Genomic DNA, 144,179 nt, shown 5'->3' with positions numbered 1-144,179 from the left:
AGGACATTATCAGGAACAGCAAAGCACATTCAAGTTCTACAGATAAAAAATAATTAGCATTAAAATATACAATGCCAAAATAACTTACATTTGGCAGGATTAGAAGAAGAGAGAAGAGACATAAGATGCAAATATGACTATGTGTTTAGAAGATCATTTCTTTAAGTAGTTCATCTGTCTATTTTATCAAATCATAGAGCTCCCAAGACCATCACAACATCACAACCCCCTAGGCAGATCATATTTGAGTTCATTATGCAAACAAACTAAACCTCTTAGATAACAGGGAACAGAAACCTGCAACTTTGCTTTGATATCAAATAAGGCTTTATCAGAAGTCTTCTACAGATTTAAGTGCTAAATAAAAGATCTTCTCCAATATATCATAGTTGTACTACTGCAATGCTCTGGCTACCGTTTATAAATAATCAGCTACATGGATGATCCAATGCAGGAGTTCTTGAGACATGTTTGATACTCCAGAAAAAGCAATGGCCTTTCTAGAGAAAAAAAAAATCACCACACATGAAGACTGATATGTGCAAAGCAAACCAACTTCGACATACAAACTTTTACTGCCAAGCAGCTCTAGCCTGGTGCTTTACCAGACGTTATCAGAAGTTGGAAGCATGTGCTGGGTAAACCTGCATTTAAACAACTTTTTGAAATTCTTAGCAGTAACAAGTCTAGGCTCATAGGTTCATAGGTTCATAGGTTGGTACTAGGCTATCGGCCCTAGGGCCTATACAAGACTAGCCATAACAATACCCTGGCTATTTCTTCCCACACTATTTACTTCCCTGGACCCCTGTCAAGTAGGGCAACTGAAGTGATCCCTGGGGTGAATTTCCTTTCTCCCACCCAATCGTCAAGGTTCCTTTTGAAGAGGGACAAAGAGGTGCTCTGCTTGACATGTATGGGCAGTCTATTCCAGAGTCTTGGGAGTCTCTGGGTCAGGAACCTAGCCTTCCAGCATATTTTGTTTATTGTGATGACAAGGTTTAGATCCCTGGAGCATGTGGCTCTGAGGGATTGGGATTTCTTTAAGCGTAGCATGTCCAACAGCTCTGGGTTTGACATGTCCTTGAATGTTAAGCAGAGATCGCCTCTGAGTAGATGATATGCAACAGAGTATAGCTGGAGTTTTTTAAGGCGTTCAGCGTAGGGCATCTGCTTTAAGCCTGTGATTCTTTTAGTGAGGTATTTCTGCGGCCTTTCCAGTATTTGCAGATGTCTTGAGCGGTACATACCAAACGGGGCATAGTATTCTATAATGGGTCTAATGAGGGATGAGTACAGTGGGACAATGACTCCTTTTTTCTGGATGAAAAGCCCTTAGTGATGAGGTGCGCCACATAGAAGGATTTCCTGACTGTTGTGGCGATGTGGTTATCGAAGGTGAGACCACTGTCCACCTGTGTCCCTAAGTCTCTTATCACACTTTCTGTGTTTAGTGTGCTGCCACCTATGTGGTAATTCACGGATACACATTTTTTCCCCAAAGGGGATAACTATACATTTCTTGGCATTGAGCTTGAGCCCATGGCTCTGGCACCAAGCATCTGTTTCTGTAAGGCCCTTTTGTAGAGTATCTACATCATTTGGGGATTCAATAATGGCTCCCAGTTTGCAGTCATCTGCGAACTTTGTTAGCCAGAGTCCCTTAGTGTTGGCCTGTACTTCAGAGAAGTAGATGCCAAACAAGAGCAGTCCCAGGACTAAACCCTGAGGTACTCCACTTGTCACTTGTCTGAAGCTGGATTTGGAGTCTGCTACTTTTACAGTGTGGGTTCTGTCAGTAAGCCAGTTGGCAACCCATCGAGTGACGTAGGGATTAATGCCCAGCTTAGTAAGTCTATCTATGATTCCAGAGTGGGGGATAGGGTCTAAGGCCTTGGTGAGGTCCAGATAGGCTGTGTGGACCTCTTTACCCTTGTCCATGGCTTTGGAGACTGATTCAAAGAAGTCAATCAGGTTCAGGAGATAAGAACGGCCCTTCACGAACCCAAATTGGGTGGGGTCCAGTTTTTGAAGGTTACCAATGTCTTTGTTTATGCCTGTTGCTTTTTCCCCCCGGCTGGGGTTCTCACCGCCGTGCATTGCCTCTTCTGACCTGGGGTCTGCTCAGGTTCCTGTACCACCTCTGATGTTGCTGCCTCCTGGAACAGCTCCTCCACCTTGGCCACAATTGCTTGCCACCTCTGCCTTAGTTCTGGTAATTTGGCAATCTGTAAAAGAGAAACAAAATATTAGCACTATTCTATAAGCCCAACTGCCCTACTCCCCCCCAACCCCTGGTATTGCCTTGCCCCCACACCTTAACTTATCCCTGCCTGCCCACTGTCACCTTTCACCCATCCTGTCAACCACACCTCCTACCATTAGTACCCCTTCCTACCCTAGCATATCTCATATCAATACCCTCCATGTATCTATGAGAAAAAATAAATAAATAAATAAATAATTTCTTAATTAAGTCCCTCTAACTATCTCTCTATCCATCAACCACCCAATCCCCTCACCATTCACACAAACAAGGCTAAACACATTTACCTTCCTTCCCAGCACGATCCTCTATATAGGTAACAGTTATTCCATGCAGTGCGCATGCGCGAACTGGCACTAGGACATAACGGCCAAAGGAACGACAGCAGCAACCCACTACACCACCAGGGAGGACAGAGAAGCCATATCACCACCACCACCACCGAAACCTGGGACAGAGGGACACCCGATCGGCCGCGACACCATCCTGAAGATGGAGGACAAAGAAGACTGACCGACACCCACGAACCCACCAGGGAGCACAGACCACCAACCACTACTGATGAAAAAGACGACAGACCACCGAACTCATGCCGCAACCACCAGGGAAGCGACATGGATACATCGGCCCACAAACCCACCAGAGATAAGATATTCCGACACCGAGGGACACCCGGACGACCGCGATGCCATCCAGAAGGGGAACCGGAGAGGCAAACGGACACGTACGAACCCCCCAGGGAGCACGAACCACAAACACCACCACTACCACCAATGAAATGGAGCCGGAAGCACGATGAACCCCCGAGGAGCTGATCCGCCGCTATACCCCAACGCTACCAGCAACCACGACCACCGGGAGAACATCTACTCCAGGAACAAACACAACTGACTCACAAACCCACCAGGGAGCATGAGGGGATGATCTACTACTACCCCCAACCTAACTGGGACTGGATTATACTGATGGACCCCCCTTTGCCTACCACGACCACTGGAAGAACATCTTCCTTTTTTTTTACATGTACCCCGACCGCATGGCAATGATGGCCTGCTACCCGACGGAGCTAAGGACAGGCCCAGCCTCCCCCCACGGATGTCACTCGACCGCATGGCCCCACCGAACAAGGCCCGATGAATCCTCAGGTGACCGGCTTATGACAGGGAGCAAGGAAAACTTCAACCACCTAGGTAGGCCTAGCACTATTCCCATCCACTTCATTATCTATATATCTACATTATTCTATATTTTTTTTTATCCACCCCCCCCCACACACACATACACACACACACACACACACACACACACACACACACACACACACACACACACACACACACACACACACACACACAGTACTCTATCACCGTTTCCTATCAGTAAGCTCAAACTATATTCCCAGACTCCAGCCCCCCTTAACCTAACCCCTAGAAAACACCAAAGGGGGGACTGACACAGACCTCCTAACCCCTTCTCTCCCCACCATCCAAGGCCTACCTTCACCCACAATACCTACAGGTTGTCTGGACGTAAGCTAGCTATCACTCCACCAACTCACACCAAATGTGCCTACTTCCTCTAATCCCAAACCCTTAGTACTGTTAGAAGTCCCACCTACTCCTACCTCACTTCCTTTTACACCTCCCTCTCTCCTTAACCCTTTCACCACCACAAACCCACTATCCTAACCAACTGCAATCCTTACCTTCCTTTCTACCACTATACCCTCCCCACACCCCTTTACTCCCTTACTCGGGGGACCAAGATAACTTAGTTTGTCTCAAACTGCATTTATTGGATTGTACAGGGTTCCACTCTCTGTGTTCGTGTATTCAGGCAGTTGCTTCAGGTTTTTTTTTTTTTTTTTTTTTTTTTTTTTTTATGTTGGACCTTTGAATGTGCTTAAGGGACTGTAAGGAGAGAGAGAGATACAGAGAGAGAGAGAGAGAGACACAGAGAGAGAGAGAGAGAGATGTTAATATGAAGCCAGAAAATGGGGCAGGTGAAGTAAATAAGTCGTAGGAGGATGGCGTAATGGTTAAGGTGTTTACCTTACAAACACAAGGTGCAAGGTTTGATTCTCACATGGGGTAATTGGCTAGGCTTGAAATGGCCCACAAGGGTAGTTAGCCTAGTACTAATCTATGAACCTGTGAACCTATGGAAATAAGAGACAGGCAAGGAAATACCACAATTTAAGTAGTTCAGCTAAGCAGTACTTAATCAAATTTAAAGATACACCAAATCCTTTCAATATTGTTCTTCACATAGCCAGTATTGCGTTGAAATATTAAAACCAAAGCGTTGTTAAAATCCTTATTTCACCTTCACATACAGTATTGTTAGCATTGCCATTAGTTAGATTTTTAGTTGAATTATCAAATAAACTCCTCCTCAATAAGGTAGGAAATCTAGTGTTTCTCCATAGGATAACTTCTCTTCTTATATCAGAAACCAATCTGTCCAGGTACCCTCTGATTTTAAACATATCAGACAATCTTATCACATTTTTTTTCATACTCAGAATTATCAGATACCATCCTGACCAGCCAAACAAATTGCCCTTTAACTAGTCTCCTTTCTGTACTTAAGGATTGTAGCTCTCAAAATGGAAGTAGGAACTGGAAAAAGTGGGCTTCATATATATGTTGGAAGCAAAAACTTTATTAATATCCCTTGAAATCTCTACATCCAAAAATGAATCACCTCTGTAGAATATTGAAAATTAAAGGATATATTATTAATAAAAGTAAAACATTCATCTAAAACATCTAAATTATCATTCCAAAGAATAAATATATCATTTAGAAACCAAAAATAGAGTTTATAACTAGAGTCAGACTTGGATTGAAAATTATATTTACGTTCCCAAGTCAGCATAACCAAATCAGCATAAGCCAGGGCACAAACGGTACCCATAGCTACACCCGTTACCTGCTTAAAGTGCTCCCCTTCAAAAAAAAAGATATAATTGTTGTGAAGGACTATATCAATAAAATCATTCAGTGATCAACTAGCTTTCGAATTAAAGTATAAAAGAACTGTCATCAGTTGACAAAATGTCAGTCATAGTTTGTGAGAGTGGCTGAACTGCATTCCACTGTCTATATTATTAAATCACTTTCCCCGCTACTAATGTATACAAACTCTGAGATCCCACTATCTCAGGGAAGAGAAAATACCTTACATGGTTCAATCCTTATCATCCAAACACTAATCCTAGAATTGACAACAGTGATTTATTTGGTTATTTATTTAGTAACTGGGGAAGTCCATTAGACATGAGTGTCCCTTTGCAGTAGCAGCTTGGAAGCACTACCTGGTTAAGTGACTTGCTCAAAGTTACACAGTATGCAAAGGGAGGTGGAATCAAACTCTGCACCTTCAGTACAGGAAGCAGCTTGTTACCAGTTCAGAGTTTTAATCCTCTGTGCAACTACCAGATACACTAGCTGATTGGTATTGAGAGTGTTGATCATTGATACAGTGACCTTAAGCGTGGTAACTGTACCAATCCATATTTGCCCATAGATACTTACTAGACTATTGGTTCATGAACCATACATTCCCATGAAGTTTTTAGCCCTTATATTTTAAGTATTAATAACCCAGAGGTGAGAATATTTACATGTCGCCTCCTTCCATGAGGGCTAGGGTACTAAACCAGAGGTGAATTTTTGGTTACCCACCCATTTGTCCGGGTTCCATGTGAATAGAGTAAGAGAGCTACTTTGCTTTATGTGAAGTGGAAGACAGTTCTAAAGAACTGGCGTTGTCTGTGATATATAGTCATCCCTCCAACATGTTCTTTTATTAAATTTTCACTTGACACATGGGCAAACATACAATTATATAAAAGAAAACAAACCACATTAACATATTCCCAGTTACAAACATTATACATCACATATTTTTTGTATAACTATAATCAATCCAATATTACATAAATTGCTCAATTCCTGCCTTCCCTTAAATCTCACTCCTCTTGCTGCTAGGCATCCCTGTCTGCAAGCATGTACTCACAAGCCCTTACTGTTCTCCAGCCTCTCACTCTGAGCGTTAACCCCGGGATTCCACAGACATTGCTGACCTAAAGCTGAACCAGCTGTTTATTTTTTAACTACCACCACCTACAAAACACCTCTCCAAGCAGTAGATGTATGTGATAATTGTTTGGTTAATTTAACCTAATAACTATTCTCTCTAGAATCTAAACATTGAACCTGATGATTACTAGCTCATGGTAGTGGATGCCAGCAGCCCGTCTTAGTCTGCTATTGATACTTCCCTGTGTTTTTATATTTTTTTCTCCAGACCTTCTCCTTCCACCCCTGCCCTAGGTTGACTATTTTCCCTCTTACACCTTTCTCTTAGCCATTATACAATGCCCCCCCCCATTAATATTCCAAAACATGCACGCTGATTGCTCAGTGTGCACGTTGTAAATTAGACTTATACTAATGGAAAAAGGTCCGGTCACCCAGATTTTTTTCCATTAGTATAAGTCTTTTTTTTTTGTTGTTGGACAGCAATGGAGAACGGAAGAGCTCCATTGCTGTTATCTTGCTATGTTAAACAGGTTTAACATATTGAGACAGCTTTAAAAAAAGCAACGGAGAAAGGAAAACCTCCATTGCTCTTTTTAAAGCTATCTCGCTATGTTAAACGAGTTTAGCATAGCGAGACACATTTTTAAAAGTAACGGAGATCTTCCTTTCTCCATTGCTTCCACAAACAGTTCTGATATACTGTGTAAGCATACGCATGCACTGTACACCAGAACTGCTGCAGAATACTGGACAGCTGCGGAAGGGCAGCAAGGAGGCATTATACAATACCATTATTTAAGAAAAGTAAGTATTTTTTTTTCTTAAATAATGTCATTGTATAATAGCAATAACCCAATTCTGGGTGTGGGTAATGCTGGATTTACCCATGGTTGTCTTTTTTTGGCCACTCGGGCTTCGCCCTCATCACCAAACCACACTAACCGTGGGTAAATCCAGCATTACCCACACCCAGGCATGGGTTATTGCTTAATTCTATCACAACTTTCTCATACCCTCTACCAACCTCTCCCTGCCATACTTTTTCGTGTCCTTTGCCTGCTGTCTACCTCCCTCTTCCATGTCTGTGGCTCCTCTCTCTCACTGCATGTTATGTCTTGTTCCTTTAGCCAGCCATCCCTACTCTGTCCCACAGCTGCCTAGCTCAATATTCTGGGCTTCTTTTACCTTCACTTACTTTCTCCCTCTATGCTCTACTTACCCGTTTCTAGATGTTAATACCTGTCCCCCAGACCATCAGTCTGCCTTACTAGTAACAGAGATTTTTCTTCATTATTTCTTTTCTCTCTCACTAAACTCTCTCTTTTGCACTTTCATGTTTTACCCATACTTAAAATTTATCCCTGGTTTTCTCTAAAAGTGACTGATTGTCTCTTGCTGCACTGTTTCCTGTCCTGGGTGGAGCCCCGCTCTGCTTGCCCTTGCAACACTTGAGCTCACTCAGCTCCCCTACCCTACCTCCCATTCCAACCCACCCCCACTTCAATTATATTTATTCTCACCTCAGCTTCTCCCCTCATTAAATACCACCCAATCACTGAACTTTCCATCACCTCTAATTACTGTGTACCTTCCACACTCACACTCCTCCTTATCTTGTCTCACTAATCAAACCTTATCAACACACACCCCATATTGGCAACACCTGCTAGCTTATATTACTAGTACTTCCTTTCCTAGCTATTACTACTATCCAGAGTCCTACTATCCTCGACCTAACCAAAATGCCACTTAACTATAACCTGACAGCCTACGTCCTTTTACTACCCTTAACCCTCCTACTACAGCTTACCTCTTTACAATTTGTCACAATCTAGTACATACCCTCATCTACAACCTCCATTCCTAAACTAAAAGCCAAACCCTTCTCTGACATTTCTTCTAACCTATTTCCAACAGACAACTTACTCTGCTTTAGACAAAAAAATCTGCTCACCAATGACAAAGCTATCACAAATTATACCCCCTTCCTTTGCCACAAAACTGACATGAAAAAAGAGCTCACCATTATCCTGCTCAAATACTCCAAACTAATCTTAAGTAGAGATATCCATCCTAACCCTGCCCCCTCCCCAGCTCCCAACCTACACCATCTCTATAAGTCTCTAAACCTAACTACTATTAACCTGTGGAGCATCAGAAACAAAATCCCTGACTTCCACACCTGGATAACACACAATAAACTCAAAATTATTGTTGCTACAAAAACATGGCTAAAACCATATATCAAAAGCTCAGAATTTTTCCCACCAGGCTTTTCCTGCCTACGCAAGGACAGACCACAAAAAAAGGTGGTGGGGTAGCTCTAATCTACCCTAACACCTTCAATATGAGCCCCTACAACTGACACATATCCAACTTCAGTACAGCAGAAGTCTTAATAGCCTTACTAAAAATAAATGAGAATAAAAGCCTATGTATCATTGCCCTATATATTCCTCCTGGTAATAATATCCCCATACTAGAGGACATCCTAGCCTGGAGTTCCAATAACATAACTACAGAAACAATAATCCTGGGTGATATTAATATAAAATGGCTTGATTTCTCATAACATCATCCACCCTCCACCAACATCAAATTATACAAATACAGAGCTAATTGCTGACATTACCGGACCCAACAAAGGGTGGCCATGGTGGTGCAGTGGTTAGCTTTGCCGCCTCACAGCAAAAGGTTCTCCAGTTCGATTCTTGGCTGGGGTGCCCTCTGTGCAGAGTCTGCATGTTCTCCCTGTGGTCGCTTGGGTTTCCTCCAGTTGCTCCTGTCTCCTCTCACATCCTAAAAGACATGCTATAGGTGGATTGGACACTCTAAATTGGCCCTAGGTGTGAGTGTGTGCATCCCTTCTGTGGAAGGTTGGGGACCGGGCTGGCAACTCAACACCATAAAACTTCACAGCCAATCGTTCTGCGGACCGTTGTTCCACTGTGGTGACCCCTAACCAGGATAAGCTGAAAGGAGATGATGATGAACAGACCCAACAAAAACAACAGCTGTGGTACAATCTTAGATTGGATCATGGTCTCTGACCGCAACAAAATTGCCATTGCAAGAACCCTCCCAAATAGCATCACTGACCACTTGCCTGCATTTGTAATATGCAAAACTACAACTGAAATTCACAAACATCAATGTAAATATACTAGAGACCTATCACAGTTCTCTCCTACAACCTTTAACACTACCCTACAAAACATAAATTGGGAAATCCTAAAACCACTCCCTCTAGACAATGCAGTATAACATTTCAGTTCCTCATTCCTTAATATTCTGACCAGCCTAGCACCCCTCCGGCTAAAACGCGTAAAATCCTCGCATGCTCCATGGATCACTGGGTCCCTGTCAGCATCTCAAATGCTGACAATATCGAATTTGATACTGTCGCATTGAGAATGCCGAAAGGGCCGAACATTGAATGGGTAAACGGAAATCTCCCTAAGGGGAGATTTCCTTTACCTCAATGTAGTGTGGTCTCGGAGTTGGTATGTTTAAGTAGCGGGGGGTGTGGGTGGCACAGCCCCCCACATGGAGGGTGCAGGGGGGCTTGCCCCCTACCTACAACCTTTAGTTTTTTGGGGGGGTTATTTTTTATCGGCATTCGAAAATGTAATAGGTCGATCATTTCAGTTCGACATTTAGTGATTCGACCTGTTACATTTTCAAAATACTGATATAGACCCGGCTCACTGGAGCTACCAAATTGAACATGTTCTCCAGGGGCAAAGCCTGAAAACTTTGGCAAAAGCACAAAAAAACCCTCTGACCTCATAACGTACAGACACCTCTGCAACCAAGTAAAGTGCCAAATTATTAGAGATAAAAAAGATACCATCATACTTTACAAAATCAACACAAGCTTAATCCTAAACATTTCTGAAGCTCAATCAATAGACTTCTACACCCAGGATCAGAAACCAACCCCTGTCTAGACTCAGACAAAAACCCTGTAGAAATCAACACTTTTCAACACTTATTTTATTGACATTATAGCTAATCTCACTACCACCTTCCCTCCAACTCAACCAACCTGACTTACCTGCCACTAATATCTCCCATGCCCATTCTACCAACATCTCTCTAGCTCCTATTCCCATTGCCATAGTAAAGAAAATGCTTCTGAAATTAAAACCTTGCACAAATACCCCTGACAGCCTACCCCCAGAATTCCTACAAAAGGCTGCAGATTCCATTACATACCCTATCAGCATACTTATTAATAGGTCCATACAAGAGTCCTATGTTCCTTCCATTTGGAAGAAAGCATTCATTCTCCCACTCCACAAAGGTGGACTCAACATGGATGTCTCCAGCTTTCTGCCCATTAGCATCCTTTCTCCCATCTCAAAAATCCTCGCAAAATGGATCCACAGCCAGCTCCTTAGCAACCTACTTGACAACAACATACTATCTCCAACCCAGCATGGTTTTAGACCAGGGCACAGTACCACAACGTCTCTTACCTACTTCTGCGACACCATCAATCGGGCCCGTGACACCAAAAAACTTGCCACCTCTCTATTTCTCGACCTGTCCAAAGCCTTTGATGCTATCTCTCATCCACTTCCTCTTAGAAAACTAACACAGGTATCTCTTCCTCTACTATACACTGGTTTTCCAACTACCTATCAGACAGACAACAAGCTACAAAATGGCTAAATTCCTACTCTCCTTTTCTTTACTCCTCCACAAGTGTTCCCCACGGGTCCATCATAGGCCTACTACTTTTCAGCATTTTCATCAATGACTTCCATTCTAGTCTCATTCAAGGAACAGGCATCCAATATGCAGATGACTCTACTATCATCTGTACTGCCAACTCCCCACATGAACTCCAATAACTTACCCAAGCAGCCCTGAACACCACTAAAATATGGATGACTAACAACCATTTAATATTAAATCCTAAAAAAACTAAGCTTGTGTCATTTACCCCTAAGAAATCCATCTCCATAAGCAAAGACACTTTCACTATCCTCTCCCATGACAACACCTATATAGAGGTTGTCACACATACCAAACATCTAGGTGTTACCGTAGACAAACACCTAATCTTTCAACATGCACATTCACAGCAACATTAAAAAAGCACACCAGAAATTGGGCATGCTATATCGACACAAAACTTTCCTCAGTTACTCTTCCAAACTAGCTCTTGCCTCCTCTTTCCCGCTCCCCTCTCTTCTCTATGGAGTTCCTCTTTTCACCAATATTCAGGCCAGTCTTAAATCCAAACTACACTCATGCTACAACAAAATAGCAAGATTTGTTACCAATGGTAAGCCCTTATCGCACCACTGCACCTCTCTTAGACTACTGAACTGGCTAGAATTACCTCACCACCTATATTCAGCTAACTACTGCCCATAAACTAATATACAACCCAACCAGTTGCCCAGCCCTTTCTAACCTAATTACTCCATACCACCCTAATAGGACCCTTTGCTCAGAAAACCAAATGCTCCTACAGGTAGATAAACCCAAACTCACCGCTGGACAATGGCTCCACTCCTTTTCCACTGCTAAACTATGGAACTCTCTCCCTCCCTCCCTTAGAACTACTAGCAATACATCTTTCTATAAAAAAATCCTTGAAACATCATCTCTCCTCCCACTGGCAATGACCCTGTGCAAACACTTCACAACCCATAACCTGACTTCTGTCTCTTTCCTTCCTCTTTTGCAACATGTCCCTCCTTCTCCACCTCCAGTACCTTTACATTTACCCTTTCTATTTCCTCTACAAATGTACTGTTGTGTTGATATTTTGCCACCACTACGGTGCCTATCTCAGTGCCAACCACCATACGAGACTGTCAGTCTAATCTAGTACAACTGTTGTATGGATTCTTATCAAATTGAATATACTGCACTGTTACCTGAGCATTGGCAGTTTAATCTGTCATATTTGCTCCTTGTATTTTTATCACACTGAATGCATTGTATGCTTTTGTGCTTTAGCAGTTTGAACTGTTATATCTGTTATCTTGTCTTCTATCAGATTGTAAGCATCGTATTATTACTATGTTATATCTCTGTGGAGCTTTTCTCCCCGAACCTTCACTGAAAACGGGCACTCTTTGGCCCAGTGGACCTTCCCGGTCAACAAATGCAATAAATAAATATATACATAAATAATTCTGCATGTATTGTTCACAGAACTTCCATTTTTGTTCTATTTGATTTGCCCCTACCCTTTTCCAAATATTCCACTTCCAGTTCTTTTATCTCTGTTACAATATTCAATGCTTCAAATACAATTAGTTTAAACTTTGATTTCCATTTTTTAGTGACTGCTGTTTTGACAGGCACCAGAATCAAACTTAGTAAGGCCTTACTATGTCTAGACAACCCAGATCCTGTATCCCAGTTAAAAAAATAATTTCCTTAATTACATCCATTTGCTCACCCAAAAATTTTGAGAGAGTGCTCTGAAGGGAATTTTTGAAGTCTGCTATCACATTACACTCCCAAAACATATGCTTCCAATTACCTCTTTCTTTCTCATAACATCTCCAGAATTTTCCATCTACCTGAGGAAAAATTCATTGGAGTCTGCTTGGGATATAAAATACCTATGCAAACACTTCCAAGCAAAAATCCTAAATCTTCTAAACTTTATCACAAACGTGGGAGCCATACATGTGTCCTCACATTGTTTCCTTGTGAATTGCTTATCCAATCTTGCTTCCCAATCTTTTCTAACCTGTTCTGATTGGTTCTTACAGTTAACATGCAATATTTCACATGACCTGTGGTGATGTGAGGTATTGCCAGCCATGCCAAGAGAAGTAGGGCATTGGATTTGTAACATATGCCATTACAGCTAGCTGGAATTTTGCTGGAAAATAGTAAGAAATTAAATTACTTAATTCAGGCCATAAAGATTGTATCTTACGTTTCTAACTGCAGACAGAGACAAAATGTCTGGAAAAAACAAGTACTAGGAAGCCTTCTGTGTTGTCTTTAGCAGTGAACTAATTGCTACTCTGGAAGGGTAGAAGTTTGAAATTGTTTTATGACTTCCAGAACCTGCATCAAATCTTAGCAAGCTCTATGTGTGTGTATTATCCTGGCAGTTTCTAGCAATGGGGGGGGTTGCATGGGAACCAAATGTCAGATGACCAGCTGTATGTGATGTCATTCTGTAATCCATCACTAAAATAATGTTTTAATACTAGCTGAGACTGAAGTCTCAGAGCAGTCTGTTTTTGTAACCTGACAAGGAAGGACCCCTAACCTACTTCATCTTGCCTTGCTCTAGTAAGTAACCAAGGAATAATAATTCTTTAGATGTCAGAAAAATATAGTGAGATTAGTTAAGTATTGTTTTTCCTGTAACTGTGTGAACCTGTTCACCTGTGTTATTTTTAATATTTCCTGCTATTGAAACTCTGGTGTTTATTGTAAATAGATATTTAGTATCTTCATGTTCTTTTCTTATTTATTATTAAATATATTTAAACTTTTTATTGTGGCTGGTCTTGTAGAGAATATTCTAATCTCTGAGAGATTGTATATACATTTGGTGACAGCGCTAGCCACTCCTGGACACTCAGTATACTTGGGTACCCTTGCAAGAGCCTTAGAGTAACTGGCTTGGAGGGTTTAGTGGCAGTGTAACTACCTTATAATCTGGGCAGAAGGGGGCATAGCTAATAAATATGTGCCAGCCTTTCTCAGGTGTGTGTGTGTGTGTGTGTGTGTGTGTGTGTGTGGGTGTGAGCAAATCTCAGAGAGTGTATGTGTCAGCTGCTTGAAGCAGAGGCATGAAACATTGGTTTCACAGAAAGAGTGGTGGAGAACTTGGCTTGGACACTCAGCTGAGGTCTCAACTCTATAGCTGTGTCAGTGAGGAGTCTTAATGGGGATCTGGAGGGAGAGAGAGAAACTAGCCCCAGGACTGAATGTGTTCACTGTGTACTCTTAAGAGAAATTGTGCTTGATGCAGAGAGCTGCACCTGGGAATACTGGGTGTATCCATTTTTGTTCCAAGTGAATGTCCCTCTCCAGGACAGTAGCAAGGATTCAAGCTCCTTGATTACTGGCCCAGAGTAGGGACATCACATATTAGTGAGCAGTGATGGGATATTAATTGAACTTCTGTACCCTGTAGGCAGTTGTCACTAAAGGTGTGTCCTTTCAGCAGTCACAAGGTAAATATTCAGAGTTTCATTTCACAATAGTTTTATTAATTTTTTGTTAGTTTAGTTTAGTCAGGGAAACCGGGCAAAGATATCAGCAGATAATTATGGCAAGCTAACAATGAACCAGTTGGCCAAGGTGTGTGAAGCCAAAGCATCTATATTATATAATCAAACTTTTAAAAGTTTGAACGTCATATGGTCGACACCATATGTTAACGGTTAACAAATATAAATAAAAATATGATCGAACATATGGTTAATTCCGAAAAGTTCAAAAACGTAATACAAAAAATAAACCAAAGGAAAAAACCTACCTGAATGGTTTAAGCAGCGTGGCAAGCCGCCCTGCACCACCTATGTGGGATGCTGCGCTCCCCCCACACCCCCAGTCTTTAAATATACCAACTTCGACATCGCACTACAGTGCAGAAAAGGGAAATCTTCCCATTCTGCACTGTACGGAGATCTCCATTGAAACGTTTGAACTTTTAAAACTTCAATCATATGGTGTCGACCATATGATGTTCGAACTTTTAAGAGTTCGACAAGACTCAAGCCAAAGAACTGGTGCATGCCAACCTGACTAAAAAGGAAATGATTTCAGCCTTAGTTACAGCTCAGACTAGCAACCAGGAAGATAAGTAGTATGGTGATGGGAATTTGCAGCCCTCAGAAACAGAACAATTCAACTTTTCCTGAGAGGATTTAAAAATCTGTCTGAAGTTAAAGAGACTTGAACTGGAGGGCAAACATTGGGAATTAGAATCAGCAGAAAGACTGCTGCATTTAGAGGCTGAAGAAAATGAGAAGCAGCGTCAACATGAGAGGGAGATGCTGACTCTTGGCCAGGGTCATGGAGTTAATGGGGATGGGAGGAATCGAACCCCAGAAGCAGTAAAAGTCAGTAAATTTCTTCCACAGTTTACAGAAGGTGATAATTTTGATAGTTTTGTTCATATATTTGAAACAGTATAATGCTGACCATGGGCTTTGGGTACGGTTCCTGACCCCCTTACTCCATTGTAAAGCTGTAACTGCTGCTTCTAAAATGTCTCATACTGACTGTTTAAACTATGATAAAGTCAAAAAATGTTTACTTGAATGTTTTAAGTTAATACCTGAAGCTTATAGAAAAAAGTTTTGTGAGCATAGATGCAAGGCAGATGAAAGTGTGTATGTGATTATATTGCTGAGTTAAGCACTTATTTTCATATGTGGGGGAGTGAGTGGGTGTCAGGTGGGCTGGCAGACCTTTTTCTGAGTGAACAAGCCCTTAAGCCCTTAACACTTTGGCTGAGGACATGAGAGTTTGGTTGGCAGACTGAGAATGTAACTGCAGATAAGCTGGGGAAAAAGGGGATCTCTACTTAGCAAACCGGGCATCACTGCACAAGAAAGGGGTACCCAGTGCTGCACATGGGTCTAAGGAAACTCATGGTGGGAAGACAAAAACCACCCCAACAAAGTCCACCAGTAACAGGGGAAGCCACTAGTTCAGGTACATGGCCAGGATCAATGGTTAGGTGTTTTAAATGTAACCAGTGGGGCCATGTAGCATATAGATGTCCATAGAAGCAAGGTGGGGAACAAAAAGTAGGGGAGCCAGCAAGTGAGAATAACAGTATGCCAGTGATAAGTTGTTTGGAGACAACAAGGGTACCAAACTACCGCAAGAGGTTATATCCTATCTTAGTAGATGGAAAACAGGCCACTGCTAAGGGAGACACAGCCTCTGATCTAACCGTTGTGAAGCCTGCAGTGGTTAAAGAGGAGCACTGCTTGCTTGGGCAGTCTACTCCAGTCAGAGCTTTAAAAGGGACCCCATTCCAAATACATTTGGCTCGGGTTCATCTTGACTGGGAGGGAGGAAAAGAAAGCAAGCAACTAGATGTGTTTGAGGATATCCCTGCAGACATCCTGATAGAGAATGATTTTGATAATGCAATTCCTAGTGTGCATGCAGTTACACCCAGTCAGGTTTGGAGACTGGCATGTGGGTCTGGTAGCCTGGGGGAGACTCAGACAGACCCTACACCTGAAGCCAGAGCTGGTGAGGTGGCTATTTAAGGGAGGGAGTTGCCATGTAGTAGTGAGCCTGAAGGTGAGCCACAGCTGCTGGTAGGTGCTGATGTTCCCTTGGACAGAGTGACTGCAAGAGCAGAGGTGAGTGGTAGTACCCAGGCTGACAGTGAGGCACAGCTGTCAGAGGATACCAGACTTCCTGTGGAAGTGGAGTTGGGAAAAGTCATAAAGGTAGAGTTGAGACAGGCTAAGTTCTCAGACCCTACACTAAGAGGCTTGAGAGAAGCACCTGATTCTCAAGGAAAAGAGGAGTTTTTATACTGGAACAAAGGGTTACTGTATACAGAGTGGACCCTGAGGGAGGGCTAGAGGGTGAGGTAATACAGCAATTGGTAGTGCCTAGAGCCTACCATCTGGCACTTATAGCCATAGCCTATGACATTCCTTTTGCAGGTCATATGGGCATAAAGCATATCAAGAGACTCATTATGCAGAACTTTTACTGACCTGATATTGCAAGGGATGTAACAGGGTACTGCAGGACCTGTGAGCAGTGTCAAAAAGTAGGCAAGGCAAGAGACAAGATCAAGGCTGCTTTGATGCATTTGCCTGTGTTTGAGGAGCTGTTTCATAGGGTAGCTATGGATATTATGGGGCATCTGAGTACTTAAAGTTCCACAGAGAAGAAGTATATCCTGGTGTTAGTAGATTATGCTACTAGATACCCTGAGGCAGTAGCTCTGTCCTCCATTGAGGCAGAAAAGTTGGCAAATCCTTTGTTAGAGATTTTCAGGAGCGTAGGTTTCCCAAGAGAAATACTGACTGACAGAGGTGTTAACTTCATGTCAGACTGCTGACTTGTCTGTGGAAGCACTGTGGGGTGAAGCACCTAAAGACCACCTCCTACCATCCCCAGACTACTGGTCTTGTGGAAATATTGACCTCTATAATAAAGACCATGCTACAGGCATTTGCAGACCAGTTTAAGAGAGAGTGGAACAAATATTTGCCTCATCTGCTGTTTGCATATAGAGAGGTACCCCAGGAATCCACAGAGTTTTCACCCTTTGAGTTGCTATATGGGCATAGGGTGAGGGGGGGTCTTTTGATTTGATTTGTGATGAGTGTGAGGGTGTGTGTAAATCTTACAAGTCTGTTGTGGCATATGTCCTAAACCTCGGGACAAGGCTTAGGGAGCTCATGGGCTTGGCACAAGAGAACCTGGTAGGAGTCCAACAGCAGAAAAAGGTCTGGTATGAAAGGAATCCTTGAGCCCGAGAGTATGTTGTGGGACAGCAGGTTATGGTTCTCTTTCCTGTCAGACACAATAAGCTGCAGGCAGCTTGGGAGGGATCCTTCAAAGTGATAAGCAAGGTCAGTGATGTTAACTACATGGTAGAACTGCTAGGCAGGAGGCAAGGGCACAAACTGTGCCATGTTAACATGATGAAGCCTTATCATGACAGGAAGGTCCTTGTGCCGACTATTTGTAGTGGATGGCAGGAGGAGTCTGAGGGAAATCTATGGCTACATTGAGCCAGCCAGCAAAATGTCAAGTTACTAAGGTGGAGCCTAGGGTTGCAAGCATATGACTTGACAGTGCAGCACTGTAGTGGGGTCAGCAATGCCAATGCAGATGGGTTCTCAAGACAGGTTATGGTTTAATGTATTCTCAGACAGGCTCATTCCTCTCAAGCAACGTTTCTCCAGGTCATTTGAAAAACTAGCTTGAATCTTCAAAACAGGGAGAGATGTGACAATGTGAGGTACTGCCAGCTATGCCAAGAGAAGTAGGGCAGTGGATGTGTACATATGCCAGCACAGCTAGCTGGAATTTTTTAATAATTATATGTCATTTGTATATAAAACTGATTTGTACAGATGCTAATGTTGAAAAATGTACTTCTAATGCTGCTTGTGTTAAAAATGTACCAACAATGAGCCCTGTTGGACAGAAAAAGAAATATACATGTATTATTGTAACTCTTTAAATGTATATGTTTTAACAGAGGATACTGGAAGACAAGAGGTTAATCTCAATTCACCTGACTTTGAAAAATAGTAAGAAATTAAATTACTTAATTTAGACCATAAAGATTGTATCTTACAGTTCTGATTGCATCCATAAACAAAATGTCTTAAAAAATAAAACAAGTACTACAAAGCCTTCGGTATTGTCTTTAGCAGTGAAATAATTGCTACTCTGGAAGGGTAGAAGTTTGAAATTGTTTTATGACTTCCAGAAGCTGCATCAGATCTTAGCAAGTTCTATGTGTGTGTATTATTATTGACACATATGTGCTAAATCCTGGCAATTTCTAGCAATGAGGGTTTGCATGGGAACCAGAAGTCAGATGATCAGGTGTATGTGATATCATTCTGTAATCTATCACTAAAATAATGTTTTAATAGTAGCTGAGACTAAAGTCTCAGAGCAGTCTGTTTTTGTAACCTGACAAGGAAAGGCCCCTCTCCTACTTCATCTTGCCTTGCTCTATTATGTAACCAGGGAAAAATAATTCTTTAGATCAGTCAGGGAAATATAGTGAGATTAGTTAAGCATTGTGTAACTATGTGAACCTGTCCATTTGTGTTATTTTTAATATTTCCTGTGATTGAATCTCTGGTGTTTATTGTAAAAAGATATTTAGTATTTTCATGTTCTTTTCTTATTTATTATTACATATATTTAAACTTTTCATTATGGCTGGTCTTTTAGAGAATATTTTAATCTTTGAGAATATTTATATATATTTGGAGAAAGCTCTGGCCACTCCTGAAAGCCTTACTGCATTGGCCAAACACTATTTATTTATTATTTTATTTATTTTATTTTACATTTGTAAACCAAGTAGTGTCTGGCTGGGCAAGTAGCCCGTTTTCAGCAGAGACCCGAGGAGAAAAGCTCAATAACAATAGTACAAAAAAGATTACATTTTTTACAAAGATTTATAAAGAATATACAAAAAGTTTAACAGCTGTCTATAATCACAATTTACAAAAAGAGAATGTAAAACAGAAAACATTACATTTCCTAAGCCTTACTACAGACAGTAATATGAAACTCATTAGATGCATAACTAAAATAAACCATTCTGGTATTTTCATTGGGTAGAAGTAAGATTAGGAGAAAGATAGAAGAAAAGAAATATTTGATCGATGGCATGAAAAACTAGCCAGAAGTATTACAGGAGCATAGCTATTGTTGAGTAAAGTATTCCTTTAAGAGTTGTTTGAAGCTATGACTATCTGTGTTTTTTAGGATATTCTGGGGTACTAGGTTCCATTGTTTGGCTACTTTAAAGGAGAAGAGAGAGTCACCAAAGTAATTGTGAGACTTACTTACCTTAAGTATAAGTTTATCAGATGATCTATGAATCCTGGGGTTGGTATTTAGTTGCACTAGATTGTGCAGGGCAGTTTTCAAGCTTGTGGATATTGGAGTGGGCAGACTGAGTGATAACAGATTGGGAAATTCAAGCCAGTGTAGTGTTTTAAGAGCAAGGCAGTGAATGGGTCCTGTTAGGTATATTAGCAGCAAACTTTGCTATTTTATTATAACAGGAATCAAGTAGATATAAATCAGACATGCACAGGTTAGTGAAAATTTGAGAACAGCAAAGGAGAGTAGATAGGAGGTGGGATATGGCTGTGGCTAATCTGAAATTTTGAGTGAGGTAAGGTTTGTTTCAATATTAACTTCACTCAGTATAATTGGATACCCTTGCAAGAGCCTTAGAGTAGCTGGCTTTAGAGTGTCTAGTGGTGGTGTAACTATCTTATAGTCTGGACAGAAGAGCACATGGCTAATAAATCTGTGCCAGCCTTTCCCAGGTGTGTATGTGTGCAGGGAGATCGAATCTCAGCGAGTGTATATGTCAGCTGCTTGGAACAGGGGCATGAAGCACTGGTTTCACAGAGGGAGTGGTGAAGAACTTGGCTTGGACACTCAGCTGGGATCACTGCTCTATAGCTGTGCCAGTGGGCAGCCTTACTGGGGATCTGGAGGGAGAGGGAGAAACCAGCCCCCTGACTGAGTGTGTTTCGCGTGTGTTCTTAAGGGAAATTGTGCTTGATGGAGAGAGCTGCATCTGAAAATACTGAGTGTATTCATTTTTGTTCCAAGAGAATGTCCCTCTCCAGTGCCAGTGGTGAGGATTCAGGGTCCTTGACTACTGGCCCAGAGTGGGGATGTCACATGCCCTACTGATTATCCCTTTTGTAACAGTGGCTTCTGTTCTAGATTTAACAATAAGCTGTACTAGAGCAGGTTTTTCACTTAAGATTCCTCTATCCCCTTCTCTTTGCCTATAGTCTGATATCAATTGCTGATAGGGAAGGCAGTCTCTAGCCTACAGTCCAAATGTCTCCTTGGCCTCTTCCCATTCTATTATTATTCCCTCTCTAGTTATTTGCTCCCAATACCTTGGTTCCTTTGCCATTTTTCTCCAATAAATTCCAGCCCCATCTTGCACATTCTCTGGCACCGTAATTGCAGTCATCCCTACTGTCAGAATCCCCTTTTTCCATTCCCGTATTGGCTTAGCTGTTAGAATACTTTATGATACTTTATGAATATAATATTCTGTATGACAATTGTTATTATCCTTATGGATCTGCATCCAAAATCCCAGTCTCTCCATGTTTCTTGAATCCCTCCCTCCCTGTTTCATTATCATCTCTTTCCACTTTGAATTATAGCTTTCTGCTTGTGTTATGTATATAAGCCTAAACCGTGAAGCTGTAAAATATCCCTTCAAATCAGGTAATCCTAAACCACCTTGTTCTGTTGGAAGGATCAGCTTATTCCACTTGACCCTTACCCTGTTGCCTTCCCAGATAAACACCTTCAACTCTTTATTAATTATTGTTCACAACTTCACCTATGGTTGATAAAAATATGCCTGACATATATAAAACTAAGGGGAGTAAAAGCATTTTCACTGCTAGAATCTTGCTATCCATATCCATAAATAAGAGCTGCCAGTTTCTCAGTTATTGCATTATATTTTGTATAGCCTGTTACACATTCTTAGCTGCCATAACATAATCCATCTTAATCCATACTGCTAAATGCTTCATTTTATTGTATCACCATAAATATGTGTATTGCTGTACCAATTCGTATTTGGGTACATAGTTTACAGCTATAGCCTTTGGTTTATCTTCATTAATTTTATATCCCGAAAAGACTTGAAACTGTCTCAAGATGTTCCACACCACAATACTGAGATGCCTTTCTGGTTTTATCAGGTGCAAAATAGTATCATGTGCAAATAAAGCCAACTTTTCTTGATTACCATATCAATTGTATCCTTGAATTTGGGAGACTCTTATTTTCTTTGCCAATGGCTCTAAATATAAAGCAAATAACAAAGATGAAAGAGGACACCACTGACTGGTTCCTCTCTTCAGATACAACATGTCAGAGATGACCCCTCCCACATTAATTTTTGTCTCAGATCACTCATATATCCCCCTAATTAACCTTATTATTGTATCAGGGAATGCAAATGTTTCCATTGGCCTACTCATAAAATCACAGATTACTATGTTGAATGCTCTGTCTGCATCAAGACCCACAAACAACAGAGGTATTTTCTTACACTCTGCTTCCCTTTGGATCATCATTGTTCTATAAACATTGTCAAATGTTTGCCTCCCCTCCACAAAACCACATCAATCTATACTGATCAATTTTGGCAATGTCTTTGCATTCTTTTAGCTATTGTAGACATAAACACTTTATAACAATAGTTTAACATTGAAATGGGCCTACATGAAGCAAGGTCTGATAGGTCTTTACCATCTTTAGGCATTACAGCCACCATAGCTTTCTTCCATGATGTTGGTAATCACCCTTCTTTTAAAATGCTGTGAAACAAAACCTTCCAGATCTTTATCACTTTCTTCCATCCTAGCTTCCAGACTTCATCAGGAATACCATATATTCCTGGAGACTTTCCTGCAGATTGGTTATACATCACCATTTTTATTTCATCTCCTCCTATCTTAACGGTCAATCATTGTGCCTCATCTACCTCTAACCTTGGCATACTTAAGTCTTCCATAAATATTTCCATTTGTGCTTTTTCTTGATTTCCACATTTTTCTGCTTTATACAAATTTTCGTAAAATTTCCAGAATATCCCTAATACCCCTACAGGATCACTGGTTATCTAGCTACCTAAGTTTGGTGACAGCCCTATCTACATTCTGTTGCCTAAGTCACTGTGCTAAAAGTTTTTGTGCTCTGAAGTTATTATCAAAAAACAGTTGCTTAACAGCAGTCTTTCTAAACATATTCACCAGATACTCCCTTATTTTCTCTTTAGCATTAGGCAGTGGCACATCTTCTTATTCTGTGAGATTCCCCTTATGCTGCAATACTGTTTTTAAATTCCATATTCATGTTATGCCACTGACTAGCTATAACTTCTGAAGAAATTTCTGTCTTCCCTAATAACTCTCAAATAATTTCCACTACTCATTCCTTAAATTCCTCCCGTTTTTACAGATAACTGGGGAAGCACCAGTGCTTTGTTTTTACTTCATTACCCTGCATTTTTGCCGTAGTTGTTATTGGTTCATGATCTGAAATAGTTATTTGATTTTTGTTGAAAATTTCAATTGAATGCACAAGTTCCTGTAAAATATAGTTTCGGCCTAGTCTAGCATAGTCATTGTACTTTCAGGAATAATAAGTAAGTGCTCCCCAAGTTCCTACTCCTGAATTCACTTCTTCCATACCAAATGTTTCCATAAATTTCTACAGAAATCTACACTTATTTGTTATATTTTCCCTTCTAGGTCTCCAGATACATCTTCACTATTGCAGATCAACTTCCAGTCCCCACCTATAACTAATATTCCCTGCTGAAAGCCATTTATTTCTCCCACAATTTTCTTAAGCTCAGTAATAGCAGTTTTAGATGTAATATAGATACACACCAGCATAACCCTCTTCCCCTTCCAGTAGACCCTTGCTACCACATATCTACCATTATTATCTTTTTCCCCTGTTAGACTGCGGTGGTGGTGCTGCGGTAGCGTTGTCGCCTCACAGTAAGACGTTGTCCTGTTCGATTCTCAGTTAGAGCGTCTTCTGTGTGGAGACATGCGTGAATGGGCGTACCTTAGTTGAAGGTTGTGCGTCAGGGCTGGCAACTCGGCACGTAAAAATCTACTGCCAATCATTATAGGTTCATAGGTTCATAGGTTCATACTAGGCTATCTGCTCTAGGGCATTTATAAGCCTAGCCAGAGTGTGTTTGGCTTTCGCCACCCATTTTAAATTAATTTTGCTATGCCTTTTTTTGAGGTTAGTATACTGTGCCTCTGTCTAACAGTGACACAGAAGTGATAGCCAGGGTAAACCTACGATCTCCCATCCACTCATCAAGATTCCTCTTGAAGAGAGTCAATGTGGGACTCTGCCTAACCTGGACTGGGATTTTATTCCAGAGTGAAGGGAGCCTCTGGGTTATGAATCTGTCCCTCCAGCATGTCCTATTTATTTCAGTGCTGAGGTTCAAGTCTCTCGAGCGTAGCTCGATGGGATTTGGATTTTCTGAGGTGCAGCATGTCCATTAATTCTGGGTTGGACATGGCTTTATCGTCAGGCACAGATCGCCTCTGAGCAGGCGGTATGCCACTGAGTAGAGCTGGAGTTTCTTTAACCGGGCAGCATATGGCATCTGTTTGAGCCCTTTGATCCTCTTGGTGAGGTACTTTTGGGGTCTTTCCAGTTGCTGCAGGTGTCTGGTAAGGTACATCCCAAAAGGGGCATTGTACTCAATTATGGGCCTGATGAGGGATGAGTAAAGAGGCACGATGACCTCCCTGATCTAGATGTGAATCCCTTCATGATTAGGTGGGCTATATAAAATGTTTTTCTAACCACTTTGGCCACGTGGTTGTCAAATGAGAGATTGCTATCAACTTGGGTCCCCAGGTCCCTAATGACTTCTTCTGTACTTAATGGATTACCACCTATGTGGTAATTTGTGGGCACTTTGTTTTTGCCAAAGGGATGACTATACACTTTTGGCGTTTAGCTTGAGGCCATGGCTCTGGCACCAGTTGTCTGTTTCTATGAGGCCCTTTTGGAGGATGCTTGTGTCGGCTGGAGAGTTGATTATGGCGCCCAGTTTGCAGTCATCTGCGAACTTGGTCAGCCACAGTCCTTCCGTGTTGGCCTGTACCCGAGAAATATATACCGAACAAGAGAGGTCCCAGGACTGAGCCTTGTGGGACGCCACTTGTAACTGGTTTGGAGTCTGACATGGCTCCAGCAATTCTAACCATGTGGGTTCTGTCCTTGAGCCAGTTTGCAACCCATCTAGTGACATAGGGTTTATATTTAAGCTGGTGAGCTTATCTATAATGCCCGAGTGGGGTATTGTATCGAAGGCTTTTGCGAGGTCCAGGTAGGCTGTGTGGACCACCTTCCCTCGTCAATGGCCTTGGTGACTGTTTCAAAGAAATCAACCAGGTTTAAGAGGCAGGATCTGCCCTTAACAAAGCCAAACTGGGTAGGATCCAGTGTCTGTAGGTCCCCAATATCTTTATTTATGAGGTCCATGATGATCCTTTCCATAGCTTTGCAGACCAAGCTAGTCAGGCTTATGGGGCGATAGTTTCCAGGATCCGTTGAGGCACCACCTTTGTGGAGAGGGACCACTGTTGCTGTCGCCACTCTTTGGGTACATATCCTGTAGTAAGGCTAAGATTGAACAGTAGTTTTATGTTTGGGTTTAGCTCTTCTTGGAGTTCATGTAGGGCAGCCCAGGACACCATCTGGTCCCATTGATGCTGTGTTTTTGCTTTGGAGAGGGCGGCTCTTACCTGAGCATCTGAGATGTCAGGGGCAGCACTCTGTTGGGATAGATATTTGCCCTTTTGGTGGGGAGAGGGGGAGAAGTTTGCACTGAACCTGTCAGCTAGGATGTTGGCAATGTCTGTGGGCTCGGTGTATTTTTGTCATTTTGGACTAATTCTGAGCATATCTGGGAATTCCCACCCAGGTTCCTAACATAACTAAAGAAAGCCTTGTGATTATCCTTAGTGTCCTGTGCAATTTTTCTCTCGAAGCTGGCCTTAGACGATTTTATGAGTGCCCGTAGTTTTTTGCTAATACTGATCAGACATGCCTTCCCTTTTTGGGATTTTGCTCTATCATGTAGTAGCTTCCTCCTTCTATTGTATAGTTTGTTTATGGCTGGGGTCCACCAGACAGGACGTCTGCCTTTGGAGGATTGAGTCTTGGTTTTATTTGGGATTGCATGATCCATGCATTCCTGAAGGTGTTCATAGAATGCATTTATAAAGGATTCTGCGGTCTGGGCCGTATTTTCCACAGGCTTTGAAGGATTTCGCCTCGGTTTTGAGGCGTGTGAAATTTGCTTTAGAGAAGTTTTTCACTGTGGTTTTCTGGGCAGGGGGTGGGGTTGGGATGTGAATATCCAGTGAGATTAGTTTATGGTCTGATCTTACCAGTGAGGGATACACTTCTGGTCTGGAGCATAGTGTCCCCATGTTGGTGATGATCAGGTCCAGTATGTTTTCCCCTCTTGTGGGAGTGGTAACAAGTTGTTCCATAGCATTTGAGTTTATAAATTCTAGGAACCTTTGGGCTAGGGTGTTGGAGCTAGAGTAATGCTCCCAGTCTATGTTTGGGTAGTTGAAGTCGCCCAATATAATGGTGTTTGGAGAGACCTTCATATTTTCCAGTATTCTCAGGAAGGCCAAGTGGGGTTCCTGTGTTTGGGAGGGTGGTCTGTAGCAGGCTATAAACTGGAAGGCAGTTTTACCCACTGTTAGTTGCACATGGATAGTCTCTGATGCTTCGTGCTGTGCCACCAACCTGGAGGTGTGGGTATCTTTGACGAATATTGATACTCCCCCTCCTTTTGTGGTTTGGTCCAAGTTTTGGGGCCGAAAAGCATGGTATGAGGTATAACCTGGTAGTGCTGGGGTGCTCTCGGGAGCCTTGAACCAGGTTTCTGTTACTGCACAGATATCGATGACCAGAGTTCCGCTGTGGCGACCCCTAACTGCGAAAAGCCAAAAGATACAACAACAACATTATCTTTTTCCCTGTTACTATTGGAGCTCCTTTAGCAATTAGTATAAGTTCACCTCTTTTCCTTTGTCCCTAGAGCAGTTAAGGAAATTGTTAAATTGTTATGAAGCTAACTGGGGATAAGGGGCTGTTTAATAGGGAATCTAGTCTTGCAGGGTACATGGTAACTTTAGACATGGAGTGAAGGGAATGCAGATGGTATAGGGCATATCGGTAAAGACTTAAGAAGGCTGTAAAATGAAAGAAATAAGAGTTTAAGGGGAAGAAGGGGGATTAACTTTGATATTATCAATCTGATGAGTAGTGCAAAGGTTTATGAGAGATAGTGGGTGAGGAGAGAGGCACCTAGGAGAAAAGAAAAAGTTAGTTCAGAGGTCAAACAAAACATGTTGCCTGAAAATGGAGGAGTACATATGTAACCATATGAAATGTCATGACCCGCATGTGTAAGTATGTAACCATATGAAATGTCATGACCCACATGTGTGAGTATGTAACCATATGAAATGTCATGACCCACATGTGCGAGTACCAAATATAGACTGCATGACCAAAAAAATGGACTTGAATATACCAACTCCAAGGTGGCCATTTCCCTGAGTATTCCCTTTTATCCAAGTTATGGCAATCTTGAAGTTGGTATTTATAAGTTTGAGGGTGGGGGAGTAGGGGGGGTTCTCTCCTTGTAAAAAACAAGTTTAAAGGAGAAGAGTGCTGTTCGATATTCACTTTCCTCCTGCATTTTGTCTGTTTTTTTCAGTGTGTCTGCACTCAGGGTTACAGTGAATATTATATGTGATAGTGGGAGAGTAACTAAGATATACTGCAAGATATAAGAGCGATAAATTATATAGGAGGATATGAGAAATACACACACAGCAGTAAGTTATATAACAGGATATCACAGAGGGAACAAACGTACACTGTAATTGATAAAAAACGCCTGGGAGAGGATAAGTGTTGAATTAGTAAGTGACAGGAGGGAGAATGATGACATGGATAGAAAAAGATACATGCGATATTGGTGAAAAGAGTAAATATGTTGTCATTAATTGATAGAAGAGATAATGAAGACTGGATAAATGAGAACTCAGTAAATAATACGGGTCTATATTAGATAACTGAATGTTTTAAAGTTTGAATCACTAAAGATCAAACTTTAGTGATCGAACATTTAAATGTTCGAATATCTAAAACAAGAATATTTAAAAAAAAAAAAAGTAAAGGGTTTAAGCTTGCCCACCTGCTTACACCCTTTAGTTTTTTTTTTTTTTTTTTTTTTTTTAGTATATTGGAACATTTGAAAGTTCAATCACTAAAGTTCGATTTTTAGTGATTCGAACTTTTAAGCTTTCGAATATATAATATAGACCCAAATAATACAACGCATGTTGAGGCTGGAGATGTGTGCATGTGTACAATAAACAAAGATTAGTAGGTTTATCAGGAACTGGAAGAAATTAGCATTAAAAGTATAATGTTGGACAGATAAGAAGAAAAAGAGACTGATAGAGTAAGGCGGAGTTTACAGTTTCATGGAAGGATGCAACGAAAACGCAGAGAAAGAGGAAGATCGTTAAAAAAACAGCACAAATTACTAGCTCACAATTAAATGTTATATATAATGGAGCCAGAAAATGTGTGGGTGTGGGTCTGTGTATTTATATATTTCTGTATCTACATCTATATATATCTATCTCTTATGTGCTCACTCGCGCTCTCTCTCTCTCTCTCTCTCTCTATATATATATATATATATATATATATATATATATACCTATAGCTATGGTTGCACATCACTTGGTCAACACTCAGATGTGTGACTAAGTGAACTGTAGTGTGTTTTTATGTGAAAGGCCATTTTTGTGAATGACACGTTGGGCAACTTCATCTTCGTTAAGGAAGGTAAGTGGCTTTGTGGCAGGACTGGGAGTTTTTTTGTGAGTGGGTGTGTATTTTAGGGTTTAGATAAGAGGGTAAGTTCAGTGTGTGTGTGTTTTAGGATTAGGGTAAGGGTTATGTTATAAGGGGATAGACTGAGAGGGTGTGTGTGTGTGTGTAGGGGGGGGTAGCGTTATAGTTAGGCTCAAGTAAGGGGATATATTTAAGATGTGAGACTGTGTGTATTTTATTCATTTATTCATTTGTTTACTATTTGTCCACAGGGTAAGTTCAAGGACTAATCTATTGACCCTTTTCAGCCACAACCCAAGTTGAGAAAGCAGAAAATATATCACTGTCTTTTAATCAACAATATTATATTCAAAATAAATACATAGCAAAAGGCAAAACATAATGGTAAGATTGACACAATCTCCCACTCTTGCATCAATAAGAAACTCTCCCAGATAGGGATTAACTCTTACGTTACTAGATGAGCAGACAACTGGCTCACAGACAGGACACACACTGTCAGAATTGGTGACTCCACCCCCACCAGTAGACCCATGACCAGTGAAGTACTACAGGAGACTCTGCTGGACCCCTTACTGCTTGCCATATATTTCTTAGAAGTCCAGCCCAAAGTAGATGGCCTTTGGCTCACCAAGTTCACCGATGATTGCAAACTGGGAGCAGTCACTGAGTCCCCCACTGATGTCATCATATTACAAGAAGGGCTAATATAAACAAATGACTGGTGCCAAAGCCATGCTCTAAAACTAAATTTAAAAACAAGGCATTATTATTCCCTTTGGCAAAACGGAATTCCCTACAAATTACAATATTGACAGCACCCCCCCTGAGTTCCAACCCAGTGGTGAGAGACTTGGGAAGACAGGTTGATAGCAATCTGAAGGTTGACCACCAAGTCTCCACAGTAGTGAGGAAAGCCTTCTACTTAGCGCACCTTATAAGCAAGGGCATATCATCCAGGTTAAAGGATGTTACAACTCCACTGTTCTTGACTGTCATCAGACCACTAATAGAGTATAATGCACTCTTTTGCATGTATCTAAACAGACACCTGCAGCAACTGGAGAGACCTAAGAGGTTTCTTACTAAGAAAGTACAGGGACTCCAAATCATGACCTATGTGAACAGGCTGAAGGCTCTTTCACTTTACTCTGTATCTTATAGGCTGCTGACAGGTGACTTGGGCCTGGCCTATAGGGCAATCTCCAGACCTGCCCTAATGGAAGTGCTGCACATCTGCAAGTCACATGGCTCAAGAATCACTCGCTCTAGAAATCTCAACCTAGCGCGTGACATTAACAGATCATGCTGGAGAGACAGATATGTCTCCCAGACACTGACACTTTTCTGGAATAGACGCCCTATTCACGTAAAACAGAGCTCCTCGCTGACCCTATTCAAACACAGCCTAGATAATTGGATTGGAGACAGCAAATTCACCCATTGGGTGGCACCCTTGTCCCTCATGGACAAGCGTAGCCAGTGTTGATCACAGACCTGCTCTGTTCATAAATTTGTTCTGCGAACTACCCAAAAAAGAACAAACAGGATACTTGGGATTTTCATGGCTAGGCTTGTAAATGCTCTAGGGATGCTAGCCTAGTAACCTTCTGTGAACCTATTAGCCTATGAATGCAAATAGGGTAAGATTAAAAGATCCAGTTTGAGTGCGTTGAGAAAAAATATATACAAAACACAAGCTAAGATATGCATAGAACACAGTGCAATCATACATATAATACATAATATTTGTGTAGAGGATGACACATTAAGAAGTTAGTGTTAGACATAGGGAAGGGGATAACTTTAGTATATGTGAGAGTGTGGGGGGTGCCCAAGCTGTCTTGCATGTTATGAAAAGGGCATTTTTAAGGTAAGGCGCATGGATAGAGTTAGGGGCAGGAGCAGAGTTAGGGTTAGGGGAAGGCTTGGCAGGCATTACAAAGGTGGAGCAGTATGGTAAAGCAAAGTACTGATTGGTCAAGTGCCTTAATCAGAGTCGCACAGTAAGCAAATGAAGGTGAAAGGAATCAAACCCTGTACTTTATTTATGTCAAAAATCGCTTTCTAGAATGCTTTTTAAAATAATACGTGTAGCTTCTCCTTCAGTATGAAGTACAAATCAAAATGTCACAGCCCCACATGGAAAAAATGTTTTCCATCTTCAAGTGTTTTAATACGCATTGCACAAAGTGTGTGCTTCCACTGCTGATAGTGTAATAAACGTTACGGCTTAGTTTCCTTTTAATACATATACATGCCCTCACTCAGGTATCACAGAATAGGGCTTGGCATAGAATCACCAATGATGTTTTCTCATTCCTTAGAATTCAGAAAGAGTGTAGGCATGGTTCTAGCTAGCCCTCCTCTGTTTACTATGTGAATATGATGAGTTCCGATGCTCATTAAAAATAAATACATGGAAGAATGTTTGCAACAACAACAGCTCAATAAATCTCCAACTAACAGCTACAGCAGGGGCTGCGGGATGATAGAATAGTAGTAGTACAATGCAACCACAGGAAAATACAAGCATTAGTAACTCTCATACCTCTGTGATGATCTGCAAGGTTCTGCTTTCACAGCAGCGGCTAGAAAAAGAAGTTACATGGCAGCCTTAAGGGGCCATTAAACTAGTGTGCTGATCTATTTCTTTATGAAATTAAAGGTTGAAAACTGGCAGCTAGGAAAGCGGTGAAAAGGGAGAAGCAAGCATAGGGTAGAAAATTAAGTAAACAATCATGTAGTGAGGAGAATGGAGGTGGAGAAAGGTTTTTATTCAAGGGGTCAGGTGCCCATTTTATATATATCTATATCTATCTATCTATCTATCTATCTATCTATCTATCTATCTATCTATCTATCTATCTATCTATCTATCCATCTATCTATCTATCTATCTATCTATCTATCTGTCTGTCTGTCTGTCTATCTATCTATCTATCTATCTATCTATCTATCTATCTATCTATCTATCTTTCTGTCTATCTATCTATCTATCTATCTATCTATCTATCTATCTGTCTATCTATCTATCTATCTATCTATCTTTCCCATTTACACACCATGCGGTACATTGGGTAAAGAGCACCTTTCAACACTTGTTGTTTCTGTAGCAGTTATGGATTTTACGGGCTCAGGTTGCTAGCCCAAGGCCCAACCCTCCTCTGAGGGTGCACCACATACATTCACACGCACACATTCATACCTAGAGCCATTTTAGAGTGTCCAATCCACCTACTGCATGTCTTTGGAAAGTGGGAGGAAACTGGAGCGCCCAGAGGAAACCCACACAAATGCAGGGAGGACATGCAGACTCCACACAGAAGGAAACCAGCTGAGAATCAAACCAGACAACCTTTTCAACCCTTTGCTGTGAGGCGACAAAGCTAACTGCTACACCACTGTATATATATATATATATATATATATATATATATATATATATATATATATATATATATATATATAAAAGAAGAAAAGTTAAGTTGGGAAATGTAATAATGTAATAAGGGAAGCAAGAGGAAGGTAAATCAGCTAGGCTAGACAGCAGAGGCTCACAAACAAGCATAAAGACAGACAAGACTGACAGGGGAGGTGTTGACACAATCAGGGATGGAAAAGGCAATGGGGAAGGTCACATTAGGCATAAACAGGAAAGACAATGGTGCTGGGGAGGTTTGGAAAAATAACAGGGGTGGGCATAGACACAACAGGGAGTGAAACACTGTGATGGGGGATTGGATGAGGTGCACAGCTGTGCCCCCTGTCAGCTGTGACCAAGTAAGAGCTTATTTCCCACCATGTGCTCCCTAACCACTTGGGCCCTGGCCCATATAAAGCCAGAGAGGGGCAGACACAACTCCATGAGTCACTGTAGAAGGGTCTGTAAGTGGCTAATTCAGGCATCCAGCTGCCTGTCAATAATGTTCCTCACTACTGCCACCAGTTGTCACCATGTGACATACATGTCACCTCCTCTCTGCATCTAGCAGCACCTTCGTGAGCAGGGCCAGTGGCAGTGACTCATCTAGGTGCTTCCAGGGGTGTGGAGGGGATAGTGGCAGCTTGGGATACTGATGGTTGTGGTGTTTGTAGTGGTGATACAATAAACATTGGTGTTGGGGCAACAGACCTGGATGGTGGTCTGGATGCTGTCCCATACAAATGTAAAATAAATGCAGAAAAACAAAAAAAAAAAATAATTAAATGTATATAATGAAAAATATGGTGAGAAAGGGGGTGGGGAAAGAAAAGTACAAACTCGGTGAAAAAAACGCAGGTAAAACATTATCGGAGTCTGAGTATTTTACACGTACTATGCTGCGGTGGTCATAAAGTCCCTACCCCATTGTGCAATGACATGACAATATACAACCCATAGGAAAGCCGTTACTGAAAAGTAATGCATTTACATGCTGACTAACATCAGCAGGTTAAAAAACCTGCAGTCAAACACATACTACTGGTGTGTCATACACTTGTAGAATGAAAGAGACATATCACATTGTTGAAGGCACTGTACTTAGAAGGACAAATAAAACACTAACTGGGATTGATTTGTAATAATCAGGGACATGAGCAAGGATTGGACTAGAACCCCAAGCCATTAGTATATTCAGTTTATATGTTTATGTCTGAAGCTGCTGTGTTGCCTACTCTATGTTGCCGAAGGCTGCAGTTAAACATGCATTAATGTTATCAGTCCAGACAATTTAATGCAGTACATTTGTGAAAAATGCACCAATGCCATGGAGACTGCCCCTCTGACATAATTCGTCAACCACAGAGGAATGCAACCCACAGTCTTCAGTGCATGCAGACTGAAAGGGAATGTTGAGCTACATCAGAAGTCAAAGAAAAGTCAGGACTGAAACACACCCTAAAGGTGTGTGTCTCATGGGTACGTATCACTTCACCTAAAACTCATTTCACCTAAATTCATTTCACCAAGACCATATCACCTAAAATTAATTTCACCTAAAACTCATTTCATTGACAAGTAGTACAAAAATCAATGGTATATGTCCTTTTCCCCACTGTAATGTGATCCTGGTGTTAGTATATATAGTAAGGGGGTGTGCAGGGCATAGCCCCCCACCTAGTTGGCTTTTACCAAATAATGTAAAACAAAACCAGACAACATAAAACCAAAATAAGTCGGGGGGGCCATGCCCCCCATGCCCCCCCCCCAACTACATATACTAATACCAGGATCGCACTACAGTGGGGAAAAGGACATATACCTTTGATTTGCCGTATTGTACTACTTGTCAGTGAAATGAGCTTTAGGTGAAATGAGTTTTAGGTGAAATGAACTTTAGGTGAATTGAGTTTAGGTGAAATGAGTTTTAGGTGAAGTGATACGTACACGTGTCTCATACTTGCAGAATGAACTAGACAGCATGCAGCTCATTCCAGTGTGAATGTCACATTGCTGTGGCTACTGTACTCAGAAGAGCTAATGAAACATCTAAAGGGAAATATGTGTGATAGCAGAAGAAATGAGCAAGGTCGGAGACTACAACCGAAAGCAATCAGCATATCCAATGGGTAATTCCATTGCTTAGTCTGTCAAGCTGTCTGATCAATCTTACTGAACGTTCTATTTAAACATGCATTAATGTCATCATTTCAAGCAGTTTAATACAGTTTATGTACAAAAACTGTACCAATGTCATGGAGACGGCAGCTGTGATATGATTGCTCAATTAACTGTAATACTGTTAATAGGCTCATAGGGTCATAGGTAGGTACTAGGCTATTGACCCAAGGGACTAAGTAAGCCTAGCCAACAAGGTTCCCTGGTTTACGCCACCCAAGAAAGTTAATTTCCTGTGCCACTGTCCAGCAGAGACACAGATGTGATCCCCTGGGTGTATTTCCTATTTCCCATCCACTCATCAAGATTTTTCTTGAAGAGTGCTAATGAGGAACTTTGCTTGACATAGATGGGTAGCTTGTTCCAGAGTATAGGAAATCTCTGGGACAGGAATCTATCCCTCCAGCATGTCCTGTTTATTGTGGTAACAAGGTTTAGGTCCCTAGAGCGTGTAGCTCGGAGGGATTGGGATATCTTTAGGTGTAGCATGTCCAACATCTCTGGCTTTAACATAGCTTTATATGTTAGGCAGAGATCTCCTCAGAGTAGGCGATATGCTACAGAGTAAAGCTAGAGTTTTTTGAGACAGTCAGTGTAGGGCATCTGTTTGAGGCCAGTAATCTTCTTTGTGAGGTACTTCTATGGCCTTTCCAGCTGCTACAGATGTCTTGTAAGGTACATTCCAAAAGGGACCTTGTACTCTATAATCGGTCTAATGAGTGCTGAGTAGAGGGGAACAATGACTTCTTTTTTCCTGGATGAGAACCCTTTTGTGATGAGGTGTGCCACGTAGAAGGATTTCCTGACTACTGTGGCAATGTGATTATCAAAGAAGAGACTACTGTCCACCTGGGTCCCAAGCTGTCTTATCACACATTCAGCATTATGTAGACTGCCGTTTATGTGGTAGTTTATGCGTACAGAGTTTTTACCAAAGGGGATGACAATGCACTTTTTGGCATTGAACTTGAAGCCATGCCTCTAACACCAGGCATCTGTCTCAGTGAGGCCCTTATGTAGGATGTCCACATCATTTGGGGACTTGCCTATGGCTCCTAGTTTGCAGTTATCTGCGAACTTCATTAGCCAGAGGCCTTCTGTGTTAGCCTGTACTTCAGAGAAGTAGATACCAAACAGGAGAGGTCCCAGGACTGAACCCTGTGGTACTCCACTTGTCACTGGTTTGAAGTCAGATTTGGAGTCTGCAACTTTTACAGTGTGGGTTCTGTCAGTGAGTGAGTGAGTTGGCAACCCATCTTGTGACTTAGGGATTTATACATAGTTTAGTGAGTTTAGCTATAATTCCAGAATGGGGGATGATGTCGAAAGCCTTGGCAAGGTCAAGATAGGCTGTGTGAACCACCTTACCTTTGTCTACAGCTTTGGTGACTGTCTCAAAGAAGTCGATCAGGTTCAGAAGGCATGATCTGCCTTTCACAAAGCCAAACTGGGTGGGGTCCAGAGTTTGGAGGTTATCAATGTCTTTGTTTATGAGTTCCATGATGATACATTCCATGGCCTTGCAGACCAGGCTCGTCAGGCTAATAGGGCGGTAGTTCCCAGGATCAGTGGTGGCTCCCCCTTTGTGGAGTGGGATAGCTGTTGCTGTGCACCATTCAGTGGGCACAAAGCCTGATGTGAGACTATGATTGAACATGGTGCTTAGGTGGGGAGCCAGTTCGTTCTGAAGTTCATGTAAAATGCAGCCTGGGATGTTGTCCGGTCCCATGGATGCTGTGTTTTTGGTTTTAGAGAGTGCAGCTTTTGCCTGCATAGATGTGATTACAGGGACTCTGCATTCTTCCTGTATAGATATGGGCACTTTAGGGGGTGAAAGGGGGGGTAAAGTTAACACTGAATCTGTCTGCCAGGATGTTGGCAAAATCATTTGGTTCTGTAATTTTCATGCTGTTGTGCTGTAACTCAGAGCAGATCTGGGTGTTGCTATTGAGATTCTTGGCATAGCTATAGAATGCTTTGTGGTTGCCCTTAGGATCAGTGGTGATTTTGTTTTCATAGCTAGCTTTGGAGGATCTTATAAGGGATCTCAGCTTCTTACTGAGGCTGACCAGGGAACTCCTCCACTCATGGGATTTTACTCTCTTTTGCAACAGCTTCTTCCTTCTGTTGTAGAGTTTGCTTATGGCAGGAGACCACCAGATTGGCTTCCTTTTTTGGAGTAGAATAAACCCAAAATTCAAACACAGATGTTATTACAGTTGTATACCAAATTAGGAACTGAACCAAATTTTAGCAAGAGATTAAGACAGTAGCATCTTAAAATGTATAACTTGCATGGAAGTATGCAACCCCTAACAAAAACAACAATATTGTGTTCCCATGCAACACTGAATGTACAACCCAAGTGTGAGCACTGTATACACCAAGGTCAAACACCTAACCAGTACCATATACAGCAAGGTCTGACACGTATCCAATACAGTATACAGAAAGGTGTAACACCTATCCAGTACCATATACAGCAAGGTCAAACACCTATTCAATGCCATATATAGTAAGATCTAACACCTATCCAGTGCAGTATATAGGAATATCTAACACCTATCCAGTACTGTATACAGCAAGGTCTAACACCTATCCAGTACTATATACAGCAAAGTGTGATATCTATCCAATACCATATACAGCAAGGTATAACACCGATTTCCTACTATGATGAACACTCCCTATATTTGCATTTATGGTTTTTCCAAATAACTGATAAAAATAGTTAATAGTCTGAATTATTAGGGAAAATATTTCCTAACATAACTGTTGCACTTGCAGTTAATAATTACCTTCCTCACCACATTAAGCAAAGTATGTCTCTTACTCTGTTCAAGTTTAACCTGAATGAATGGATGGGAAACTGAAAATCCACCCTGGTTGAGGACCTTTGTCCCTTATATATGGGGTAACGGAATATCTGGGCTCTGGGTTTTTCATACTCAAAACACAAGGACTCTGTATTGTTCACAGTTAGAATACAAGGACTATAAACTTCTTAGGAATGCATGGCTAGACCTCAAAAGAACCACATGGATCAATAGCCTTGGAAGCATCCATGAATCTATGAAGCAGGAAGCTCATTTTAATAATATTGCTCATTACCATATCATTATAAGTCCATTAGCACACATCACGCCCAACTGTGCTTTTTTCAGTTGCGACTAGTGGTATGTACATCTTGCACACACCCCGCTCATGGCTGCTCATCATGTAAATTCGCTTACTACGATATGGCAAGGGTTAGCTGCGGTGGTGGTGCTGCGGTAGCGTTGTCGCCTCATAGCAAGATGTTGTCCCATTTGATTATCAGCTAGAGCGTCTTCTATGTGGAGGCATACGTGAATGGAGCATGCCTTCGTTGAAGGTTGTGCATCAGGGCTGGTAACCCGATACGTAAAAATCCACTACCAATCATTAGTGGACTGGAGTTCCACTGTGGCGACCCCTAACCAGGAAAAGCCAAAAGACACAAACAAACGATATGGCAAGGGTTACTGAATCTGGTAGATTATACAGTGCAGTGTGATGTAATTTGTTGCCCCATCATCATACAGAACAAAACAATATGCTTTTTCATGTGCACAGTGCAACAGATACAGCAACACTAGCATTTAAATTTTGCTTTCCAGAAAAAAAATGAAATGCAGACTCTTGCTTCCACATCATATGAAACTGCAAAGGAAATGGCACAGCTCTACTCAGAAAAATTCTTCCCATTCCATGAGCATTAATATGTAATGCACAAGAGAGTGCTACTTCGACATGCTATTACACAAACACAATTACAGCACAGCCTTCTATTAGCACAATATCTTTAATGTGATTCCATTGTGAATAATTGCATAATATCTGATCTAAGCTTCAGTTGGACAAAACAAACCAGTTAAAACCTTGACAAGGCAAAATATAAATAAATGTGTTTGTTGCAAGGGGCAAACACCGATGTACCCACTATGTGGTGGCCTTTCCAGAATGCCGTTACTTAAAAGTACTAACCTCAGAGTCTCACAACTGTGGAGAAAATAGAAAAGCCTAAAATCTTTGAATCACTGACAGGTTACTAACAAAACCTACAATGGCAGTGCTTTGCGATGAGAAACAGCAACATATGAGATGCAGCTCTGAGAACCTTTTTCAGCAAGTTACAGCCTCTTCCAAGCTAATCTCATCTATGTGTAAGAAAGCCTTTTAGTGCAGCATGTGTACAGTACAAGTGCAATGCTTCTATTGTTAATATTAATAAGGGGATGTGGTCTTCCAGCATAAACCTGAAACTATATTCGCAACTATTTTCTTTCTTGCTAACAATGTCTGCATGGTGTGTGTTTTTACACAACAGTACAATGCCAAACGAATTTTTCCAAAATCATTTTAAAATGCTATGTTTTACTTTACCTATGTTATAAAGTGCAAATCAAAGTGTCACAGTCCTGCTCAGTAAAATGTGTTTCCAACCAATGCACTTTACTTCCTATAGGCTCATATGTTAGTAGTAGGCTAGCTGCCCTTGCGGGCCATATTAAACCTAGTCAGCTTCTCTTTTTGTACTTGAAATAACCTGTCCTATTTTGTTAAAGATTGTCATTACCCATCCCATGGTTGATAATTATATAGTACCCCTAATGAGAATAACTGGAATCATACCACAGATAATTCAGGGGAGTATGCATGGGCTAAAGCATGGAGGAGCTGCCTCTGTCCATTACTACAGGGTGCAGTCCTTAGGTAAATTTTCTGTTTCCAATTCATAGAGCTAAGTTGTACTTAAAATTAACTGTTTTGTGTCAATGGGGAGTTTGTTCCATAACAGCTGTATCCTCTGCAAAATATACCTGTCCCTCCAAAATGTTCTGTTGATGTTGCAGAAGAAGATTATATCCCCATATCGAGTATTTCTGTTGCCATCTGACTTGCTGATGTGCAGTAAACATCAGTAATGGGTCAGAGGATGCCTGGTATGTCAAGCACAGGTCACCTCTTAGTAGTCTGTAGGATACTGAGTACAGTGTCATAGCTTTGAGTCGATACATGTAGGACATGCTGTTTAGGCCTTGTATCCTTTTAGTATGGTATATCTGTGGGCATTCCAGTTGTTACATGTGTCTGGACAGATGCATGCCAAAGGGGGACTATATTCAATGATTGGGCTAATGGGGGCTGAGTAAAAGGGGATACTGACATCCCTAAATCTAGACACAATCCCTTTGATTGTAAGCTGTACAATATAGAAAGACTTTCTTACAACAATAGACACGTGTTGGTCAAAAGTTAAGTCACTGTCCACATAAGTTCCCAAATCCTAAACAATGGGGTCAACTCTTAGGGGTGTATTGTCAATGTGGTAGTTCCCTGGGGTAGAGAACTTCTCAAAGGACATAATTATGCATGTTTTTAGCATTTACTTTCAGTTCATGGTTTGTCGCCAGTTATTTATTTGAGACAAACCTTCCTGCATGGTAGCTAATGGGGGATTCAGTGGCTGTTTCTAGCTTGCAGTTGTCTGCAAACTTAGTTAGCCAGAGCCTTTTGGTATTGACTTTTACTTCAGAAAAGTAGATGTCAAACAGGAGAGGTCCCAGTAGAGAATCTCAGGGGTCTCCACTGGTGACTGGACTCTTTGTGGATGTAACTTCCCCCATTTTGATTATTTGTGTCATATTTGTGAGCCAGTTAACAATACATCTGTTGGCATAAGGGATTATTCCCAGTTTATTTCGATTTTCTACTATGCCAAGTTGAGGTATGCCATGTGTACCATTTTTGCATTCACCCATTGCTTTGGTGGCCTTTTCAAAAAAATCCACCAGGTTGAGTAAGCATGACCTGCACTTGATGAATCCAAACAGAGACAGGTCCAGTGTTTGGAGGTTCCCAATGTCCTGACTGATTAGTTCCATGATAAGTCTTACCATGGCTTTGCATAAGAGGCTGCTCAAACTTATGGGTCTGCAATTGCCTGGGTCTGTGAAAGGTTCTCCTTTTAGCAGAGGAATGACTGTAGCTGTTCTCCATCTGCTTGGTACAAAACCTGTACGGAGGTTGACACTGAACAGTGCTGTTAGGTGTGTGGCTGAGACTGAACAGTGTTGTTAGGAGTGTGGCTAAATCATGATTCATGCTACTTAAGATGCATCCAGGGATATTATCAGTAATTATGGAATATTTACTTATTTATTTAGATTTGTTTACCAGGGTATTGCACTGATTAATATCAACCAATTTACGGCTCAGCCTGGGTGAAATACAGAACATTTAAAAAAAGGCATAAATGTAAGCAATAACATTGTAGTTAAGATTAATTACATAGAAAAATGTAATATGTACATTATAATAAACCAGCAGAGTGCAATGCAAAATGTATACATTAGTTTAACTTTCCCTATATAACCTACTCCAGAAATTCTGACCGTACTTAATAATCAGCAGTTGCATGAAATGCCTCATTCCTCTTCATCCTTCTCTTTGTCATGTATTGTTTGCATTAGACAGATAGCACACTTGTTAAGCATGTCCTAATCTCTTTGGCACTACACCCCCCCTCCAGCATCCAGCCCAAAACTGGAACCATGGATCTTCACTTTCCAGCTGTCTATAATTAGCTTGGTTGAAATGGCCATTCAAAGAGAATGTAGCAACTGTCATATATTGACTGACAACCACATATCACTTAAACAGTCTGCTACAATGTATCAAGAGATGTAGTTATATAATGTTATTGGAGGCAAACCTCTTACATGAAACCACTGCAAATAATAAGGTACTCAGTACCACACATGATTACACTAAACCACTCCCAAATACCTCAGACCAAACACATTGACCTACTGGAGAGATGAAAATTCAGCAAGCAAAGGAGAGTAGTAGTGCTGAAATTTAATTCGTCCTCAAGTCTTGGTGAGTACCTTCGCAAGGTGGACCCTGTTTTTCACAAAATCTCACCAAGGTGGCACTGATATATAGACTATATTTATATAGCATATATCATGGACAGAAGTAAGTCAAAAACAAAAAAAGATAGCTGGATGCACAAGACCCAGGATAAAAAAAAGTGCTCAATCCTGGTAGGCGCACTGGTGCCAGGACTGGAAAAAATGACAGTGTAGAATCCTCAAAATACGGAAACATTCCTACAATGGGTCCAGGCCAGGCCCAGGGGAAGATGGCCCCCCTGTTGTAGAAGGAAGTAGCAGTCCACAAAAATCACAAAAATTGATTGACCAAAGAGCCATAAAGACGACAGAGTGGACTATTGAGGATAAGAAAAAAATTAACCCCGTACGAATTGCAGAAGTAGCCATTACTGGGCACATTGAGGGTGCTGCGAAGAGCACTACTGGCTGACATCAAAGACTGAAACAATACTAATTTCATGAACTTTAATCGTACTTTTGACTTAGGAATGGGGTCCATTCCCATCATAGTATTAGAAACCCAAAAGACTTGGAGAAATTAAAAAAGGCAGAAGCCTACATATTCTGAGGCTCTTAGGAGTAACCTACCAAAACCACAGAGGCCTCCTATATGTAAGTGAAGAAACAAGCACCCTAAGCAACTCAGAAGCACACATCACAGGCAGCATCTACCATGAAATATACATCAATGAGTCACGCGGACTCAATCCAAAAGTCCGTACGACAAAACACCAAACATGCCAGTAGCCTCATCATAGGTGACCCATAGTAAGACACACAGATGCACCTCCCACCAGGATCTGCATAGAGAAGGGCATGGTCTGTTGCCTATAAGGTACTCAAACATTCCACATCACATAACTATTCAAGTCCCTGCACCTCAAGTACGCATATGATGCAGTCATTGTACATACGGGTATAGATGAGCTGAGATGTACCTCCCTGGACTATATTACAGAGTTGTCAGAATATAAGTCTGAGACAGGTATGTGCCTACCTAGCCTTGAGCAACATTCTACCATCACCAAATGTGATGCCATAAAATGATCAAAAGATAATTGACATCAGCAATTGACTTAAATTCTGGTCTCATTCTAAAAAGGTACAGTATATATCAGCCTCGTAAGATATGGTAGATAGTCAAAACTGCTTTGCCAGGAATGGCCTGCAACCCTCCCCAAAGCTTCTGTAAATTGGCTAAAACCTTGTCCACATCTACTGTGCCATTTTTAGGCAAAGTCAGTCTTCTAAAACTTCCAACATAACTAAACAGAATCAGGACAACATTAATGCATTGCTGCTCAACGCTAGGAGCCTTAAAAAAACACACCCTACAAGCACTACTTATCCTGGAAAATGTAGATATAGGCATTGCTACAGAGACCTTTTTTAAAACCACCGAAAGTGCTCCATCTGTGGAGGGCTTCAATGCATATCACTGATACAGGCCCACCACATTAGAATAGTCACTAATGGTAAAAATGTCTCTATATTCTTAAAAAAAAATCTAACCTTGTGACTGGTTAGACAAGATAATGACTTTATCTAACTTATATAAACAAAAAACTTTTAAAGTATCATGGCCAACTACAGGATGCCCTCTGTGTCCCCCCCCCCCCCGTGACACATACCTCCTACCTAACCAGTATGGAATCCCTGTGTATTAAGTCAAACACCATTCTGCTAGGTGACTTCAATTATCCCACTATCAACTGGGAGACTTATACAAGCTTAAACATGTACACCCAGAGATTGCTGCACTTCATATACAGAAATTCCCTGAACCAGTTAGTCTTCACCCCAATCTTAGACTTGATCCTTACCAATATGGGACAGCTCTGCTCCCTGCCTATTGTAACCTCCTCCCAGGTCAAATCAGATGACAAGTCAGTCACATTCACCTTAAGAATGAAGCCAGAAGCATCCTTCAATACCTCGGTATTCAGACAGACAATGCAAAGGCTAATCTACTAAAACTGAGTGAGGACCTAGCTAAATTCAGAAGCCACTTCCACCTCGATGATCCCACTGCTTATGTAAAATCATTTACTGCCAAGCTTTATGCATACATAAATAGTTAAAAACAAAAACAAACGAACAAACTTGGAAATAAAAAACCATGGAGGTCACAAATCATGCCAGTCGAAGTAATAAAATTGATCTTTTTACTTGATTGTTAGCGCTTTCATGCACTGGAATATGTGCACTTCTTCAGACAAGTTACAATATAAAACAAAACACTTTTATATAAACCTGTGAAAAGAGCTTGTCATTAACCACTCCCATTATTACTTAATTAGTTGTGATTAAACAATTACTCTAAGCCCAAGTTTTAAAACTCTCTGTTAACATTTGAAATGCTGTTAATCCATACATTTATATAACCCTAAACAACCAGCCTACTAAAGTTATATCAAATACAAAATATTAAACATGAAAAAGTATATATAGGTGTATGTTTATAATTAAATCTTATTAAAAAATTACTTATAACATTACTTACTAAATGATTTCTACAAATCTAAAAATCAGTTAATATTATCATTATTAGTAAATAAATCATGATTGTGAAAAATCATACATAATCACAACTTTAAAACAAAAACGCGAATGAAATCACTATTTTTTGAAAACCTTTATTTCATCTATCTAAGGCTTTAATGTTGAGTAAACATTTTATAGAACACGTGTCGTTAATCCCTGGAAATGTATAGGCATTTGTTTTTAATTGCCAAAGGAGTTCGTGTTCTTGTAACTTTAAGTACCATGCACCACCTCTAGGGTTTTTATAAACTTTTTCGACCACATTGAACAAAAAACTATGTGAGTTGTTGTCAATTATATGCTTAGCCAAAGCATTTGATGGATTTTGTTTTGAAATGGCGTATATATGTTCATAGATACACGTCTTTAGTTGGCGTTCTGTTTTCCCAAAATAGTATGCAGCACACTCTTTACACTTAGCAAGATAAACTACCCCTTGGCTCTCACAACTGTATTTATCATTGATGTAATATTTAATACCTCTGACAGTAAATGTAGAACCTGTTTGGATGAATTTGCAATATTTACAATGGCCACACTTAAACATTCCTTTATTTACCTTAAAGCTTTTTAAGGGAAACTCTAATAAATTCTTTATAGAAAGTGCTTTCTTATACACAATAAGAGGTTTAGGACCCAATATAGAGTGAAGTTGTTTGTCTTGTATAATACATTCCCAATTATTCTGCAAGACACCACGAATTTGTCTTGCATAAGAATTAAATTGGGTAAGGAAACTGATGTTATAATTAGTCATGATACGGCTATTGCTCTCACTAATTTCCTCAGCAATAGTTATATTTTGTTTTACTTGACCAACATTACTGCATATTCCCTTAAAAATCGGACTTATTAGTCCAAGTTTCCTTTTGTTCTTAACTTCCCAAAAAACTGCATTAACCAATCGATTGGGATATCCTCTATTGAAAAACATTTCACATAGTTGCCAACATTCTTCTTCGAATGCTTCATCTGTCGAGCACATCCGGGATGCTCGGACAATTGTCCTTTAACTACCCCTTTCTTTTGAAAGTAGGGGTGGCAACTAGTGAAATGTAAAAAGGAATTGCTGTATGACGGTTTCCTATAAATGTTGGTGATAAATGTGTCATTTTGTAAATCTTTTGCAATGTTAATATCCAAAAAATTAATGGAAACCAAACTAAGCTCATGAGTGAATTCCAAAAAGGAAGAAAATGAATTCATCTCATTAATTAATTGTATAGCTTCTTCCTGTGTGCCGTTTATAATCATAAGGATGTCATCTTGATAACGTGTGTACCACACTATAATTTTACAAAAAAGATCATGTGGAAAAAGCAGAGTATGCTCCCAAAAAGTCATCACTGAATTGGCAAAACTGCCCCCACATGGGGAGCCCATAGCTACTCCAGATTGCTGCAAAAAAATGTCTTTTTGGAACATAAAATAATTATTTTCCAATACTATTTCCAAAAGGTAAATTATCAGATCTACTTCGTTACCTGGACAATTTTTTAATAATAAGAAGTCTCGAACCCAATTCAATCCTATATTTTGGGGGATGACTGTGTACAAATCTCTAATATCAGCTGTTAAAAATATATAATTGGCATTAAAAGGGATGTCGTTTAAACTCTCCAAAACATGCCAGGAATCTTTACATATCTGACCTTCAGATTTAAGAAATGCTTTCAACTAGTCATCAACCCACTTAGCACTAGGATAGGTTATTGAATTACGTCCGTCTATAATGGGTCTGAAAGGGGGTGCATGGACGTTCTTATGTAGCTTCGGAACACTGAACAAAACTGGAGTGAGGGGTGCTGGCATTGATAAATAATGGTATAGATCAACTGAAATGCTTCCTTCTATAAATAAGTCACTCAAATGATTTCTAATTTTTTGATAGGCTTGATTGAACTCATTAAGAGACACTTTTTTATAGTCTTTAGAAGATAACAAAGCATTAATTGTTTCTACATAATCTTTCTCATACATCAAAACAGCCCCACCTCCTTTATCAGGCTTCATGACTCGTATTTTGTGTACTTTCACAAAAGTTATTAAATCAACCTCACTTAAAGACGTCGATTTATTCATTCTACTTTCATTATATAAACCTCGTAGGTGAATTTCTGTTATTTTTTCAAAAATCATTAAATTATTATCTAAAGGAGGATTGAAAATGCTTGCTACGCGTTCTTTTGTAGATAGACTAGCCTCCTGCCCGCCAAAAAACATTTTTAAATTCAGTTTGCGTATAAATAATTTTAAATCACATAAGACTCTAGCAACATTGAGTTTAGAAGGTAAAACAAATGTAAAACCTTTTGCCAGTAATTCAACAAAATCAGAACATATTTCAAAAGATGTAAAATTGTATAATTTAAAGTCATTGCTCTTACTTCGAACAATTTTCGGAAGTTCCACGCTTTGTGTTTGTGTTACCTCTTGCATTTGTTGAATGTGGGTCTGTTGTGGCCCTTCCGATTCCAATTCGTTTTCTTCTGGAAATTGGATTGACCACGCTGAAAACCCTGTTGATTATTTTGTTTGTTATTTTCTTGATTTCCTTGATAGTTCTGCTTCATTTTATTGTTAATACGCTCACTGCGTCTGGGTTCTTGAAAAATTTGCTCATTGGAAGACATAGGGCTGCTGTCCGTAGTAAAAAATGTATCTAATTCGTCTGCCACTGCGCGATGTGTATCCCTTTCAAGCACTGTGTTGGATTCATGAGACGAAGGGTTAATGACATGCGCATTTTTGTTTATAGGCGGGTCCGGATAAGCAATGCCTTTTTCATAGGCTATTCTATGGCTATGAATCTTCCTTTTCTTTGTTTCACCTATTTTATTTATCAGTCCACTTATACTAGAAAAATTCTAGTGTAGTCATATTCATATCTAGGAAACTCTGAGTCAGATTTAATAACTTTGTCAATAGCTGATAGTTTCTCTTTCAATGTTGTCATTTGCTGAGTGTACTCATCGATTAACAATTCTAAGAGTTTAAAACCTTGCTGGTTAAAAAATTGTAGTAAACAAAGATGAAATTCAGATTGTTTTATTGTGCCTGATGGATATTTCCCCTGACATAGACCTTTTGGCACAATATTTAAACTCAAACATTCGCGAAAATAAAGAATCTCAATTTGTAACTTTTTATACTTTAACAAGTAAGCATCAAATTGTTTTAAGTTAGTGACTATGTTGCAAGAAGTGTTATTATCCTGCAAGTCCGATTGGCTCATTGAGCCTGTATTGCTTGAAGTATGAAAATTAACATCTGGTGTATTGAAAAAATCTTCAAGCACAGGCAAGTCTTTAACAAATGCTATATTAGTTACTGTGTTTGCAGATTCGATGACACATCTGTCAGCCTGAATACTTTGTCTCCCACCTTGTCCAGGTGGTATACTACTAGGCGAGGTATTGTTTGAACCTACAAGGCTGGTTGATGGATTATTCACCGGTTGAGACACAGAAACTGGTAGACTTTGAAAAATTGTCCCAGTCTTTGGACGAACAGCGGGGATGTTATTGGAACTTTGAGTATTCACTTTAGTCGCCAAATCCTCCACACGCTGCATAAGCTGCTGAATTAGGGCCGTTAAATAACCGATGGCATCCCCATATTCATTAGCCCTGCTGAGAGCAGGACTAGAACCAAATAATTCCTGCGACTGCGATTGTGAACCACCGCTACCTTCAGCCATGAATGCAAAAAACAAGAACAAATGAACAAACTTGGAAATAAAAAACCACGGAGGTCACAAATCACGCCAGTCGAAGTAATAAAATTGATCTTTTTACTTGATTGTTAGCGCTTTCATGCACTGGAATATGTGCACTTCTTCAGACAAGTTACAATATAAAACAAAACACTTTTATATAAACCTGTGAAAAGAGCTTGTCATTAACCACTCCCATTATTACTTAATTAGTTGTGATTAAACAATTACTCTAAGCCCAAGTTTTAAAACTCTCTGTTAACATTTGAAATGCTGTTAATCCATACATTTATATAACCCTAAACAACCAGCCTACTAAAGTTATATCAAATACAAAATATTAAACATGAAAAAGTATATATAGGTGTATGTTTATAATAAAATCTTATTAAAAAACTACTTATAACATTACTTACTAAATAATTTGTAATAATAAGTTGGATAGATGCATTCATCTCCATCAGAAATAAATGCAATGGAAATTTCAAAAGTAAACCCCTATGATGGAACCTTAATATAAACAAGATGTATAATAAAAGAAAAAAAAACTTATTGCATGCAAAAATATATCTAACTTTCAAGAAGCCAAAATGATCTTGCTGAACTAAATAAGGAACTCCAGATCCTGATCAAATCAACCAAAGCTAGGTATGATGTAAATATAGCCACATAGGTGAAAGATTAACAGCAATGCTTTCTTTAACCATGTTAGAAATCTCAGAAACTATGCCCAGCACTGTGCAGAAGTAATAGTAAAAATTATCACATACACAGACCTAGAGGACATAGCCAAGCTACTAGTGGACCCATTCAGCTTCAACTTCAACCCCTCTCCCCTCCAATATTCTCAGATCAAATACCCGTACCTACCCCCACCCCAAATCTCCCAAGAACGCATTCTGAAGACACTGTTGAAGGCCAAGAACTCTATGTTTTTGGGGCTTGGTAACATACCAGACTACCTACTAGTTATCCTGAAACATGAACTGTCAGACCCCCTACAGATGCTATTCAACATTAAGCCTTAAAAGGGGTTTTGTGCCAGATGAATGGAGGACAACCACAGTCACTCCCTTGCACAAAGGTAGAGCTACAGCTAACCCAGGTATTTACAGACTCATAAGCCTGACCGGCCTCATCTGCAAGGCTATGGGAAGGATCATTATAGAACTAATAAACAGGGATTTATGTCACCTATAGACTTTTGACCCAACCCATTCTGGATTTGTCAAGGGCAGGCTCTGCCTACTTAACCTGGTTGACGTCTTTGAAAAAAATAATGGAGAAATGCATCCACAAACAGTTACTAAATCACCTCCTTTCTAACAATCTCCTCGCTAACTGCCAACATGGCTTCCGTCCTTACCATAGCACCACCACAGCCTTATTATCCTTTATTGACTCCATTAATATTAACCGTAATAGCAATCTTCTTTCATCAGCATTCTTTGTAGACTTGTCTAAAGCCTTTGACATGGTGAATCACCAACTCCTTCTACATCGCTTAAAATCACTCTCTCTCGACAATCTTGCCTTAACTTGGTTCACTTCCTATCTTCAAAACCATAAACAAGCTGTTTTATGGAGCAACAATCTTTCTGAACTTCTCCCCACCACCTTAGGAGTCCCTCAAGGCTCCATCTTAGGTCCTCTTTTATTTTCCATCTTCATAAATGACTTGCATCTTGCCACGCCCATAACTACTTGCATTCAGTATGCTGACGACACCACCATCATTTGCGCTGCCACAAACCAAGCTGACCTTCACTACCTTACCCAAAAGACATTCACCACTATTGAGCAATGGTTCTCTAACCACTGTCTTCTCTTAAACCCCAAGAAAACTAAACTTCTCCTCTTCTTACCTACACACCTGTCTCCCCCTATTAATTTCACAATTACTTCTAACAATGGCACCATTATCTCTCCTGACCAAACAACCAAACTATTGGGTATTACTATTGACAACCTACTAAAATTTGATTTTCACATCAACTCCAGCATAAAAGCAACTAATAGAAAACTAGGTTCTCTCTATAGAATCAGAACTTTCCTAACCCCTGAAGCAAGAACTGCCATCGCAAGAACACATCTTATCTCCACTTTACTATATGCTTCCCCCATTTATACTACTCTATCTAAACATAACATTAATAAGCTCACAACAGCCTACAACAACATTGCCAGATTTGCCACTGCCTCCCCATATAAAACACATCACTGTCTGAACCTCTCTAAACTAGGATGGCTGGAATTACCCCACCTAATTCAGTACTATCAGCTTACAATTGCCCACAAAGCCCTTTACCACCCTGAAAACATACCCATGCTCTCCACCCTTATAAAACCCTACAACAACTTAAAAGCTCTACGCTCTTCTAATAAAGTACTGATTCAAACTTCTCTTTCTAAGAATACAGCAGGTGACTCCATATTTTCCAACTCAGTTGGTAAAATCTGGAACCAACTTCCTTCAGACCTTATAGCCCAGACTTCCATTACACTATTTAAGACTAAACTGAAACTCTTTCTTACTAAACACTGGCTTTGCTCTTGCATCAATCCCAGTTGATCCAGCTCCTCTTTGACCTCCTATTCTCCTCCTTTATCCCTCATACTTTCTCCCAAATATATTTCTTCAATTTATTCTTTTTCCTTTGACCTGAAATATGACTATCTTAACTAAATAACTTTACTTCTCTAGTAACACTCTTGTTAACTTTTTTTAAAGAACTTAATTCTTCTCTCCCTTTTCTTACCATATCTTTACTTAAATAATTTCCTTGTCTCTCTATCCCCTTTTTTTTAACTTCCTGAAATTGTTGCTACTGCCTTTCTTATTTGTGATTTATATCCATACTTGACTTATAACCATTGTGAATTTTTGTATGAACTGTTTTGTTACCATGTAGTAGATAGCAAAGCTTTTCTCCTCGGGCCTCCACTGAAAATGGACTTGTATCCAGTTGGAGTAGCCCGGTTAACAAATGTAAAATAAATAAATAAATAAATGCTCAAGGGCAAATTAGTACACACTGCCTTATCTCTAACTTGGAAAGGTGTTAGACACCATTCCACACTTATGCATTATAAATAAACTCTCCCAGCTAATTGCCAGTTCCTATTTAACTTGCTAGGTAGCAAACTGCCTCACAAACAGAACACAGGTAGTAAGAATGCATGGCTTCAAAAAAAATTCCAAAAGACCTGTCACTTGTGGAGTGTCCCAGGGCTTAGTCCATGGACCACTTCTCTTTGGCATTTACTTCACAGAGTCCAAAGCTAATGCTGAAGAATTGTGGCTGACCAAGTTTGGTGCCATCATAAATTCCCCAGAAGACACCATGAATCTTTAAGAGGGCCTGCCCCAAACAAATAGTTGGTGCTAAGACCATGGACTGAAACTAAATGCCAATAAATGTATAACTGTATCCTTTGACAAGCATGGCTCCCTTTGTAACTACCACATTGACAACACCCCCCTTCAAACTAATCCTGTAGTTAGAGATTTGGGAATCTATCTTGGCAATGAACTGTCTTTTGATCACCACATATCAGTTATTGAAAGGAAGTCCTTTTTCACCATTCAGCTTACATTGAAGGATATGACATCTGGATCCAGGGATGTAATTGCTGAACTCTGCACTCATTAGAATGATCACTGGCTATAATGCCACTTTCAAAATGTACCTGTCCAAACACTTGTCATAGCTAGAATGACCACATTGCTTCCTCACTAAAAAAATCAAGGCCTAAATCATAAAAACTATGCAGACCATCTCCAAAGGTTTATCTCTCTTCCTGTCTCATACAGGCTATGGAGAGTTGACCTCAGCCTCATATATGGAGCCTCAACAGACCCCATTCTATCATACCTATTGCACATTCAAAAGTCCAATGATATCAAAATCACCTGCTGAAGGGATCTCAATCTCTTTTGTAAGATTAATCTCTGGATGTTCATTTTGCAAAATATAAGGGTAATAATTACCAGGGGAATGCAGGTCTTGGCTTCTTTCGACCCTCACAGATCAGTATCCTAGTCAATACCTATGAACCAACGAACCAATAAGTAAGTCAACCTTCAGCAATTCTGTGAAAGAAGGAGTGCAAAAGGAATAGGGATAGTATGTTAGGTGGCATGTCCTGTGTCGAAGCAGAAACATTTGAGTTGTATGAGGAAATGCCTTTAGAGTTGCATTTCAGATTTTCAGTACATGTTGCCCTTTTTAGGTTGACAGGGAGAGCTTGCCAAAGAGTAGGTGGCTGAGAGAAGAATGCACATGCAGGGCTGTAGAGTTTGGTTCTAGAGGTAAAGGGAGTAGGTGTTGCTAGTGAGTAGTGTTTCTGATTTATGAGCAGGTGTTTTCATGAAAATTAGTTGCAAAGGGAGTAAATGTCTTAAGCTGTAGTAGTTTGCAGAGTTGGGATCCTAACAATAGGTTATATCTTTGTTTTATGGGTATCCATTTGGCTTTTTCTAATACAGTGATGCTTATGGAGGGTGAGTTTATGATGTATCAGCAGATGCTCTTATAGACTGTCTAGAGTTTAGTGTTGTTTTTTGTTGAGGCAGATTTTAAAGTAGGCAGTCCATATTCTAGATGAGAGAGACTGATGGCTGATTTGGCTAGTTGAAGTAGAAAAGGGGAGATTTTTTGACTTAAAAGATGAAGGCGTACATTTTTCCTCTCACTCTAACTATCTGCAAGTGAAAGTTTTGAGATGATGAAGTCATGGGTATTTGAAAGTGTAGATTGTTTCTATGGTATGTTGTGTAAGTAAAAGATAATTAAACAATCACATGCTTGGTGAATTTTCTGTGGAGTTCCAAAAGGTATAGTTTGGGTCTTGGAGGGGTTGAGAAGTAGTTTATGGTTTATGACACATTGGTGGAGCTCATGTAAGTCTAACTGGAGTTGGAACTGAATGTTGATGTGAGAGTGATGTAATCAGTAAGTGACCATGACATCTGTCTAGAGAATGAGTGGGAAATAGGGGAAGGCACAAGGAAGTTTCTTAATGAATATGGAGTAGAGAAAAGCAGGCAAGAATGGATCTTTGTGGTAAAACTTTGACAATAGGTGCAGATTCTGATTGGGATGGCCCAGTTTTACCTCTGTAGTGTCTGTCAGTGAAAAGAGTTTTAAAACCAATGAATGCTGTATGTGCTGATACCAGTTTCAATTAGTTTGTTTAGAAGATAGTGATTACTGAGGTGAAATACCTTTGTCAGGTCTATAAATAGGCTACCTGTAAGAATGCCTTTATCCATGTTTCAAAGGATGTCATTGATTAAGGACAACAGTGTTGTCATAGTACTTATTTGAAGCCAGACTGTATGCTGCTTGAAGGACAGCAGGTGATACTGTTGCATGTAGTTAAAGAGTTGGGTGTCGATTATTTGTTCTAAATTTTGCCCAGAGTTGGGAGGATGGATATTGGATGGCAGTGAGGGGCATCTTTTGCATATTGGCTAGCTTTCGGAGGGGGGTTGATTAGAGCAGTTTTCCAAACCATTGGCATGATGTTTTATGTGAGACTTGGCTGCAACACTACATGGTGTTTGTAGAGAGGATGTCATAATGAAGCTTTCATTTTGTAAGAAGGTTTACTTCTTTTCAAAAGTGCTTGGCAAAATGCAAAAGAGTGATTTGTTTCTTTGGTGATTGCTCTTGTGCTTTTGGTTGGACTGCTTGGCCACATTATGCAAGGCTACAATGGAGGCTAGGTCCCCAATGTAGGTGTGTTTCTATTTTTGCTTTCATATGCAATGTGCAAAAACACAGCTATGCTATAGCAGCCTGTGGTGCAATAGGTAGCACACTTGGCTTTGGTGCTGGAAGTTCGTAAGGCTGCAGGTTCTATTCCTATCCCCAGGGACATGGATTAATTCCAATAATGACAGTGCACTGCAGTATAAAGGGGTGCTGCACACCTGAGTGTGACATATTTTGGATGAGACATTGGTTGTAGCTCAGGTGGATATAAATTTCACATGGCACCTAATGAAAAGAGAAGGGGACCTTTATTGAAGCAATCATAGTTATTTATATCCCTGCCTATTTACATTACACACACACACACACACACACATATATATATGTATGTACACACATATATATATATATATATATATATATATATATATATATATATATATGGAGCTTTTCTCCCCGGGTCTCTGCTAAAAATGGATATGATATCCAGTCAGACTATCCTGGTCAACAAATGTAAAAAAAAAATATATATATATATATATATATATATATATATATATATATATATATATATATATACATATTTTCCATTATTTACATTATATGCAATATCTACAAAACATATATCATATCTTCCTTCTACATTTCTTTCCTTATATACATATAAAACTTAATTATTACATTTTTGACACCCCCCCACACACTTCAATTTCTACAACAAAAACCTTATCCTTTTATTATCATGGTCAAATCCCATTTTTTCATTAAACATGATTTCCTTCACTTTCTGGTTCCAAATTAACTATAATATACAAAACATTTTTTATCAGTTCTTTCAACCAGTTTTTTTTACTTTTGTTTCTATAATACTCAAATTATATCATATCCATATTTAAATTACTCACTTCTTTAAATCCATCCACATAATTCATATCTATAATCTTTTTCCGTAACATTTTAGTTCTGTTGCATTCTAAAAAAACATGTTCAGTGGTTTCAAAATCACTACTTTTCTGCTTTTGTAAGCATATTCACGTTTACCGGTAATTTTTGTATACTGAGCCTCCATAAAAAACCTTGACACTCTATAGTCCCTTTACATCCTTCCATTCTTGCTGTGATAGCATTCTTTTTTTCTATATTTAATTTATTCCATGGATACTGTGATGCCCCTGCACTGACCCAGTAATCAAGGAGCCTCAATCCTCATCACTGGCAACAATGAGGGACATCCACACTGGGAGAATGACAAGTACACACACAGTAAAGTGCAATTTCCCTTAAGGAGGATGACAAGTACACACACAGTAAAGTGCAATTAATCTTCTATGTTCCAGCATGGTATGCTGTGGTTACATTCTTGAAGCTCAGTACATAACATACACTTCTGTATAAATCATATCAATATTCACAAATGACATAGAGATTATTTACAGAATTCCAGTCCAGATAGCTGGGCTGGCAGTGTCACATATATATCCTATAATACTTTTCCATAATTCTATTATACCATTCTTTTCTATCAGTTTCAATTTCTTTCACATTTATTTTCCACAAGATAATCTTATGTTGATAATTCTCCACTTCTTTATTACAATAAAGTCTCATTTTTTTGAACTGAAAAAAAGTTAACCATTCTGTTTTATATTTGAGACTTAATATTTTCGTTAATAAAGAAACCTCATTGTTCTTTAGACATTTCATTACTCTATATAAGTTTAATAATGCCATATATATATATATATATATATATATATATATATATATATATATGTGTGTGTGGGTATATTTTATTTGGTCGAAAATGATTTCAGGCAGCACACTTCACTGAAAGCTCATTTGGTTGAATCACATTTGGTTGAAAGTGTGACCCTGGAGTGAGAATATTAATTAAGGGGGGTGGGGGGAACAGTGCCCCACAATGGGGGGTGTGGGGGGCATAGCCCCCCATATAATTGTAGTCTATTTACTGTTATACGAAGGTGTATCCATTAAAAATTATTCATATATACATATTCAGTAAAAACTGTTTGCAATTAATAGACTCACTCCAGGGTCACACTGCAGTGGGGTAGGGGCCATATTTCATTTTCGACCAAATGTGATTCGACCAAATGAGCTTTCAGTGAAATGAACTTTCAGTGAAGTGTGCTGTCTGAAATTATTTTCGACCAAATATGAGTCGACCAAATAAAGTACACCTATATATATATATATATATATATATATATATATATATATATATCTATGGATATAAAATGTATTAGCCCTAATCCTCCTTTTTTCTTTTCTGACATATAGGACCCCTCTTTTCACAGGGCTCAATCTTGATTCCCAAGAAAAAGAAAATATCATATTATACATTTCTTTCTCTAATTTCAAAGGAACACTAAAAATACCTGCTAAGTAAGCAATCTTGGGGATAACACTATAGAATTAATTAAATAAACTTTTTTATTAAACAAAAGCCTGAAAGACTTACAAAACATACACGTGTGTTTTATTTTCTCTTTCTATATTGATTCTATAATTTATTGTTTTCCAAAATAAATCCCAATAATTTATTTTTTTCCATATTAAATTTAATTCCACTAATCCCACCCTCAAATCCTAAACCATGACTTTTGTCTTTGTTTAATACAAAACCTATGACCCAAATAATCTCCTGCATTTATTTTATCACTGCATTCATGCCTACTCGACTTTTGTAATAATAATAATAATAATAATAATAATAATAATAATAATAATAATGTCATGTACATAATTTAACAAAATCGGAATTTTTATCCCTTAAAATAGGCATTTTTATCCCTTCACTGGAAATATAACACATTGCATCCATCTCTCTATTCATATATGTTAATATTACATTCATTACTATAACAAATAATGTACCACTCAGTGCACAAACTTGTCTAATATCCTTCTCTAACTGTATGTCTTCATTTAACCATCCAGTTATCATAACCTTCACTATATTAAACATATATATTGAAGTACAAATAGTTTTAATCTTATTACTTATACTATAGATTTCAAATATGTCCCATAATACTGAATGAAGAATCGAATCAAAAGCTTAACTTAAGTCTCCTACCATTACTTTAGCCTGAACATTTCTAAGTTCTATATCTTCAACTAATTTCCTAATTATTAACAATAAATTTTGAACCCCTTTGCCTTTAATACCAAACATGTTTTCATTTACAACTTTACCTACTTTCTCTTCCATCCTTTATTGTATAATTTTCATAAAAAGTTTATAATCTGTGTTATTTAATACAGTTGGTCTTCAATTCTGTGTATCTCTCTTCTCACTTTTTACATATAAATTTAAAAACAACCCAACATAACTCTTTATACATAAAACCTTTATTCAACCATTCATTTAATATTTATTTTATTTATTTATTTACCTTTACAAACTTTTTTTTTTTGCTCTACATATTTTTATACATCCTATATCCTATTCCATCTGGTCCTGCTGCTAAATCTAAATTTGTTACTTTTAATACCTGTTCTAATTCATCTGTTTTTATTTCTTTTTTTCTAAATCCTTATCATCCTTGTCAGAAAATGCATGCACCTTCCATTCCTTTCATGTGTTTGTCCTCTGCTCTTTAAATAATGTCCTAATATGTTATTTAACTATGTTCATAATCTCTTCCTGTGTATTATGTTTTATGCCTGATGAATCTTTCATTGCTTCCACTACACTATTATTCTCTTTAATTATTTCACTTAAGTATCTTTTTTCTTTGCAAAAAATATCTTTGTTTATACAATAAATGTTCTGTTTTTTTTTCTTATTCAATTCTTATAATTCTTCTTCCTTAATAAAGAAATATTCATCATTCTTCTCTAGACAATCAATTGTATCATTACTTAAACTGTTACACTTTATTTTTCTCAAATATATTTTCTTTTTCTCCAATGTTACATAGCACTTTTTGCATGTCACTTTAAAGTTTAACCACCATTTTGACCAACTTAGTTTCATAGTTTCATAGTTTAGTACTAGGCTATATGCCCTGGGGCATTTGCAAGCCTAGCCCTAGAGATGTGGCTTTCGCCACCCCATGTAGTGGTACTAAGGTGTATAGAATAAATTTAGAATACTGTGCCTTTGTCTAGTAGTGACACATTGAAGGCCCCCTTACTTATTAAAATTAGTTTACTGTGCCTCTGTCAAGTAGCGACACAGGGGTGACCCCGTAAACCTCGATCTCCCATCCACTCATCAAGATTTCTCTTGAAGAGAGTCAGTGAGTGGCTCTGCCTAACATGGACTCGGATTTTGTTCCAGAGTATGGGAAGCCTCTGAGTTATGAATCTGTCCCTCCAGCATGTTCTGTTCATGTTTGTACTGAGGTTTAAATCTTTGGCTCTCGTGGTTCTTATGGATTTGGATTTTTTGAGGTGGAGCATGTCCATCAATTCCTGGTTGGACATGGCCTTGTATGTCAGGCACAGATCACCTCTGAGCAGGCGGTATGCTACTGAATAGAGCTGGAGTTTTTTTAGCCTGGCAGCATATGACATATGTTGGAGACCCTTGATCCTCTTGGTGAGGTACTTCTGGGGTCCCTCCAGCTGTTGTAAGTGCCGGGTGAGGTACATACCAAATGGGGCATTGTATTCAATCATGGGCCTGATAAGGGAGGAGTACAGGGGCACGATGACCTCCTTTGATCTGGATGTGAACCCCTTCATGATAAGGTGGGCAAGGTAGAAAGTCTTTCTAACCACTTTGGCAACGTGGGTGTCAAATGAGAGGTCACTATCAACTTGGGTCCCCAGGTCTCTGATTACCTTTTCGGTACTCAGTGGGTTACTGTCTATGTGATAATTTGTGGGTACTTTGTTTTTCCCAGAGGGGATGACTATACATTTCTTGGCATTCAGTTTAAGGCATGATTCCGGCACCAGTTGTCCGTTTCGGTGAGGCCTTTCTGTAGGATGTATGTGTCAGCTGGTGTATCGACTATGGCACCTAGTTTACAGTCATCTGCGAACTTTGTCAGCCACAACCCTCCCATGTTTGCTTTCACATCTGAGAAGTAAATGCCGAACAAGAGGGGTCCCAGGACAGAGCCCTGTGGGACACCACTTGTGACTGGCTTTGAGTCTGACATGGCTCCCGCAATCTTGACTTTATGGGTTCTGTTCCTTAGCCAGTTTGCAACCCATCGTGTGACATATGGATTTACATTTAAGCTGCTTAGCTTATCTATGATCCCCGAGTGGGGTATTGTGTCGAAGGCTTTAGCCAAGTCCAGGTAGGCTGTATGGACTGCCTTGCCCTCATCAATGGCTCTAGTGACTGTTTCAAAAAAGTCAACCAGGTTCAAAAGGCAGGATCTGCCCTTTACAAAGCCAAACTGGGTGGGATCAAGTGTCTGTAGGTCCCCAATGTCGTTGTTTATGAGTTCCATAATAATTCTTTCCATAGCTTTGCAAACCAGGCTGGTCAAGCTTATGGGGCGGTAGTTCCCAAGGTTTGTAGTGGAGCCTCCCTTGTGGAGTAGGACCACTGTTGCTGTGCGCCAGTGTTCAGGTACATATCCTGTAGTAAGGCTAAGGTTAAATGACATTTTTATATGCGGGTTTAGCTCCTCTTGGAGTTCACGTATCACGCAGCTGGGGATACCATCGGGTCCCATAGATGCTGTGTTTTTTGCTTTGCTGAGGGCGGTTCTCACCCGGACATCAGAGATGACAGGGAGGTTACATTCAGCTGGGATGAGTATTTCTTCTTTTGGAGGTGAGGGAGGGGAGAAATTTGCACTGAACCTGTCTGCCAGAATGTTGGCAATATCTGTGGGTTCGGTAAATTTTTTGTCGTTGTGTACTAACTCTGAGCATATCTGAGGGTTTCCGGTTTCTAACATAACTGAAGAATGCCTTGTGGTTATCTTTAGTGTCCTTGGTGATTTTTCTCTCAAAGTTGGCCTTGGATGTTTTTATGAGAGAATGTAGCTTTCTACTAGTGCTGATCAGAGATGCCTTCCCTTTATGGGATTTTGCTCTGTCTTGCAGTAGCTTCCTTCTTTTGTTATGCAATTTGTTTATGGCTGGGGTCCACCAGACAGGACGCTTTCCTTTGGTGGAGAGGGCCTTGGTTTTATTTGGGATTGCACGATCCATGTATTCTTGGAGATGTCCGTAGAAAGCATTTGTGTAGGATTCAGCATTGTGGGATGTGGTTTCCATTGGTCCTGTGGGATTAAATAATACCATCTCAGTCTTGAGAAGTGTAAAGTCGGCTTTTGAGAAGTTTCTCACTGTAGTCTTTTGTGCTGGGGGTGGAGGTGGTAAATGTATATCCAGGGTGATTAGTTTGTGGTCAGATCTCACCAGTGAGGGGAATACTTCCGGTGTGGAGCATTTTGTCCCCATGTTTGTGATGATCAGGTCTAGTATATTATCCCCCCTTGTGGGAGAGGTGACTAGCTGTTCTATTGCATTTGAGTTTATGAATTCCAGGAACCTTTGGGCTAGGGTGTTAGGGCTAGAATAGTGCACCCAGTCTATGTTAGGGTAGTTGAAGTCTCCCAATTTGATGGTATTTGGTGAGACATTCATATCTTCCAATGTCTTCAGGAAGTCTGAGTGGGGTTCTTGAGATTGGAAGGGTGGTCTGTAACATGCAACCAGTTGTATAGCAGTTTTGCCTACGGTTAGCTGCACCTGGATGGTCTCCGATGCTTCATGAGTTGCCACTAACCTGGAGGTGTGGGTATCCTTGATGAATATGGACACTCCCCCTCCCTTTGTGGTTCGGCCCGGGTTTTGGGGACGAAAAGCATGATATTCGGTAAAGCCTGGTAGCGCTGGGGTGCTCTCAGGAGCCTTGAACCAGGTCTCGGTTACAGCGCAGACATCGATGTTCTCCATACTGAGGAGTGCTTTGAGAGCCTGCATCTTGAGATTTAGACTTCTGGCACTGAGCAGCATTACCCTTAATTTTTTTCCATTTTTGTTTTCTAAGCAGGTGGGTTCGTCTTTTGAGCCTTGCCTAAAAAAGGCACTATGGGGGTGGCAAGAGCCTTAGCCAATATCCGGAAGCCCAGTGGTGACAGGTGCAAGCCGTCCCTTGTGAAGCAGCATGGCTTGTCCAGCATGTCATCCCAGGCAGACAGACATTGGATCCCCCTAGAATGACACCAGTAATTGAGCCAATTATTAAAGCTGATCATCTTGTCTTTGTATTGTGGCATCATTCTTGGTGAGGGCAGGATGCTGCTCAGGGTCAGGGTCATACCAGCCTTGGATACATAATCAGAGAGCTCCTCTATGTCTCTTTTCATGTAGTCCAAGGAGGTACGTCTCAGGTCATTCATGCCGGCATGGACAATGACAGAGTCATATTTGTACGTGCTTTTGAGTGACCTGAGTGCATGTGTTATATGGCGGATCCTAGCTCCTTGCTCAGCCTGGTAAGTGGGACATCAGTGTGTCTGACTATAGAGTCACCTATCACTAGTGTATCAGGCATAGTGTTTGGCCTTAAGGGCTGTGATTTATTGACACACCGATTTATTGAAGTATGTGTTGCATGTGTTATGTTTTGAGGTGGTGGATTTTTGGGTGTCTGCTTTGGGAGCCTCTGTTGTTTTGGTAAGTTTTTTAATAGAGCCTCCGAGTATGTTTTTGTGTTATTATGTGCTTGATTTGCAGTTGGGGTAGGTCTATGTGTGTCTGGGTTTGTTGTGTGTGTGGTTACCTTCTCCTCCTGTCTGGTCTTGCCAGTCCTGAGTTGAGAGAGTTCAGCCTCCAGTTTGGCTATATAGTTGCATCTCTCACATGAATTTGTGTTTGTTGGGAGGAGGAGAGGGTTGTCTGTGTACATGAGACAATTATAGCATTGTCTCAAGATTCCCAGATTAACCAGCTGAACAGGAGAAGATGCTAGCAATCTACCACTTGACATGCCAGAATATTACAAGAGAGTGCTGTGCCTTTAAGAGAAGTGGTTGGGGTGGTAGGTGGATGTAGTGCTACTTTAGTTTGAGAGTGCTTGCTTAGAAGAGAAGCTTTGAGAACAAGTGCTATGCTTATAATATAACGAGTAGACTGGTTATTCTAAGAGTAGAGCTTTCTAAGGGAAAGTTTGAAGAGCAGACTTGGCGGAGCCAGAAAAAGTTTAACCCTGTTTAACCGGTGCTGCGCTATACAAGCCACGCAAATGCGGATTTTAAACAGGGAACTTCAAAAGAGCTAGAAATGGTCCAAAACAACCAATTACTACAGCTCTTGTGCTGAGGTCACTCCTTCAGGGACAGATAGGCTGCTCAAGGCTCCCCACTCCCACTGGTGAGCAAAGAAACTTCCTTCTTATCCAAGTAAGGTAATGGACAACACAGGAACTACACCATAGCCCAGAATACAGCAAAGCCTGTAAAATGGTCTAAACTAGTCGAGGAGAGGCGGGAAAACAAGGATTATTTTTTTGTTTTGTTTTAGATAGAAAACACCCAGAAATACAGAAGGCAGCAATAAATCAGTTACACAGGCTAGCACACTTTAGTGGGCAGCCTCAATAGTTAAATTAAACAAACAAACAACAGATTTTCGATTAATTTTCGACCAGGTAAAATTTTACAAAGTTCTCTCATCTCTACATGGTCTTGCCATAATCTCATAGCATGTTCTGTCCCTGTAGCATCATTTACACTTTTTAAACCTTTTCCTATTTTTATATACTCAGCATTTCTTTTTATCATAATCCAAATTGTCATATAGTCTTAAACTCCTGTCAGTAACACTCCTTGTTTTACTATTACTAAACTTTCTGACAATACAAAATAATAATTTTCTCTTGTTTTATCTCCTCTTCTATACGTCCATATCTCTAAATTCCAAATGTTTAACTGTCCATATTTTTTAATGTCGCATACCAATCTAACATCATATGCCTTGTTTCTCTGCTGTCTTAAGTTATGCTATGATAATTTCCATATTAACTGCTACATATTGGATTATATTTCTAAACATTTCTTCTCGCTCCTTTTTTGTTACATGTGCATATTTTGCAATAACTCTAATTAGGTAGTCTGTCCACCTTACATCAATAACAGTAATGCTACCAGTTGTAACAAAACTATTATTTAACTCTTTAATTGTATCTTTATATAATAGAATTATTCCTGAATAGGTCTCCAGCCCAGAATTCCATATATAACATTTTTCCCCACCACACTTTGGTTTGATATCTTTTTATTTGAGACAAAATTCTAATGTCTTCTAATACAAACATCACTATCTTGCTTTTTACACCACTCCAAAAATCCTATTCTTCAGTCTAACTTCATAAAACTATTCACATTTAGTGCTAATACTTTCCAAGTAATTCTGCTTTAAGTAATATGCACTTAGCCTTTCCCTTTCTTTTCTCTTTTATAAATTCCTCTGTAATTGTCCTTTTCCTCTCGCTCACTCTTTTACCAATTGAATTTCTTTTTTTGCGTTACTATATTCCAGTCAACATCATCGTTACTTATACCTGATTCTTCTTCATTATTCCCATATTAAATTCTTCCTGCATACTAACTCTTTGTATAATTTGTTCTTTATCCATAATTTCTGTTTCCACTATTTCTATGTCTTTTTGTCCAGCCTCACCCTTTTGATCTTACCTTGTTAATATTTCTGCAATATCAGCCTCCATCTTTTTCCCTTTTTCTTCACATTATCCCCCAGATGACCTTTTTATTACATTTATAACACCTCACTTCACAATCCTTTCCATCGTGTCCTATTTTTCCACATGAAAAACATCTTCTTTTATTACAATTACTGATTAAATTGTCATTTTTACCACACAAAATACATGTTTTAGGTTGACTCTAGTATTTTACCATGCCCCTATTTTCTTCAACAGTTACAACACTTGGCAAATGCACAAAGCTTTCATTTTCAATTTTCTAAATCACATTACAATCCCATGCCCAGTCCATAGACCTCTATTATCATATACTTTTTACATATCTAATACATTTTCACATAATTTAAATAACTGTCCTTTTAAAGTCTCTTTATCTATTTCAGTCCTAAATTGAATATTCATTTTTTGTCTCTCTATAAGAAATTTTAAATATGCACAAATTCCATGGCACATTATTTTTCTTCTTCTCATATTCTTCAAAAATGTTTGCATTACTTCATCATTCTCAAATCTAATGTGACAAAAGTGTCTCTTTAATATGTATAAAGGGTCTTACTTCATTAGTTTTTATTCCCAAAGGTGAAATAACATAATTTTATATCTTATGTATCCAGGTCATTGTCCTCCTTTTTTTGATACGTGGCAGTAAAAGTCTTTTGTTTTAAAACTGTTGCTTCTTCCTTCTTTTTCTTGACTCCTGACTTAACCATCTCTGCATACAATTTACTTTTCATGACTGTCTCTTCCTCCTGTTGTAGCTTCTGCATCAGGTCTCCCCAGGACATGTCTTTTCCAGTCTGCGTCTCACTTTCATTTTCTAAATCCAGTAACATATCATCCCATAACCCTCCTGACTGGAGGGTTGTAGCAACACATTCCTGCAATGATATGTCATCTCTGCAAAGATTCTCTGGAAAGATCTCTTCCAAGTCCATTAACACTAGAGTCTCCATTTGAGAAAGCTTGACCCCTTTCTCTGCACCTCCATCAGCAGACTCACCTGCTTGCTCTTTCGCGACCCTCTCCTCTGCTGCATAACATCCTCATTGATTGAGGATTTACCTCTCATTTTACTGCACACCGTTCCAGTCTCCTCATCCTCCATATTCTTCCTGGTTTCTCAGAGCCGCCTCCACACTCAGGACGGAAACCAGAAATACTACACTAAAAAAGTGTCCCCGTTCAAAAAGAGTAGGGGAAGATCCCCAGTGCCCTAGCCAAATGTCCCATAGTATAAATTGCACCTCAAGTCTCCACTGAAAAGAGAACAATAGCCTTAGCCTAATGTGATTAACACAGTCAATAAAATAATCAATAAATAAAATTCCATTAATGAACTACCTTTAATCTAGTCTGTAAATGTTTTGAAATGTATCCCCAACTTAATGTCATGGGAAAGAAAATATACAGATCAAAATGAAGAACATGACATCATGTCATTAATACCCCCATGCACAGGTGTGTGCGTGTATGTGTGTGTGTGTGTGTGTGTGTGTGTGTGTGTATCTGTGTGTGTCTGTGTGCGTGTGTGCGTGTCTGTGTGTGTGTGCTTGTGTGTGTGTGTGTGTGTGTGTGTGTGTGTGTGTGTGCGCACACTCATGCATACATGTGTATGTGTATGTCAGAGTTTCTAGAAAAATTGAAAAGACGTACTGAATTAATGAAAAACTGCTACCTTATTTTATTTCACACAGAATGTAATTGTTTGTTTTCAGATATTGCACGCTGTTGAGTTTTTGTTTTATGTTATATCTGAATCTATAAGCTTTCTGTAGTACACCTGCGTCTGCTCTGATTTCTCTATGAACTACTATTGAATGATTTAAACCTAATTTATTGCATTATAAACAGTTGCTGCTTTCTCCTTCAATGTTTTGGGTAAAGAAGATACAATTTGTGATTGGGGCAGTGGAGTTTATTTCATGAAATAAGTAATACAGGGCTGCTTGGAGACAGACTCCTGGTTGCTGCAAGTAAGGTGCCTTCATGGGAAACTGAAGATAGTATATGATGAGTTACACAAACTGGTGTTCAATAGGAGTCTGCAGCTCAGTATCCAACCAAAGAACAGTTCAAGGTCATGTTCTAATAATGTAGTGGGAGTGGTTTGAATTGTAAATTACCATGTCATCAGTGGAAATAATTATTGGTAAATCAGAGAGGTTTATGGGAAGTTTATTGATGAAGAGAGAAATGGACACAGTACAGAGCTTTGCTAAACAACTTTGGAGAGCAGCAGTGTCAATGAATTGAGGGGTCTTTTTGAGCATTGATAGTCTCATTGATGGTAAAATCCTCAACCCTAGGAATGGCTTGGTATCAGTCCCTGCTTTCTACAGACTGTTAAGTAAAAGAGAGGGATCATCAAGGTCAAATGTTTTAGTCAGGTCAATACTGATTGATATGGTCATATGATCTTTATTCATGCCTTGCATTATATCATTAGTAAGTGCTTAAAGAGCATTCACTGGGCTTTTAACTGACTAAAACCCATGGTGGTGAAAGGCTACCACTCCTTGTTTTTGGATTTACTCAGTAAGTTAGGAGAATACAGAAATTTCAGATATTTTACCTGAGGTACAGCAATATGAGCAAGGTCTAAATTCATTAGTTATACTTGCCTTATGAACTCTGAGGACTGAAAGTATTATGGTTATTCACCAGACTTCAGGCATGGAGATTTTGGTGAGGTAAAGTTTATAGATGGAATGGGGAAGTCTCCCATTTCGATGAACTACAGTCAGATGCTGGCAACACCTAAGGACTGTCATGAATAATATAGCAGGAAGAGATAATTATATCACAGAAAGATTGACAGAAGTATGGAACAGATTGATTCATAGATTCATAGGTAAGTACTGGGCAGGTTGCTCTTGTGAGCCATTCTAAACCTACCAAATTTCCCTTTCAAAGGTGAGGATCAATCCCTATACACCTTAACCATTATACCAGCCCCCAACACCATTGCCTGCTTATGTTAGATATTTCATTACTTCACCTTTATAAAAAATGGCAATATGGTGTATTAATGGATACCTAGGACTGTCATTCGTTATATAACACATTCAAATTCCTAGCTAACTGATAAGTGTGATTCTATATTCCACTCCATCTTGGTGTGGTGAAGGGTACAAATACTGAAAATTACATATTGTGCAAATACATCCATCCAAACATTCACAACCTCCTTTTTTCCATTTTTGCACATGGGATCAGGGTTTTACATCATATAGAGATAATGTTCACATTCTCGGCCGCTAGCCCAAATTCAAAACACCTTAAAATATTGTAACAGCTTGAATAATAACTACAGATTTCATTAGAATCAGCCTTGTAGCTAATAAACATCTAAATACAGCCTCACAGAGGTACTTGAGCTCACACATGGGAGGGCTCAGAACCATCTTGGTTGAAAAAACAACCAAACGTATTTGACAGTAGGGTGTTTACTCATAACAATGTGTGTCAGTTATGTTAACCATTTAACACTCAAAATACTAACTCCATTTTGCTAAAAACTCCCTCTGTAAAGTTAACATTTTCCAAGAATCATTTGGTTTAGTAGCATGTATCTTGAAAACATTTAAAGTTTATACAATTTTCAGTGTTAAACATTCCTATATCCATCTACAAACCCTTTTCCCATTTTTGCACATGGGGTCAGGGTGTCACTTCAACAGTGACAATTATCTAGAACCAAGGTTTACACCACTGGTCAGCTAGCCCTCCCACAGTAGTTCATTCTGACCCCACACTCACATGCACACTCACACCTATAGCCAATTTAGAGTGTCCAGTCCACCTACTATATGTCTTTGGAATGTGGGAGGAAACCAGAGCAGCCACAGGAAACCCATGTGAACACAGGAAGGACATTCAGACCACACAGAAGGCATCCCAGCTGACAATCAAACTGGAAAACATCTTGCATGAGGCAACGACACTATCTGCTGTGCCACTGTGCTGCCCACCACCACTGTGCCCCAACTAACATTAAATATTCCTATAAAACCAAGCATTAATTTAGCATTTCAATGATCATTGTCATTTTCTGTTACATTATTTCTATATTACTTAATTTTCCATGAAATCAGGCTTGTTTCTCATGCTTTCCCAGGAGAAACATTTTGCCATGCTATAAGTAAAATGGTACATAGGTGAGTGCATTTAGCAAGTAGAATTTCTAGGCTGGGGGTAATATGTATATCTCAGTGAATGTCTGCCTTCTGTCACCCACCACAAGAGCAAATAAGGACGTCGTAAGTCACCACAATATGCAAACATACATTTTTAAACTCCATTTTCCATGAGTATATCAAATGTCTTTCACAGCAGAAATGTAGGAATCTTGGCACTGCTCAAAGACTCTCTTATCTGTTTTTAGGTCCAACACTGGTTCTTTTTCTGTATTGCTCAATCATCATGCTTCCTCACAAACATTTCATGTCCAACAAACACAGTACATGATTGACAGACCTCAATGCTTTTCCAGAAATGGCCAGCTTCTGTCACCCCTGGGTTTCTGGATACTGGCTAAGGGTCTTGCCATCCCTATAGCGCCATTTTAGGTGATGTTCCAAAGACCAAATTACCACCATAACAGCTATAAATAAATGCAATCTGAGGGGCATGCTGCTCAGTGCTAGAAGTCTAAATCTCAAGATGCACTTGCTCAAAGCACTCCTCAAAATAGAGAACATTCACATTTGTGCTGTAATGAAGACCTGGTTTAAAGAAGCAGAAAGCACCCCTGCACTACCAGGCTATAACTCATTCCACACCTTTCAGCCCCAGAACATGGACCAAAGCTCCAAAGGTGGCGGTGTCTCCATATTCATAAAGGATATGCACACCTCCAGACTAGTAGCCCATCATAATGCATCTGAGATACTTCAGGTACAACTAACACTGGTTAAGATGGAGATTCAGGTTGTAGCCTGCTAAAGGTCCCCAACCATGTCCCAAGACTCTCACTCCACATTCCTAAACACCCTGGAAAATAATAGGGTCCAACCCAACACTCTCATATTAGGTGACTTCAACTACCACACCATCAACTGGGAAAACTACTAATGCACCCATACATTGGCCCAATGCTTCCTGGAATTCATCAATTACAATGCCTTGGACCAGCTCAAGCAATATCCTTGACCTGGTCATTACTAACATGGGCAACCGTTGCTCTACACCAATAGTCAATTCCTCCCTGGTTAGATCCGACCAAAAACTAATCACCATGGAAATCCACATCTCACCCACACCCCCTGCAAAGGTAACCACCATAAAAAACTTCTCCAAAGCTGACTTTGGTCTCCTAAAAACAGAGGTGGCTAACTTCATATCACCCATCTCAATGGAAAATAGATGCATGACTGCCGAATCATCCACCAGTGCACGTACATAAATGCATGGAGCTGATCATAACCAACAGAACCAAGACGCTCTCCTCCCAAAAAAGTAGCCAATCTGGTGGTCCCCTGACATTAATAAATTCTACAACAGAAGCAAGAAACTGTTGCAGAAAAAGGTGAAGTCCCAAGACTTGAAAAACTCCCTTATTAGCCTCAACAAAAAGTTGAGATCCCTCATCAAAACCTCCAAAGCCAGCTATGAAGGTAGAATTTTGATGGACACTAAAAACAACCACAAAGCCTTCTATAGTCATATCAAGAATCTTCACGGCAGTACTCAGGTTTGCTCTGAGTTACTGCACAATGGTACCTCCTATACTGAGCCAACAAATATTGCCAACATACTGGCTGACAGATTCAGTGCCAGCTTTACCCCTCTCTTCCCCACTAAAGTACTAATCACAATACTGGAGGAATGCCAGGCACTCAGTATTACTGCAGCACAGGATAAAGCTGCATTGTCTAAGGCCAAAAATGCAGCTTCCATGGGACCCGACAATATCCCTGACTTTGTGTTACATGAACTACAAAGTGAAGTGGCACCACATCTGTGTGCCCTGTTCACTCACAGTCTTACCTCAGGCTTTGTCCCTACAGAATGGTGCACTGCTACAGTCATCCCTCTCCATAAAGGGGGAGCGAATACAGACCCTGGGAATTATTGCCCCATTAGCCTGACAAGTCTGATATGCAAAGCTATGGAACGCATCATCATGTACCTAATTAACAAGGATATAGGGAATCTGCAAACTCTAGATCCCACGCAATTTGGTTTTGTGAAAGGTAGATCATGCCTGCTCAACCTGGTTGACTTCTTTGAGTCAGTCACCAAAGCTGTGGATGAGGGCAAAGCAGTTCTTACAGCCTACCTTGAGCTGGCTAAGGCCTTTGATACCATTCCCAACTCAGGAATTATTGATAAACTCACCAAACTAGGCATCAATCCCTATATCACTAGGTGGTTGCAAACGGGCTCACAGATAGAACACACAGTGTGAAAGAGGTGGACTCCAAGTCAGACTGCCGACCAGTCACGAGTGAAGTCCCACAGGGATCGGTCCTGGGTCATCTCCTGTTTGGCATCTACTTCTCAGAAGTCCAGGCCAACATAGAGGGACTCTGGCTGACCAAGTTCACAGACAACTACAAGCTGGGAGCCATTATTAACTCCCCAAGTGATGTAGACATCCTACAGAAAGGCCTCACTGAGACCAATGAATGGTGTCAAAACCATGGCCTTAAGCCTAATGCCAAAAAATGCGTCATCATCCCCTTTGAGAAAAATTCAGTTCCCACTAATTACCACATTGATGGGAGCCCACTGAATACTGAAGGTGTTATAAGAGATCTGGGGACACAGGTTGACAGCAACCTTTCCTATGACCACCACATTGCCACTGTGCTTGGAAAGTCCTTCTATGTGGCACATCTCATTACTAAGGGTTTTGCATCCAAGAAGAAAGAAGTCATTGTCTCCCTCTACTCTTCCCTCATTAGACCAATCATAGAGTATAATGCCCCATTTGGCATGTACCTCACTAGACACCTGCAATAGCTGGAAAGGCCACAAAAGTACCTCACAAATAGGATCCTAGACCTTAAACACATGCCCTACATGGACAGACTCAAAAAACTCCAGCTATTCTGTCTCATATCATCTACTAAGATGCGATCTCTGCTTGACTTACAAAGCTATGTCTGACCTACCTCTGTTAGAAATGCTACATCTAAAAAAATCCCAGTGTCTTCACACCAGAAACTCCAGAGACCTCAACCTCATTACCATAATCAACAGAACATGCTGGAGGGACAGGTTCATAAGCCAGAGACTGCCCATGCTCTGGAAGAGACTTCCCATACATGTCAGGCAGAGCATCTCACTGGCCCTCTTCAAGAGAAATCTTGATGAGTGGATGGGTAATAAAAAGTTCACCCTGGGGATCACTCCAGTGGCTGTACTTGATAGAGGCACTGGGAGCTAACGTCAGGCGGCATGATGCCAGGGCACTTCTATGGGCTAGGCTTGTAAAGGCTCCAGAGCTATTAGCCTAGTACTCACCTATGAACCTATAAACCTATATGTAGATCCTAAACAACTCTTAGTTTTACCAGGGACCTATTCAGATTCACAACTGTAGTTTTCACATAAATTTCATTTCCAGGTTTAAAACTTCTTAGATTTGAAAGTTTATTGCAGTTATATTTCTGAACCTACTTTTCTCCCTTTTAAAATCTGGCAAAAGTAGGTCTTTCTTTATTTGTTTTGCTATAGATAAACCTACTCATCTGAGAATTAGTTCTGTGACTGACCAAGTATTTATTGCTCTATTTATCCTAAACAATTTGTTTTGATTCAGTTTTAATTTAAGAAAGATATAATCCATGTCCGAAATGCAAACAGGTCTGTCCTTCAGCATATGGCGCTGTTTCAAAGGTGCTACTTAGTTAGAACTAAATGTATAGTCTGCAAACAATGTAATAGTTCCACTGGATTTCAAAACAGGTGCCACAGAAGTAGGCTTTTCTGAATATTTTGCAGGAGTATGTTTTTCTTTTAATAATCTGTTTATTTCTTCTTCTGCCTTAGTTGAAAACAGCAAACCTGAAACTAGATCACACTGAGGTGGCTTTTCTCAATGTTGGAAGTCGCAATTATAAATTGCCCAAGCTTGAGGTTCTCATGCATTTGGAATGCATCATTTTTTTTATTTGCTTAGACCTTACCTGGGTTTTATGTCTACTATATCTTCAGGTGTTATGGTAACTGTGGTAATGATGTCATAAGTGTTGAGGAACAAATCACCTTCAGGCAGATTCTAAGAGACCCACAAACTGAATTAATAGAACTCTAGATCACCCTAAATATAGCAAACTGTCAAGTTATCGGTGCTTCTTACAGGGAGTTCTCCCTGTCCCCTGATGATCACATAAGATCGCTGAATGTCCTCAATGAACTTCCTGTTAACAAGAATTCAATTATATTGGGAAGCTTTAATACTTTTTCGGTACTCAGTTAGAATCTCTGTTTTCTCTGTTAGAAATGCTACATCTAAAAAAATCCCAGTGTCGTCACACCAGAAACTCCAGAGACCTCAACCTCATTACCATAATCAACAGAACATGCTGGAGGGACAGGTTCATAAGCCAGAGACTGCCCATGCTCTGGAAGAGACTTCCCATACATGTCAGGCAGAGCACCTCACTGGCCCTCTTCAAGAGAAATCTTGATGAGTGGATGGGTAATAGAAAGTTCACCCTGGGGATCACTCCAGTGGCTGTACTTGATAGAGGCACTGGGAGCTAACGTCAGGCGGCATGATGCCAGGGCACTTCTATGGGCTAGGCTTGTAAAGGCTCCAGAGCTATTAGCCTAGTACTCACCTATGAACCTATGAACCTATATGTAGATCCTAAACAACTCTTAGTTTTACCAGGGACCTATTCCGATTCACAACTGTAGTTTTCACATAAATTTCATTTCCAGGTTTAAAACTTCTTAGATTTGAAAGTTTATTGCAGTTATATTTCTGAACCTACTTTTCTCCCTTTTAAAATCTGGCAAAAGTAGGTCTTTCTTTATTTGTTTTGCTATAGATAAACCTACTGTCATCTGAGAATTAGTTCTGTGACTGACCAAGTATTTATTGCTCTATTTATCCTAAACAATTTGTTTTGATTCAGTTTTAATTTAAGAAAGATATAATCCATGTCCAAAATGCAAACAGGTCTGTCCTTCAGCATATGGCGCTGTTTCAAAGGTGCTACTTAGAACTAAATGTATAGTCTGCAAACAATGTAATAGTTCCACTGGATTTCAAAACAGGTGCCACAGAAGTAGGCTTTTCTGAATATTTTGCAGGAGTATGTTTTTCTTTTAATAATCTGTTTATTTCTTCTTCTGCCTTAGTTGAAAACAGCAAACCTGAAACTAGATCACACTGAGGTGGCTTTTCTCAATGTTGGAAGTCGCAATTATAAATTGCCCAAGCTTTAGGTTCTCATGCATTTGGAATGCATCATTTTTTTTATTTGCTTAGACCTTACCTGGGTTTTATGTCTACTATATCTTCAGGTGTTATGGTAACTGTGGTAATGATGTCATAAGTGTTGAGGAACAAATCACCTCCAGGCAGATTCTAAGAGACCCACAAATTGAATTAATAGAACTCTAGATCACCCTAAATATAGCAAACTGTCAAGTTATCGGTGCTTCTTACAGGGAGTTCTCCCTGTCCCCTGATGATCACATAAGATCACTGAATGTCCTCAATGAACTTCCTGTTAACAAGAATTCAATTATATTGGGAAGCTTTAATTCCCTCAATAAACTGGAATGAATATACTGCCAATATTGGGTATGTCCAGAAGTACTTAGACTTAATATACAGAAAAAAAAATGCCAGAAAAAATAGTTAAGCCCATTAGAGGACAGTCTGGTCTTTACAAATATAACCACTTCATGTACTATTTCCTTACGAATCTCCTTCAGCATTTAAGTCAGACCATACACTTGTGACATTCACCATAAAATCTGTAAAGCCCTTGTGTGAACGGACTGGGTTAAGGTGAGTGTGGGAATGGGATAGTTAGGGACCTTAGGGTTAGGGAGCGGGTAAGGTGAGTGTGTGATAGTTAGGGGCCTTAGGGTTAGGGAGCGGGTAAGGTGAGTGTGCGATAGTTAGGGACCTTAGGGTTAGGGAGCGGGTAAGGTGAGTGTGTGATAGTTAGGGATCTTAGGGTTAGGGAGTGGGTAAGATGAGTGTGCGATAGTTAGGGACCTTAGGGTTAGGGAGTGGGTAAGGTGAGTGTGTGATAGCTATGGACCTTAGGGTTAGGGAACGGGTAAGGTGAGTGTGCAATAGTTATGGACCTTAGGGTTAGGGTTTGGGTTAAGGTAAGTGGATAGATAGTAGTGTATGTATGGTTTAGTGTAGGGTTAGAAGTAGGATTTTAAGTGTATATGTGTGGATTACTTTTTTTGGTGTGCTTGTGTTATGTGTGTGTTTCTCGGAACAGCAATTTTTTTCCCTGGGACAAAAATTCACTGTTCTGAGCTTTCAATTATATCACATTTCGACATTCCAAGTTTGAGCTTATGGTGTTCGATATTTTGGGATTTCGATTATGTGATATACACCCAGGGGTCACACTCATAAATACCCGGTTTTACTGAAAATGGGCTCAAATTAAGTGCAAAAAGTGTAATATTGAAACATTTGGTAGATGACCCCTTTCCCTCTACATAGAGTATAGAAAATACCCTACTATAAAATGGAAATATCATTAGGGATGTCGGAACATTACTTTTTTCTCAGCATTTCAATCATCACCTGACAGCAGTAGTCAGAAAATCTTTCTGCTTAGAACATGCAATTACTAAAGGAATATTATACACATCTAAGGAAGTCATTCTTCACTAATACGCATCATTGATTAGTCCAATTAGTAACTACAATGCTCCCCTCAGGATGCACCTTACTATACATATCAAACAATTAGAGAGTCTTCAGAGGTTCCTAACTAACAAGATAGGATCTTAGCTGTTTACTAGACTAACAGCCACAAGGGCCATGCATCCCAAATCTCTGACAAGTTCTGATACCCTTTATAAGAGTAAGCAAGGGTTTGAGACCTGGACCATTTACAGGTTACCTGTGTCCATTAGAGACATAGGTGCCAAACCGTGGATGAATTTCCTGTTTCCCATCCAATTGTCCAAGTTGCACTTGAATTGGGTTAGGGCGGAACTCTGCTTCACATGGATGGGGAGCCTGTTCCATAGACATGGTAGTCTCTGCTTTACATACCTATCTCTCCAGCAGGTCCGATTTATATCACAGGCAAGGTTTACGTCTTTAGAATGGGTAACTCTGGTGCTGTTTGTTTTGTGGATATGCAGGAGGTACATCAGAGTGGGGTCTGACAATGCCCTGTATGTCAAGCATAGATGTCCCCTCAAAAGCCTGTAGGAGACAGAATACAGGGATAGGGCCTTGAGGCAGTCTGCATAGGACATCATCATCTTAAAGACCCTGAGCTACAAAGAGAGGCTAAAACAACTTTTCCTTTATTCAGTATCATATAGAATTTTGAGGAGAGCTCTATGCTTTATTTTACACACCATTAGAAACCCAGTTGTCCTATATCTCCCATTTCAAATCTAATAATTCCACCAATATCAGAACCAGGTACCTAAATATTGATCACCAGATAAATAAAAGATGATGAAAAAACAGATTCATCATGTAGTACTTGCCCTCTCTTGTGGAACAGACTGTCCGTGCAGGTTAAGGAATGTGGAACACTATCATCCTTCAAACAAATCTGGATGTTTGGGTGGTAGCCCACAAACTACACCAGGTTTGTGTGCCCTAGCTTTCCAGCAGAAAGGGAGTACAGCCTGAGGGGCATTGTCAAGGCATAAATGGCTGAAAGACTCAATTACCTTGAAATCACTATGAATTCTATGACTCCTTTGAGTCCTGTTAGTACAGATAGCATAAGGAACTAATCTGGGTTTTGAAAAATGTAATTTGGTGACTGTTAGAATATGAATACCAGCAATGATTCATTTTAAGATACTTTCCTTTTCTTTCAAATTTCATAAGCACAGCCTGGAAAAACTTAATTCTAGAATACATGAGCTTTCCTTCTACCCACGTCAATTAACTTTGAGGTATCCATTTCCTCCCAAGCAAGTTGAAGGCACTGCTTTTCATTCTTATCAAAGGGAACATTTCCTCATAGCTCATTTACACATCAGCAACTCACACTACTTTATTTGTTCTAATGTATACATTTGTTGATAGACGATTGGTAGGTTGTGAAAATATGCTGCTGATTTCTCTAAAGATTTGTTCTATCATCAAGCATATATCACGCCTAATTTCCAATTCCAAATTTACAGACTTATCTACTAACTTCATTCATACCAGAAAACCGATTAACTTTGTACAGACTTCAGGCTTTGCTCACTATATAAAATAAATGCCTCCTTTAGAAGCTCTCTACTTTCTTCTTTAGTAAAAATTTGTGAACAATCACCACTAAGATTTCTTCCAACACAAGCTTTTTTATAACTTTTTTCAGTCTTACAAACTCTTGCTCTCCAACCAGTTCTACCACAGCTATAACAATATTCTTCCTTTTATTTATGTTGACAAGTTGTGTGCTGTTCAGCAATGCACCTGTAACATTGCTAACATCCATACTCATGATGGATTATTTATGTCATATTTTAACAGTTATTATTATTATTATTATCAGCTTTCATATCATTAAAACCACACCCTCAAATCTCACCTTCCCAAACTGTCAACACTGACCAACACAATCATTAAAAATATTAAAGTAATCAGTCAGTCCTGAAAGTTAAACTAAAGCTATTTTAAAGTCAAAGCCAAGTCATTAACACTTACTCAAGTGCTGTAATAAATCACAGAAAAAAATAATCCGTATTTGCAGCTGCCATAATATTTAATGACAGTCAGAAAATTTACAAGCAGCATTTTTCGAGAGAACTACACCCCCTGCATGTCCCAGATGAGTTCATTGCCCCCAAGGATTTTAAATTAGCAATGAAAATAGTGCAGGTTATGACTGGGATTATTCTGGAAGACAACTAAGAAGAGGAAGTGTTTGTATATCTGTGGGGATATTACAAAGGGCTAGTTATGGGTTCCAGAACATGTTTTTAAATTTAGTCTACTGTATGTATTAATACAATCAATCAGTCCATGGAATGTGATTGGCCACATAGTATCATTAACATGAAAAATAAGGTAAAACTAGGTTGGCAGCCCAGTCTAATTTAAGAGTGAGGAGAGAGGTTTAACGTTAAAGAAACTATGTAATGGATTGGGTTTCTGTTCATTTTAGTTATGTGTTACAAGTGTTATTGAATGCCTTACCTGAATAAGAATTAATGCAAGGGCTTGACTAACAGGACAAATTCCTGGGTGTTTTGTTTTAGAAACACAAAGTGAGCAGCTAGAAATTTGTTACAGAGGACAACGGGTAGTGATTCAATAGAAGAACTATATTTTTATAAGATGTGGACTGCTATTCAGGTATGGAGAACTAGTCAATGTCTTTTTGAAACAGTGTATTTGATAACAGCATTTCTGTAAAATAATGCATACTTACAGTTGTTCATATGCTACCTGAGCAGTTGCAGGTGGACTTGATCAAACTCTTTTTTTTTTTGTTTTTTGCAATATGGAGTATTTGGTTAAATTGCATTAAAAGGAAGTAATGTACAGTGCTAATGAATAGGGATGCTTGGCAATAACACACTCAGTAGTGTATTATGCTTCAGTATATTTGTTTGATATTTTATCTAAAAATCTGGCTGTGGATAAAAATTCCTTTGGAAAAATAATGGGATGTAAATACACGGACTTAGTATATATATCCGGAGAAAATTTAGGAGGTATGGGAAGAAGATGTCTATTTATGAGTACATAGAAAATATTACTTTATGGAAATTATATGATGGAGGTGGTGAAAGAGTAAGAAAAAGTATGTAACAAGCTAGAATAAATGTCTTATTTAGAACCAGTTTGGGAAAGTTTACGGTTAGAAGTAGCTACATAATGATAATCAATTCCATGTAATGTGGGAATTTGTATTTTCTATGGGACTGACCTATAACAAAGTATCAGTAATGACAGACATGAAACAATAAAACATCTGCCAAAAGACTGTTTGCAGTGAATGGGTACAACATGGAAGAAAGCACACAGTGCTTTTTCTCAAGAGTGCTACAGGACTGAAGTTTCTCAGAGTCAAATGTAAGAGAATTTCATAGTGAAAAGTTAAAAAGTTAAAATGTCTAACAATGTATAGTATTAATGCTCTCAGAATTTTTTTATCAAAACTTGAGAGGAAGGTAGATTATGGCAAGTCCTGAAAAGATCTGTGCTGATGTGTTATATAATAAAGAGGTGGGGAACAGGAAAAAGTGAAAGAAATTAAGCAATGATTTGTTTAAAAAAGCACAAGATGAACTCATATTAATTTTTGCTTTTCTGCCTTACTGATGTTGCTTTTAGTAAATATATATTTGCTGATATAATGGGTATTGCACAACTTTCGGTTTCATCAGATGTTTTCTAGATTATTGAGAAGGTCATCCACTTCTCTTTCCATTAAGTACTGCGCACTGTTAGTTTAACCTTTGCCAAAGTTAGCAGCATTTCAAACACATGGAACTTCTGTTTAATGTATTATCTGAAGGACTGAACCTCAGCAGTACAGCTCTACCCCTAATGTACTGCAATATCACTAAGGGAAGATGAATCCAGGCACCTAGCATGAGAAGAGAACCCACCTCCTTCTAATCTTCACAGCATTAATGCAAAGTATATACAGTAATTTGCAAAGCCACTGTACTTAAGGATATTGAGACAAACGAAACAGATGTAGTTGCAATCTTACTTGTAATTGTCTCTGTCCATGAGAACTGTGAGTCCCTACTAGGGAACATTACTAAACCAATGTACATAAGATATTTTACCACTTTGTTTTTATATATTCTAATTGTTTTCTTTATATATTCTAATTGTTTTCTAACTTCTTGTGTAACGTTTTGCATGTTTGACTATGTGGAGCTTTTCTCCCCGGGCCTCCGCTGAAAATGGACATGTATCCAGTCGGACTATCCTGGTAAACAAATGTAAAATAAATAAATAAAAATAAATGGAGAACATGGTGGTTGTATGTCATTTGCAGGGTATCACTGAGAAGGTAGTGCTTGATGTGATAACAAGGACTGCGGTTACCAGCAAAGATTGCTGTACAGGATTTCTACACTTGTTGAAGTAAAGGTTAGGAGCTGAGCTGGCACTGGAATAATTTACAGGTTGGGAGTTGTTAAAGTGTCTAGCATTATGGTTTCTCTACCACAAAGCTAAAAATCTTTCATTGCATTTAAAATTTACTTAATTGTAGGCTAAATACTCTAGACATACTCGAGTGCCTGTCTAAGAGAAACACATATTCAAAGTCACTTTTTATCATATTGCAAAACAAGATGCTTATATGTTTTAAATTTTGATTTTTAACTGTAGGAAAATATTCAAAATTGTGTGTGTATCAACAAAAATAAAATACAAAAAATAAGTTTGTGATCCTTACAATACTTTTGTTTTGCAAGAAAGCAAAGCATAACTACTATTTTATTTATTTATTTCTTTATTTCTGGCTTACATTTTCAGACTACTTTCTTTTCAATATATTTTCTTTTCATTATTTTATAAAACTAGTCTTTAACAGTCTTCTGTATATCTCAGCAAGGTCACTGCTTTTACACCTTGAAAGTGTCAGCATACAGAACAAAATATCTGTTTTTTTATCCATCTGTATCTCTGTCTGGAAAGCCCACTGCATAAAAAAATTATGTTACACCTCATTAACATCAGGTAAATTCCTTAAACATTTAAATCCTAAACCCTGAAGCAAGCCAACAACTGAAACTGTTGTCAGAAACAGTTAACCTGCATGATATGAATAATGTTGTCATAAATGCAGGCTTCTGGTATCATCCTGCAAAAGTTTTAGAAACAAAGACAGCGGTTGCCTCCTAGCTATTTTGCTACTGCTCTGCATTGTCCTGTAGTTACTGAGTTACCACAATTTTCTAAACATTATAACTAATGGATTATTTAAGCAATGTTGTATGCATATTAATCAGATTTTAACTTTAAGCCTTTCTGACATCTACATATTGCGAACATCACTAAGTGAGCAAACCAACCAGACATCGAGATAATTTGTTCGAACAGCATGTTAGTGAGGTACAGTAACACGACAAAGCAGGGCAGTCACAGCTCAGTGAGCAATCTGCCAATAAAAATGAAAGAAATAAATGAATATCACAGGAGTGCAAGTGTCTTCAGAAATAATAAATTCCAGTCCATCAACCCATGATTTAATTATGCATTATGTGTACAGTAACTATGAATCATTCATGTGTGCTATTAGTTAAGTGGTAGGATAAAAAGTGTAGCTGTTGAAAGATTTGCTTAAAACTTTAATAAAGATCAAGAACGTGAAGAAAATAGATTTACATCACATTTTCATACCATATCATGATAAGTAATAGAAATAAAATGAAATACCCCTGTTTCAGTGACTCAAAAAGGTAGTACACTTGAAATTAGCACTGAAAGTCAGAGGGCTGAGGGTTCTATTCCCAAACCTGGTGATTGAATTAAATTTTAGGGCAGCATTTTGGCTTGAAAGAAAGAATTGTAGCACAGAGCTCTAGTATCTGTGGTTCGCCTAACTTATAATCACTGTCTGCGTGTCATTTGTATGTTCTTTTTATGACTTCATAGGATTTCTTCAGGTATTTTCAATTCCTCCAAAAACGTGCTGAATGGATAGGCTGACACTAAATGGTCTTTAAATGTATATATTGTTTTTACTTTCGCCCTTGAGGTCTGATGAAAAGGGTCTGTCTATGAGCCAGTGTACTTTACCAAATATAACATGAAATAAAACAATGCAGATCTGTATCTGCTTTCTAAGATATACTAATATGCTAAAAATTCTAACAAAGTAAGCCTCATATTATGCCCAAGAGTGCTGGCCTATCTCCCTGGTCATCCTTGTCCAGAAAAGCCTTACTTACAACAGCCACAACTCCTTTTTCTGTCCCATATCTCCATTTCTTACAGTTCATATCCCCTTTTCTTGGGATCCTCTTCCCTAAAGACTTTCACCAGCTTGCTGTATAGCACTTAGGGCCTACAGCACCTCATAGTGAATTATCACATGTTTAGCTCCCCTCTTTCTCTCTTGAGCATTAATGTGGCTTGCCTTTAATGTTACAGCTTGTGATCTCCACGCACACTTAATACAAGCCCTCATTTAGTTTGTGCACTTTTCAGCGTGAATGTTTTTTGAGGACTTCTGTATTTGTTGTGTCCTTTCTTTGAATGGGTTCATGTTTAACTTAAAAGGTCTGTGCATACCAGATACCATTCTGATCTAGAATTATTTACATTTCCATCTGTGTAATTGTTTAAAGACTAACGTCTTTCCTTAAATAAGTACATCTGAATTGTAAACATTATTATATTGTGCAACTGTAGCCATAACTAAAGATCATAGCATGCAGGACTAGAAATTTAAAATAAAAAAGCGAATTAGTGAAAAATATTAATTTGTTTAAACTCACATCTCCTAACAGCACTGACCTATAAATGTCAGTGCACATCACCTCAGTTCATTACGAGCGCCCCTTTCAAATCACAGCATGGCTGAAATTCATAAGAGGTATGCTTTGTACAGTAAGAAGCACTTAAAGTAAAGAAATAAACTGCTCCCAAGGATGATCCTCAAAGAGCACATTTAGTCCTCTGGGACATTAAAATAGAATGCAGTGATGGAGAGGCATAATGCTTAAACTCTACTGCCATTTACTCTAAATCTATGTGGCAAACCACACTGTCCCAGTGTGACATTCAGGAAGGGCAGAGATATCACCACTGGACAATGTGATGGTCGTTTTGCTTCACTGCCATTTCCAGTATGGCAGTCCATACTGCTACACAGTTTCTATGGGCCAGGTGTACATTCAGGTGTAGTAACCATACTAGCAACACACATTGATTGATGTATAATTATTTGAGCTCACCTGTGCATAGTAAACTGTAGCTGCAAAAACTACAAGCAACAGGATTGTTAACCATGTCAATCCTATGGGTAGATAACTGCACAGGTTGTGGTGTGGCTGCACTATGTGGGAGACAACTGGAGCACTGTGTGAGAAGCAGTTATGGCAGTATATGGAATGCAGATTGAACTTTGTAGTGATAGGAGTCAGAAAATACCATGGGTGGGAGTTAGGACCCACAGAGCTAGTTGGTGGGAACTTTAATGGGTAATAGATATTAACAAATGCATGTGTGGGAGCTGAAGTACTGAATGCATGGGAATTTTAGAGGAATTTAGGTGAGCCTGGAAGCTAAACATAAGTGGGAGCTGGAAAATGCACAGATGGGAGTTGGGAGTCTGTAAGAATGGGATGAGGAGGGGCTAAAGCCCCTCATGGAAGGGAAGAGGAATAATGACTGCATTCATGGGAAGTGGGGTAATGGGCATAGACCCCTTTTCTGGTATGTAAAATACACTTTTCACACATATGTGTTTCTGCGTGAGGTGGTCAAAGCTGGAATCTGGGGTGCTGCAGCAAACTAGCAGAAAGTGTCAGAAGTGGTGTGTCACAAAAAAATGCCAAAGAAGCTGAAAATAAGCTGTACATGACAGCAGTATGACCAGTGCTTTTGTATGACACAAACACCTGAGCAGTGAAGGCAGAGCATTGAGGAAGTTTAAGGTGATGGATATTAAGTGCCTAAGATAGGTAGTAGGATGCTTACTATGGGACTGACAAACTGGGACATGGGGGCATGGTTAGTCCATGGATGGATGCCTAAGAGAAGAGCTCTGTTTCAAAAAGCACAAGACTGTCTGCAGTAAGGAGATGCCCAGATAAAAGGAAGATTTTACAATGGAAGATGATGAGATGGGGCATGTGAAACCATCCAGGTTGCTGGAAACCTTCCAAAATGCCACAGCTGATGAAAGACTGATGATCCTGTTTGGGAGGATGGTGCTGCCACTGAGGCTTACCACGTAAGCACTAATGTGACCACTAAGGATTGTATTGCTGAGTTGGAATGAGTAACTGGCCAGCTAGAGCTGCTGCAACAAATGCAAATAATTGCAGCTTTAAAACTAACAATCTGGAGATTGAGGAGAGTGACTATAACAACGGTTTATTGGAATAAAAGCTCAATAGCGATCTAAGGCTGATAATGGAACAGATACTCACAGGATAAACGACTCCTCCCTCCTATCTAAACCCTGTCATAAAAAGAATTCGCCGGGTTAGAAGAGTGAGGAAAGCAGACAGCAGTTCTCCTCGGTAAGTACTTATGGCCATTCAGTCGACTGCTGAATCCTACACTAAGGCACTGTACGAGCAGATCCACTCGTGCATGAATCGCGCCATCCCAAACAGAACCAAGATGCTCTCATGCAAAAAAAGGAAGCCAATCTGGTGGTCCTTTGCCATAAACAAACTTTACAACAAAAGGAAGCAACTGTTGCAGAAAAGAGGAAAATCCCAGGATGCAAAAGACTCCCTTACCAGCCTCAGTAAGAAGCTGAGATCCCTCATAAAATCCTCCAAAGCTAGTTACGAAAATAAAATTGCCAAAGATTCCAAAGACAGCCACAAGGCATTCTATAGCTATGTCAAGAATCTAAATGGCAATGCTCAGATCTGCTCTGAGCTGCAACAGAATGGCATTAAATATACTGATCCCAAGGATATTGCCAATATCCTGGCAGATCGATTCAGTGCCACCTTCGCCCCCCTCTCACCCCTTAAATGGCCCATCTCAATACCGGAAGATTGCCAAATTTTGGTAATAACGGCCACACAAGTAAAAAACGCACTCTCCAAAGCTAAGAATACAGCATTCATGGGACCAGATGACATCCTGGGCTGTGTACTACATGAACTACAATATGAACTGGCACCTCACCTAAGTGTCATTAATCCCTACGTCACCCAATGGGTTGCTAACTGGCTTACTGATAGAACCCATACTGTAAAAGTAGCTGACTCCAAACCCAGCTCCAGACAAGTGACAAGTGGAGTACCTCAGGGTTCAGTCCTGGGACCGCTCTTGTTTGCCATCTACTTCTCTGAAGTACAGGCCAACACTAAGGGACTCTGGCTAACAAAGTTCGCAGATGACTGCAAACTGGGAGCCATTATTGAATCCCCAAATGATGTGGATACTCTACAAAAGGGCCTTACAGAAACAGATGCTTGATGCCAGAGCCATGGGCTCAAGCTCAATGCCAAGAAATGTATAGTTATCCCCTTTGGGAAAAAACATGTATCCGTGAATTACCATATAGGTGGCAGTACACTAAACACCGAAAGTGTGATAAGAGACTTAGGGACACAGGTGGACAGTGGTTTCACCTTCGATAACCACATCACCACAACAGTCAGGAAATCCTTCTATGTGGCACACCTCATCACTAAGGGCTTTTCATCCAGAAAAAAGGAGGTCATTGTCCCACTGTACTCATCCCTCATTAGACCCATTATAGAATACAACGCCCTGTTTGGTATGTACCTCTCAAGACATCTGCAACAACTAGAAAGGCCACCGAAATACCTCACTAAAAGAATCACAGGCCTAAAGCAGATGCCCTATGCTGACCACCTTAAAAAACTCCAGCTATACTCTGTCTCATATCGGCTACTCTGAGGCGATCTCTGCTTAACATACAAGGCCATGTCAAACCCAGAGCTGTTGGACATGCTACACTTAAAGAAATCCCAATCCCTCAGAGCCACACGCTCCAGGGATCTAAACCTTGTCATCACAATAAACAAAACATGCTGGAGAGATACGTTCCTGACCCAGAGACTCTCCATACTCTGGGATAGATTGCCCATACATGTCAAGCAGAGTGCCTCTTTGGCCCTCTTCAAAAGGAACCTTGATGATTGGATGGGGGAAAGGAAATTCACCCCGGGGATCACATCAGTTGCCCTGGTAGACAGTTGTCCAGGGAAGTAAATAGTGTGGGAAGAAATAGCCAGGGAATTGTTATGGCTAGGCTTGTATAGGCCCTAGGGCTGATAGCCTAGTACCAACCTATGAACCTATCACATACTTGCAATCTGGTAATGAACACTAGTAGGAAACTTAAAGAACTTATATGGGTCAGGCGTCATATAACCTTAATGGCAGACTATTCTCCAACATTTTTGACTTGTGACAGAAAATATCAAGATATAGAAAGATACCAGAACAGTTACATGATACGAAACACTTGATCTACCCAGTCATATTGCTGTTTGAAGTAGACAGCAAAAAAACTCTTTCTCCATAGAGAGAGATGAAAGCACTGCTGGAGAAAATACTGGTGCAGAAACACTCAGATTAGGGTCCTGATTTGGGGGTGCCACCTGTCAGAGTGTGAAACGGAATGAGAATTGAATAAACAGAAGAGGAAGATAAGGTCTCCCCCAGTGCATACGTTGCCAAGGCAACCACATGCTAAAACACTGCATCAAACTATGGATAGGGAACTTTTGGAAGCTGAGAAGGCCCAGGTGCCTAAGTTATCTAGGGGTGAAAGGGAGGCTAAACATCAAGGGAGCCCTAAAACATCTATGCCTAGAAAGCAAAATCAACTTGTTTTGCCAGAGCAAAAACATACTGCCCCTACTCGGTTATCAGAGAATAGTGGGGAAGGCAGGTTTTCTGAATGGAACAGTCATGGATATCACCAGAAACCAAGTGTTAGAGACTCAGAGTCATTCCTGGACTTTATTAAAACAAATGCATTGGAACAACTAGTCAGCATACCTACTAAGGGGGAACAACATCCTTACTAACTTTGGTGAATCATGTGCCACCCCCTAACACTGGTGAATCTTGTGCCACCCCCTAACACTGGTGAATCCTGTGCCACCCCCTAGCACTGGTGAATCATGTGCCACCCCTGGCATATCATCTTCAGTTGTCAGGTCAGACCATTTATCTGGTTTTCTTGAAATAAAATTGAAGGTTGAGATGCCAGCTGGCCCTAGGAGCTTTAGAAATTTCTCCAAAGCAATCTTCTATCTTCTAAGCAATACATTGTTAAACTCTACTCTGTGTGTGTGTGTGTGTGTGTGTGTGTGTGTGTGTGTGTGTGTGTGTGTGTGTGTGTGTGTGTGTGTGTGTGTGTGTGTGTATGCGCGTGTGTGTGTGGATGTGTGTGTGAAAATGTACACCACTGTCTTGTACCAACATGTCAACAACTGCATAGAAGAAGCTGTACCTTGTAAGAATAAGTGTAGGGCTAAACAAAACCTCCCTAGTGGAACTACAACACTAACAATCTTTATAATAAAAGGAAAATTATAGGCAAAAATCAGAATAGTAACTCACAGCAGGCAAGATCTACCATCATGTATTCATTTATTTATATTTGTTTATCAGGGAGTGCACTGATCCTGGATAAATACAAAGCAATTCACAAATGTTAGAAATGCAAGCAGTAACATAATAGTTCAGACTAATCACATATAACAAACTGTGTATATACTCTCCAGTGAACAAGCACTAATGTTACAATGTATACATTAGTATCTAAAGTGGGTTGATCTTCAATGAATCTTGACAGAGGAGAAGAGACTCAGAAAGGAGAAAGGTTAGGTGATTATGTCCTGTGTGGAAGCAGGAACATTTGGCTTGGATGAAGAAGTGCTTTTTGAGTTACACTCTGAATTTGGAATAAGTGCTGATTTTCCTAATGTCACTGGGGAGAGCTTGCCAAAGAGTAGGTGTCTGAGTAGAGAAAACTTGCAGTGCTGTGAGCTTCGGTTCTAGGGGTAATAACAGTTGGTGTGACAGAGCATGTGCAGTGCTATTGAGTTTGGTACTACAGGTAATGAGAGTTGGTGTGACAGAGCATGTTCCATGTTGTGGAGTTTGGTTCTAGGGGTAATGAGAGCTGGTGTGACAGAGCATGTGCAGTCTTGTGGAGTTTGGTTCTAGAAGTTATGAGAGTTGGTGTGGTTTGTGAGTAGTGTCCCAGGTTGTATGAGGAGTTTTTTTCATGGTCTAGTTGCAAGAGGAATAAATGTGTACAGCTGGAGTAGTGTATAGAGTTGGGATCCTAAAAGTAGGTTAGAGCTTTGTTTTGTGTGTAGCCATTTGGCTTTTTCTGGGGTGATACAGTGATGGTCACAGAGAGGTGAGTTTGTAATGAATCAGCAGATGCTGTTAGAGATAGTTTGGCATGTGGCAATGGTTTTCCTGGAGTCAGAAGTAAAATTTGGGAGCCCATATTCAAGTTGAGAAAGGAGAACTCCTTTGCCACTGGCTGCTCAGTCTGGTTGGGATTGATTAATAAGATAAACAAACAGTTCAGGAGTTAAGTTAAATCCACCAAAGCTAAGTCTGAAGCTAAAATATTCATCCAAGCAAAGGGCAGCCTTCTTTACATATGTTTCAACCTCAAGAGTACTACATAGCAATGTGTTGAGCTAATTGTGACCAGCACCACCTACACTGAAGCTGAAGATGTAGCAAACCTACTATCTAATAAAGTCAGGTACAGCTTCACCTATCTTTCACCTCCTATTATATCACAAGAAATTCCAGTGACTAATACCCCAGTCCACAATATTAATGCAGAACCAAGTTCTGAATGTACTGTCAATGGCCAGGAATACTGGATCAATTGACCCTGACAATACCCCAAGATGTATCTTAAATAGCATGATGCATTATTTATCTATGTCACTAACAATGCTGTTTAACCACATCCTCCACAGAGACTTTGTGCCAAGTGAGTGGAGGGCAGCAGCAGTCATACCCCTTCACTAGTCACTGGTGTAGTCTCACAAGGCATGGTTCTGGGACCTCTACAATTTACATATATTTCTCTGAAGTAAAAGCAAACAGCAGGGGTCTCTGGGCAACTAATTCTAACAATGACTGCAAGTTAGGCACAGTCACGGAATCCCCAAATAACTCAGCCATTCTGCAGGAAGGCTTGTCCTAAACAAATAAATGGTGCTACAGTCATGTACTATGATTCAATGCCAAAACATGTGTTATTGTATCCTTTGGAAAACCTACTACCCTGGGTAATTACCACATTGACAATATGCCCCTTAGAACTGACTCCTTTAGTACAGGATCTCAGAACATATGTGGACAGTGACCTAACATTCAACGTACATGTCCACTGTTGTAAATAAAGAGAGCTTCCTAGTTAAGGGATGTCATTGACCCTCCTTTGTTCTCATCAGACAGTCATTTAGTATAATGCCCCCCTTTGGCTTGTATTTGGCCAGACATATGCAACAACTCAAATTCCAGGCTTAGAGGTTCCTCACAAATAGAATACAGGGCCTAAAATGTATGTAGCACACAAACCACCTCAAAGCACTGTCATTCTATTCAGTGTGCTACAGACTGGTGAGAGGAGATATGTGTCTGGCTTATAAGGCATCCTCTGACCAGTACTGATGAACGTACTACACATCTGCAAGTAAAACAGTATCAGAAATACTTGTTCCAGGGACCTAAATCTTTTCTGCAACTTAAAATGGTTTGGAGAGACAGGTACTTATCTTAGACATTACCACTACTCTGGAACAGACCCCCTCCCCATATAAAGTAAAGTTCTTCCCTGTCCATATTCAAGCATAACCTGGATCTATGGATATGAATGAGGGCATTTACCCCCAGGACTCTCCCCTGTAGTAGTTATGGACAGAAGCAAAACCTAATTGCTCTTTCCTACAATACCGCCCCTCCAAATGCTCAGCACTATTACTGTAGAATTAATCACTGTTTTACCCAGAACTAATCGCTATCCTGTGGGTAGCATATAAATATAGACCTTGGAACTGGGTAAAGGTAAAGACTTAAAATGGCCCAAAAGGGCAGCTGCACTAGTGCTCATATATCAAGCTATGAATCTATAAGTCCATGGATGAAGTCATTAAATGCTTACACCAGCAGCCTACTGTCCCCCACCTTTTTTTTAGCATGTGATCAAGCATGTGAGTGGTGGCGAGTGTTTCCATATTGCCCACGTAAACTATTAAGGAGGAATGTGAATATATGTAGTCAAGGACTGTTATAGTGTATCTTACCTCATTACTCAACAAGATTCACTTCAACTCACGGAAAGCAGGAGGTGAGATTAAAAGGAAGTTTTGATACAGTTTGACTATGCAGGACTTTAAGTTCATATTGGTAAACATATATTGAAAAACTAGATAGGGTGTATGAAGGCAGGGATACCATGAACAAAGTCAAAAGTATGTAAAGGAATATCTCGTTTTTAATAACTGGACAGATCTGTGGTGGAAAAAAGCATGCAAGTGAAGTATGAATCTTTATTTTCTAGAACAGAGGATAAACAAGACAGTCAAAGGGATTTAATGTTGGTGCCCAAATGGAGGCCTGGGAGACTAGAAGAGATATAAATAAAGAAAATGAAGCTCTCTGACCACGCACTGTTCTGTCTGACCACGCACTGTTCTGTCTGACCACGCACTGTTCTGTCTAACCACGCACTGTTCTGTCTGACCATGCACTGTTCTGTCTGACCACGCACTGTTCTGTCTGACCATGCACTGTTCTGTCCAACCACGCACTGTTCTGTCTGACCACGCACTGTTCTGTCCAACCACACACTGTTCTGTCTGACCATGCACTGTTCTGTCTGACCACGCACTGTTCTGTCTAACCACGCACTGTTCTGTCTGACCATGCACTGTTCTGTCCAACCATGCACTGTTCTGTCTGACCACGCACTGTTCTGTCTGACCATGCACTGTTCTATCTAACCACCCACTGTTCTGTCTGACCATGCACTGTTCTGTCTGACCACGCACTGTTCTGTCTGACCATGCACTGTTGGTGGAAGAAAATTAAGTGTGGAATCTAATAAGGGAGAGAAGATGGCTTTGGGCCCATTACAAATGGCAGATGAGAGGGAAACAAACAGAACTTGGGGAATTACTGCAGGACATCATTAGGAAGACTGTAGACAGAACAGATGAAATGGAGATTTTGTGGTATAAGGTTTGTAGAGGCAGTTCTTAGAGGGGAATTGATGGAACATGATGTGAATGAAAGCAAAAAACATCAGAATATTGTGATCCAAAAACAGCAATGACATAGTGCTTTGCAAAAAAAGTGCTATAGATACAGAAAATTACTCTGAGGTTGAGGTAAGAAATACAAAAGTTAAAAATGCAAATTGAAGTTTAAAAAGACACTCAAGCAAAAGCAAAATTAAGATGAAAGGGAGGGATTACTGGAGGCTTAAAGGAGACAGTTGCTCGAGTTATAGTGTTGGCCTTCAAATAATATAAATCCAAGCAATTAGTTTACACCATCAGAGAGATGAAATGTGGACTCAGACAGAGGAAAGATGCTATATGGGAGGAGTTTAGGAAGTACTACAATAAACTGTACGTGAACAATGAAGGGCAAAACATGACAGTATGGGGCTTTAGGGCGGCTGAAGTATACAGAGTGTAGGAAGGGGGTAGGCGAAAGAGATGGACAAAACTATTTAGGTGGAGGAGGAAAAAAGGGCTATAAAACAACTTCACCCTCATAAGACAATGGAACTAGATACATTAATCTGACTTTTTAATATTATGAGAGGCAAGGCAAAGGTCTTGTCAGAGTGAAAGCAAGCCATATTTACAGTTATCCCCAAAGTGTACCTGGAGACTCCTGATCCAGGTGAATTTAGATTGATATTCCTAATTAATGCACATAAGAAGCTTTTGCTGAAGATATTGGCTAATCATCTGGATAAATTCCTCCCCAGAATAGTGGCTCAAGGGCAACATTGCTTTATATTGGAGAGATATGGTACATTTAATTGGTGGACACTAGAAGTGTTTCTTCAAACATAGTCCTGGGATGAGGCAAATACATTTATAGGTTTATTCAATCAGGAAGGCATTTGGCATGGCTGTTTGGAACTTTCTGTTTCAAGTACTACACCACAGGGGGAAATAGGAATTCAATTCCTACAATGGGTGGAGCAGCTGTGCCTAAATCCCTCAATTCAAGTCTGTTTCAATGAAGGTGTATCAGATGTAGGACATATTTGATATTGAAGGCAACAAGGTTGTTTGTTTTCACCAAGTCTTTACAAGTCTTGTTTACATTGATATTGGAGGAGTTGGCTTATAAAACAGGAAGATATTTAGAAGAGGCTTATGAGAGCAAATGGGTGATGTGTTAGTTATATATGTTTGCTGATGAATAGTGTTGTTTAGTGTAGGAAGAAGGTATGCAAAGAGTACACCTTCACTATCCTTTAAAGGCATATCACACTCTAAGTATTTAAATCTAACTGTGGGGGAAAGGTGGGAAGATACCTGTAACAAGAATATGAAAGACTTAGAAAGCGAACTCAAGATAATTGAAGAAGAAAAGAGAGCGGCACTGAACCGAGTGAAATGGTGATGTGTCATTACACCATGACCTGTAAAATAAGAAAAAGAGTATGATGTTGATGATGATAGTGATGAAGATGATGGTGATGAAGAAGATGATGAAGATGATGATGATGAAGATGATGTTGCTCGTGATGAAGATGGTTTTCACATGCTATTTCCTTCCTTTCAAGATGATGTTTTAGTTAAATATCCTGTATGTACTGCTTACTTTCCCACTGCCTGCAAAGGGTTGTTCATAACGATATGACTCTCATGACCTACGAATACAAAAATTACATGTCACAAAGTAACAACTCTGGTGCTACTACAGTTGTTATTATATCTACTGAGAGTTCTCTACTGCATGTTTATAACACCAGTACACAAGTATCATAAGTGCAACTCAGTAGCAGGTGAACTTAGCTGTGCCATATCAGTACTAACTGTTTACTTCTCATGGTTACCTGTACAAAGGAAGGGTGTCTGTGCCATAACAGTACTAACTGTATACTTCTCATGGTTACCTGTACAAAGGAGGGGTGGCTGTGCCATGTCAGTACTAACTGTAAACTTCTCATGGTTACCTGTACAAGGGAGGGGTGGCTGTGCCATGTCAGTACTAACTGTAAATTTATCATGGTTACCTGTACAAAGGAAGGGTGGCTGAGCCGTATCAGTACTAACTGTATACTTCACATGGTCACCTGTACAAAGGAGGGGTGGCTGTGCCATGTCAGTACTAACTGTAAACTTCTCATGGTTACCTGTACAAAGGAAGGGTGGCTGTGCCGTATCAGTACTAACTGTATACTTCTCATGGTCACCTGTACAAAGGAGGGGTGGCTATGCCGTATCAGTACTAACTGTATACTTCTCATGGTTACCTGTACAAGGGAGGGGTAGAGATGAATCTACAGTACAGCAACAATCCTTTGCTCTACCAGTATAGTGCTTTCAGGTAACGCTGAATCCAGGTAACAATGAATACATACACAACTCCCAGCAGACCTTACTACTAACAAACCAACCACTACTAACGGTAACTTTCAAGGCAGTATTCCTTTATCTACTCTTCCATGTACTAAACATTCTAGCAACACAGAACTGGCATAAAACTTAAACTTTTTCTGCGGAACACTATCTCCTGCCGTCTTACTGTACTTGTCAGAGTCGCTGTATGGCTAACAGCAATGATACCAGTCCAGATACAGATTTGCTGCATCCAGGCTATTTGTAAGCTTCTGAGAGATGCCAAAGTCTGCTCTTCAAATCTTCCCTTAGATCTGCGAGTTGTCTCTTCTCCTGTACTATTACTAGCTTATTAGTCTAGCACTTTACCATACCAGACTTCTTGTAGCAAATATTGTAGTACACAAAAGTGCTACCAGCACTAAACATTCTACAAGGAAACAGCTCCAGTACTTATTATTAATGCCCACCCCTCCAGGCATGTCTAAAGGTCAGTTTCCTGCGCTTTCTCCTATTAACCTGGTGAACTTGGGCATCCTGAGGCAATGTAGCAACTACCTCATGTACACCGGCAACCCTCTCCTCTTACCTCCCAACACTCAGACTTGTGAGAGATGCACTTATATATCAAAATTGGAAGCCATGCACTTTCCAGCCAAGACCGGAATAGCTGGTCAAGAGGAGAAGCTCAACACTTGCACCACACCACATGGAACACATAGCCCTCCAAAACATACACCAGCACTGACTTCACATAAAAACACAAACTACACAGCCACCTTTGCAGATGCTCTCAATAAAAATCTACCCACACAGCAGAGACCTCCAAGGCAGAAATGCACTCAACCACCACAACACAACACTAATCACAAGACACATAACTCTCCTAAGCAGTGTGCCACTCAACCAAAGCCCCTAAGGCAAAACAACATGCCCAGAACACTAGTCATAGGTGACTCGATAGTGAGGCACACTGATGTCCCACTCACTAGGTTGAATGTTGAGAAAGTAACAGTCAGCTGCCTGTCAGGTGCCAGGATCCACCATATAATGCACGCACCCAGGTCCCTCAACAACAGGTACGAATATGACTCTGTACATGTGGGTGTGAATGACTTGAGACAGAAACGTACCTCCCTGGACTACACAAAAAGAGACATGAAGGAGCTCTCAGATTATGTAGCCCAGGCGGGTATGACCCTAGCCCTGAGCAGCATCCTACCATCACCCAGAATAATACCACAGTACAAGCAGAAAATTATTGATTTCAACAATTGGCTAAGTTTCTGGTGTCATTCTAAGGGAATCCAGTATCTGTCTGCCTGGGATGACATTATTGACAGACCTAGATGCTTTGCCAGAGATGGCCTGTATCTGTCACTCCTCAGCTTCCGGATACTGGCCAAGGCTCTTGCCACCCCTATAGTGCCTTTTTTAGGTGGTGTTCCAAAGACCAAATTACCACCATACAGCTACAAACAAATGCAATCTGAGGGTCATGCTGCTCAACGCTAGAAATCTAAATCTCAAAATGCACTCACTCGAAGCACTCCTTGAAATGGAGAACATCGACATTTGTGCTGTAACAGAGACCTGGTTCAAGGCAGCAGAAAGCACACCTGAACTACCAGGCTATAACTCATTCCACACCTTTCAGCCCTAGAACTTGGACCGAAGCTCCAAAGGTGGTGGTGTTTCCATATTCATAAAGGATGTGCACACTCCAGACTGGCAGCCCAACATAACACATCAGAGATACTTCAGGTGCAGCTAACATTGGGGTAAGACAGTGATTCAGGTTGTAGCCTGTTATAGATCCCCAACCATGTCCCAAGACACTCACTCCACATTCCTATGCACCCTGGAGAATATTAAGGTCCAACTTAACACACTCACACTGGGCAGCTTCAACTAACCCTCCATTAACAGGGAAAACTACTCATGTACCAATACACTTGCCCAACATTTCCTAGAATTCATTAATTCCAATGCCCTGGACCAGCTCATTCTTACCCCCACTAGAAGTAGCAACATTCTTGACTTGGTCATTACTAACATGGTCGACCATTGCTCTACACCAATAGTCAACTCCTCCCTGGTTAGATCCGACCACAAACTAATCATCTTGGAAATCCACATCCCTCCCACCGCCCCACCCCCCTCCACAAAGGTAACCACCATGAAAAACTTCTCCAAAGCTAACTTTGGGCTCCTAAGAACAGAGGTGGCTAACTTCAAGGCACCCATGCAAATGGAGAATAGTTGGATGACCGCCAAATCATACATCAATGCACTTTACGAACACGTACACAAATGCATGGATCTCTCCATACCCAATAGAACCAAGACGACCTCCTCCAAGAAAAGGAATATAATATGGCGGTCCCCTGCCATAAACAAACTCTACAACAGAAGGAGGAAACTGATGCGGAATAAGGTGAAGTCCCAAGACTGGAAAAACTCCCTTATCAGCCTCAACAAAAAGTTGAGATCCCTCATCAAATCCTCTAAAGCTAGCTATGAAAACAGAATTGCAGCAGATAGTAAAGACAACCACAAGGCCTTCGATAGATATGTAAAGAACCTCCACGGCAATACCCAGATTTGTTCTGAGCTACTGCACAATGGTACCTCCTATACCAAGCAAACAGATATTACCAATATACTGGGCGACAGATTCAGTGCCAACTTTACCCCTCCCCTAAAGGACCAATCACAATACCAGTAGATTGCCAGGCACCCAGTATTACTGCTGCACAGGTTAAAACATCACTGTCCAAAGCCAAGAATACAGCTGCTATGGGACCTGACAATATCCCTGGTTGTGTTCTACATGAACTACAGCATGAACTGGCACTGCACCTATGTACCCTGTTCAATCACAGCCTCACCTCAGGCTATGATTGAACAGGGCACACAGGTGAGGTTCAAAGAAAAAAAGATAACACCAACACCATGATGTAGATAAAAACAGGAACAACTTTTATTATTTGCACACAGGTGAGGTTCCAGTTCACTTGTGTGCCCTGTTCAATCACAGCCTCACCTCAGGCTTTTTCCCTACCAAATGGCGCACTGCTACAGTCATCCATCTCCACAAAGGAGGAGCAACTACAGACCCTGGGAACTATCACCCCATTAGCTTGACAAGTCTGATATGCAAAGCTATGGAACGTATCATCATGGACCTAATAAACAAGGATATAGGGAATCTCCAAACTCTGGATCCCACACAGTTTGGTTTTGTGAAAGGCAGATCATGCCTGCTCAACTTGGTCGACTTCTTTGAGTCAGTCACCAGAGCTGTGGATGAAGGCAAGGTGGTTCATACAGCCTACCTTAATCTGGCCGAGGCCTTTGATACCATTCCCAACTCAGGAATCATAGAAAACCTCACTAAGCTAGGCATCAACCCCTATATCACTAGGTGGGTTGCAAACTGGCTCACAGATAGAACCCACAGTGTGAAAGTAGCTGACTTCAAGTCAGACTGCCAACCAGTCACGAGTGGAGTCCCACAGGGATCGGTCCTGGGTCCTGTTCTGTTTGGTATCTACTTCTCAGAAGTCCAGTCCAACATGAAGGGACTCTGGCTGACAAAGTTTGCAGACGATTGCAAGTTGGGAGCCATTATTAACTCTTCAAGTGATGCTGACATCCTACAGAAAGGCCTCACCGAGACCAGCGACTGGTTTCAGAACCATGGCCTTAAGCTCAATGCCAAAAAATGTGTTGTCATCCCCTTTGGGAAAACCCAGTTCCCATGAACTACCACATCGATGGTAGTCCACTGAACACAGAAGGAGTTATAAGAGATCTGGGAACACAGGTTGACAGAAACCTCTCTTTTGACCACCACATTGCCAATGTGGTCAGAAAGTCCTTCTATGTGCCACATCTCATTACTAAGGGTTTTACATCCAGGAAAAAAGAGGTCATTGTGTCCCTCTACTCTTCCCTCATTAGGCCAATCATTGAGTACAATGCCCCATTTGGCATATACCTCACTAGACACCTACAACAACTGGAGAGGCCACAAAAGTACCTCACAAAAGGATCCTAGGCCTTAAACACTTGTCCTATATGGACAGACTCAAAAAACTCCAACTATTCTCTGTCTCATATCGCCTACTTAGAGGTGATCTCTGCTTGACTTACAAAGCCATGTCTGACCCAGCTCTGTTAGAAATGCTACATCTAAAGAAATCCCAATCCCTCCACACCACACACTCCAGAGACCTCAACCTCATTACCACAATCAACAGAATGTGCTGGAGGGACAGGTTCATAACCCAGAGACTGACCATGCTATGGAATAGGCTTCCCATACATGTCAAACAGAGCACCTCACTGGGCCTCTTGAAGAGAAATATTGATGACTGGATGGGAAATAGAAAATTCACCCCGGGGATCACTCCAGTGGGTCTACTTCACAAAGGCACTGAAAACTAAGGTCGGGTGGCAAGATGCCAGGGTAATCCTATGGGCTAGGCTTGTAAAGGCTCCAGGGCCATTAGCCAAGTACACACCTATGAACCTATGAACATTGGTGAAGTTGTGCAACAGTATTACAGCAACGTTTACATCTGTATCGAACTGATTTATCGGCACTGCATGTGCATACTAGATACGAGTGAAAAACAGTTAAACAACACCTGTAAAGTAAGTCTTTCTGCACTTATTTTATACAGCTCCGTTTTGTACCGAGGTAATTTTACTTCTAACAATGGTATAGTTGGCTCCCCTATTGAGAGTAGGGGCTACTGTCATGTTGCCCTTATGCTACCATTGCTTATATAACAGAGCACATATTTTATTGGCCTGTGTGCTCTTTTGTTCTGCTTTAAACATATTGCATTCATGAATGCTGCTCCTCTACTGTGTTGAGCTGTGACATGACATACCTGCCTTGAACTCCGCTACTGAATTTGACAGAAAAAAGAGTCCCACAATACCCAGGAAGTAACATTTTCTGCACTTATTTAAAACATTACAGTGAGCTGGCAGTAATTTAAAGGCTCTGTTTTGTGCTGTGGTAGTCTGGGTCCCTCTTCTCTGAATGGCGGTCTATTGCTGCAATTGTTGATTCTTGCTTACATTAATATTAGTTATGTAGCAGAGCAAAGCTGTTTTATTCACCTGTATGCTCTTGTGGTCTCTTTTAAATTTGTGTTTGTGGGCACCACTGCTACATTGTGCTGGCCTGCAATACAACAAACCTGCCTTGAACATTCAAATGAAAAAACAGTGCCAAAGCACTTGTCAGGTTTGTGGAAAATATATAACACAGTGCCACAATTTATACAATAGTAGCAAGTACTCAGCTCCATAGTTGTTTTATTCCTCTACATTCCTAGTCCCTGACTATTCCATGCTTGTGATCAGCTGCCCCTGAGTACACATGGTTGCATATGGTGGCAGTTGTGGTATCTTCTCTCAGTGAGTGGTGTTAGATTTAGCTGCCTGGTGCAGTGTTGCAGCAGTTGCATTGTCGCCTCACAGCAAGAGGTTCTCCAGTTCGATTCTCGGCTGGGGTGCCTTCTGTGCAGCGTCTGCATGTCCTCCATGCATTTGTGTGGGTTTCCTCCGGGTGCTCAGGTTTCCTTCCACATTACAAAGACATGCTTCTGGAGCATTTCTCCCAAGGCCTCCATTGAAAATTGGCTTTGTTCCAAGTCGGACTTTCCTGGTAAACAAATGTTAAATAAAATAAATAAATAAAACTCTTTTTGCTCCATTTTAAGTATCTCAAATATGGATGATAGATTATTGCCCTGCTGTAAAATATCCTTTTTATGGATGATTGGTTACTGCCCAGATGTACTGTAATTTGTTGTGACAGTATCTGTTGCTATGCTAGATACTGCTGTGGATGATTGTTTACTGCCCTGCTATCCTGTACCCTTACTGTGATAGGATCATGCTGTCCTGCTAAGTTCAATACTGCTGTGGCTGACTGTTTAGCACCCTCATACATTGTAGCCTTGCTGTGATTATGTCACAAACATACTACATTGTTCCTACTTTTCTGCAGAACATTGTTACTGTAGTATCCATGCCTAGTACTGGCACCTCAAGAACTGTTGTACCTGTGCCTACAGTACATAGCATCACCTGTACTACTGTGATTCACAGAAGCTTGGGATGTTTTGCTTATTGCACTAAGAAACACATTAAGTCTTTTAGACAGTTGTAACTTTGAAAATTGCATCATTGTGCTACGACAAACATACTTGCTGACTTTTCATACGCTAAAAATTAATAGTGCATGGTCTACCGCATTGTAATACTCCTGTTTGCTGCTTAAGCACTATCATGCCGTATAATCCTAGAATACTTTTGGTTAATTTTGCTGTGGCATCCATGCCTAGTTATCACTGAATCCCTAAAATATTGTATTGCATTGCCTTATACTACAAGCAAACTGCAGAGCTGTAACTAGAGTGGAGTGAAAGGGGCAGGCACCACAGGTGCAAGCTGTTAGCGGTTTCAGTCAGAGCATTCATGAGTGTAGTATCAGTACTGATTTAAGAGGATATCGCAGCTTCATAAATGAAGGCTGATACCACATTTGCGGTCACAGCAGAAGCACACTGTCAGTGTGTGGTAGCAACTAACAAAATTAGAACAGTGTGCTATAATAAAGTGGCAAAGTTTGCCACTAACTCCAAATATCACACACACCACTGCAAACCCCTACATCAACTACACTGGCTTGAACTCCACAGTCATCTTCCTTATAACAAACTATCTATCATGCACAACTTAATTTCCAAACCTGCTGCCTGCCCTAGCCAACCTAGTGAAACCCTACACATCAAACAGATCCCTATAATCAGAGGACAAAAACCTGTTAACAATCTCTTAACTTTCAAAATAAAAAAAACAGAATACAGCCTATACTCATATTCTGTGTCCAAATTATGGAATTCTCTACCCCTAGCTACCATATCAATCCCAGGCCTACCAGCCTTCAAAGCCTCTTTAAAAGGCGATCTTAACAGCACAAGTGGTTCTGCACCTGTACACCTCCAGGATAATTTCACCTGTTACTCTGCTTCAAAGCCAACCCCATCCTCTTCTCCTTCTGTCTCATTAAGCTCCTAGTTATTCAGCTATGCCTTATGTCATTCTGTCTGTACTGTTAAAAACTACAATTTTATTACTATGCTAAATTGCATCTCATATACGATGTTAAACTTCATGTAAGATTTAGAATGACATGCCTCAAATCTCATTAATAACGTGTTATCTACTTCAACATAATCTGAAGCATATTATAATACCTATCCACGGTCTGCTATTAATTAAGTGCCATATCATATGACCCATGTCATACTGACAGTTCATTACTCATAACCTTACTACAAGTCTATTGTTATGAATTTTAATGCCAATCACACATTTTCAATATTTAACTGACTGTACATGCAGTATATTACTGTAATGTTTTTTATACATCTCAACGTGTAATGATTCTAATGCTATGAGTATGTCTTGTAATGTCTTATGTCTTATAATGTCCTAAATGGCAATACGTATGGTATATATTGTAATGTTGTAATGATGTAATGTTTTTGTGTACTTCTGTACATGGAGCTTTTCTCCCCGGACCTCCACTAAAAAGGGGTTCTCTTGACCCAATCAGACAATCCCGGTAAACAAATATCAAATGAATAAATAAACTGTAGCAAGCTGCTTGTTACAGATGTAACAAGTAGTTTGCTAGAATTACTTAGAAAACCACAGAAAGTGTTTTTTCTTTTTTAGTTTATTTTTTTTCTTCAACTCTGGGAAGGATTTTTTTCTTGTTGGTCTTCAAGTTGAGGGGATTCCAGTTTAGAGAATTACACATGACATCAGATGACATAGTTATAGTTCAACAAACTGTATTGCTTTCAATTTTACTGAGCTATGTTGAGTAGTACTGTCTTATACAGTATTTTATTGTACTGTATTGTGCTTATTGTACTGAAGTAGCAACACGTTGCACTATTCTACAACTGTTTTCATTGCCCATTTATATATCATACAACTAATGTCTTGTATTACAATATACTACACTGCACTATTGCTACACAGTTTGCTTCGTTTCACTGTCCCTTTAAATATCATACACATCCTCTCTCCTTCTTAGACAGGTCAAGGAACATCAAATTCTATATTGATAGATAACACACACCATAATATGTCCTAAATTCAGTCATGCATCCTCAGTCTGTCTCTCTCTCTCTTTCCCATCCATTGGCAGCTTTCTTGTGCTAGACTCTCAGAGGTACTGTATAAACTGACAAATGTTAAATGACAACCACTTCCTGTTACCACAGGATGAGTCCACATATGAGAAGTACAAATATTTATTACAAATAGTGGAAAATCTTTCACACAAACCAGGTATCAGCACATACCTACACATTGCAAGACAAACATAAAACCTTCCTGTGCTGAGGTACTCCAAAAGTCAATCCCAAATCCATGAAGACCTCTTAGGGTCAGCACCCTGGATATATGCATCACAGCCATAATTCAGCAAAACACTTCTTTCACTAACACCACAGACAATCATTACCAGAGCAGTCTGGTCAAACTGTTCAGGCTACAAGAGTAGTCCACTAGCCAGGATAATGTGCTTGTTTTATTTGAAACCATTGTCTGGAACACTAATGCAACACACACACACACACACACACACAATGTTGAACAAAACAGTCATCTGCCTCTCAGGTGATAGAATCTGCCCTATTGCCAAGGGACAAGTTTTTTCACCCCCAAGTATGAGTGTGCTATGGTCACTGCCCAATTCATTGCAAATGACTTAAGATGCACTTCCCTGGACTACATGAAGGAAGACATACTGGAATTTTTAGAACAACTATCTAAAGTTGGAAAGCAATTAGCCTTGAGTCCTATTGCCCATATATAAGTAAAAGATGATTGGCCATGTTATTGGTGACATTCCAAGAAATCCCCCACCATGTGTAAGTCTAAAGGGAGATGGCAAACAGCCCCAGCTGTTTCACCAAATATGGCCTGCATTTATTTCATCATGGCTTCTGCTTATGGGTTAATACCTTCCCAACCCCCGTATTACCTTTTATAGGCAATGTCAGCCTACTAATGCTACCAGCCTAGCACATACAAATTCCTGCCTAGAAAATAGTGTAATGCTGTTCAATGATAGGAGCCCAAATAAAAAAATGCCTTCCCTTGATGCCTTCCTCACTCTGGAAAACATGGATATTTGTGTTGCCACTGAAATGCAGTTGCAGAACAGTGCCAACACTGGCACCCTGTGAAATGTTGGCAGTTGTGACACCAAGTGCTGACATGCTGAAAAGAAAAGTACTGAAAATGCAGGAGAAGACTGAATATTGAACACGGTCCTTCTTCTTTATTTTATTTTTATTTGACATTTGTTTCCCAGGAAAGTCCGACTTGGAACAAGCCAATTTTCAGTGGAGGCCTGGGGAAAACTCTCCAAATGCATGTCTTTATAATGTGGGAAGAAAGTGTGAGGCAACAACACAAACCACTGTACCACTGCGCCATCCATTAAATTTTTATTTATTTATTTATTTTTATTTTTTTGCAGGTGAACAAGCCCCCTGTATATATATATATATATATATATATATATATATATATATATATATATATATATATATATATATATAATAAAATAACTTAAAACACCCTGACTACGAGAAACAAACCTCTAACTATAAAACAAAAAAATAAAACACGTAGAATGAACTAGTGTTTTAGCGCTTTCATCTTTTATTGATGGATAAGACTTCTTCAGAAACAAATACATAAATGCAGTGTAATCAGTTGTACACACTTGATATTCTGTAATTCAAAAAAATACTAACCTGTCATAAAGAGATAGAATGTCAAAGGGCCAATCATAAGACTCAGCAATAAAATAACCCAACCCATAAAAAATGCTGTGATTACCAAGAGATGTCAACATTAAAAGGTACATTATCATTGTGACTTAATTAACTAATCAAATTAAATTAAATTAAATAAATAAAGGACAATAATAATTTAAGATATTCAGAAATAACAGTATAGGGGAATCACTGAAACCAAAGTAAGCACTAGGGCTGAAATCCAATATTTAAACTGCCAAAGCAACCCAGGAAATCTCTAGAAGTCCAAAACTCAGTGTGTCATTCATCTAGCAAATCCCCTGTTACCCTAGAGTAGTCTTGCAACCAAACAAAACAAAACCACTCTGTTTTTAATGTAGCCAATGCAGCGCACATTTAATATTAATATGTTCATTGAGACCAGGGGCTGAGTCAGCTCCCAGCAGGAGCTGTCATTTAAGTTCCTTCATTTCCAGTAGTGCGTTGCAGTCACCAAAAAATAAATTCAGCTTTTCCAAAACCAAGAACTGAAACCCAGAGAAATTCATGCATTTGCTGCTGTGGTTTCCTAATGCATTAGTGCTATCATTTTGCGGATAGCTGCCAGGTGTTCCGTAGATCTGTCAGAAGGTTTTCTGCTAGTTTTACCAATGTAGAGCTGGTTACATCTTTTGCATATAGCTGCATATACCACCCACTCCATGTGGGAGTACATATGCTGCATAAAAATAACTTTGTAGTTGCAATGTGGGGAGGTGTAAGAGCTCCAGCTTAAAATGTGTTGGCAAACTACACAGTGGCCACAAGTAAACATGCCTGGGGGTCCTTGTGTTAGATCCTGGTTTCATATTAGAAAAAGCAAGTCCCTGTTTTCAAAACTTGCTTTTAACAGAGAGGATTATTTTGTAGGAGAAGGTAGGTTGTTCACCTAAAATAAATTTTAGATAATCCTGGCTGGAAAAAATGTTCCAATTCTTAATGATGATTTCCCACATCGCCTGCATGTCCCTACTGATTGGTAATGGAAAACTGCAGAGTTTATCAGTCAAGTTAGTACTTCTGCTGCAGCTGTTGTAGCCAAATATCAGTATAGGCTTGTGCTTGATGTGTCTCTCTTGTATTACCCTCTTCAGCTCTTGTTCTATAATTTGGTTAGGATAGTTTCTTGCTAAGAACTTACTTTTGAGGAAATTGGCTTCAGAAACAAAATCCTAATCTACACTGATGATGTGGGAAAGGCGGATGAACTGTCCTCGTACCACATTCTTTTTGGAGAAATGTGGGTGCTGACTATTGTAGTCCAGAAAATTGTTGCAATAAGTGTTTTTACGGTGGATGTTGGATTCCAAACTATTGTTAGACTTGTTGATCTTTATGGTGGTGTCCAGGAAATGGATAGTTGCACCTCGTCCAGAGATGGTAAAATCCAAGTATCCTATGCTATTAGTTATCTCCTTGATGAAGTCAGTTCCATTTTTGTGCCTTCCCAGATGAAAAAAATATCATCAATATAACATCTATACATCCATACAGACTGGTAGCCAGGTAGGTGGATGAACGTTTCTAACTCCCAAGTACTAAGGACCAAGTTGGCTAGTGCTGGAGGCCATTCTCGACCCCATAGCTACTCCCAGTACTTGATGGTATAGTTTTTGATTGAAATGAAAAAAGTTGTTGTTGATAACCACCTCTGCTAGGTCACAAATAGTTTTAGTTCTGTTAGAGGAGAACCCTGCATATTTGGAGAGATACAGTTTTAGAGCTTCCAACCCTTTTTTGTGTGGGATGTTTGTGTACAAGGCTACTATATCCAATTTAACTAGAGAGCAGTTAGATGGATCTATTTGAGCACTGTACATTTGATCTAAGAAATCCCACGAGTCCTTCAGGTAAAAGTTGGTGGCTTGTACCAAGGCATTAAGCACAGTATCCAAATATTCCAAAATTATTTTGGTTTTAGTGCATTTATTTGATATCACCAGCCTGAAGGGTGGATCACTTTCATTCTTGTGCACTTTCGGGATGCCAAATAGTTTACCAATGCTAGGGTTCGTGACAAGCATATACATGTGCTCCTCCAGTGAAATATTTTGAGTTTGCTCTAACTTTTTGAGTAGCTTGTCAATACTAGAAAACTGTTTGTTGACTGTATTAGTGTTAGTGGCTGTGTAAAAAGTGCCATCTTTCAATTCATTATTCACTTTTATGATGTAATCTTCCTGTGTCATGAGCACTATGCCTGTTCCCTTATCCGCTTTCATGATCCTGAGTGTCTTGTCATGTTTGAATTCCTTTAGGGCTAGTTGTTCAAGTTTGGTTAAATTAAACCATTTAGAGATGTTCATCGTGCATACAGCTGCAGTAATCACAGATGGGTTTTCAGCCGTCAGGCGGTCCCTCGGTCGGCCGAATTCCAAAGTCTTGGTCCGGCGTCGGTTGTCGTCGCTTTCTCTTCTGATGTCAGTGAGGCCAGAGTATATAAGACACAGCCGACGCCATGTTCTTCAGTCTTTTTTGCCGCGCGGTGCCCGAAGCAGAAGCAGTTCGCAAGTGACGGTCGGCCAGCTCCTGAATTACGAAAAAATTGGAAACCGAAGTCTTCATTAAAGCTAAGTACCCCGTTGGGGAAACTTTTCTTGCCTCAGACCGATGTCAGAAAAAGTTAATAATTGTATTTCTTGTGGGAAGCAAATACCGCATAAGGATTTTCATTCCCTCTGCATACCTTGTTTGGGCCCAGACCACGACGTCTCGGGCTGTCGCTTTTGCACTACCTTCAATAAACGCACTATTAAGCGTCGGGCGGAGATCGCCCAACACTACTTTGGTAAAGCTTTTGATTATAAAATGTCGTCGGACACTCCGACTACCGTTTTGTCTAAAAAACGCAAGGAAAAGGATCGACATGCGAGGCCCGTGGTCCCCGCCGACACCACGCCAAAACAGGCTACACGTGGTCCGGTTCTCAGCGAGACGCCTTTGCAGTCCCTGACTACCGACAACACTCCTTTGGCGGTGTCTTCTGTACCCGAGACCGCTGGGTTCTCGGCCCTTTCCCAGACTAATACCGAAGCCCCTGCTAATGTCGAGCCTACTAATGTGGACAGGTCCACCTCCACCCATGGTGTATTTAGGCCCTCGTCTTCTTTTTCAATTAAGGCCTTTACTAAATCCAAAGCAGCCAGGCATCCCACGAGGCCTGATGCACAGGGCCCATCTTCAGGACCCATGCCTAAAAAACAGATGCTTAAAATGGCTGAGGATTTAATTACTCTTATCAGAGGTTTTCAACCCCCTCCTGACAAGAGACCCAGAGTGGAGGAAGATTCTCCCTCTTCTGATCAGGGATCCATTTTATCAGAACATTCTGATGCAGAGGAACACTCTTACTCTCCTTTTGAGGATTCGGATGCAGAACAGTCCATTCCTTTGGTATCCCCTCCTGAGGATTTTTCCTTTGGGGAAACCTTGCACACCTTGAGGGAACACTTCCATTGGGAAGGCCAAGACTTTTCAGATTCCAAGAAAAGACTTAGGGAATTTCTTTGGTTACCTCAACACAGACCTCTGGCTATACCCCTGTTTTGGACATACTGGATGATGTCTATTCGAGGCTTGTCTTAACCCTGATTCTCTGCCTCCTGCACCAGTCAAACCTGATAGGTATTACAGAGTACCCAGCTCTCACCAATTTCTCTTCAAAAGCCATAATGCTGACCCTGAAACCATTTCACAAGGCCCCAAGGGATTGAAGGCCTCCACTGCCAAGAATCCACTTCCTGCAGAAAGGGAATCCAGATCTTTAGAAAGGTGGGTAAAAAGGTATATACCTCGGCCACCCTAGCCATGAGGGCCTTAAACTGTCAGTTTCATATGATTAAATATCAGCAGTACCTGTTATCACAATTAAGGAACAAAATGTCTCAACCTGAACAACCAGATTTAAAAGAGTTACAGGATATGATGCATAGTGCAGAGCAAGTGGGTAAACACACCTTACAATGTGGTTATGATGCCCTAGAGGCCTCTAGTAGAGCGGCTGCTACAGGATCAGTCATTCGCAGACATGCCTGGCTTAGGGAACAAAATTTGCCTGAGCATGTGAAAGCTAAACTTCTAGATGCTCCTTTACAAAAGGATGTACTATTTGGTACTAATGCTGAGGAGATACTACGGAAAATGGAAGAAAAAGCCAAATCTATGCAAACTGTCAAAGCTTTCTTACAGGTCCAACCACCACGTTTTAGCAGAAATTGGCCTTCAAAAAACTGGTCCTTTCCAGCCACTGACAAGCCCCAAAGAGGTAGATACAGACGCACAAGGGGCAGAGGGCAATCACAAGGATCATATAGAGGCAGACAATGGCAATCTCCAGCACCAAGAGGTGGTGAAGACAGTGCACAACAATACAGGAAGCAAACCCAATGACTCCCTCATTTCCATGCCAAGCATGTCTCAGCTGGCAGCACCTTTGGGAGGGAAACTAGCATTATTTGCAAGCAATTGGCATATTGTCACAACAGACAAATGGATACTGGACATTATAAACAGAGGCTACAAATTTCAATTTCACACTCTTCCAAAAATGAGAGGCATGCCAAACCTGCCACAAAATCAAAGGGCAGAGGCACAACTGCAAATGTCAAAGCTCATAAGCATGAGAGCTATTCAAGAGGTACCTACGCACCAACAAGGTCAAGGTTTTTATTCAAGACTTTTTCTGGTACCAAGGAAAGGATCCAACTGGAGACCCATTTTGGACTTATCCATCCTAAACACATTTCTACTCGTACCAAAATTCAAGATGCTCACATTACAGCAACTTCTTCCCATGCTGGGCAAGGAGTTTTGGCTGGTAACATTGGACCTCAAGGAGGCATACCTGCATGTCCCAATCAGACAAAGCTGCAGAAGATACCTCAGATTTCTTGCAGGTTCAATCCACTATCAATTCTCTGCATTGCCCTTTGGTTTATCTACTGCGCCCAGAGTATTCACAAAGTGCCTGGCATCAGTGATTGCCTACTGCAGACTTCAAGGGATACAAATTTACCCTTATCTGGACGACTGCCTGATACAAGCGGACAGCAAACACATACTTCTGGAACATCTGGCATACTGTTACTGCTTTCTCTGGGATATACAATCAACAAAGAGAAATCAAGGCTAACACCATCTCAGAAAATAACCTTCCTGGGTGCCAACTTGGACGCAAACACCCAGATGGCATATCTTACGCCAGAAAAACAGGAGCAACTATCTCAGTACTTCAAAATACTAGCAAAAAGTACCAGGCTTACTGCAAGGAAAATCCTGCAGGCTCTGGGATTCATGGCATCTTGCATTCTTCTAATTCCATGTGCAAAGCTGCATATGAGGAAACTTCAATGGTACCTAAAAAATCTATGGTCTCAACACAGTCACAGTTTGGAAACAATAATACCAATAATTCCATGTTTGCAAAAGGAATTTCTATGGTGGGCCCAAGCATGTCAAGTAAACACAGGCCTTCCATTCTGCAAGCCTCAAGCAAAACAAGTCATAACCACAGATGCCTCAGATTACGCCTGGGGGGCGCACATGAAGGACAGGTGCATTCAGGGCAGATGGTCCCAAAAGGAAAAGCACCTTCACATCAATCAAAAAGAAATGCTAGCAGTGATAAATGCATTTACAGCTTTCAAGGACTTCCTGCATCCAGGACAATTACTGATAAGAACAGACAACACCACAGTAATGTGGTACATAAACAAACAAGGAGGAACACATTCATACCCCTTGTGCAGACTAGCCATGACTCTTTGGAACTTGGCTCTGGAAAGACAAATTGAACTTCAAGCACAGTACTTGCCAGGATTGGAAAACACACTGGCAGACAATCTAAGCAGAAATATGACAGATCCACACGAATGGAAGTTACATCCTCAGGTGTTTACAGAAATAATCCAAGCGTGGGGGAGGCCAGACATAGATCTTTTTGCCTCCCACAGGAATCATCAATTGGAAAAGTTTTGTTCAAGGACCTTTCATCCAAAGGCCTGGAGAGTGGACGCCCTTTCATTCAGTTGGACAGCATGGACAGTTTACGCATTCCCACCTCTGCCTCTTCTGCCCAAGGTGCTTTTGAAAGCAAGAACAGACAAACCGAGGATGATACTGATTGCTCCAGATTGGCCAAGGCAACACTGGTATCCACTCCTGAGGAGCCTAACACATACTCCTCCCTGGTCCCTGCCTCTAATGCCTCTTCTGTTGATTCAGCACAGCTACAAAACTCTTCACAGTCAGCTGAAAACACTCAATCTCGCTGCATGGAAAATTCCTTAACACCACAACAGACCCTACTCTCCAAGGAGGTGCAGGATGTCATTTTGGAGGCCAGAAGGCCATCTACTAGAAAAGCTTACTCCGCAAAATGGAAGCGGTTTTGCTCTTGGAATGAGAAAAGAGGCCAGGATCCTAGAAAACTGAACTTGCCTCAGGTATTACAGTATTTAACTGAGCTGCTGAACAGTGGACTTTCATTTTCCTCCATAAAAATACATGCCTCAGCCATTTCTGCGGAATTCAACACGGATCCCCCTTTATTTTCTCACCCACTCTTACGACAGTTCCTCAGAGGGGCTAAGAATATAAGACCTCCAAGGAAGCAACCAATACCAGCCTGGGACCTTAACTACATACTAGAAAAATTAACATTGCCTCCTTTTGAACCAGCTGCTTCAACAGATTTGCAATATTTGTCCTGGAAAACAGGCCTTCCTTCTGGCCATCACTTCAGCTCGTAGGGTTTCTGAACTACAGGCCCTCATGGCGGTGCAGCCCTTCCTCATTTTCCATCAGGACAGGGTTTCCCTTCGTACCAACCCATCATTTATGCCAAAAGTGGTATCCAGGGTAGCCTTAAATCAAGCCATACACCTTCCTACCTTTTATCCCAATCCTCAAAACAAAGGGGAAAGGCTGCTACACTCTTTAGACATCCATAGGCAACTACGTTATTATTTGAACAGAACAAAGTCCTTCAGGAAATCAGAACAACTTTTTGTGTCCTATGCTGTAGGGGCTCAAGGGAAACCAGTTACAAAACAGACTATTTCCAAGTGGATTGGCCACTGCATATGGTTTTGTTATTCCTATCATGGGAAATCTGTTCCTACAGGTATCAGATCACACTCCACCAGGGCCACAGCTACCTCTACAGCCTTCCTCAGAGGAGTTCCTACCAAAGATATTTTGGAGGCAGCCACTTGGAGTTCTGTACATACCTTCACAAAACACTACCACCTGCCTTTATATTCCAGAACAAGAGCAGGCTTTGCCACTGCTGTTTTGCAGGGCATTCTGGCTCAACCCAGTTCCTCCTAGTACCTACCACCCTATGCATAGCTTTGGGACTCTACCCATCTGTGATTACTGCAGCTGTATGCACGATGAACATAGTACAGTTTTGTACCTACCATAAATGTAGATGTTCGAGTGCTAATACAGCTGCAGTACAGGTTTCCCTCCCTCCTTCCCCACTTGGTAAAGGCATGGGGCCTAACAACCTCTTCATACTACTTGACTGGGTTATCCTGCTATGTTTTATTTGCTTGCATCCACTGATTTTGGATTATATTGCATTGCTTGTATATGTATATAAGCATTATTTATGTTTTGCCTTCCTTTTGGGGGCACCTGACATCTGGGGCAAGAAAGACTGAAGAACATGGCGTCAGCTGTGTCTTATATACTCTGGCCTCACTGACGTCAGAAGAGAAAGCGACGCCGGACCAAGACTTTGGAATTCGGCCGACCGAGGGACCGCCTGACGGCTGAAAACCCATCTGTGATTACTGCAGCTGTATTAGCACTCGAACATCTACATTTATGGTAGGTACAAAACTGTACTTTCCTAGGTTGCTATATATATATATATATATATATATATATATATATATATATATATATATATATATATATATATATATATATATAGTTTCCCTTTATACTCTCGAAATACTGAAATCTTGAATTTCAATATCTGGAAACCATAAAGGCGAATGACTCACAATCCCGAAACCCAAAATCATGAAACACACAATCACGAATATACATGCACCATACACCACACAATGCACACACCATTCTACCCTCAGCATGCAAACTGTATAACCTTACATTACATGCACCCCCACACCCCACCTACTTATATATACCAACTCCGAGATCGCACAAACAGAAAAAAAAAACAAACAAACTCACAGCCAGACATTCTGCAGTCCCTCATGCATGCGCACACACACACACACACACACACACACACACACACACACACACACACACACACACACACACACACACACACACACACAAACACCAACACATCCAACACTCACAACTCATCCTTCCACCTCCATAACATAACACACACGTACAACTTACAAAAAGACTCACATACACTCACTCACCTTAAATTCCGGACACCATCCCAGCCAAACACTTCACGTAATGTAGCACAAATGCATAAGCACGAATTCGAGATATTCAGGTTCGCGCTTATGCACTTTCGCTGTTTTGAAGTTTTGCCTTTATGGTCTTTATTTCGAGATTATAAAGGGCAATATATATATATATATATATATATATATATATATATATATATGTGTGTGTGTGTGTGTGTGTGCGTGTGTATACTAACTGAGATGATATTCCAAGAAATGGCCATCTCAGACTAAGTATATGTAAGTCTGTTTTTTTCCATTCAGTCTCAGCATTACGGGACTCTCTAAAGTGGGTCCCAACATTTTAAATGGTTACCTGCAATGCTTCCTCCTAACCTGGCGTCTTTACCTACCACTTGTTTAGATAACAGTAATGTTGGAGGTGGCATATCTGTCTTTATCTGAAGAAAAAAAAAAAAAAACATTACCTCTAGACTTTCCAGCCAGACAATAACTTTGAAATACTCCATATCCTAATATCAGTAAACAATACCTTGTTCCACATTCTGATCAACTTCAAAACCTTGTCCATGATACACACAAATCATAAAATATCTTAATAAATTTGAGTCATTTGCTATCAATGCAGAGGTGGCTGCGGTGGTGCAGCGGTTAGCTTTGCTGCCTCACAGCAAGAGGTTCTCCAGTTCGATCCTCGGCTGGGGTGCCTTCTGTGCAGAGTCTGCATGTCCTCCGTGTGGTTGTGTGGGTTTCCTCCGGGTGCTCTGGTTTCCCACATCCCAAAGACATTCTGTAGGTGGATTGGACACTCTTAATTGGCCTTAGGTGTGAGTGTGTGTGCCTTCTGTGGAAGGTTGGGTGCCAGGCTGGCAACTCGACACCATAAGACTTCACTGCCAGTCATGAGTGGACAGGTGATCAGCTGTGGCGACCCCTAATCAGGAAAAGCCGAAAGAAGAAGAAGAATTTGCTAATAATGCAAACACTATCTTTTTGGAGGAATTGAACTACCACTCCATAAAATGACACACCTACAGCTCTGCAATGTGTCCTTAACTTTATCATTGCAAACCCTGTCAATCAAATAGTACCCCTCCCTGCTAGGGCCACCAACATAATTTTATGTTATCCTCACAAATAAAGCCTCTATCTGCAATGCTCCCATTGTCAAACATTCATTGGTCATTCATCATATAATTCAGGTATAGGTCAACAACCATTCCAACTACCTTTTGAGACTTCTCCAAGGCCAGTTTTCTTATACTCAATAAGGTCTTGAGGCAGTTCAGCCGTCCTTCACTAGTTGATGACCCTATATCAAATACTTGCTGCATATACTCTTGAGTTTATACTTCCATCTCAAATCCTGCATCGAGACTAATGCTAATATTTGCAATACCAAGTTTAGAAACAGGCCTCTCTGGTACAAGTACACTATAAACAAACAAACTCTACAACAAAGGGAAAAAACACAGAGGAAAAGAACAAACCCTCAGGGTGCTAAAAAACAACATCAAAGGGTTTAACAAAGAACTCAGGAGCAAAATCAAATTCTGCAGAGCTAATTATAAACTAACCATCAGCAAAGGATAACCACAAGATGTTCTTTAATTATGTAAAAAGTTCAGAAATAATATTCAGCATTACACTGAGCTTTTCTCTAATGGCATCCCCCTTTCAAACCCTTGTAGATAAATTCATCTCCAGCTTCTCCCTTCTGTCACCTCCAAACCTCCCAGTATAAAGTATCTACTCCATACTACCATTTACTTACATGTGAAGAGATAATAAAAGCACACTCCAAGGCCAAAAGTATCAGTTTTGTGGTCCGCATAACATACCAGGCTGTGTCCTGGTCAGCATGAAATATTCCATAGAGACTTCCTTCTTAAACTATTCAAGCACAGCATCTCTACAACATACGTACCAGAATCCTGAAGAAGGACTATAGTAGTTCTACTACACACGGGTTGCCCTCCACAAGCCCTGGTAACTATAGACTTATTAGCCTTCCCAATATAATTTGTAAGGCAATAGAGCACACACCATCATGGATAAACAAGGATATAGGGAATCAACAATCCCTAGACGCAAACCTGAACTATGAAAGATAGATCATTAAACTTAGTGGATTTCTTTGAAGATGTCACTAAAGCACTAGACGGCGGTAACTTCATGCCACAGCTTACCTCAATTTAGCCAGGGCTTTTGCCACAGTTCCTCAGTCAGGCACCACAGACAAACTGCTCAAACCCAACATAAATTCTTCTGTAACCCCATGAATTGCCATCTAGTTCAGTGAAAGACATCAGTTTATAAAATTTAATGGTACACTATCCTCCAAGAGATTTGTCACTAATGGTGCCCCTCCTCCCGAAGCACCTTTGATTTGTTGGTGTCAAATTAGACATTAAAGGCTGACCAAGTTCACAAATGACTGCAAGCTTAGAGTTATCATTAGTTCCCCTGAAGACACTCAGATCATTCTATAAGGCCTAAGATGGACAATCTCATAGTTCCAGGATCACAAAAATGACAAGAAAATACATAATCATACATTTTGGGAAACACAAACTCTCAGATGCTACTATATAAATAATACCCCTCTAAAAACAGAGACTGCCAGTAGATTTCTAGATACCCTAGTGATTAATGATCACTTATTTTGACTACCACATATCCTCTGTCATTAGAAACATCTTCTACCTCACCCAGTCAATTACTAAGTACATCTCCACACAGGCAGAGGTCATCATTCACCCTGTATTCATGTGTCATTAGGCCCATACTAGAATACAGTGCTCACCCTAGTAGATACCTGTCCAAACATCTAACTTAGCTTAAAAAGACTCAGCAGTTCCTCACTAAAAAGGCCTCAGGTATGAGCTCCTTACATTACCCAGAGTGACTAAAAGCTGTGTCGGTCTTCTGTGTCTCCTAGACTCCTATGGGGTTATCAAAGCTGTAAGAGACGCAGTCTTGCTCAATCTGCTACATATCAGCAAAACTGACTGTAACACAAATACAAGATGAAGATATCTAAATCAATACTGCAGTATAAATAGGATTTGTTGGTTTGACAGATTTCTCTCTTCCTAAAGAGACTGCAGAGATCTGAGCCATGTTGCTGTTCATTGTTTAACCAGCTGATACATCTAAAAAGATAGAGAAAAAAAACAGGAAGGTATTTTATTCTTTTATCAGTATTTAAGTTTCCTAGCTATTCTAGCCATTTTGAGCTGTTTTGCGAAGCCTGTTACTATTTCATACTGTTTTAGGCATTTCGAGCTGTTTTGTATTGCCTGTACTTTTTATATCATTTTAGTCATTTAGCTAATGCTGCACTGCCGTATAACAATATAGCAATGGATGTACTTTAACTATTTTGAGCTGTTCTGTTTTGTGTAATACTGTTGTTTTATTCCATTTAAATCACTAGTTTGAGTGAATCTGCTTGGCTAGAGGTAGAAGCCATCAGTCATCTTAGAATCAGTTGTGATTTGATCTAAGTAAATGTTTAACTAATTTCACCATGTCCTGGGTACCTTATAGCACTTGGGCTTTACACTTCTCCAAGTTTTTAATTGTTCTTTTGTTTTCTTATGTTGTATTTACTGCAAGGGGCCTAGCTCAGCTTTTGTGTTCCTAAAGAGATTGCAAAGATCTCAGCCATAAGTGCTCACTGTGTAACTAGCTGCTGCATGTGAAAACAGAAAAAAAAAAAAAAAACAAGGAAAGTACTTTCCCTTTATCTTCACTTAAGGTGTCTAACTGTTGTATCCATTTTAATTTGTTTTGCATTTCTTGTTACTATATTGGGCGGCTGCGGTGGTGCAGCAGTTAGTGTTGCCGCCTCACAGCAAGAGGTTCTCCGGTTCAATTCTCAGCTGGGGTGCCCTTTGTGCAGAGTCTGTATGTCCTCCCTGTGGTCACGTGGGTTTCCTCCCAGTGCTCCAGTTTCCTCCCACATCCCAAAAACATGCAGTAGGTGGATTGGACAGTCTAAATTGGCCCTAGGTGTGAGTGTGTGTGTGTGCCTTCTGTGGAAGGTTGGGCACCAGGCTGGCAACTTGACACCATAAAAACTCCACTGCCAATCATGAGCAGACAGATGATCCACTGTGGCAACCCCTAACTGGGAAAAGCCAAAAGAAGAAGAAGATTTCTTGTTACTATATTATACTGTTTAGGCAATGTAAGCTGTTTTAGTATTGCCTGTACTGTTTTTTATATAATTGTAATTGTTTTCAGCTAACACTGCCTTCCCGAGCATTGCTGATTGCAGTTTAACAGTTTTAAGTGTAGTGTTTTGCTCCATTTAAATCACTGCCCTAGATGAATCTGCTTGGCCAAGGGTGGAAGCCATCTTAGAATCAACTGTGATTTGACGTGAGAGTAAGACTAATTGCTACAGGTCCTAGGTGGCTTAGAGTACTTGGGTTTCAGACTTCACCTAGTTTTCATTAATATGTTTGTTCTTTTCCTTTGTATTTACTGTAAGGTGTGCAGCCCAGCCCTTGTATTGTTGAAAAGACCGTAGAGAGCTCATCCAAGTCCCCTCACCGTTTAGCTACACTGCTGCATCTGAAAAGAAAGAAACAAGGAAAGAAAAAGATCCAGAAAAGTACTTTATTCTCTGTGTGCACGTAAGTTGCCTAGCTATTCTAGCCTTTAGAGCCATTTTTGTATTGCCTGTTACTACTGTACACTTGTTTAGGCATTTATAGCTGTCATTGCATTGTGTGCACTATTTTCTTATCATTTTAGTTTAGGCTAATATTGCCTTGCCTCATATTGCTGTTTACACTTTAGCCATTTTGAGCTGTTCTGTTTTAATATTTTGTTCCATTTAAATCACTGCCGTGAGTAAGTCTGCTTGGCCAGAGGTGGGGACAGTTGTGACTAATGTTAGAATTAGACTAATTGTTATAGGTTCTGGGTGGTTTACAGCACTTGGCCTTCAGATTTCAACGAGTGTTTTCATTGGTTCTTTTGTTTTCTTCTGTTGTATTTAGTGTGTGAAGCTGTGAAGGTGGTGCAACTTCCAAAGTGGGTAGTACATGCAAGTAAAAAATCTCTCTTATAATACTGCAGAAAGAGCACCCTCTTATAAGATGGATGAGTTACTTATCCATTTCTGTTTTGGCTGAACTGCTTGCACGGACTTGCACGAGTTTCCTCTGATCTGCACAGCCTAAGTACTATTTGTGCAAAGCAGTGCAGGCCTACACTAACATAAAACCGTTATGTCTAATTCCCACAGCTGTAATATTTACCCATCTCCTCTTTAGATCCTCATTTACTTCAGGCCTACACTAACATAAAACAGTTATGTCTTACTCCCACAGCTGTAATATTTACCCAGATCCTCTTTAGATCCTCATTTACTTCGGGCCTACACTAACATAAAACCGTTATGTCTAACTCCCACAGCTGTAATATTTACCCAGCTCCTCTTTAGATCCTCATTTACTTCGGGCCTACACTAACATAAAACTGTTATGCCTTACTCCCACAGCTGTAATATTTACCCAGATCCTCTTTAGATCCTCATTTACTTCGGGCCTACACTAACATAAAACTGTTATGTCTTACTCCCACAGTTGTAATATTTACCCAGTTCCTCTTTAGATCCTCATTTACTTTGGGCCTACACTAACATAAAACCGTTATGTCTAACTCCCACAGCTGTAATATTTACCCAAATCCTCTTTAGATCCTCATTTACTTCAGGCCTACACTAACATAAAACCGTTATGTCTAACTCCCACAGCTGTAATATTTACCCAGATCCTCTTTAGATCCTCATTTACTTCAGGCCTACACTAACATAAAACCGTTATGTCTAACTCCCACAGCTGTAATATTTACCCAGCTCCTCTTTAGATCCTCATTTACTTTAAATTTAGCAGTATGGGCCAATAGGGAGTAAACATCCCCCCTCCCCATCAGTAGCCTTATAGCACTTAGACTCCTCAGGTAGTAAACAAACTGCCTTGTGCTCACTGCTATCAAACTCCTACTAGACCTAAAGGACTTTATCTGTGAGAGATGTAAATTCTTAACTCAACTGCAGGTGTCCCTCTTATAGCCAGTAACTGGCAGTAAGCTGAGCACTGTTGTACTCCCATCCACATCTATGCAACATCCACAGATTACAAACTCTAAGCTGTTTTATGCTGATGCTATTAAAAAATCTTTACCAAAGCCTCCTAGGACTCTGAAGACTTTGTATCAGCCTATACCTTCAAATTTACCTCCTGCATACAACCTAGCATCGACAGTTTATATCCAACATACAGCTCACCTTGACACTACAGGAAATATAATCACAAAGAGAGGCCATATAACTGGCAATCAGAAACTCTTAAAGCAGCAAAACCAGGCTACTTCATCTGGCAATATCCTGGTTATAGGTGAATCTATACTTAGCCACACAGATGTTGTACTCACCAGGCCAAGCAAAGATAGGGTAACAGTTATTATCCCTCAGGTGTCAGGATATGCAGCGTCACTAAAGCCCTCAAGTCACTTTTACCCCAGTTACATCTATGACCTAATCACTACACACATAGAAGTGTGACTTGAGATGCACTTCCTTTCTTCATATGAAGAGAGACATGATGAAGCTCTCAGAATATGCATCTGGAAAGGGAATGAAACTAGACCTAAGCAGTATCCTACCATCACAAAGAATGATCCAAAAATACAGACAAGAGATAATTGACTTTAATTATTGGCTTTACTATTGGTGACCCTGGAACGGCATCCAATATATATCAACATGGGATGAAATAGTTAACTCCCCCAGTTACTTCGCTAGGGATGGTCTGCATCTCTTTCCTCATGGCTTCTGTATATTGGCTAAGACTTTTTCTTCCCCCATAATGCATTTCTTTAGACAGAGTCAGTCTCCTTAAATTACCCACATAGCCAAACACAATCAAAATCATATAAAAGTAACACTGATCAATGCTTGAAGCATAAACAAAACATTGCACCACTCTTTACAGGCATTCCTAACCCTTGAAATTGTGATCTGTGTGTGGCAACTGAAACATGGTTTCAGAACAGTGAAAGCACCTCCTCAGGGCAGGGAAAGGATACCAAATACCACATAATAGCCAACTACAACACCCCTCTATATCACCAGCAGACCATGAGGCATATCTTAATATACTGGCATCCTATGCCACAGAACCAAACACTTGGTTGATTTCAACTATCCCTCCACTAACTGGTGAACCTGCACTACCATAAACATGCATTTGCACAGATTCTTGGATTTCAAATCCTAATGAGTGTCTCAAAAATATTGCACATTTTTTCCTATCCAAAAGGTACACATGGTTCCCACCAACGTAGCCTTCATTTTCTCATAGCCCGCAGCTCACGAATAATTGGCTAAATCTGAAAATATTGTGGTAATATTTACTCTTGGTGGCAGGTGTCAGACCTCTGTCACCGCAGAATACTATCATCTTGAGAGACTATTCTAAGGCAAATGTATTCCAGCTAACTGACGACTTGAAGAAATTCAACCCCCTCCCCACCAACCTAGATGACCCTGCTTTACAAACTGAAATTTTCATAGATAGGTTCGATGCCCACCTCCAAACTAGCATTGAGGCTTCAGTCCATATAAGACATAAATATAGTGCCAAATTTAAGAACAAATCTGTTGCTTGTCCCTCTCTAACATAGATGACAAGCAGGCAGGGTATTTCATTTAGATGTTTTAATATATAGAAAAACATCAGGATGGAAAGCAGCATCATAAAATATAAACAAACTGGTTAGCAGACAGACCTTACATACATACATGCTTACATCTCAACAGCTTACTACAAAATGGCAGTCAGGCTCGCACATCCTCAGTATTTATACACTTGTGCAAGCCCTTAGATAGCTTCTTAAAGGTACATACACACACATCAATCTACATCCTCCCTCTTAAAAGGATTTCCCTTGATAAAAACAACATTAAAGTTAGACATGCATTATTATAGACATTAGAAACAAACACAATTTTCATGTCCAAGTTGTCATGTACTTGTTATATGGTCTGGAGATATGAGCGGATCTCGTAACATAACAATCTGGACTGACTTTAGAAACAGGGATAGTCTTCAGTGAACAACTTGTATCAGGAACTTCTGGATTCATCACAGGAATGAGAACATTCTTTGGAACTTCCTCTGGAACTGGAACACCGGAAAACTCACTCTGAAATAAAGAGTCTTTCTCACAGGCTATGAGCTGTGGTATAGGCTTGGACACCAGTCTCAAGTGTTTCTGATTCCACCTAAACTTTGCTCCTTGTGATTCCACAATATACAGTCTTGGGTCTGGACAAATATTCTTCATGACATCAATCTAATCATAACGTTTGGACATTTGCATCCTTACCACTTCTCTTTCTCGTAATGGATTGCGCAGTTTGCTGGTCTTATTGTAGTAGGACTTCTGGGTTAAATGCTTCTTCAACAGATTGGTTTTCACTGACCTGTTGTTCTCAACACACGGAACCAACAATTAACTACTGATTGGTAATGTGGTTCTGGTTCATCTCGACAGAAGTCTCTGAGCAGGTGAACTAAAATGTTTAATACGATGAATATTTCTGAGATTCAAGTGATTCAGGAAAACATCACTATTATCTCATTTTGACTTCCCTAGTAACTGTTTTGCACTTTGAACTGCATATTCTGCTAAACTATTTGATTGCAGGTACTCTGGGATAATCATGATATTGAGTAAAGTCCCATTCTTCTGCAAATCTTTTGAACTGCTGGCTTATAAACTGTGCCATTGTCAGAAATAATTTTGTGCGGACTACCCTGTTCTGCAAAATGATGCTTTATCTTAGTAATGACAGTTGTGGATGCTAGGTTAGGAAGTAGGTCTATCTCGAAACAAATGGAGTAAGTCTACTAACACCAAATAATGTTGACCATTCCACTCGAAGATGTTGGTAATAACTGTTGACCAAAGTAGCTCAGGAATCTGGTTTAGATAAAGTGGTTCCTTCTGTTGATGTGGCTTTGTACTATTACACATGGAACAAGATAAAAGTGCTCTCTCAATGTCTTGTGACATAGAAGGCCAAAATACAAGTCCTCTCGCCCTTCTTTTGGTAGAGTCAGCTCCTGAGTGACCATGATGCAAGATAATAATGTACTCTTGTTGCAAGGACCTTGGAACAATTACTTTCGAACCTTTCATAATGATACCTTTGTTAGACAAAAATCTCATCTCTGTATGGAAAATAAGGTTTCACTTCTTGAGGAAAACTAGATTGTTTTGATGGCCATCCTTGTTTGATAAAGTGGTTGAGCCTTTGTTAAACTGGATCTGTGGCTGTGTGATCTCTCAGTTCATCAAGACATGTGGAAGAAAAATGTCTCACTTTCATAGGTTCATAGATTCATACTAGGCTATCTGCCCTAGGGCATTTATAAGCCTAGCCAGAGTATGTTTGGCTTTCGCCACCCATTTTAAATTAATTTTGCTATGCCCTTTTTCGAGGTTAGTATACTGTGCCTCTGTCTAACAGTGACACAGAAGTGATACCCGGGGTAAACCTACGATCTCCCATCCACTCATCAAGATTCCTCTTGAAGAGAGTCAGTGAGGGACTCTGCCTAACCTGGACTGTGATTTTATTCCAGAGTAAAGGGAGCCTCTGGGTTATGAATCTGTCCCTCCAGCATGTCCTATTTATTTCAGTGCTGAGGTTCAAGTCTCTCGAGCGTGTAGCTCGATGGGATTTGGATTTTTTGAGGTGCAGCATGTCCCTTAATTCCGGGTTGGACATGGCCTTATACGTCAAGCACAGGTCACCTCTGAGCAGGCGGTATGCCACTGAGTAGAGCTGGAGTTTCTTTAACTAGGCAGCATATGGCATCTGTTTAAGCCCTTTGATCCTCTTGGTGAGGTACTTTTGGGGTCTTTCCAGTTGCTGCAGGTGTTTGGTAAGGTACATCCCAAAAGGGGCATTGTACTTGATTATGGGCCTGATGAGGGATGAGTAAAGAGGCACGATGACCTCCCCTAATCTAGATGTGAATCCCTTCATGATTAGGTGGGCTATATAAAATGTTTTTCTAACCACTTTGGCCACATGGTTGTCAAATGAGAGATTGCTATCAACTTGGGTCCCCAGGTCCCTAATTACTTCTTCTGTACTTAATGGATTACCACCTGTGTGGTAATTTGTGGGCACTTTGTTTTTGCCAAAGGGGATGACTATACTCTTTTTGGTGTTTAGCTTGAGGCCATGGCTCTGGCACCAGTTATCTGTTTCTATGAGGCCCTTTTGGAGGATGCTTGTGTCGGCTGGAGAGTCGATTATGGCGCCCAGTTTGCAGTCATCTGCGAACTTGGTCAGCCACAGTCCTTCCATGTTGGCCTGTACCTCCGAGAAATATATACCAAACAAGAGAGGTCCCAGGACTGAGCCTTGTGGGATGCCACTTGTAACTGGTTTGGAGTCTGACATGGCTCCAGCAATTCTAACCATGTGGGTTCTGTCCTTGAGCCAGTTTGCAACCCATCTAGTGACATAGGGTTTATATTTAAGCTGGTGAGCTTATCTATAATGCCCGAGTGGGGTATTGTATCGAAGGCTTTTGCGAGGTCCAGATAGGCTGTGTGGACCACCTTCCCTTCGTCAATGGCCTTGATGACTGTTTCAAAGAAGTCAACCAGGTTTAAGAGGCAGGATCTGCCCTTAACAAAGCCAAACTGGGTAGGATCCAGTGTCTGTAGGTCCCCAATATCTTTATTTATGAGGTCCATGATGATCCTTTCCATAGCTTTGCAGACCAAGCTAGTCAGGCTTATGGGGCGATAGTTTCCAGGGTCCGTTGAGGCACCACCTTTGTGGAGAGGGACCACTGTTGCTGTACGCCACTCTTTGGGTACATATCCTGTAGTAAGGCTGAGACTGAACAGTAGTTTTATGTTTGGGTTTAGCTCTTCTTGGAGTTCATGTAGGACGCAGCCTGGGACACCGTCTTGTCCCATTGATGCTGTGTTTTTTGCTTTGAGAGGCGGCTCCCACCTGAGCATCTGAGATGTCAGGGGGGCAGCACTCTGCTGGGATAGATATTTGCCCTTTTGGTGGGGGGGGGAGAAGTTTGCGCTGAACCTGTCAGCTAGGATGTTGGCAATGTCTGTGGGATCAGTGTATTTTTTGTCATTTTGGACTAATTCTGAGCATATCTGGGAATTCCCACCCAGGTTCCTAACATAACTAAAGAAAGCCTTGTGATTATCCTTAGTGTCCTGTGCAATTTTTCTCTCGAAGCTGGCCTTTAACGATTTTATGAGTGCCCTTAGTTTTTTGCTAATACTGATCAGAGATGCCTTCCCTTTTTGGGATTTTGCTCTATCAAGTAGTAGCTTCCTCCTTCTATTGTATAGTTTGTTTATGGCTGGGATCCACCAGACAGGTCGTCTGCCTTTGGAGGATTGGGTCTTGGTTTTATTTGGGATTGCATGATCCATGCATTCCTGAAGGTGTTCATAGAATGCATTTATAAAGGATTCTGCGGTCTGGGACGTATTTTCCACAGGCCCGGGGGCTTTGAAGGATTCCACCTCAGTTTTGAGGAGTGTGAAATTTGCTTTAGAGAAGTTTTTCACTGTGGTTTTCTGGGCAGGGGGTGGGGTCGGGATGTGAATATCCAGTGAGATCAGTTTATGGTCTGATCTTACCAGTGAGGGATACACTTCAGGTCTGGAGCATAGAGTCCCCATGTTGGTGATGATCAGGTCCAGTATGTTTTCCCCTCTTGTGGGAGTGGTAACAAGTTGTTCCATAGCATTTGAGTTTATGAATTCTAGGAACCTTTGGGCAAGGGTGTTGGAGCTAGAATAATGCTCCCAATCTATGTTTGGGTAGTTGAAGTCACCCAATATAATGGTGTTTGGAGAGACCTTCATATTTTCCAGTGTTCTCAGGAAGGCCGAGTGGGGTTCCTGGGTTTGGGAGGGTGGTCTGTAGCAGGCTATAAACTGGAAGGCAGTTTTACCCACTGTTAGTTGCACATGGATAGTCTCTGATGCTTCGTGCTTTGCCACCAACCTGGAGGTGTGGGTATCTTTGATGAATATCGATACTCCCCCTCCTTTTGTGGTTCGGTCCAAGTTTTGGGGCCGAAAAGCATGGTATGAGGTATAACCTGGTAGTGCTGGGGTGCTCTCGGGAGTCCAGAACCAGACTTCATGACTTCAAAATTAAGGTTCTCATTCTCGTGCTGTTCGGTGGTGTTTCTGGGCGATCTGGATAATGTATCAACAGGATAAAAAGTTTGCCTTTCTTGTAAACAGGATTGAAATTATACTTTTGCAATCTCAACATCATATGTTGCAGTCTGGCTGGAGCTGAATACATAGGCTTTCTTAAGACAGTAACTAGAGGATGGTGGTCTATTTGAATCTAGGTAGGTCTACTATAAACATAATCATGGAACTTTGAACATGCAAACACAATTGCCAAATGCTCTTTCTCAGTCTGTGCATACTGCATCTCATTTTGGGTAAGAGTTCTCGATGCACAGGCAACAATTTAATCCTCTTGTAGAATGACTGCACCAAGACCACATTTCGAAGCATCACATGAAAAAGTAACTGGTTTGTGAACATTATAGTATTTGAGAGTAGGTGAACTAGCAATTCTCTGTTTCAGGACATCAAATGCACTTTGGTGTTGCTCTAACCAAGACTAGGATACATATTTACATATCAGCTCTCTAAGTGGTGCTGATAGTTGGCTCAAGTCTGGAATGAACTTGCCTAAGTAGTTAACCATACCAGGAAAATGTTGCAGGGCTTGAACATTGTCTGGAGCTGGCATCTCGAGAATGGCTGTTTGCTTAGAAAGGTCTGGTCATAGACCTGAACTAGTAAATAAATGACCAACATAAGTAACTTCTTGTAGCCAGAATTTGCATTTCTGTGGGTTGAGCTTAAGATTCACATGACATGCCCTTTCCAGACCTTTTGAGGTTTCTGTCATGCTCAGCTTCACCATTACCTCCTACTAGTATGTCATCTACTATAATAGCACAAGGATACCCAGAAAAACATTGTTCCATTGCACACTGAAAAACTTCACTTGCAGAATTTATCCGAAATTACATTCTCAAAAATCTGTACCTTCCAAACAGAGTACTGAATGTAGTGAGCAATGATGATTTCTTGTCAAGCTGAATTTGCCAAAATGAACTCTTTGATTCTAAGACAGAAAAAACAGTGGCATTTGGCATAAGGGCAACAACTCCTTTGACTGTGCACATTGGATGATGAGGTCTTTTTAGTGCTTTGTTCAAATCTCATGGGGCAATACATATTCTTACGTCATCTGAGATTTTTCTTATGAGCTACCATCATGGAAGATACCCATTCAGTTTATTCTGCAACATGACAAATCACACCTTGTCACACATTTTTTTCTACCTCGGCTTTGACTCTGTCCTGCATGGCTATTGGAACTTAATGAGCTGGCCTGTTAACTGGACTGATATCTAGATCTAACTTCATGGAGTACACAACTGGAAGCTTCCCTAGTTTGTCTTTGAAAAGATCAGCATAGGTAGAAAAAATGTACTGGGTGAAATTAGAGTAGTGGTCTATTTACTAACATGATGGACTTCCTTATTAAATGAAAGCAGTCCCATTTTCAAACTATCTCTGAGCCCTAATAATGACTGGACATGCCTCTTGACCACATAAAATAAGTCATAGCTTCTTCCAGCAGAGTAACATGAAAGCACTACTGAACCTTCAGTTTGAATTTCTTCACCTCCATAAGCAACAAGCTTCACACACCTTGGCAAATCAAGCCTTTCACCATGACACACTCTATCAAATGTGTTTGCTTACTATAGGATTGCACTTGGAACCTGTGTCAACTTTGAGCTCTCTGAGTTTTCCATTTATCTAAACAGTACAAAACACTTCATTCTTTACCCTTAAATCTACTGCATTGACTGTTTCACATAGCATCAACATAAAGAGTAGGGTTGCAGTTCTCTAATTGATCAATTCATTCCTTAAAATGTTCCCTTTTAATGAAAGAATGTGGGCCTTTTGATTTACAAAAATAAATATGCTTCAAGGCTTGTCAAACAGGACAATGCACTTGAGTTGCTCCATGTACAAACCACCACAGGTAAAATCCAATGCCACTTCCTTGCAAGGTATAAGTCCCCCTCTATCACCCAAGAAACCAATACCATGTATTTAAACTTATTAGAAACACTAACGATCCAACCCAATACCATATTCATGGGTGACTTTAATTATTCCACTATTAACTGGGAATCCTATATGACACCAAACGCACAGACGCAGAGATTCCTGGATTTTGTAAACACTCCCTGGACCAGATAGTCAATACACCAACCAGGGGTGCAACCATACTGCATCTGGTCCTCACTAATATGGAAGACTGCTGCACACCCCCCTACTGTAATGCCTTTGCTGGTAAGGTCAGACCACAAAATGGTCTCCTTTGAAGTAAAAATAAAACCTGGACCCCCAGCTAAACCAGGAATATTTAGGAGCTATTCTAAGGCTAACCTCCCGCTATTAAGTGAGAACCTGGCAAAATTTCAAGCCTCCATAAAACGTGTGAACACTTATACCTATACAGAACTCTTCATAGAGGCAGCTGTACCCACCAGGAAGAAGTACAGAATTAACTCAAAAAATAAGCCACTCTGTTGGAATCACAAAATCAATTGACTATATAACAGAAGGAAGAAAATCATGGCAAAAGTTAGGAGGTGCAGCACACAGCAGGATAAAAGCACTCTTATCAAACTAAACAAACAACTCAGAGAACAAATAAAGTCTACTAAAGCCAAATTTGAGGTAAGTTTGGTCTCCCAGGCCAAAGACAACCACAAAGCATTCTTTAGCTATGTCAGCAACCTCAAAGGCAATATACAATTATGTGCAGAGATCATTGTAAATGGAGCCACCTATACTAAGTCAGAAGATATAGAAGACCTCCTGACTGATAAATTCAGCTCCAACTTTACTCCTCTCTCCCCCTCAACCTTCCCTCAGGAAATACCATCAAATATAACTCCACCTACTATCACTAGGGAACAGGTCCTTAATGTACTCTGTCTAAAGCCAAGATCACTGCATCAATGGGCCCAGACAATATCCCCGGATGCCTTCTAAATAGCATGAAACATGACCTATCAGGGCCTCTGGAATTACTATTTAACTGTAGGCTCCAAACAGGCTTCGTGCCTCATGAATGGAGAACAGCAACAGTCATCCCTCTACACAAAGGGCCACCTACAGACACTGGAAACTACAGGCCCATAAGTCTCACTAGTCTTATATGTAAAGCCATGGAAAGAATTATCATGGAGATGATCAATAAAGATATAGTAAACCTCCAGACACTGTACCCAACCCAGTTTGGTTTCATCAAGAGCAGATCATGTATACTCAACCTGATAGACTTCTTACCTCGAGTCTTGGAATAAATTAATTCTTTTCTTAAAGCCTTGGTTGTCATATTTTCAGCTTGGACTGTAGTTAATTATTAGTGGAGATTGGCGAATGTTGGTGGTACATTTATTTTTGTCTTCTTTGAGAAGGTCACCAAAGCAATGGATGAGGGCAAAAGCATTCACACTGCCTACCTTGACCTGGCCAATGCATTTGGCACAATACCCCACTCGGGCATTGTTGACAAACTCAAGAGTGAAAAATTATACGCATGTCTTCTGTTGGTTTCTTGCTGTTACTTGCATTTGCATGTATGTATACCACAGTATATTAACTATTTATTGTGACCAACTACTTTTATTACTGTGTTGTATTAAGTACGATGAATACACTGAGACAAACTGCTTTAGTTAATACGCTTTTACTATTACATTCTTCTTTTGGGTCTACAAGCATGTAACATGGATACTGTCAGCTCTCTATGACAAATTCCCAAAGCTTGTTTATACACACTCATATTTATACAAAGTCTGGTGTTTAACAGTTCTTTCTTTGTATAACAGTTTTTCTTTGTTTTCTTGTCCTTGGTTATTTGTAGTTTGATGATCCATGTAAAGACTTCTGAAAACTTGATGTTCCAACATTATCTTACTGGTGTTCCTCCTTATCTTGTCGACGTCTTCGGCCATGGCTATTTTTACAAAGTTTGTTTCTCAATAACACGCTCCTTTTTCTGCATGGATGCCAACATCTAATTAAGCTCTTTTTGCCAGCACACTTGATCAGCATTTTATACTATTTTTAAATTAACCCTTTCATTTTGCTCTATATTATTCTTACAGTTTTTTTTCCAAGCTACTAATCATGCTAATAACAGTTTAAATGGAGACAGAATACTATTTCTCTTACAAAGAGGTTAGGTACAAACCCATATGTCACCTGGTGAATAGCCAACTGACTCACAGACAGGACCCCGGAAGTTAGAATTGGGGAGTCCACCTCCAGTCAGAAAAGGAGTCCCTCAGGGATCAGTCCTTGAACCGCTCCTTTTTGGAATTTACTTCTCAGAAGTCAAGGTCAATGTCAGTGGTCTCTGGATGACTAAATTTGGATATGATCGCAAATTAGGAGTTGTCATTGAATCTTACACTGGCACAAATGTTCTCCAGGAGGGGTTGACCACAGACCAACAACTGGTGTCAGAGCCATGGACTAAAATTAAATGCCAAGAAATGCATAATAGTTTCCTTTGGGAAGTCATCCATCCCTGATAACTATCGTATTGACAGCACACCCCTTAGAGTTGACTCAGTAGTCAGGGACTTAGGAACACACACAGATAGTAATCTAGCCTTTGATTATCATGTGTCTACAGTGGTGAGGAAATAATTCTATGTTGCGCAACTTATAAACAGAGGTATGACATCTAAGTCCAAGGAAGTCATTGTTCCACTGTATTTGGCATTCATCAGACCTATCACTGAGTACAATGCCCCCTTTGGTATGTACCTAACCAGGCATATCCAACAATTGGAACATTCACGGAGGTTCCTCGCTAAAAATACAGGGTGTAAGTAATATGTCCTTTGCAGACCACCTCAAGGCCCTATCTCTGTATTCTGTCTCCTACAGGCTTTTGAGGGAAGAGCTATGCCTGGCATACAGGGCATTGTCAGACCCCACTCTGATGAACCTCCTGCATATCCACAAAACAAAAAGCACATGAATTATCCATTCTAAGACTTAAATCTTGCCTGTGATATAAATAGGACCTGCTGGAGAGATAGGCATGTATCCCAGATACTACCCCACCTATGGAACAGGCTCCCCATCCATGTCAAGCAGATTCTTCCCTAACCCAACTCAAATGCAACTTGGACAATCGGATGGGAAACTGGAAATTCATCCCTCATTTAGCACCCATGTCTCTAATGGACATAGGTAACCTGTAAATGATTCATCTCCCATGAATGCAGCCCCATATTCACACTTATCAAGGGAATCAGAACGTTTCAGAGATTTGGGATGCATGGCTAGGTTTAAAAAGGCCCTTGTGGTCGTTAACCTAGTAAACAATTATGAACCTATGAACAAAGCCTTCTGAAATCATTTTATTTATTGCATTTGTGGCATTGCTGACCAAAAGCTAAACATTGCTCCCTTTAAAATTCATCATTTCCATCACAGTTAGGACAGTTGGCAATGAAACTAGGTTGGGGCCCATGCTTTGAGTTTGCTGAATCATTCTGATGCTTCACTGAGACTGTGCAACCTCTGGAATTTGCTGGAAAGCTCTGGGGTTTAGCAGTGGGTGCTGCACAAGCTACAGTTGCTACCATGTGTTTGGGCCTGTATCTTTTAACCACATGCTGCATACTATAAACATGAGCCTTGTCACTGTGCTTTCTAAAGCTATTCTCATTTGTAAGCATATTTGTGTGCTTTTCTGTGATCTCATATATCTGATAAATCTTAATGGCCTTATTCAAAGTTAAATTACTGTCACAAAGCAAAATCTTTCTCACAGCATCATCTTTAATACCACACACAAGTCTGTCCTTTATCAACTCACCCCTTAGATCACCAAATCTGCACATTTTAGACTTGTTTCTAAAGTCAGTTATATATGCTGAAAAAGTTTCACCATGCTTTTGATACCTTGAATAAAATAAGTGCCTTTCCATTGTAACATTTGTCTGTTGGTTACACATTTCTCTGAGTTTACATTTTAAGCACTCATGGTTCTCCATTGATTCAGCCTGTACAACAATGTGATGTTTTCCCACCTCTCCTGCATAGACAGCAGGTGCATACACAAATGAATGCTCCCTTTCACCAGCTTCTGACCCAGCTAAATTAAGTAGAATAAATGCATTTGAATGGTCATCTTTATCAGAAAATGCAGCCTGTATGAAAATGTCATACTCCTGCTCAAGCATACACTGAAAATATGGCCCTTGTAATTATGTACTGACAAACTGTTCTGTGAACTTGTAATAACATTCATATGCACAATAAACTCTTCAAAATACTGTACTTTGTGAAATATGCTATGTAATGGCTGTATTTTGTAAAATAATTTTACTGTAATACTGCACAAACATACACTGAAGAAACGAAATCCAAACCAAAAGTAGTCCACAGCTCACAGAGAAGTCTTCACAAATAATGCCCCATGAAAGGAATGATGTAAAAAGCATTTATTCATACAACTTTTCAAACAGAACAAAGTATTTAAAACTTCATAAAAAAAAATGGAACCAAATTAAATAAACGCTGATTTAGCAAACTCAAAAGGCAAGTAAACGAAAAAGAAAGTAGCTCTCTGCAACCACAAAAATAAAATAAAATACGAAGACGTTTATTAAAGTAAGCGCTTTTGGTGGGATCAATGTCCCACCTTCATCAGACTAACATACATAATATGCACTATCTCCTATTTATACTCTCAATAAATTAATCTATTAAACCATAACCAATTATGTTAATTATCATTACACACCCTATACTATTATAACAAAACCAACAAAAATGCAATGAAAGTGCAATGTAACTTGATGGTCAAGCAAGCATTAACTTGTTTAAGTATGTTATTTTTCCCCTTAAAACACTACTATAAAAACAATTGTAATATAACCTTAAGCTTTTATATACATTGTTGTAAATAAAAATAAAAATACAATTAAATCTAAATCTACAGCATCAAAAACTTATTAATTTTATATATATATATATATATATATATATATATATATATATATATATATATATATATATACTGAATATAAATATTATTAAATCTATTGTACATATTATTCAGAACCATTAACATTGTATACATTTTAACTCTAATAGCCACAAAAAATATATATATATGTTATATATATTTATATATACATTTCAACTCTAAAAGCCTCAAAATTATAAGACCATGAAATTATAAAATCATACAGTTACCTACAAAGTGCCTTAAGTTTTAATATACTTTTAATGGAAACAAAATCATTTAAACCAGGAAATGTATATGCGGAAGTCCTTATTTGCCACATCAACTCTTGTTCTTCCAATAATAATTGCCATGGCCCCCCTCTTGGGTCCAAACGGATCTGATGCAAAATTGAAAAATGAAACTAATGAGTTTGATACTCTAAAATATGTTTTGTAAGAGCATTATTAGTATCACCCTTACTTATACTAAAGTAGTGTTCATACATTCTTTGTTTCAATTTTCTTTCCATTTTCCCTATATAAAACGAGGGGCATAAATTACAACATGCAACGTACACCACAGCTTTTGAATCACAGTTAAAAGTACCATTAATTCTATACTTCCTGTGATTAATCATGGCAGTAGGACTTACTTTAATGTATTTACATTGTGGGCAATGTCCACATTTCCGCATACCTAAAGAGGCTCGCTGAGGGCATCTAAAACTCCTGTTGTTATTATTTTCCACTAAATTTTTAAGGTTCAAGCCTCTTCTATATGTAAACCTAGGTCTAACACCCAGGGTGTTACAGATAGAATGGTCCTCAAGTATCACTGCCCAATTTTTAATAATAATTTCTTTAATCCTCTTAAAATCTGATGAAAAGGTGCTCAAAAAATTCAAATGTTGGGATACATCCCTCCTTGTTACTATGTCACCCTGTTGCACATAGGTATCAATGGCTAAAGTATTTGTTGCATGATGTCTTCTACTTGCAAGGATAGGTTTAAAATGTCCTGACTGTCTCTTAGACTTTACTTCTGACACCCCTTCTAAAAGTAACTTGTGAGGATAACCTCTACTCAAGAACATTGATTTTAATTTCTCACATTCTTGATCAAAATCATTGTCCTCAGTAACCATCCTTGCAGCAAGGAAGCGAAATATAAAAAACAGATATTGCATTTATTTCATTTGGTTCCGTTTGGTTATTTTGAACGCTGAGAAGTTTGTTCTCTGTTCTGTTGTTTTTTTCCCCATGGAGTCTGATCAAGACACTATTTCATCATATTCACCGTTAGTTTCCAGAGGTGAATGGAACAAGGTCCAGACTGAACTGGTTGCATTAAGGAGTGAAATACACAAACTTACTCTCCTTCTAACTAACTTGGGTTGTAAAAAGGTTCAACCAGTTGCTAACACGGCCAGTGGTGACTCTACAATATATGTTTCTACTGCGTATAATATGGCAGTCCCTGAATCCTGCAAAGCAGGAGTTTGTTCTGTCAATTCTGAAAATCTGAGAGACACTTCTATACATCTTAGTCTGACTCCATCGGACATTCCTAATTGACAAAGGACAGCACAGAAAAAGGAGAGTCCGATTGATTTACTGGCTACTACATTACCTATTATACAACGGAGTAGCAGTAGGCTGGGTATTTTCGATTTTACTTTTGACTTTTCATTTGGTGAACCAGAAGATGAGGCGAAACGTATCGCAACTAAACCCAAATGACCGATTCCTAAGCGGACATATGCACATACGGTCAATGACACTGATCTCGGATAAAATAAAGTACATGCTACCGAGTCACAGGAGAGACAGGACAGACCGATACATTTTTATTCTAATCATTTACAATGTTTTTTGGACAATTCTTGTGGTTTTCACCACAATATGAATTGTAAGTCTAGAAATTCATTATCATTTCAAGGTACCCTTAGAGTAAGATTTATTCTTTGGGTAAAAAGCTTAATATTATTAATACTCTGAAGTTAGATAATGCATATCTCATGAAATGTATAGAATCTAAAGTTGTCCCTATGGGACTTAGATTTTTAAAAATCCCTATGGGTATTGCGTTAACAGAAAATATCAAATCAGAATTTAATGCTATGTTTGATCAGTTTGGTATACAATACATGAAGTTACTCATTAAATGTAATGATGGACAGTTGAGTCAGACTTTGTCTGAAGTAGAAATTATGAATGACATGATACAAGATGATTTATTATTTCCTCAGTGGGAAAGATTGTATAGGAAACAATTCAACATAGCAGAATACAATACTAAGAAAGCACATCAAAGAAAGAACAACAAACTTCGGAGGGACATACAACAGTACCAAAAAATATGGCTTACAACTGGGGAAATAATATGGATGTACATCTCAGTAGAAATTATAATGCTAATTTTAATAGTAAGAATACATTTAATTAAGGAAAATGATGATGAAAATTTGCAGGATGACAGAGCAACACATTTTTTGGACCAAGGTGGCAACAGGAGACCTCAAAGGGACAAAAATTGGGAAGGGAAAATCAAGGAACCATATGTACAGCCGCATTACAAACCTCATCATCACCAGACAGAGTATCAGAGAAATTGGTAATAGAAACATTGTTAGAAACAACTAGGAAACCATTTGAAGAAATTAAGATATTAGGCTGTGAATTAGAGACAACTAAGGGAAAGATGGCTACAGATACAGGTAATGTTAGTGAAGTCAGGAGTAACTCTATTGGCGGAGAAGCCACTACAAGTACATCATGCACTCCACAAAGAGAACTTATTATTAGAGAAGGTATCGTAAATTCTTATCAAAATTTTAAAGTATACAATTATACAGATCTCCCATTAAACATTTCCCATTTCAAGTTATTTTCTAAAGGGATGAAATTCATACTCACAACAAAATTTAGACTTGTTGACAGTCTTAAAGAGTTTAAAAAATACATAAGGAAATTAAATCTAGCTATTCTGTTTAATAATAATATAGAAGGAAGTTCAACTAACATGTGTGAACAGAGTACTTTAAAAAAGAAAAGTACTTTTATGCCCCCTATGCATCCCATTGTGTCCGTGTATGACAAATCAGTGTCTAGGCAAATATACTTATTACAGAATCACCTCAACGGTTGTAAATTAAACCTCAATTTACCTGAAGATTAATATAAGATCTTACAAGAACTAAGGAATTACAAAAATATTTGAATTATGAAACCTGACAAAGGGGGAGGTATTGTTATATATGACAGTACAGAATACACTACAGTTATTCATGATTTATTATATAATTCAGGTAACTATGAGATAGTATCATTGAATGAAATAAACATAGCATACAGACACATTGACTTACATATAGAGGAATTTCGTATAGACCAAAGAATTACTATGGACACATACAAGTTTCTTAAGGCAGAATACCCGGTTTTGGCATCAATAGTGGAGAGCAATTGCTTTTTTTTTAAACTCGAGTAGTGACTTTCTTAAATTTACTTATTCAAGCAATAAGGAAGGTCTTCCATATCTAGACACTTATATTTCTAAGGGTGATGGTTGCTTTAAATCCAAGTTTTATAGGAAAAATACTTTCTCTAACAGTTACTTGGAATTTTCAAGCAACCATCCCAGGAAATTATTCACTAACATTTTTAGAGGTCAGATTATACGAGCTATTAGAACGACCTCCACTTATTCAGAGATGTTGGAAGAGGTGTCATTTATCACCTCTCTCTTCGGTGACAGGGGTTATGACACCAGTATGATGACACACATTTGTACAATTACTGTTAAGGAACGGGGCAAAAAATATACATCTTTATTAGGTCAGAACTACTACAATAGAAACAATAATAATGAAATTCAGAGTAGTCAGAACAATAATACTTTGAATACGGACTTTGGGAGAGCATGCATCTTAGAATTTGGTCCGTACACTAGTAAGATTTAAAAAATTATGACCAGTAGATGGAACATTATTCAGGTGGACCAGGACATAGTAAAAATACTGGGTACTCAGCCAATATTTGTTAATAAAATGGGGCGTAACATTAAGAGTATACTAGAAAGACGTACCATCTCTAAACATTTGATTCACAGACATACCACAAAGTGTGGCAGGTGCAAGCAATGTCATGTTATTCTAGAGGAAGAAATATAATACTAGAGAATGTAAACAAGACAAATATTAGATTCATACAAGGCAATTGCAACACAAGATGGGTAATTTATTTAGCAAAATGTGCAGCCTGTTCTGGATTCTATATAGGAAAAACGGAACGAAAATTTAATAAGCGCATCTATGCACATTTATACAGTATAAGGACTAAGGATGCCAATAATGCACTTTATAGGCATGTCAAAAAATGTGGAGATGGACATTATTTTAAATTTGCCATCATTGACAGTATTATTATGGACCCCAGAGGGGGTGATCACAAAGGACTACTGTCTTATAAAGAAACTTGGTGGCAGTTATACACTGACGCCTCTAATGAACCAGGATTAAATGATTATATTAGTATCAAGTCGATGTTATAATGTACACAATTACTGATCATATCAATGAATTTAATCATTTTTTGAATGATAGTCAAAACATGACAATTTAATAGGAGCATGAGTATAAATTTATTTCATTTTATTTTAATGATATTTTAATGTTCATTTTATATTTAGATTGTGGTACTTTATATTGTTAAGTGCCTTCATTTGTATGTCAGTAGTGGCGTACTGTGTATACCACTTTAAATTTGCGCTGTTTTTGGCGCCAAAGAAGTTGCTTAAATGGAGTTGTTTAAATGGATTTGTTACATTTGTATGGAGTTCTGATGAAGCTCGCAGTTGAGAGAGTGAAAGCGCTTAACTTTGGACAATAAATACAATATCTGTTTTTTATATTTCACTTCCTTGCTTTTGTTGTGACCTTGCTCTTATCAGTGTGTCAAGACACAGGGGATCAGCATTTATTTCATTTGGTTCCGTTTGGTTATTTTGAATGCTGAGAAGTTTGTTCTCCAAACATCATAAAAAACGTAAGCACTTTCGTTCAGAGTCAAATTATTAGGAACTTCATCACACAAAAGTAACATTTCAAGGTAAAATATTTATATATCGATCCACCAATCATAAAATGTTATTCCTGAACACTCCCCCATACACTGTCCAATAACACAACTCACAAAGGCACACCCCCTAAGGGATATGTCACCTAAAATGTGAATGAATGGTAACCACTGAATATACAAAGTGACTACCACACAGTTTTAGAATACAAATTAACTGAAAGTTATCTCTTCAGTGCTTTCAATTTAAGGAGACACTTTATTGATTCAGCGCCATTTAATCCTGGCCAAAAACAAGCATTCAGTCTTAGCTGCCAAGTCAACTCCATTTTTCTAGTAGTATTGGCCATGCTCCACCTCGCTCACACAAACGTAAGGTATCAACAACAATAAACTTAAAATAATTATTTGGATGTTGTATAATGTGTCTAGTAAGGGCATTTGTGTTTTTTTTTTTAATCTTATATCACTTAGGTGTTCTGACAGTCTATGCTTCAACATACACTCCATTTTGCCTACATAAAAGCAAGGGCAAACGGAGCATACTGCTGCATAAACCACTTTGGTTGAATTACAGTTGTATCTACCCATAATATGGAAGCTGTAATTATTAATCACAATTTCACTTGCCTCTACCACATGCTTACAACATACACAAGCCCCACATTTTGACATAATCCCCTGTTTTGTGAATGCATAGCTCCTTTCAAAACAATTTTTAAAGTTGAAACCTTTTTTATATACTGTTACAGGTTTGTTACCAAACTTCTTAATAATTCCAGATTCCCTTCATAATTCATATATTAATTCATGTGGGTAACCCTTCACAGTAAACATTGCTATTAGATTTTCACATTTTTCCAAGAAGGCACTTCATTCCATACACATGCAAGCAGCCCTTACGAACTGCCCCTTAACCACAGTTCTTTTTTGTGGATAGGGGTGATGGCTCATATAGTGCAGGAAGAAGTTCAAATAAGTAGTCTTTCTAAAGATCTGAGGGGAGAAACTGTTGTTGGCATAGTTTTTCTTGATCAGAACATCCAGATAAGATATTTGATTGTCATTGACAACTTGAGTACATTTTAAAAAGGTAGTAGTAGACTTTTATAAATTCAATACATTTCTCTATTAAATCCCTAGGCCCTTTCCACAAGTTAAAATATCATCCAAAAAGTGAACGTTTACTCTACAATGGGAAAAATATATTGATGTAAATAAAAATCGCTTCTCCCATTCAAGAAAATGTTCTCGTAGAGGTCACCACAGGCTGAGCCCATGGCAACACCCTCAATTTGGTGATAAAATTCTTTGTCAAAAATAATAAAATTATATTTTAATACTAGATCTAACAGTTGTTCATATGTAGTGACCATATCTTGAGTAACACCCTTAGATATTAAATACTTGCAGAACCATTCAATTCCTATATCATGTGGGATCAGAGTGTATAAATTACTAACGTCAATGGTTATAAATACTAATTCTCTGTCATAAATAACAGAGTATAACCTTTTCAAAAAATCCCAGGAATTGATACAAATATGTGGTTCACTCATAACAATACTCTTCAATTTAAAATCTAAGAATTTTGCTAGAGGGCAGGTTATAGACCCTCTGGCATCCACTATAGGGCACATAGGTGGCTGTGTGAGGTTCTTTTGAATTTTGGGGACTCCAAAAATAGAGTGACTGGATATATGACACTTAAATAATAGGTTCATAGGTTCATAGGTAGGTACTAGGCAATCGGCCCAAGGCCTACGTAAGACTAGCCAACAAGGTTCCCTGGCTTACGCCACCCAAGAAAGTTATTTTCCTGTGCCTCTGTTGAGCAGAGACACAGAAGTGATCCCTGGAGTGTATTTCCTATTTCCCATCTACTCATCAAGATTTTTCTTGAAGAGTGCTAATGAAGAACTTTGCTTGACATAGATGGGTAGCCTGTTCCAGAGTATGGGAAGTCTCTGGGACAGGAATCTATCCCTCCAGCATGTCCTGTTTATTATGGTGACAAGGTTTAGGTCCCTAGAGCATGTAGCTTGGAGGGATTGGGATTTCTTTAGGTGTAGCATGTCCAACAGCTCTGGGTTTGACATAGCTTTATATGTTAGGCTGAGATCACTTCAGAGTAGGCAATATACTACGGAGTAAAACTGGAGTTTTTTTAGGCGGTCAGTGTAGGGCATTTGTTTGAGACCAGTAATCCTCTTTGTGAGGTACTTCTGTGGCCTTTCCACCTGCTGCAGATGTCTTGTAAGGTACATTCCAAAAGGGGAATTGTACTCTATAATGGGTCTAATGAGTGTCGAGTAGAGTGGAACAATTACCTCTTTTTTCCTGGATGAGAACCCTTTTATGATGAGGTGTGTCACATAGAAGGACTTCCTGAATACTGTGGCGATGTGACTATCAAAGGAGAGACTACTGTCCACCTGGGTCCCAAGGTCTCTTATCACACATTCGGTGTTAAGTAGATTGCTGCCTATGTGGTAGCTCATGGGTACAGAGTTTTTACCAAAGGGGATGACACTGCACTTTTTGGCACTGAGCTTGAGGCCATGGCTCTGACACCAGGCATCTGTCTAAGCGAGGACCTTCTGTAGGATGTCCACATCATTTGGGGACTTGACTATGGCTCCTAGTTTGCAGTCATCTGCAAACTTCATTAGCCAGAGGCCTTCTGCGTTAGTGTGTACTTCAGAGAAGTAGATACCAAACAGGAGAGGTCCCAGGACGGAACCCTGTGGTACTCCATTTATCACTGCTTTGAGGTCAGATTTGGAGTCTGCAACTTTTACAGTGTGGGTTCTGTCACTAAGCCAGTTGGCAACCCATCTTGTGACGTAGGGATTTATACCTAGTTTAGTGTGTTTAGCTATAATTCCAGAATGGGGGATGGTGTCGAAAGCCTTGGAGAGGTCAACATAGGCTGTGTGAACTACCTTACTCTCATCTACAGTTTTGGTGACTGCCTCAAAGAAGTTGATCAGGTTCAGGAGGCATGATCTGCCTTTCACAAAACTGAACAGGGTGGGATCCAGAGTTTGGAGGTTACCAATGTCTTTGTTTATGAGTTCCATGATGATATGTTCCATGGCCTTGCATACCAGGCTCATCAGGCTAATAGGTCGATAGTTCCCGGGATCAGTGGTGGCTCCCCCTTTGTGGAGTGAGATAACTGTTGCTGTGTGACATTCAGTGGACACAAAGCCTGATGTGAGGCTGTTATTGAATATGGCGCTTAAGTGGGGAGCCAGTTCGTTCTGAAGTTCATGTAAAACGCAGCCTGGGATGTTGTTCGGTCCCATGGATGCTGTGTTTTTGGCATTAGAGAGTGCAGCTTTTACCTGTGTAGCTGTGATTACAGGCACTCTGCATTCTTCCTGTATAGATATGGGCCCTTTAGGGGGTGAGGGGGGGTAAAGTTAACACTGAACCTATCTGCCAGGATGTTGGCAATATCAGCTGGTTCTGTAATTTTTATGCCTTTGTGCTGTAACTCAGAGCAGATCTAGGTGTTGCCATTGAGATTATTTAATTAGCTATAGAATGCTTTGTGGTTGTCCTTAGAATTAGTGGCTATTTTGTTTTCATAGCTAGCTTTGGATGATCTTATAGGGGATCTCAGCTTCTTATTGAAGCTGACCAGGGAGCTCCTCCACTCATGGGATTTTACTCTCTTTTGCAACAGTTTCTTCCTTCTGTTGTACAGTTTCTTTATGGCAGGGGACCACCAGATTGGCTTCCTTTTTTTGGAGGATAGCATCTTGGTTCTCTTTGGGATAGCATGATCCATGCACTTGTGTAAGTGCTTATAGAGTGCATTTGTGTAGGATTCAGCAGTTGTAACTGTATTTTCCATCTGCGTGGGTGTCATGAAGTTCACCACTTCTGTCTTAAGAAGCATAAAGTTGGCTTTGGAGAAATTTTTTACCATGGTTTCCATAATGGGGGGTGGGGGCAGGATGTGGATATCAAGGGTGATTAGCTTATGGTCGGATCAGACCAACAAGGAGTTGACTTCAGGTGTGGAACACCGGTCACTCATGTTAGTAATGACTAGGTCTAGGATATTGTTGCCTCTGGTGGGGGTGTGGATAAGTTGATTCAGGGTATTGGAGTTTATGAATTCTAGAAAGCGTTGAGCTAAGGAGTTGGTACATGAGTAGTTTTCCCAGTTAATGGTGGGGTAGTTGAAATCGCCCATTATTAAGGTGTTTGGTTGAACCCTAATATTTTCCAGTACATCAAGAAAAGAGGAGTGGGAATCCTGGGGCATGGTGGGGGATCTGTAGCAAGCTACAATTTGGATTGCAGTTTTTCCCAGAGTTAGTTGGACTTGGATAACCTCGGATGCATTATGCTGAGCAACTAGCCTGGAGGTGTGGATATCCTTAATGACTATGAGCACACCTTCGCCTTTGGTGTTTTGGTCCAGGTTACATGGCCGAAAAGTGTGGTATGACTTATAGCCTGGTAGTGCAGGGGTGCTCTCTGGAGCTTTGAACCAGGTCTCAGTCACTGCACAGATATCGATGTTCTCCATTTTAAGGAGTGCCTCAAGTGAGTGCATTTTGAGATTTAGACTTCTAGCATTGAATAGCATTACTCTCAGTTTTTGCTTGCCTGTTCCTGTTAAAGACAATCACAAAGCATTCGATAGCTATGTCAAGAATCTCAATGGCAACACTCAGATCTGCTCTGAGTTACAGCACAATGGCACTAAATATATAGACTGGAATGCAGGAATACCAAAGAAACAAACAAACGTAGGCAGAAAACAATTTAATATATCACAGCAAAGCTTTCGGGTGAAACCCTTCTTCAATACTAACAATCATTAAAACAAAAGCAGCTTGCTTTAAATAGGAGCAAAAAAACAGTCACATGATAGCAGCCAAAATCACATGACCGACAAACACAATATAATATAACATAACATATATACAAAATGCAAAAATATTTTTATAAACATAAATACATTGTTGCTCAGAACTAAGTCTAATAATGCACATATATTTTGAACATCACCTGTAGGTATATCTATTTTCTTACTCAGAAACTGCCTGATAGCCTCAATGCCATACTCATTTGGTATGACAGTAAAAAGAGAATTTATTTCTAAGGTTACAAATAAATAGCCTGAATCGAATTTGTTACGTAGACTGTTATACCAAATTGAAAGTTTGCTTAAAAAATCACCTGTGTCCTTTAAGATATTAGGACACTCCAATAATAAGGGGTACAATCGCTTTTGTAGATAAACAATATAGGATATGAGAAGTATTAAAAGCTTATTATGTTATAAAGATTTTAATCTTGGCTTAAAGCTGAATGCTTTCTCTGATCATATTGGTACTTTTAAATGTATGAGTTGTTCTTGTTGTATAGACATTGCTGCTACCCCTAATTATGCATTTATTCATCCTGTTACTTTAAAAGAGTTTTACTTTAAATCAGTAGCATTCTGTAACAGTGTAAATGTGGTGTATTTGGCTACTTGTAATGCCTGTTCAGCATTATATGTGGGCAAGACCACACGTAAACTTAAAGACAGAATAATTGAGCATAAGTCAGAGGTTAGAAGGGAGGTTGAGAATAATGCTCTTTTCAAGCATATTAAAACACATGGGAATACGCATTGCTTTAAATTTAGATGCCTAGATTTAGTTAAACCTCATAGTAGGGGTGGTGATATTAATAATGTTTTAGATATTAAGGAATATGAATGGATTTTAAGACTAGCAGCGGATTCCTCACCTGGATTAAATTCTACTGTTAGCCTAAAGCCTGTTTTAAGTAAAATTCAGCGTGTTAAGCTATTTTAAATATTTTAAATATTTTTGCATTTTGTATATATGTTATATTATATTGTGTTTGTCAGTCATGTGATTTTGGCTGCTATCATGTGACTGTTTTTTGCTCCTATTTAAAGCAAGCTGCTTTTGTTTTAATGATTGTTAGTATTGAAGAAAGGTTTCACCCGAAAGCTTTGCTGTGATATATTAAATTGTTTTCTGCCTACATTTGTTTGTTACTAAATATACAGAACCAACTGATATTACCAACATCCTGGCAGATAGGTTCAGTGCTAACTTTACCCCTCTCTCATCCCTTAAATGGCCCATCTTTATACCGGAAGAATGCAAAGTACCTGTAATCATGGCTGCACAGGTAAAAAACACACTCTCCAAAGCCACAAGCACAGCATCCATGGGACCTGACAACATCCCAGGCCGCATTCTACATGAACTACAGAATGAAATGGCACCCCACCTAAGTACCATGTTCAATCATAGCCTCACCTCATGCTTTGTGCCCACTGAATGGCACACAGCAACAGTTATCCCACTCCACAAAGGGGGAGCCACCACAGACCCCGGGAACTACCACCCCATTAGCTTGACGAGCCTGGTCTGCAAGGCTATGGAGCGTATCATCATGGAACTTATAAACAATGACATTGGTAATCTCCAAACTCTGGACCTTACCAAGTTCGGGTTTGTAAAAGGCAGATCATGTCTCCTAAACCTGATAGACTTCTTTGAAGCGGTCACCAAAGCTGTAGATGAGGGTAAGGTGGTACACACAGCCTATCTAGATCTCGCCAAGGCTTTTGACACCATCCCCCAGTCTGGAATTATAGACAAACTCACTAAACTAGGTATAAATCCCTATGTCACAAGATGGGTTGCCAACTGGCTCACTGATCGAATCCACACTGTGAAAGTTGCAGACTCTAAATCCAACTTCAGACCCGTGACAAGTGGAGTACCACAGGGTTCAGTCCTAGGTCCTCTCCTGTTTTGTATCTACTTCTCTGAAGTACAGGCTAACACAGAAGGACTTTGGCTAACAAAGTTCGCAGATGACTGCAAACTAGGAGCCATAATCAAATCTCCTAACGATGTGGACATCCTACAAATGGGCTTCACTGAGACAGATGCCTGGTGTCAAAGCCATGGCCTCAAACTCAATGCCAAAAAGTGCATTGTCATCCCTTTTGGTAAAAACTCTGTACCCATGAACTACCACATAGGCAGTACTCTACTTAACACCGAAAGTGTGATAAGAGACCTTGGGACACAGGTGGACAGTAGTCACTCCTTTGATAATCACATCGCGCAGTTGTCAGGAAATCCTTCTACATGGCACACCTCATCACAAAAGGTTTCTCATCCAGGAAAAAAGAGGTCATTGTTCCCCTCTACTCATCACTCATTAGACCCATTATAGAGTACAATGCCCCTTTTGGTATGTACCTCACAAGACATCTACAACAACTGGAAAGGCCACAGAAATACCTCACAAAGAGGATTACCAGCCTCAAACAGATGCCCTACGTAGACCGTCTCAAAAAACTCCAGCTTTACTCTGTCACATATCACCTACTCAGAGGCAATCTCTACCTAACATACAAAGCTATGTCAAACCCAGAGCTGTTGGACCTGCTCCACGTAAAGAAATCCCAATCCCTCAGAGATACATGCTCTAGGGACCTAAACCTTGTCACCACAATAAACAGAACATGCTGGAGGGATAGATTCCTATCTCAGAGACTTCCCATACTCTGGAACAAACTACCTATCTATATCAAACAAAGCTCCTCATTAGCACTCTTCAAGAAAAATCTTGATGATTGGATAGGAGATAGGAAATTCACCCCGTGGATCACTTCTGTGGCTCTGCTTGACAGGGGCACAGGAAAATAATTTTCTTGGGTGGCAAAAGCCAGGGTACCATTTGGCTAGGCTTATATAGGCCTTAGGGCCAATAGCCTAGTACCTACCTATGAACCTAAAAAACGCACTATAGGGGCAGCAAGAGCCTTAGCCAGTATCCGGAATCCCAGGGGTGACAGGTGCAGGCCATCTGTGGCAAAGCATCCCAAGCAGACAGATACTGGATCCTCTTAGAATGACACCAGAAGCTTAGCCAATTGTTGAAGTCAATCATTTTGTCCTTGTACTGTGGTATCATTCGGGGCAATGGCAGAATGCTACTCAGGGCTAGGGTCATATCTGCCTGGGCTACAAGATCAGAGAACTCTTCCATGTCTCTTTTCATGTAGTCCAGGGAGGTACGTCTCAGGTCATTCACACCAACATGGACAATGACAGAGTCATATTTGTACTTGTTGTGGAGTGACCTGAGTGCATGGGTTATGTGGCAGATCCTGGCACTCGACAGGCAGCTGACAGTAACCTTCTCCTTGTTTAATCTGGTGAGTGGGATATCAGTGTGCCTGACTATAGAGTCACCTATGACTAGTGTGTTGGGTACATTGTTTTGCCTTATTGGCTGTGGTTGAGTGGTACACTGAGTCTGTGGGCTATGTGTCATTTGGGTTGTGTTGGGGGATGGAGGTTGCTTGCATTTCTGCTTTGGAGGTCTCTGTTGCTTAGACAGATTAGTATTGAAAGCCTCCGTGAATGTTTTTGTGTTAGTATGTGTGGATTTTGGTGGTGTAGATTTAGTGAGACTATGTGATGAGTGTGGTGTGATGCAAATGTTTACCTTCTCCTCATGACTCTCAAGTTCAGTCTTGGTTGGAGAGAGCTTTACCTCCAGTTTGGCTAGATAAGTGCATCTCTCACAGGTTGTAGTGTTGGGTGGTAGGAGGAGAGGGTTGTCTGTGTACATGAGGCAATTTCTACATTGCCTCAATATGCCCAGATTCATAAAATAGACAGGAGAGAACAGTGGGAGCTGACCCTTGGACATAACTGAATGAAAAACTATTTTCCTCTAGATAAGTGAGGAAAGTGAGTACAAGAGCTGTTTTTCTTTAAGCAAGTGAGAAAAGTAAGTACAAAAACTGGTTTCCTCTAGGTAATGAGGAAGGTTGAGTGCTGTAGTAATTAGTAGCTTATTTAGTGCTTACAAGTTCTGAACAAGTGCTGAGCATGAATAAGCAAATTTAAGTGCTAAAACTAAGAATCTGCATCTGCACTAGACGAGTTACAAGACAGAAACAAGTGCAAATGTAGGCTTTCAAATCAGAAAGTTGAGAGAGATGGAAGAGATTGCCCAAACAGCCAATAACTACAATTTCTGGGCCAGAACCACTCCTTATGTGGTAGACAGGTTACCTAGTGCTTACCACTCCCACTGATAACCTAGAAGGCTTCCCTGCAACACAGAAAGGCTTGGGGGGAGCTCAGAATCTTACATACAGTCCTGGATACAGCAAATCTGTATCTGGAACACAAGTTACAGGAAAGGTAGGAAACAGGCTTACAGTTTTTTTTTTGTTTGTTTTTTTTTTTACAGAAAAGTAGCAAAAACAGTAGTAAAAACAATTCACATGCAGTGCAAGCTAGCACACTTGAGTATGTAGCAATATTAGATTAAACACAGTTTAAAAAATGCAATTAAATTAAAAAGGACTAAAAGCAAGTGCAGAAAGAGTTTATTAGGTGGAATGTGGTAAAGAGATGGGACTGGGGGAGTGTCCTAGATCAAATCTACAGTGGGGTGGGCAACTGCAAAAGCCACCAAATTTAAACTACAAACCAAAAATAGGGAGGGTGGGTGGACAAAACAGAGATCTAAGCAACAACTAACAGTACAAACTCTAAAACCAAAAAAATATACTCAGCTCTGTATATTTGCAGATAGTCTGGAGGCAGTCTCTCAGAACACAGGTTCCAGCAATTAAATGCAGGCTGTTACTAACAGGTCAAATTTTATGCAAGTGATCCTTGAGTTAGATAAAACACAAGCTGTAAAAAGCAGTTATACCAACTGAAGACACAGCAGAAAATAAGGGGGGGGGGGTGGGAAAAACAATTTCAACCGAGATCTAAGCAACAACTAACAGTACAAACTCTAAAACCAAAAAAATATACTCAGCTCTGTATATTTGCAGATCAATCTCTCAGAACAGGGAGACAGCAGCTTCAACAGAGATCTAAGCAACAATTAAACTCTATAACCAAAAAATATATACTCAGCTCTGTATATTTGCAGATAGTCTGGAAGGCAGTCTCTCAGAACACAGGTTCCAGCAATTAAATAAATTAAAAAATAATAATAATTATATTTTTCCATATAAACCAGCCCATCAGTAAACAAATCTTGTAAGAAACTTCTCACCCTAACATATGCTGTGTTGACTTAATTTAATGAACAAGGTTCATAAGTCCTAGTTTGTAATATTTCCTTAATTTGTATTCATCAAAACTACCCCCCCCCCCTTGTCTGGTTTCATCAATCTGATACCAGAATTGTTCTTAATTAGTTCAAAATTAAACCTCTCTTCTTTAGACAAATTATTATAATAAGTAGTTCTCCTATTCTTACACATATTTCTAAAGTCTAGCTCACATAACTGTTCAAAAACTTCAAAAGAGGAGTGGAGGGGAGGGTTGTATGTACTTGAAATATGCAAAGTGTTGTTCAGCATAACTTCTTCTTGAAGTAGTGGTTTTAAATTCAATTTTCTTACATGCAATTTTAAATCTAACAACAATTGTACCAGATCACATTGTTTAGTGGGAACAAAAGTCATACCTTTTG

The sequence above is a fragment of the Protopterus annectens genome, chromosome 14.part0, assembly GCF_019279795.1.
Source record: "Protopterus annectens isolate FY-2018-M chromosome 14.part0, PAN1.0, whole genome shotgun sequence".
NCBI lineage: Eukaryota > Metazoa > Chordata > Ceratodontiformes > Protopteridae > Protopterus > Protopterus annectens.
The sequence above is the reverse complement of the archived record's forward strand: the minus strand, read 5'-3'. Positions refer to the sequence as shown.